Source organism: Lonchura striata, chromosome 20, assembly GCF_046129695.1.
Source record: "Lonchura striata isolate bLonStr1 chromosome 20, bLonStr1.mat, whole genome shotgun sequence".
In the NCBI taxonomy this organism is placed as follows: domain Eukaryota; kingdom Metazoa; phylum Chordata; class Aves; order Passeriformes; family Estrildidae; genus Lonchura; species Lonchura striata.
This window is the reverse complement of record NC_134622.1, coordinates 1,288,452-1,427,374: the sequence shown is the minus strand read 5'-3', so window position 1 is coordinate 1,427,374 and position 138,923 is coordinate 1,288,452. Positions and strand designations below refer to the sequence as shown.

General features: G+C 54.3%; 6 protein-coding genes across 8 annotated transcripts; 4 read left to right on the top strand and 2 right to left on the bottom strand.

The window, feature by feature from the left end:
• Positions 1 to 55,208: 55,208 nt before the first annotated feature.
• Positions 55,209 to 57,791, top strand: METTL27 (methyltransferase like 27). Of its 2 annotated transcripts, XM_021540372.2 has the most exons (5): positions 55,209 to 55,335; positions 55,410 to 55,538; positions 55,613 to 55,748; positions 55,861 to 55,953; positions 56,397 to 57,791. In XM_021540372.2, exons 1-5 carry the CDS (start codon positions 55,228 to 55,230, stop codon positions 56,633 to 56,635), a joined length of 705 nt encoding a protein of 234 aa, XP_021396047.1. In that variant the 5' UTR covers positions 55,209 to 55,227; the 3' UTR covers positions 56,636 to 57,791. The 2 variants fall into 2 exon arrangements, with proteins under 2 accessions (XP_021396047.1, XP_021396048.1); XM_021540373.2 differs by lacking the exon at positions 55,410 to 55,538.
• A 352-nt stretch (positions 57,792 to 58,143) lies between these two features.
• On the bottom strand, positions 58,144 to 58,973 carry LOC110475891 (claudin-4-like). Its single transcript, XM_021540371.3, has one exon. The coding sequence runs from the start codon at positions 58,964 to 58,966 to the stop codon at positions 58,322 to 58,324; it is 645 nt and encodes a 214-aa protein (XP_021396046.1). The 5' UTR covers positions 58,967 to 58,973; the 3' UTR covers positions 58,144 to 58,321.
• A 2,711-nt stretch (positions 58,974 to 61,684) lies between these two features.
• On the bottom strand, positions 61,685 to 62,346 carry LOC110475890 (claudin-4-like). The gene has a single exon (XM_021540370.2). It carries the CDS (start codon positions 62,344 to 62,346, stop codon positions 61,717 to 61,719), a length of 630 nt encoding a protein of 209 aa, XP_021396045.1. The 3' UTR covers positions 61,685 to 61,716.
• Positions 62,347 to 69,354: 7,008 nt separating this feature from the next.
• Positions 69,355 to 69,999, top strand: CLDN3 (claudin 3). The gene has a single exon (XM_021540368.2). The coding sequence runs from the start codon at positions 69,355 to 69,357 to the stop codon at positions 69,997 to 69,999; it is 645 nt and encodes a 214-aa protein (XP_021396043.1).
• A 1,835-nt stretch (positions 70,000 to 71,834) lies between these two features.
• On the top strand, positions 71,835 to 73,970 carry ABHD11 (abhydrolase domain containing 11). The gene is given in 6 exon segments (XM_031506434.2): positions 71,835 to 71,885; positions 71,887 to 72,054; positions 72,150 to 72,323; positions 72,725 to 72,895; positions 72,992 to 73,173; positions 73,453 to 73,970. Coding segments are annotated over 6 exon segments (885 nt in total). The 3' UTR covers positions 73,592 to 73,970.
• A 4,261-nt stretch (positions 73,971 to 78,231) lies between these two features.
• On the top strand, positions 78,232 to 133,644 carry MTMR4 (myotubularin related protein 4). 2 transcript variants are annotated; one of them, XM_021540389.2, is made up of 19 exons: positions 78,232 to 78,271; positions 97,995 to 98,068; positions 108,266 to 108,355; positions 110,883 to 110,999; positions 111,641 to 111,723; positions 111,912 to 112,078; positions 113,836 to 113,932; positions 119,358 to 119,471; positions 124,681 to 124,877; positions 125,091 to 125,219; positions 126,184 to 126,295; positions 126,742 to 126,937; positions 127,374 to 127,559; positions 128,370 to 128,540; positions 128,618 to 128,772; positions 129,120 to 130,326; positions 130,621 to 130,731; positions 130,954 to 131,042; positions 131,419 to 133,644. In XM_021540389.2, exons 2-19 carry the CDS (start codon positions 98,066 to 98,068, stop codon positions 131,594 to 131,596), a joined length of 3,402 nt encoding a protein of 1,133 aa, XP_021396064.2. In that variant the 5' UTR covers positions 78,232 to 78,271; positions 97,995 to 98,065; the 3' UTR covers positions 131,597 to 133,644. The 2 variants fall into 2 exon arrangements, with proteins under 2 accessions (XP_021396064.2, XP_021396063.2); XM_021540388.2 differs by lacking the exons at positions 78,232 to 78,271; positions 97,995 to 98,068 and adding an exon at positions 105,771 to 106,006.
• The last annotated feature ends 5,279 nt before the right edge of the window (positions 133,645 to 138,923 follow it).

Genomic DNA, 138,923 nt, shown 5'->3' with positions numbered 1-138,923 from the left:
GGCCTGATGCATTTGCACAAGGCTTGGAACACGTGTCCTGGTGCAGCAGCACGGCTCCCGGTGCTGCCAGGGAATGACGCTGCTTCCAAAGGGAACGTCCCCCCATCCCGGGCAGGGACCCCTGCCCCAGCACCATCCACGGGGACAGCACTTCCAGTTCCAACGAGGAGGTAGTGAACATGGAAACCTCTTCATTTCCAGATGGAAATGGAGACATTCTGAATGAGAGGAGTTATCAGGTGTTACAATACGCTCAGGCCATGTTTTCCCCCATTCCCCGGACCCCTGTGACTCTGATCAGATAAACCTGGAACCCTCCTTCCTGCCCTGACAGGGTTGGCAGAGAGCCAGAGAAGCCCTCCCTGTCTAGAGCCTAGATACACCCCTGACCCTTCCCATTGGCTCTCTTTGCCCTGCTCTTTCCCCTGGACATCATGGAATAAAGAGCTGCAAAACCACATCAGGGTAAGAGCCTCTTTTGGAAATCTTTGCCCATCTCCTGATGTTCCTCCTCTCAAGGCCTCGGATCTCTGGGCTAGCCTGATAATTTAGGGGCTGAGAGAGGAGAAACATCAATAAGGATTTCAGCCCTAAGCAGTTTGGGGTGCTGCCCTTATTCCCTGTGTTATTCCTGTTCTCTCCATTCAGCCACTGCCTCACAGATGTCCCTGTGGCCGGTCTGGTGCTCAGACCCTTTCCCTGCACATGGTGAGCAGGTGAATTAGATCTGTGCATCAGGAGCTGCTGCAGGGACCGTGCTGAGGGACTTCTGGCTGCCCAGAAGTCCAAGATTACCTCACTCTTAGCCCTAATCCCCTCTGAAGGACCTACAAGGGCAGAAGTTGTGAGGAGATGTTGCTTGCCCCACTGCTGTGCTGGATCCCAGCAGCACGGACTGCCTGTCTTTCCAGAGCTGCAGCCCTGGTTTGGATATGGGATGCATTAAGGGATGTGGGTGTCTTTGGATGTGAAACCATCCATCCACATTGCAGGGCAGCCAGTGCAGGACCCCAGCAATGCTGGGCATGGACAGGAGCTCCTGAGGCTGCCAAACCTTTCCTCAGCACTGGCTCTCCTGTTGGCTGTGGGAAGGCTGCAGGTCCCCATCTCCTGAGCTGCTGGGTTTCCCTGGGATCACAGCAGGACCACACTGATGTCCATCAGAGGCAGAGGAAGAGGCAGAGCCAGAGCTGGGAAAGGGAAAAGGGGAAACTGCAACATCTCCCATGTTTATGGGCACTGTGCTGGGGTGGACAGCGAGACAAGATGCCCAGTGAGAGAGCCAGCATTGGGCTGGGTCTTGTGCCAGTCATGGTACCTTGCTACAGACCTGGAGATCTCCAGAGGCTGAGTTACCACTTGTGAAAATTCAGGCTCACACAGGTGACAGAGACAAAGGGCTGGAGCAACGTGGGAGGAGCGAGTCCATGGCTGCAACAACATCTGCACGTGGCTTCCCAAACAAGCAGCGCCTGACACACACACCAGGCTGCCACATCCAGCTGGGATTCCTCAGGAGCCACAAAATCCAGCTGGAACCACCTGAGCAGGTGATGCTGGTGGGGCTGATGGAGGCCTGGTCGGCACAGGGTCCTCAAACTCTCTGCAGGACAGCACAGTGTGGAGCCCAGCCTGCACACAGCGTCTGGCAGAGGCGCTGGGTGATTCATGTCCAGCCCTTCCCCAGTCTGGAAACATTCTTGGCATATGGCAGCTCCCAGCCGCCCCTCTGGTTAACCCTGGTTTAGCCCAGTCTGGCAGGAGATGAGGCACACATGTCCCCATTCAGCCCTTTGGCCAGCCCAGACCCAGAGCCCTGCAATGCCCTCACCAGAGGTCCCAGATCTCTCCTCTGCAGCTCCCAGGTTGAAAAGAAGCAAGGCAGCTCTAGCACAGGCAAAAAACCAGGAGGAAGGAGCTTTCCTAGCTCTCATACATCCTGGAGGGGGGGCACAGGGGGCTGCTGGTCTCCTCTGAGGTGGGGATGGGACAAAGTCGTGGGAAGGGTTTTGGGGTGAGCAAAGGGGATGCCCTGAGGGAAGGTAACATCTCATTTGGTCTGATTGCACTGGGAAAATGCCACAAAACAGGCGGCCAGGCCGGTGCCTGGGCTCCCAGCAGCTGGAACAAAACCCAGTGAGGCCAGCAGGAGCACAGGGGCTGGGTGTGCAGATATCCTGGGTGCACTGGTCACCAGCACCCACAGACTGACCCTCTCACCCCACACCAGCGCTGGCCAGAGGGGACAGTGACCCCAGGGTGAAGAGCTGCAGCACCCACGTCTGCCCAGCCCTCTGGGGTGAGCTGCCCTGCCTGTGCCAGCCCCATGAACCCAGCCCTGCCAGGCATTAGCTCATCTCCCTGCTGCTCACAGGGCTTGGCAGACACCTTCCTTCCTGCCTGTTTGGGATCCAAAGGGATGACCCCAAGCCCAAGCTGGTCTTGCTCCACCCAGCCAGGGAAGACAAGCCTGACTTGGCACCCCCTTGCTCCCCGAGCCCATCGGAGTGTGGGAAGACCCCCTGGAAGGTTCCATGCCACGGGTTCAGTGCACCTGCAGAGGGTGAGGCTCCACCATCCCTCCTGCCCACTGTCCTGGCATGGAGACGCCTGGACAGTCACCTGTGTCCAGGGTGGAGCTGAACACGAGCGGGCAGCACACGGTCTGAGCCTGAGCTTGGCAAAGGACAGAGCAGGGCGGGCAGCAGCGCACAGGCACGGGGCAGGGGTGGCCACTCTCCCCTCCACAGCGGCCAGGCCAGGGTGGCCAGAGCAGAAGGGAGCAGGCAGTGCAGCAGGAATGTGCTATTGCATGGGAGGGAGGAGATCACGGCAAAGGAATGTGCTGTGCCACGGCCAGGGCTGGGGGAGCGCGAGAGAAAGCAGCAGGCAGGAAAAATAAACTCCGTCTCTCCCAGGGCTACGGTCCTCTGGTCACAATTTTTTCCCTTCTCTCTCTTAAATAAAAATGACGTCAGCCATTGTTCTGGCTGCACAAGGGCTGCCAAGAGCTCTGGCTGTTCCTCAGTGTCCTCCAAACTGCGCTCACCTCCCCAGGCCAGGACTGAGCACATGAGGCCATTGGTTGGGGTCACCCTGTCTGCTGGTCCCTGCAGGTCCAGGATGCACCAGCATCAACCAGGATCATCATCCCACTGCCCTTTCCTTCACCTGATCCACGAGCACTACCCCACTGTGGCAGGAGCTTTTCACCAGCACCATCTCCATCACCTTCTTGAGACCCTCAGCAAGCCTGGAGCCTCCGAAACCTCCTGGGCTTGTGGCCCTGAGCTGGGAGCACTGCCCAGGGCAGGAGTGAGGGGGAAGCCTGGCAGGTCCGAGATGGTCCCCATGAGGCTGAGCACAAAGTCCTGCCCTGGCATAGGCTTTTTTCTTCTCTCCCCACCCCTGCAAAGACACGGGCTCTGCAGGAGCAGAGCTGGCCAGAGGGACTGGCAGGGAGCCACTGAGACAAATTCAGGATAAGAGTACACACCCCAGGGTGTACTGCAGGTGGGATGTGGTTCTGTGTGTCTGTGTGTGTGTGTCTGTGTGTGTCTGTGTGTCTTTCTGTCTATCTGTGTCTAAAATCAGCAGGGCTGCTCCAAACTCCTGATCCAGCCATACAGAGTCTCACAGATCTCACAGGCTGTGCTCGCTGGGGTCACTTCCTGCTGCAAGCACAGCCCCTCTCTGTGCCCTGGAGCAAGGGACCAGTCCTGTCACAGCCCCCTGACTATCACACAGGGGCTGGCTGTCACACCCAGAGGACCAGCAGCCCTCAGAGCACCAGGTCAGCCTGCTATGAGCTCTGTGGATGCAACCAAAGCCAAAAGCACAGGCAAAGAGCCCATGGGGGAGCTGGCTCATCCCACCACTCCTTGTCCAGCCCAGCTCATCTGCCAGCTCCAGGTGGATGTCAGGCAAGCAGCATCCAGCCCAGGAGCTTGGGATAGCATCACAAGACCTTCCCTGAAACTGCACATGGGCCACTGTGCTTGAGAGAAACCTGGACCAAGGCAGGGGGGACTGAGAGATCCTCCAGGAGCAGGACTTGGAACACATCCACTAGTGAAGACCCATCACTCCAAGAGGGCTGACTGCAGCCTGCAGCCACAGCAGCAAGTCTGGGTGGGCAGGACACAAGAGGGGAACAATGCTGGTGGGAGAGCTGGACCCTCCTGCACAAAGCACACCAGGAGTGGGGGTGTGAAGGGAAGCAATTAGGGGAGAACTCTGGGGAGCTCTGCTGGTGGAGCCCCTCAAGGTGAGAGACAGATGGAAAATGTGTCTGAAAGGATGATGTCCCTGCACAGCTGGAAAACTGTGCCACCTCTGGACAGGGCTGGGCAGAGACATCCACGGAGCAGATGTCACCAGACAAGCCAGGCTGGTGCCATGAACAAGGGTCAGGACTGGGCTCCTCTGACAGGTGAGACAGTGCAGGCTGGGCTGCACCAGCAGGAGTTGGCCAGCACACCAGCAGAGGTTGTCCTTGTCACCAGTGGGACCTGTCACCTGTGGGTGCTTCAGAGCCCACTCCACGGTAGGGGTAGGGGTCAGTGTTCCTTGATCACATCCAGTTAAGCCCTGTGCTCATGGGAATGTGAGACCAGAGTGGTCCCAAGCCTCCCTTCACCACTTAGTACATGTGCCACCTCCTCTTGTCCGGACATTTCCCTAAAGAAAAGCTCTCTGACACCAAGGAATTATGGACTTGCTTTTCCATATCATTATCCACGAGCTGTTAACATTCATTTCTTCCCGTGCCAAGCCCAGCCATGTGCTCAGGCAGCTTTCACCCATGGACACTTCTCTCCCTCTAAAGCCAGTACAGTTTTCCATGGTTGTCATGAATTTCACTGTTCCCTCCCCGTGCCACAGGGTCCCTGTCCTCCTGCATCCCTCTCAGGGTCCCTGTCCTCCTGCATCCCTCTTCAGTCCAGTAGGAGCTGGGTTTTGTCACAGCATTTCACAGTTTGTCTCCATTGCCTCTTTTTCATGACTCGTGCCGGCAGCATCTCCCAACACCATCAGCTCTGGGAATCCTTGGGAACTGAGGGTCCTCCCTGTGCCTCTTGTTACCCCATCATCACTCCAGCGTAGGCAAGGGACTCTGTGAAAAGAGGGGACACCCACAGAATGCCACCACTCCTGCCAGCATGTACCTGACCCATTTCCAGACCATGCCCAGCCCTGCAGCCAGTCCTTTGCCTGGTCACACACACAGGACAGGTGCCATGTCCCATCCACACTCCCTGGGACTCTGGCAGGGAACAGGGGCATTGTGCTGACCTGTCACCAGGGGCATGGTGACTGTCCCTGGCTTGCCACCAGATTCAGGGAAAGGAACTGAGGAGACCAGCCACCACTGGGTGTCCCCTCCATGGAGACCAGAACATGTTCCACACTTTTTTCCTTGAGACTTAGTCCTTTCCAGTCGCAAGGGCTGTCCCCTCTGGCCAGGGAAGCAGGACATTTCTTCCTCCCTCTGCTTACTTGTGCATCCGTGGCAGCATCACGATACATGGGATGGGTGCAGGGCCAGGGTGGACGTGCAGGGCAGCAGGAGCCCCGCTGTGCCCCCAGGCCAGGACTGTCACCCCATCCCTCCTCCTCTGTGCCCCCATGCCAGGACTGTCACCCCCAGCCCTCTGCCTCTGCTTGCATAACTGATAAACAACTTCCCACATGAAAACCGGGTGGGAAGCATGGAACGCAAAGGGAGCTGTTTCCAATTCCAGGCCTATTAAAACTTGTCCTTCCTGGAACGAGAAGAAAAATATGGTCTTGATCCTGGAGATAAGGCCAGCAACAGTTAACATGCGAGATATCTGTGAGGATTTGGGGCCATCCTGGTGGCTGAAGGGGAGTGAGGGTGTCCTCAACACAACCTGTGCAGGTCAGTTAGGTGCCCAGGGATGCCTAGTTCCTCTCCAGGGTTGCAAGGGAAAGATGATGGGGTGGAAACCTTGTTTAGGAACTGAAAAATCTGAACATGGAGAAAGAAGCCTGGAGGTGTCCTTCAGTGGAGAGACTGTTCTGTGCTGCCCAAAGATGCCAGAGCCTCTGTCTGCACACTGAGCACACACCAAGCCGAGCAAGCCTGGGGACCATATCCTTCCTTCTTCTTCCTGGGATGGAGCATCTCCTGAAACTCTGTCTGTGACTGCAAGCTCTGAGGAATTTAACAATGGGATGTCAGCACCACTGTGGGTATCTGAGAGCCTGGAGCTCTGATGTTCCTCACAATGAGGAGCCCACCACACTGTAGATGGAGCACATCATCTGCTGTCCCACCTTCATCAAACATAGACATGTTTCTCCAGAACTGGAGAGAAATTTTGGGTGCTCTCCAGTGGAGGCAAATTCCCACCCTAAAGCAGAGGGAACACACTGCAGTGTTTCCCCACATGTGGCTGTGCTAACCTGCTCAAGGCTGTGTTATAGGCTGAGAAAAGTGATTTTCCTTGATTTTCTTGGAATAACTGATTTTCAGAGTACCATCCAAAGTCTCCAGTCAGATGTGGTCAGAGCAGGTCTAATTCTAAAACTGAATCCATTGGCTCAAGGCCTTGCCCATGAGCAACCTGAAGTGGGCCCACACTTTTTGCATCCATCCTTATTTGCAACTCCTGCTTGTTGCCCGTTTTCCCCTTATTTTTCACTCCTGAGGAAAGTCTGGCTCTGTCTCCTCTGTAGCACCCCTTTAGGCAGAGGGAGATACAATCAGATCCCCCTTTCCACATCTTTCCTCCAGGCAGAACAGTCTCACCTTTCTGCCTTTTCTCACGCATCTTCCCTGCAGATGTTGGCCGTGCTTTGGCTATCACAGCACACCAGTTGGCTATCACAGCACACCAGCTGGCTATCACAGCACACCAATTGCTTATCACAGCACCCCAGTTTGCTTTCCTCACTGGAAAAGCTCACTGCTGATTCACAGTCAGCTTCCCTTCCTTGTCTCCATGTTCTGTGCTGCAGAGCTCATGCACCTGTGCTGGTTGTTCTCCCCTGGCACATGGATTGCTCCATCCCAGACTCAGGACTTGCTATCTTTCTCTCTCTGTTGACTCTCATGACCTTTCCACTATCCCACCCACTGAGTTTGTCAAACACAGTGTGGCCTCAAGGTCTCTTTGAGTGGCTCGATCTGAACCTGGACAATTGCTCCTTCCAGGGCCTTTTCCTGCACAAAAGCTGCCAGACTACTCCCAGGATCATTGCTGCTGCTGTTTTTGCAGACCAGTACAACATTTGCTTCACTCCAGACTTCTGGAAAGCAGTAGCTTCCATGTTAAATTGTCTGCTCCAGCAGACAGAGCAGCTGCTGCATTCCTGGTCTCCCCAAGCTGTCTCAGCTCCACCATGTGGATCTGGCAGTTTCTTTTTTAATGTCTCATTTTGTTCCAGCGCTTTTCCTTCTGCTACTTCAGGACTGAGACCCACATCTGCTTTGCAAACATCTGGGATGGCTTAAGGATGGATTTCTCCCTGCTCGTGGGATGGATCATGGAGGCACTGCTTCTCTGCTTCAGCACAAAGTCAAGCTCCTGTTAAGCTGAACTGTCAAAAGGACACAGTTGGGTTTCCAGGTGCTGCCCTAAAGCAAATCTGGGGGTGCTTATACATCCTTTTCTATCCCTAAAGCCATTGACAGGATCTTCCAATGGAATGAGGAAGGAGGTAAAGGTTATGATTCCATTTCAGTTCAGGCCAACGTTCAGCACTCCATCTCCAGTTAAATAATTTCTCCAGCCCCAGGGCCCTGGAGATTCTGGTTGCTCACCAGGGTAGCCAAACCAGAGGTGCTGGAAGACATCAGGGGATCTTGTGGATCCAAGTGATGCCACTGCTCCAAGGAGCCAGCTCTGGCTCACAGTAGCTCCAGGATGCTCATGGTCTTCCCTCGGAGGCCCTGACATCTCCCCTTGCCTATGGATGCCTTTCCCTGCTTCTCCAGAATCCAGGTTGGGGACTACAGTCAAAATCAAGATGTTTTTGGAATTCCCTTGATAGAATTTTTTTCCCTGCTCATGGTTTCAAAACCTTTTCTCTGCTGACAGTCCTAAAGTGATTCCTGTTCCTGCCTCTCTCTTTGCTTAAATTTTGTGAGCCCTTTGTGACTTGTACAGATGTTGAAGCAGCCCCTACATTCAGCTGGAGGATTTTAATTTAATTCCTTTTGTGGTTCAGGCATTTTTATCAGCTTCCTGATCCTCTTGAAAATTTCCCAGCTCACAAGGATCCCTCTCATTTTCCCCGTGGTTCCTCCACAGAACACTGATAGGACACTGGAGTGCCTGTTCCTGGCACTCAGGGCTCGTTGCTATAGCACTTGGTCTGTAGTTGCCTGAATGTCATTCCTTGAACAACTGCCCTGAGTTAAGAATCAGCAGTTGGACAGACTTCCCTGGGTTTCTGTAGGTGCTGGGTGAGGAATGACATCCCAGCCTCTGCCAGGCATTCAGGTATTTAACTTCTCTTCACACTGGGAAGCAGCGAGACCCAAACGTCCTAGAGCCCCTCATTCCTTGAGGCACATCATGGGGTGAACGTTGCCTCTTCATCCTTTCCTCCAGAGATGAAGTCTGAAGAGCCTGGGTCAAGGTCACTTCTCCACTGGCTTAGTGTGAACTCCTGAAACTTGGACGATGATCTTCTTCAGCCTTGGAGCTGGATTTCAAGGATATTTCTGTATTCACCTCCAACAGCTCTGCCCCACCCCAGTGATGCTGGCGCAAAGTCTTCCCAACATCTGACTCATCCACCTCACCAAGGCCTGGCCCTCCTCCTGCAGTGCCCATCACCCATCACCTCTCTGAATCTGGGCACAATCTTAGAGTCAGTGTCTCCAAGGCTGCGAAACCTTTTCCTTCACTTCTCCTCTCCCAAAACCACGATCCACCAAAACCAACAAGCATGGGCACAGCACAAAAACATGCAGGGAGCAGCTCCAGCACAGCCTGCGGAGTGTGAGCTCCCTTGGAGCTGGGTGGTGGGAAGAGCTGAGCCCTCCTCTTGCTGCATGGTCTGTGAAGGGCACTCACCTCCCCTCCTCACAAAAACTTACGGCTCTTTTCCACAGCTTTGTTCAATACCTATTTATTTAACCCTCATTTGGCACTGGCCTATCCCTTCTTGTCAAACACTCTTGGAAAATGCCCAGCTGTGATCCAATGCCCCTGGAGATCACCTTTAAGGATGCCAAGCACCACATGTAAGAGCTGTAGTCCCTCCTGGTTTTCTCACTCCTGAGGAGAGCTTGTCTGGCTGAGGAACAGACTGGTCCCTCACTGAGAGCCAGGCATGGGCTATGTACAACTCCTCCAAGTCATGAAGCTGATTTTGAGCTATCTGACAGCTAGGAAGAATGAGGAAAATGTTTGAAAATAGGAAAACATATTTATTCTGATGCTTACATAACACAGAAACAGCCGAACAGATTTTGCTCAAACTATCCCCAAATAATTCTTCGTTTTTTTGGGCTGAGATCAAGCATTAACAAATTCAATCCAAAAGGATATTTTTTGAGCAATGTATAAACAACTGCAAACAGGGGTTTCGGCTGGAATGTATGTCTCAGCCGTAGCTCAAGTGTTGCAAGAGCAGTTCGTGAGCGCTCCTCCGGGGAGTGCGGTTTGGCGGCGACGGGCGGGACTGAGCTCGGCAGTCTCGCATCCTCCCCTGTTGGAGAGGGCTCCTTTACTCTAAACTTAGAAGTATCTTATGGGATCTGTTCCACTCGTGATGGGGCCTCACTGGCAAGCAGCTCCAGTGTGTAATTGTCCCGTCTGGTAGAAATGTTCCCAACGTTTGACTCCGGCCTGGCCCCCGCTCCAGCACGTTGCCAGCACGTTGCTGCGATACCGTCTGCAGCCATCCCCGCCAGCCGCGCCCAGCCACATCCTCGCAGCTCTCCTTTTCCACTCATCGGCTTCACATCTCCCTTCATCTCTCCCCTCGTCGGCCAGGATCCAGCTCCTGGCTTGCCCTGCTTCTCTGGTTCCTGGAGGTGATGCTGAGGCAGGCGGATAGGCTGCGTTACGGGGCAGGAGTCTCCAAGGGATGGGCTGCCTGGCTCCTTGCGGTCAGCCTGGTGCCTCTTCTGTCTTCTGGGAGGGGTTGTTGGAGTCATGGACAGGATTGAGGTGGGATGAAGGAGGTCCCAAGCTGTGATTCCCTCCGAAATGTCCACCAGCTCATGGTTGGCCATAAGCTAGCCCAGAGAGCCCCTGATGAGCAGGGAGGTCACACTATTGCCTCCCCAAGTCCTTCTTCATCTCACTGAACCCCAGGAGCCGAACGCCTTCAGCAGCCACTCCGCCAGGTCAGTCCCTGTATACGGCCCCAAGAAGGCCCTGGACAGGGCCAGCTCCAGTGGCCACCAGCACCTCCCACAGCTGGCCAGGTGTTGGGGTGCAATACACAACCACTGCCCTCTGCACAGACTGAGCAGGTTCCTCTGTCCCCTCCCCAGAACAAGCACAGAGCAGTCCCGGCCACAATGTTTTGCCTGGCATGGACACGCTCTAGACGAAGGTGCTTGTTATTCCTGTCGGCTCATCCTGACTTTGTAAGGGTGACTAATGCTTTTTCTGGCTGCGAGAGGGTTTAGGGGCATGTTAACAAAGTGGCTGAGAGGAAACAGGCAGCTTCTCCCATACCCCATTGCTGGCAGCACCACCACTTGTCCCGTTTATCCAGGCAGGAGAGCTCCGGCTGTCAGGGACATTGCTGGGACGCACAGAAATGAAGATTTAGGGGCCACACAAGGACATGGTACCCCCCAAGCTGGCAGCCTGTTCCGTGTGGGGCAGCCTGCCCTCAGCAGCATGTCTGTGCAAACAATTTATTCCATGTCTGGGATCTCTCTGATACATCCAAGGAGAACAAATGTGCTCTCAGTCCAATGCTGAAATGGTGCTGGAGCCACAGGCTGAGCACAAGGTACAGCCTATTCATGATTCCAAGGAGAAACTTGAGGCACAGCACTAGAAAACTGCAAAGCTCTCGGAGCTGCCTCCAAGCCCCATGGAGGCAGCAAACCCTGGCACAATGTGGGGAGGTGGGGAGGAGCAGGAGCCAGAGGGAGCACAACCGAGTGACCCCATGGTGTGTCCTCCTTCTGTGCTCCTGTCCTGCGCCCTGCTGTCCTGGCAGAGCAGCAGGGGCAAGGAGGAAAGGCTCATCCCAGCAGAGACGGCCTGGTGGAAGAGGCATCCAGCTGTCAGCAGGTGTCCTGTCACACTCAGGCATCTCATCATGGAGGAGAGATCAGATTTTGTTTCCTGTATCCTTCTGAGAGGAACTCCTTTTCTTCCAAATCCATTTCCATTGAGAACTTGGCCTGACAGAGTGACAGATAAACATGACATTTTTTCATTCAGAAGGCTGCCCAGCACCGCAGGGCAAGGTGAATTCAGATGAAATCCAGGAACTTGGACAGCAGGGTGTCCTCTGCTCTGAGGCTGTGTGGAGGAGAAGTTGGTGTCTGCCCACTTTCCAGCCAAGGCTTCTCCAGCGAGCAGAGAGGTGATCTTCCTGCATGGAGGGAAAGAAAAATTTTTGCCATGTTTACAAGAGTACATCTCCAGGTACATGCCATGGTCTGTTGTCAGACCCCTCCTCCACAGCCCAAAGATTTCTGTTGGCTGGAGGACCAAGAGCTGGATCAGGAAAAGTCAGCAAAAGCAGATGTTTCTAGATCATCTGGCAGGACCCAAAGTCTGGCCAGGGGCCTGAAAGTGGCAGAGGCACTGCTGTCCTCAGGGTACAGCCACATGCCAGCTGCAGCTGTCCAGGTGCTGCTGGTGCAATCTCCCCTGTGGTGGCCATTCTTGCCCACTGGAGGCCACCTCCCAGTCTGCTCTGGACTCTCCCCAGCATGTCTGGGGTTGCTCTGCTGTCAGTGTGGCCTCCACTGGCTCTGGATCACTGCTTCCATTCCCAGTTCCTCTCCACAGAGGCCCGTGCTGAACAGAGCCCTTGGCTCTGGGACTGCCTTGGGCTATCAAGAGGTGCACTCCAGGACGTCAGGCCTCCGGGGTCAGGATCTGTACTGCTGCCTGATTTCCAGGGGTTTTGTCCAGGAAAGCAGCAGCCCTGTGAATGTCACCATCAGAAAAGCCTGGGAGTCACCATTCAACCCAATTTATGCTGGTCTGTGCCCCTCTGACCCAAAGCCTGTGGAAAGGGAGGCTCAACTCTGCTTTTGGAGAGAACCCCATGCCCAGCCCTGCCAGCTTCTCCTGGCACATCACCTCAGAGCTGGCATTCAGCCAGGCTGTTAGCACCTCTCTCCTCCCTGCAAAGCAGCCCTGTGCCTGGCTGGCTCTGCTCTTCCTTTCTTCCCTTCCAGCATCCCTCCCATGCCTCTCCCAGCGTCACCCGCTGCAAGGACATCAGAGGCAGCTGCCACCAGACCCTGCACATCGCTCTTGTAAATTCTCAGATAATCCCCACTGTGCTCAGCGCCACCATGAAGGGCCTTCACACCCACAAAAACTGGTTTGAGTTATTCCCCTTCTCTCCCCCAGTTCCCTTTTGGCACCTCCAGATTTATTCCTCCCATTACAGAAGTGTTTGGGATTCTTCCTATCTCTGACACAGACTGCATTCGTATGCAGAGGATGTAATTTGATTACATCTGACCCAAGCTCTAATCCTTCTGTACAAAGTCTCTGTTGTGCTCAGGCTGTACTGTTTGCCTATGTTAGGATCTTTTCTGAGTTTCATTAGAGGAAAGACTTGCTTAAATAATTTGGGAAACAATTTGGAAATACTTATAAAAGCACTGAGTTCAGAGCTGTCAGTCGTGGATTTATATTGCCTTTGTTTGTGAACATCCAGATGGTATTCTCTGACTATTAAAATGCTTTTCATTATGTTCACAATGATTATGCACTTAGAAATTCCCACAGGAAGCTGAAAACCCACAATCTGTCAGTCTCCTGCTTGAAAAGCCTGTCAGATGAGGGGCTGAAACCACTGCAGCCCTCCAGGTGACAGGACTGCTGTCACCCAGCAGGATGCACCTTGCAAGGTCAGTGAGGGGAGCACCCCCGCAGTGACCAGCACCATCAGGCACTTAAGAGAAGTGCCACAAAGGCCGGGCACTCATATCCCTCACAAATCCATCCAGACAACTCCCTGGGGACCCTCAGCCAGCCCTGCTGCAAGCTCTGAATGGGATCTGGCTTTTTGCAAAGCCTGGCCCCGGCTGTGGTGCTGAGTGCTGGGAAACCTGGCACTGAGCTCCTCGAAATCTGACTCTTGACACTTAATGACTTTCTCTCATCCAACGTGCTCTGTTATTTAACTAGGAATAGAAGTCGGATGTTGACTGCCAGACTCTCTCCATCCTCTTTCTGAAGTGCTCTGTACCACCATCCCTCCCACGTCCTGCTGCTTTCAGCATTGCTCATGTTTTTATACAAGTGCAGCAGTCGGCTGCACTCGTCAGGCACTCTCTGTGCTCCTCCAGAGCCTGTCCCTGCTCTCGCTGAGCTGTGTGGGGATGGTTTGTCCATCGTGTGCCAGGCTTGCCCCCTGGCAGCCTGCCTGCTGTCTGAGTCAGGGGGAGAACACCTCCATGCCACCTGCACCTGGCTGGGAAGCCCAGATGTCACACTGTGCAAAAGCCCTATTTCCCCTCCTGAGCCAGGCACAAGGAGCTGCTGGGTGCCCTGATTGCTCGTGTCAGAGCGGGTTTGCTCCTCCTAACAGGGCAGCCCTGCTTACGTACACCAGGAGCCAGCACCTGCTGTGTCCTCACACTGTCCCCGTCCTGGCCCTGGAGAAGCAGGTGGCGTCTGTGCCCCATCACTGGCCGACACCTCAGGGCTGCCTTAACATGCCTCGAGCCCAGGGAGCTGGGAGGGTTTGGCCCTCTCCGTGCAGCTGCAGGAGAGCTGGGGCTTTTCTCCAGGGTTACTCGGGTGCATCTCCGCCTCCTCTCCCGCTGTCTCCCCTCGCCTTCCATCCTGGGCTCAGGATGGCTGAACTCCCACCAGGGCTGAAAAGCAGCTTCACCACCACGGGTATGGCGTTTCTGCCTCTCCAAGCACTATAAAGCCATGAGCTGGATGCTCCGTTCCCAACCTGACCCTTTCTGTCCAAGATCCAGCTGTGGTGCTAAGATGCCCCAGTGGAGCCTCCCTGCACTTCATCCAGCTCCAAGAATCGCTGGACTGGACAGCCTCCCATGGGAGCACCCTTCCTCCTGGGGAAAGTGGTGACAATCTCGGCCACCACGTTTTTCCACAGCTCTGCTGGGCTGGGAATTGAGGTGGTTTTACTCAAGTCTCATGCAAGAAGGGTGCTGGGGAGGGCTGGGCTATCTGCTGGGCTCAGCTGCTCACCAGCACCCAAACCCTCACCCTTCATCAGCTCCTTGGGGAGCGCGGCATGGTGAAGAGCACCAGGGGAGGGCCTCCCCCCTCACAAATCCCAGTCAGGGTCAGCTCACGGAGTGAGGGTACACAGACCACTGTCCTAGGAGTGGCAGCCACCTTGGGAAGATGACTTTCAGCCTCCAGTGGGTCTCCAGAAGGAGCAGCAGGGCTCCAGGCTGGCTGTGTGACAGAGTGCACACACACGTGTGCCACGTGCGGCCCCACGCACTGTGAGAGCACACACCACGTTCCCAGGGAGCCTCACTGTGCTCCTGCTGATCCCTGTGTTCCCACTGTTCCTGGTGAGCCTTGCCATGTTCCCAGTGAGCTTCACATTCCCCTTGTGCTCCCGATGAGCCTCGTGTTCCCAGTGAACCTTGCCACCACACAGGACCATGTGTCTCTCTAATCAACCCCATTATGATGGTGGAACTGCCCTCCATATGGGGACATTGCCAGTACCCCACACTGGCAAAGCCAAAGGTCTGGGACATGCCCCTGGAGGGTCCTGGCTGTCTCCTGGTCCCTGGTATGGTAGGTGTGAGCAGGATCACTCCTCCCTGAGGTGAGTGACACCTGTCCCAACAGCCTCCAGGCACCCAGACAGCCTGTCCTGCTTTGCTGCCCATGCCAGGAGTGACAACAGGGCTGAGGGACATCTCTGAAGAAGCAGAAGGAGTTTAAAGACCATTAGGGGCTCTCAGCAGAAGAAGAAACCCCAAATCCCTTTGAGGTGGATGCAGAGGACTGCCGCTGCAGTGGGAGGCTGGGAACAAACACCCCCCACAAGAGAAGACCCTGGCACCAAGAGCTGGGACTTGTCTTGCTGTGGACAGGGCATCTTGTCCTCCACACATCCAGCACGCATCAAGGCTGGCTCTTACCTGCAGCCGAGCATTACCTCAGCTCTTGGGCCATGTGCACACATTGAGCTCAACCTCAGGGCTCCTCAGGCTTCATCCCACTGCAGGAAGGTCTGTGGGGCTGTTTGACTCCTGAGACACACATCCCATGCTCCTCTCACGTCCAGTGAGGGCTTTTCAGGCCATCCAGCACTTGTAAGGGTTCTTCTGTCTCATCAGACCCCAGGGGAAGAGTCTGGACCTGGGCTGAGACAGCACGGTCACACCTACGGCATCCCAAGCCAGGGCCGTGCCTTTGAAGTGTTTTTTCCTTCAGAAACACAGCCAGGAGGAAAAGTGAGAAAGCCGCCGCACGAGAGTTGGTCAGAAACATTTAGACAAGACATTTCTCCATTGGAATGTGCTGGCTCATGGAGATGTTTTGTGGAGACAGTTTGATTGTCGTTGAACACTGCCAAGAAACTGCCAGACCTGCTGCCTGGCAATGCTCCACCTCTGGAGCAGCTGCCTGGGGTATGGGCAGCCACCCAAGAGCCTGCGGAGTCTGTGAGCCCCAGGTCTCCACTCCCTGCTCCAGGAGAAGCTCAGCTCCCATGGCTGGCCCAGGTTTTGGCTGGAGGACAGAGCAGCAAGAGGAGTAGCGTGAAGTCAGCGTTCCCAGGAATTCCCTGGACCTGGGTGTCAGGGCAGCTGCCTTTGGATCCAGGTGCCCCCACCCTCCCAAAAAAAATCTGTGGACAGGACAAACTGTGTGTTGGGTTCATTCTATGTCCCAACAAAACCAAGGCTCCAAATGTCAGACTTTTGGGGGAAAAGAGACATGGTTTGTGCACCAGACCCGGAGAGGGTCTCCCTTGACCCTCTTGCTCTGTTGGTACCACGTTCCAGCAACTCCAGCAGCTCCAGGAGCTCCATCCCCTGGAGAACTGGAGGGAACTGACAGGAGAAAGCTGTGCCCATGTTCCTCTGCTGTAGGAATGACAATTTTCCCCCAAGAAGCATTTGAGCAAAAGCTGTGGAAAAGCTGTGCTAAGCATCACTATGTGCAGAAATCCTTCCTTCTGACATGAGAGGTCCATATGTGGCTGTGGCAGTGGAACAGGGACTGGATTCCCCCCCAGAGTGCTTCTTAGCACAGGAGAAAGCTTTCCCTGCCCTTGGTAGGAAAACAAAGACTGCAGTTTGTGGCCAAGGTTTGGGGTGTTTGTTCCAAGATGAAGTGTTGACTCTGGAAGGGCCCCAGCATGGGGACAAGCACAAGAGGTGGGGGAGCTCTGGTTCTGGAGGCTTTCAAACCTCAGGTAGACAAAGTCACAGCCACCATGACTGAGTACTGGCAACAGCTCTGCTGTGAATCAGACTGGTCTGGAACCCTCCAGGGGCCCCCTCCCACCAAACCTTCTGGAGTTGTGGAGAACTACACTAGCACAAATTCAAAGCTGGACCTCTCCTGCCAGGAGGTGCAGGTGCTCTGCAGGATGCTCATCATGTCACAACCAGCCGCTAATCCACAGGCACAGTCCTGCCAGCTTGATTTCAGTCAGGGGCAGCCCCAGCTCAGAAAAAGGGACAGTATTCCCTTCCAGAGGGACGTTGTTCCACGGGACAGGGGTGGATTTCTGAGAGCCAAGCGTGCTGACGGCGCGGGCCGGGGTCCAGCGAACACCAGGGCTGCGTGGTGTCATGGGAGAGGCAGTGGTTGTGTCAATGCAATGGGCTGTTGTGGGACAGGTAATTCAAGCCGGCCCCAGATTTCCATCAGAGACTAAACAATGCAAAAGCCACATGGCACACGTGGAGAGGAACAGAGCTCTGGCCGGCTGACAGCTCTCAGAAGCAGCTGAGCTGAGGCCCATCACTTGTGAGAGAGTTCCTGCAGTCCCAGTCCTCTTCTGCTCAACATGAAGACAACATGATTAATGTTAGAAATTATTAATGGCTGAAAAAACATGATTGATATTGGCTGCAGATGGCACAGGCTGCAGTGGAAAAGAGCAGCCACTGTGTCCTGGGAGCAGCAGCATTTTTCTAGCCACTTGTGAAGCCACTTTGGCAGGAGCAGGGTACAGACATGGGGCTCTGGCCCCATATTTGCAGAATGAGGGTCAAGATTCCCCTTTCTATAGGCTCGGCTTCCATGCCAGGAGGCAGCTTGAGGGTCTGGTAGGTGATCAGAGTCCCCAAAGCAGTCACACAGAGGAGCTGGGGCAGAAGCAGGGAGGCTGTGAGTGTCCTGGTGTGCCCCCACAGGAGGCTGGGCTCAGCTCCCACCCATCGCAGGGGAGGGCTGGCTGGAAGGTCTGGGAAGAGCCACAGAACTGATTATAGAGGGAAGCAGAGAGAATCGGGAGCCACGAAGCTACGGGGGACATTTTGTGATGTCCACAAATGTGTTTTGATGAGCAGCACATGAGGGTTCTGTGCAGAGGTTTGCAGAGGGGTGTTTGCAAATCCTTTGAGGGACTGACTGCATTGGACAGCCCTTCTTGAAGCAGAGGAAAAACCCAGTCCCTGGGAAGTGACAGGGAAGGAAGGTCACAGGTACAGCAGGGTGGGCAGTAACCTGTGCCCCAGCAGGAATATGGGCAGAGACAGCCCTCTGTGGTCAGATGTCAGTGCTGAAACCCCCCATGAGATAAAGGGGTTAAGAGGTCATGGAAAATCCTTTGGAGGACCAGCAGGACAAGGATGCAGAGAGCAACATCTGTCACATGAAATGCAACTGCTTTTCTCCCAGCAGCGGTGCAAGGGCTGGAAATAAACAGCTTCTCCTTGGAGCCAGGGCAGATCCCCAGAGGTCCCAGTGCCAGGGCAGCTGTCCTTGGAGCACAGACCCCTGCAGAGCAGCAGCCACCCGCTGTTGGAATCTGAGGCATTGATGATCCCTGGATTGTAGAAAGTCTCTGTCAGCCCCACTGCCAAAGAAGAAGCCATAATTCCTCTGTGCTGGTTTCCAAGTTGTTTATTCTGTTGATCTCTCACATGTTCTGCTGCCCTGCCCAGCTCTGTCCTGCAGGGCAGCGTGTGGGGCTCTGCCCTCAGTGGGATGTGACAAACATTAAATACCAGAAACTCCCTGGGCTGGATTTACAAGAACGTGCCAATATCTGTCACCTACGTTGGACAGTGTGTCCCCAGCCTGAACCGACAGAAAAATGCCAACACCACAGTGAGACATGGAGGGCATGAAGAAGGAGGAAAAGGACAAGGCACACCCAATTTCCTCCATCTTGTCCCCTTTGAACCCCTTATCTAGAATCCTAAAATTTTACTTTATTATCACTTATATCAAACACTCAGAGCTTGTAATAGATCCTGTAAGATTGAAAACTCTTTTCCATGGACAGAGATCACAGACAGTGTCTCTGGGGCTCTGTCCAGGGGGTTCCTGACCCCTGCCAGGGTCCCAGGGCAGCCAGAGGGAAGCTCTGGACTCCCACATCACCCCGCCCGTCCCCGGGGCACGGAGACATCCGAGGGAGAGCGGCCGGGCCGAGCCGGGTCCCCGGCAGCAGTGAGCGCTCCCGGGGCGCGGCCGGGCCAGCCCGGCGGGCACCAGCGGGGCTCTGCCGGCTGCCCCCGGGATTACCGGGACTCGGGACACGGTCAGAAACCAGGGTTCCGCAGAGCAGCGGGCCGGCCGAGCCGCTGGGGCAGCTCCCCCGGGGTGGCGCAGTCCCGCGGCGGCCGGGCTGCCCGCGGGGAGCAGACGTGCGTGTGCACGGAGGAATGTTCGCTGGGCACGTCCAGCCCTGGCGCTATTTCTGGTCCCCAGAGGCCCCCAGGGAGGGCTGCTTATCGGGGATAGACTGTGCCAGATGGGCTTGGCATCTCTTTAAAAAAACCAAAAAAAACCCAAAGCTCGTTTTGGGGGTAGCTGGAGGATTTTTGACAAGGCAACTGCAAGGAAAGATGAAGGAGAAGGAGGTGACACGGGACCATTTGGGCTGGGAGGGCCAGGCTCCCTGAAACATGTTTTTGAAGCCAGATTGTCAGCATCCCTGAAGAACAAAAGGCACGACAAGGAATACGGTGGGTCAAGAGGCTTCAGGAGAGCCAGGCGTGGGTGACACAGAGAGCTGGGGTCAGGAACCAGGCCCAGCGTGATGCTGCAAGGAGGTTTTGCACTTAAACAGGTCCATGGGGCTGTGCAGGAAGAGGGGGCTTTGTCTGGTAAAGCCTCTGAGGTAAAGACAGGCTGCAGGTGTCACCCTAAAGCCAGCAATGAGACGTGGCTGTGTCAAAATGTCAAGAGGATGCTGGGCTGATCCAAGGCTGAGCTCCTGGATCCTGGGGGATGGGATTTGCCACCTCTGTGCTGATGCTTGTCCACCATGTGCCTTTGTCCTCTCGATGTCCTGGGAAGCACAGGGTGGAGCTGCCCATAGGCCTCTGTGAAATCCCTCAAGGTCCTGGGGGCTGCCCACTGTCTCATCTTCTGTCCAGCTGTGTGCTGCAGTGGCTGCTGATGTTGGGTAGGAGGATCTGGAGCACTCAGAGGAGGGGACAGAAGTTCTGCATGGCCTCAGGTCACTGGAGGGACTCGATGGTTGAGGATTCATCACAGTTTCCAAAGGAACAAGACTTTGGCCACTGCCGTGGGAGGTCTCAGGTGGAGAGTAGGTGCCTTTTAAGTGCCCCTGTGGAACTGGGGATGTCTCTGGCCCATGGGATGGGTTCCCGGAGGATTCACACTGAGCATCCCAAGCATGTGGCACAGCTGAGATAAGCTGGACTGCTCCCAGGTGATGGGGAGGCTGAAACAGGAGACACCTACTCTTATCCCACTGGGAAGGAAGGGTGTGAGACCCCCACTTTGCTACTGTGAGGCCAAGAGGGCACAGGGCATGAGAAGGAGCTACAGGGCTCCAAGCTATGTGACATTATCAGCCACAGAATGTCCTGGCTGGCAGGTACCCGAGCCTGTGCCTGGGACAGGCTCCCAGGCAGGGAACGGGGCCAGAGAGGCACTGGGACAGTGATAACGGAGGTTCTGGGCCACACATCTGCAATAGCAAAGCCTGGGCAAGAGCTGGGCCTCCTCTGGGAGCTGAACTCATGGCAGGGATCATGGGAGAAAGCAGGGGACATGCAGGGACAGCAGCCACCCCAGGACAGCCCATGGCAGGGCAAGAGTTGGCACGGGGCAGCTCCTTTCAGGAAGGTTCACCCATGCAGCTCTCCAAGACTTGTTCTCTGGCACCAGGAGCCAACTTCCAGGAACTCCTGGCTGCCTGCGTGTCCAGCCTTTTAAGGAGTTTGTCCTCCCCAGCTGAACTCCCTCTGCCCTCCCCAAGCACCCTGGATGGTGCAGGCACAACCAGCAGTGCTCCAGCACAGCTCGGGCACGGGCTGCCTGCTCTGCTGGCTCTGCTGGCACTGCTGGCACAGGCAGGGTGAGCGTTCAGCACCTGGGCATCAGAGGGAGCAGAGGGGAAGAGTTTGGGCAGGGATTTCCTGCTTTTCAGGCTTCCAGCCCTGAGCACATGGAGCAGGAGTTGAGGTGCAGCGAGGTGATGGAGCACTGCAGAGCCTCAGGACTGCTGGGCTGGGGCTTAGAGCAGGAGGGCACCTGTGCCTGTGTGTGACCACCTGCATGTGTGGGTGGATAAGGTCCCTCTGGTGCATGTCTGGGTGCTGCCATGCCCTGCCCTGGGGTGTGTCTGTGTCCTGAAGCAGGGCAGCACTCATACTGGCACTAACCTTGTGCTTCTGTCTGTGTGTGCTGCGTGGCTGCCGATGCTGGGCAGGGACGTGCTGCTCCCATCCCTCGTGGGGCTCTGCCATGGCCACAGGAAGCTGGTCACTCTCCTGTGGGATGCTGGCCAGGGTCACCTGCACCCTGCAGTGTGCCCAGCCAGCTGCCCACCTCACACTGAACCCTCCAGCAGCGGCTGGGCTTGGTGCAGAGGGCACAGACCTGCTGTGCACAGACCTGCTGCGCTGCCTGAGACTCTGCCAGCCCCCATGTGTGGCCTCATCCCCTGCCAGCCCTCCCAGCAGTTGTCACTTGCAGCAGAAATCTCAGGGTTTGCTGCGGGACACAGCTTCCTCCAATTGTTCCCCAGCCACTGGGCTGGGCACGGGGCAGCCTTGGCACCGGGGACACCAGAGCCAGCACCGAGCGAGGTGGGGCAGAGAGATAAGGGGGCCCAGACACAAAAAACAGCAAAGCCGAGGCTGCCAAGGCACACGGGAGCATTCAAGACATGCACCTTCCAAAGGGACACCTTGTCCTCACAGGGAGGTCAGGGCCAGAGAAGGTCCTTGCTGTGCCCTGGTGCTCTTGAAGGGCACGTGGCAGCAAAGCAGTGGCCCCGAGTCCTGCTGGTGCTGTAGAGCTGCACAGCCGGGTTAGGGTGGCACAAGGTGGGGGAGCTGAGAAGCAGGGAGAAGCCATTCATGGAATCACAGAATCAATGAGGTTGGAAATGTCCTTTAGGACCATTAAATCCATCTATTCCCCAGCACTGCCAAGGCTACCACTATGCCAAGTCCCCAAGTGCCACATACACATGACTTCTAAATCACTCCAGGGATGGTGACTGCACCACTGCCATGGGCAGCTCTGCCAGGGCCTAACCACCCTTTCATGAAGAAATTTTCTGTAATACCCACCCTAAACCTCCCCTGGCACAACTTGAGGTTTTTTCCTCTTACTTCTTGCTCCCTGAGAGCAGAGCCCAACCTTCCCCCAGCCCCCCCCCCAGGCTGTTCCCTCCTATCAGGAGCTGTGCAGAGCCACAAGGTCCCCCTGAGCCTCCTTTTCTCCAGGCTGAGCCCCTTCCCAGCTCCCTCAGCTGCTCCTGGGGCTCCAGCCCCTTCCTCAGCTTTATTCCCTTCCCTGGATGCACTCCAGCCCCTCAAAATCCTTTCTGTAGTGGGGGGCCCAAAACTGCCCCCAGGACTGGACGTGCCTCAGCAGTGCCAGCACAGAGGGACAGTCACTGCCCTTGTCCTGCTGGTTTCTGCTTCCCAGCTTGTGGCACAGCTTGGCCACCTCTCCCGGCTCCTTGTAGAAATGACCTGGAGTAGTCTGACATTTGAGCAGCTGGATGGGAGGATCCTGTGCCATGAGGCTGCCTGGACCTCAGGCCCTGGCAGGAGTCATCCCAAGGTGTAAGGCTGTAGGGCAGCTCCCAGCACCATGGGGGTTTGGAGGGGGCACAAAGCACTGGATGGGCTGAGTCTCCTCCAGCCATGGGAGGATGGGAGCTGTAGGCACAACCCAGGTGCCGGGAGTCCAGCCAGCAGAGACCACATCCCCTGTGTTTAGAGGCACAACTCATGGGAAAAGTGACCTCGGGGCTCCAGGTTTGTTTTCTCATCACATCTTGTGCATTTTCTGAGGTTACTTTGGATTTGGATCAGCAGCTGGGGGAAAAAAAGTTATAAAACCATTTAATTTAAAACTGCTTATTGTGCATGACTCATTATAACTGAGCACCTGGGTCCTCAGCCCATGTGTGGCTCGCTCTAGCTATCATGATTTCAGTCACTCGGGGTCTCCCACTGGGATTTTCTGGGACCTTGAGCAAAAGCTCAAGGACAGCAGCAGCTCTCCAACTTCCCAAAGGGCTCTCCAGCCCTGGCACAGCTTCCCAGGGTGGTGCTGGAGTTCCCATCCCTGGAGGGGATTAACAGCCTTGTGGATGTAGCCCTTGGGCACATGGGTCAGCGGTGGCCTTGGCAGGGCTGGGGATGGTTGGGCTCAAAGATCTTACAGGGCTTTTCCAGACTAAATGATTTTGTGATTCTGCTGCCCCACAAAACAAACTTGGCAGTGGCCAGGGATCCAAACCCTGGGATCCACATTCTGGGATCCAAACCCTGTGCTGCCCCATCCCCAGAGAGCTGGGACCAGACACTTCCCACAGTGCCTTCCCCGAGTATTTTCTGGCATTCCCATCTACTCCTTCCCCACATTCCGGTTCAGCATCAGGAATGTGTCCTTTAGCACCTGCTCTTGTCTCAGCCCAACCTCTCCATGATGCCAGAAGCTTCTTAGGGGGTGGAGATGGCCCAGCAGTGCTCGGTCCTTCTGGCACAATTTGGACATCCCGTCCCATCCCATCCCATCCCATCCCATCCCATCCCATCCCATCCCATCCCATCCCATCCCATCCCATCCCATCCCAGCCCAGCCCAGCCCAGCCCATCCCATCTCCACTTCCTCTGAACACTTCCCACCCTCTCCCATCTACTGCTGGACAGCTTCTCATCCACAAACAACTCCTGATAGTCAGGGTGACTCCCGGGCAGAGAGAGCTTCCTGCAGAACCATCCACGGGCCATGGGAAGGTGGAAAGTCTGAAAACATCTGTGCTCTTCCAGGCACTTGTGTTTCCAAGGCTGCTGGGCCTGAAGATCCCCTCGTGCAGGTAGTGGCCTCCTCACCCTGTGTCCTGCCGGAGCTCACCCTAGCTTGGGGGTGGCTCCGTGGGGTGGAAAAGTCTCTCCTCCATCCCGAGCTTCCAAAGAAAGGCTCAGAATTCTTCTGTTGTCCGGTCTCAAGGCAGTTTATTGCAAGTTATCTAAAAGATTTTCTCCTTGGGCTGCTGTGGTTTGCTCACAGCTCAGGCAGAGGCACACACACACCCTGACATCCTCTCTGACCCCGACTGCTTCTTCTCTCCCTGCCCAGGGCAGCTGCTCTCTTTTATATGGTACATTACATGTTACATGGTTTTTCCCAATGCCCATTACCTGTATTAAATGGTGCTTTTCTATCTTTTATATGGTACGTTACGTGTTACATGTTTGCAGCCTTTCCCCAATGCCTATTACCTATATTAAATGGTGCTTTTCTATCTTTTATATGGTACATTACGTGTTACATGTTTACAGTTTTTCCCAATGCCTATTACCTATATTAAATGGTGCTTTTCTATCTTTTATATGGTACATTACGTGTTACATGTTTACAGCTTTTCCCCAATGCCTATTACCTATGTTAAATGGTGCCTTTCTACTCTAAGCCAATCTGTGAGTGTCAACATCACCAAGAACATGGAGGTAAGGAAGGAGAAAGAGGGAGGACAGGGCAGGCCCAAATCCCTCCATCTTAAAATCTCTGACCCCCATGTACAAAACAGAAACCCCCCTGTACAGGATTCAAAAATTCTTCCCTCTACTTTGTGACTACTTCTACTGTAATATCTAAACTTTTGTGACTTCTTGTTCCTTCCTGCAAAGTTGGTAAATCATTCCATGGTTCAAACTCAAAATCACAGCTGTTTGCAGCTGCCTGCCAGGGTCTCAAATGCTTCTGACCTGGACCTGAAATATCCAAAAATGTCTAAGGGATATTCTGAGTTCCGACAGTGTCCCAACCCTCCTGCCACAAAAGCACCAGAAGCTTGTTGGGAGGGTTGAGGTGCTGCTCCTGCTTGTCAGAGGTCTGCAGCAGCAGCCCTGTGCAGTGGTGTCCCCACTGTGGGATCAGCCCCCGGGAACCTGCCAGTGCCGCCATCCCGGCCCCAGCTGGCCACAGCCCAGGCGGGCAGGGGGGGGAGGCTGCAGGAACTTGATAACAGCGTGGAGGGTGGGGACACGGGGCAGCCCGAGGGCAGCCCTGCTCACATCGGGGTCCCAGGGCAGGCAGCAGTGAGAGGTGAAGCCTGGGAATAGGCACGAGCCTGGCCCTGGCAGAGAGGGACCGTGGTGTCCTCGCCAGGCAGAGAAAGAGTCCCTGGAGCCTGGGTTGGCTCAGGTGCACCTGCACCAGTGCCCGGCGAGCAGCCTGGGCTCAAGAGATGTGGCAGAGCCAGAGCAGCAGAGTTGTGCTCTGCCCAGGCACCACCTGCAGGTTTCTGTGTCCTGCTCACACTTTGAAGCTACAAGGGACTTTCACTGGAGCCTGATGGTCCCTGAACTGTCTCAGAAACCAGAGCTTCTTCCTGAGCCCCTCAGAATATGCCCCCAAGACTATCTCCACCCTGGTGCCACACTGCCCATGGGAAATAGCTGGCCAGGCAGCCCAGCAACAGCTGAGAGTGCTTAACCCTTCACAGGCAAGGGGATGGACCGACACCAGAGAATTGAGGAATCATGGTATGGTTTGTGTTAGAACATAATTCATCCAGTTCTATGCCTTGTCATGGCCAGGGATACCTTCCACTATTCCAGGATGCTCCAAGCCCCATCCAACCTGGCCTTGGGCACTGCCAAGGATCCAGGAACAGCCACAGCTGCTCTGGCTCCCTGTACCAGGGCCTGTCCACCTTCACAGGGAAGGATTTCTTCCTGACATCCAATCCCAAGCTCTCCTCTTTGTTCCCCCTTGTCCTATTTCTCTCTACCTGTGTTAAAGCTCCTCTCCCTCTGTTGTACTCTCCATGCTGCAGCCCTGCTTGGACCACGACTGGTGTGTTCCCATGTCACATCTCCACAGCACATCCCGGGGGTTGCCCTGTCCGTGGTGCCGGGCAGTGGCCACCCGGGGCCCCGCTGTGTCCCTGGCTGCAGGCACCACCTCTTATCCGCTTCTGCAGCCACAGCAGCCGCAGCTCCAGAGCCTGCCCGGCTCCTTCTGTGACCCAGCCAGGCCCTGCTGCGAGGGAACAGGGGGTCAGGGGCCACGGGAACATCTGGAGGGAGGCGCGGCCCGTTCCCCACCCGAGGGGCTCCCCACGGACAGGCAGCGCTTGGGGGTCAGGGGTGCCAGGGCTGTGCCCCGGCCCCACGCCGAGCCCTCGGACACAGCTGCCACCGGCCACCAGCACATCTGGAGCACTCAGGTAGGGCCGGGAGCTGCCCACGGGGCAGTAGAGGCAGGGTGGGCACTCTGCCAGGGCAGTGGGGGTGTCACTGCACCCCACTAGAGCCACCCCAGGACACACTGCTGGTGCCACCCGCTCCTTTGGAGAGAAGGCACACGAGGAGTGGCTGAGGTCACTCGGGATGTTCAGCTGGAGAAGAGGAGATTGAGGTCAGACCTCACTGGGTGCTGCAGCTTCCTCCCAGGGTGCAGCTCCAACTTCCTGGGACAGGACCCAGGAAACAGCTGGAGCTGTGTCAGGTCTGGGTATCAGGAAAAATTCTTCCCCCAAAGGGTGCTGGGCACTGCCCAGGCTCCCCAGGGAATAAGCACTGCCTGGAGGCTGCCAGAGCTCCAGGACAGTGCGCTCCCAGGCATACTCAGGGTGGGATTGTTGGGGTGTCTGTGCAGGGCCAGGAGCTGGGCTGGGTGATCCTTGGGGATCCCTTCCCACTCTGTGACTCTCTGAATCTTTGGTTCTGAGTCTTGATCCAGACCCACAGGATCTCAACCCTTTTCCCCAGGGCTGCAGAGCCTGGCTGAGCAGCAGAGCAGGGCAGGGTGCCATAGGGATGCCACAGCAGTCACCCAGGACAGGGGGAATGGGCTGCCAGCACCCCCTCAGTGCCCACAGGTGTCTCCTGGAGGGACAGATGGGAAGAGTAGACCGGAACAAGGGACACAAGCAGAGTAGGGAGGAAGCAAGGCATGGGCACAGCTGGCTGGGAAGGGTCAGCCTGAGCAGCCCAGATGTTGCTGGACCTCAATGTTTGTTTCAGCCATCCCTCTGGACCTCAGGATCCTCCTCTCCTGCAGCCAGTTCACTTTTCATGAGATTCCTGCGCAGTCCAAGAAGCCAGGAACATCCCAGGTAGGCTTTGGAGCATCTCCTGGAGATGGTGACCAGAGGATGAGGGGCACATGGGTGAGTGAGGCCACCAGCAGAAGGAAGACATGCCCCAGCCCCACTCCTGCCCAACAAACCCACCAGCAGCCCAGCAGAGAGTGCCAGCACAACCCTTGTCTCTACCACCCCTCTTTAGGCACCCTGCCCTTTCCTCCTGCCAAGACCCCTGACAGGCAGGGTCTTCCCACACCAGCCTCCACCAGGGATGGAGCAGATGGCACCTGGATGCTCTCCTGGAGCCTGGAGGGTCCATCAGCAGCTGTTTTCAGTGCCACATGCAGCACTTCTGTGTCAGAGAGCAAAGGCACCAGTTACACTGAAACAGGGCACAGGTCCCACAGCAAAACCAGCCCTCCCCTGCCCCTGCATTTTCCTCCCCAAGGAATGTCTGTCTGCTTTAAAGCAAAGGTTCTCCAGCCAGGTGCTTTCCCCAAGCCACTTCAGACAATTTCCATGCAGCTCCAGCCCAGGGAGGCTCTTGCCTGTGCACATGTTGGAGTTTGTGCTGCTCACAGCTGGAGCATCTCCAGAGCATCTGCTGAGCACCAGCCCCTCCCCAGCCACGGACGACCACCACTGCCCACAAACACTCTGCTGAGGAAGGGCAGAGAGGGAGTGGTGTCCCAGGGCTGGAATCAAAAACATCACTAATGAAGCATCAGTAGCTCATCAGGGGAAAGCGAGGCTGTTCCCAATTAGTTCAGATCTAGATTAGGCAAGAGAGGTGAGTAACAGCGTGGGCTGGACCCATGTAAAGTTGTTGGCTCGACTAAACTAAAAAATAAACTGGAAAAGGGGAAAAAAAAAAAGGAAAGAGAAGAAATACCATATTCAGGTCTGGTTTGTTTATTCAGAAATAGAGAAAATTAAAACATAAGTACTAGGACAAAATAAGCCAACTCTAAATTCTGCCTGAGATGATGATTTTATTAGCAAAGAATCTGGATCTCAAGTTATGTCTCAAAACAACACAAAACCAGATGCAGAGGTCAATACTCTCCTGCCTAATAACAATGCTTTCAGTGACATCCTTAAGGAAGAGATGGACTCATCAGCATGGTAAGAGACTTTTAAAACAAACTTGGAGAGCAAAACAACAAGATTTCACTCTTAGAATCTGCTGTTCAAGATAGCATAATGGAATCTCTGTTCCAAATACAATCCCATGACATCACAAAGACTCAACAATTAACATCAGCTGCTTCCCAAGTAGTTTGAAAAACGGAGATGAAGTCATAACTCATCAGCTAAAGCCATCCCTTAAGGAAAACCAGCAGTATTCTGGAAAATAAGGGGCTTGAAGTCCCAACCTAAAGCCATTTCCAAGGAGAATAATAGCAAAACTAGTAGGAAATAAAGTAGGTAGAGATAAGACAGATGTCAAAAAAGTAAAACTCTTTGCAGCAAAATCAAGTCCTGTGGAGAAAACACCCTCACTACCCACCAAGGAAAAGATGTCCTGAAGGTCAGCAGGAGCAGAGCTCAACTTTCCAGGTTGGGAAGAGATTACCCAGCTCCAGAGAATAATGTGGGCATGACAACATGACAACAGCCACTGACAAAACCCTGGGGAAGTGGTGGAGTTACCGTCCCTGGAAATGTTAAAAAAAACAAACGTGTGGATGCAGCACTGGGTGGCCTTGGCAGTGCTTGGGGAAAGGTTGGACTCAGTGATCTCAGAGGGCTTTTCCAACCTTAGCAACTCGATGATTTTATGATTAAAAGAAGATACTCAAAAAATAAAGCACAAAGACTGTCACATAAAAGGTTAAGAAATCCTGAAAAAAAAAAACAAAAAACAAACAAGTATGGGGGCACTGGGACTACTTGGCACCTGTTATTTGTCTGAAAATCTTTCTTTACTTCCCTCATTTGTGTGCAAACCCCAAGTGTTTTGCATTTAATTGCAAACCATTCCAGGAAGTCATACAAGGGGCTTGCAAAGTGACACCCAGGAATAAAAATGAATAAAACTGGGGACAGGGAAATGAGATTCTGTCCATGGAGAGCAGTGGCTCTGCACAGATGTGCTGTGGACAACTTGGTGGTTCTCCTGACAAGTGCAAGCGCCCTGCAAGCGCTGTCAGCGGTGCTGCAGCTTGCTTTAACCCCAAAAAGCAATTCCAACCCAAAACTGTAATCAGGACACAGCTCATGGCTGAAAGAACATCTCCCAGGAGGACTCGTGGCTTTGAGTGCTGTTGTTTGTCCTGGAGGAAAAGTTGATGAGATTCCACCACAAAAAAAAAAACGCCATTATCAGTTCCTGGCATTTGAGATCCCAGAGCAACATGCCACATAACAAGATACCAAGATCTTTTGGAGTTTGGAACTGACAAATATGGCATTAAAACCATCATAAAGGCTCCCAGAGGGAATGGGAACAGAGTATCCAATGCCATGGGAAAGCCTCTCTTATTTTTAAAGAAAGTTGCAACTATATGGCATTTGGCATTTTGGAGAGTGTTTATCAGCAATGCTGATGGCAGATAGAAGCTCTTTTAACTATTGAAAGACAAAAGTAAAAAACGACCCTGATTTGGACACTTTGTACTTCCAGTCATGTTGTACATGTTCAGCTCTCCCACTCCAACCCCTGTCCCAGGGGCCCGGCTCTGACAATGCCCAAAAACCCACAGAAACCTTTTCCCACCTTAAAAATACCCCCAGTTTGCCTGGGGAGGGAAGGAGAGCCCAGAAGATGGGAGGTGGGCACTGTTCTGGAAGCATCAGGCAGCTGCAGGGCACTGATCTGTGCTTGGCATCTTTCAGAGGCACCAAATTCAGGGCCACGAGACCTGAACATGACTTGGACATCAGGGGCCTGAGAGTGTTGTCCTGTGACCATCAAGCCAGGAATGATCTCTTGGCATAAGCCCCTCTGCTGGAAAGGCAGCCAGGCTTCCTATGGAGGAGAATCCAGCCCCTGCTCTCTGCAATTAGTTCCAGTCATGGTCAGTGTTGAAATACATGCTAATCCACACTAGAGCAGGCCTTGCTTTAACTCCCAGCCTTGGGTCTCGTTGTTTTAATTCCTCTGCTAAATAAAAGAGCTCCCAAGTACTTACTTGGCGTTGGGATTTTGCAAGGCTGATGCAATCTGGTGTCTGTCCCTCGTCCCTTCCTGATGTGTGAAGCAGGGAGATTTAAATGATAGTTCGTGGCTTTATGAGGGATCTTTTAAGGATTTGGGCCAGGTCAGGAAGGGCTTGGAGCAACCTGGGCTAGTGGAAGGTGTCCCTGGCCATGGCAAGGTTGGAACAAGCTGATCTTTGTTTGGGCACCAGCTGTGGGCGAGGGTCCGTAGTGATGCAGGGTCCCCAGGCAAGTTCAAAGGAGAGTGGCCTCATTGCAAAAACCCGGCCCTTTTGAGCAGTTAGCTGGTTATCAGTTACACAGCTTTAAATCAAAACAAACAGAATTCAACCAGCCACCATACCCCACGATGGGAACACATAATGGTTATATAACTTGTTTTTCTACCCCTAATTCAACTGTCTCTTTCCCACAGTCCTTTTCTACTTAGCCAAAGTAAGAAGCTTGAGTCGTGATTTTACAAGGCCTTCCCTTTGTAAGATTTTACCTATATTCCTTCCATCCCAAACCACTCTGTGATTCCGTAATTTTTAATTTTTTTTTTGTTTTAATTGGGCAAATATCTGTCAGGAAATAACCTCTGCTGGTTTCTCTTCCTACCCATACAATTTCTCCAGGGAAGGATGTGAAAAAAGCTTTAATTCGTGAGCACGGCTTTACAGAAGACATGATCCTGGAGGGGATCCATTACTCAGACCATCATTATCTCAGTTAAATTATTGACCCAGCAGGAGACATCTCCTTGGAACTTTGTGCATGGAACACGACAGCCCTGTAAGTTCCCTGTCACCTCTGATGCAGCATCCTGCTTCTCCCACCCAGCCCAGCCACCTGAGATCCAGCTGCTGCCTCCTGCTCCTCTGTGCCTGGTCCCTCGTGCCTTTTCCATCCCAGGAGCCCCTCGTACCCCAGGCACGGTCACAGAACTCAAGGCCAGGCTCTCTCTCTTCCCAGGACTCTGGTGCCAGTCTCCCCTTCAGATCCATGCATGCATCACTGCTTTTTTGCAGAGGGGGTTTCCAGGATAAACAGTTGAGATGAACTCATGGAAATCTGGGTCTGGTTAAGGACCCCTGGCACGAGCCCGGGCACTGGGAACCCCCTCAGGGACAGGATGGGGCTGGGGAGGGATGCTGGGCACAGGGGCTGCGGGGTGACGGCGCAGAGGGGCTGGCAGAGGGGCTGGCACGTCCTGTTCTCCAGCCCAATTAACAGCACCTCGGAGAATGAGGTCATTGGAGCGGCCAGACAGTCTGGGAAAACACTTTCACAGCTCCAGGAGGATTTCCTTTTTCCTCTTTTCAATTGTTCCTCTGTGCTGCCTCCCTCTGCTCCCCCCTCTCCATCCATGTCCTCCTTTGCACTCGGGCAGAGGCAGCTGCTGGACGCTGCTCACGCTGTTCCCCGGGGAGGCAGGAGAGGAAGGGCCCTGCAGAAGGGCCACCAGGGTGCCCTTCTGCATTAATTAATTCTGCATTAATTAACAGTCATCCTTTCAGCAGCAGCCCTTTGCAGAGCCGTGTTTGCTCCTCCTGGCCCTGCTCTTTCCTAGCACATGTCCAAAATCAAAAGCACTGAGCTTGTTCCCTACTGCAACATCTGGGGTTACCAGCTCAGCAGGGAGATGCAGCCCCCAGCCAGGATGATTTTTTGTGCAATCTACTGACTGCAGAGCTGCTCGGTCGGTGGCAAAATATTTCCTGCTGAGCAAGGCTAATGACGGGATCTCTCTATGAGTTAGAACAATGATCAGAACAGCTGTCTGGAGGAAATCAATGTTATAATGCATGAACAAACAGGTGAGTCTCAGAAGGGCTGCTGCAGGGCGTTCTGCTCTGTCTTTGCTGGCATGTGGGAAAGAGGGGGTCACAGAGCTGCTCCTGGAAGCCTCTGGCCAGCCCCAAGCCTGTCCCACCCCTGGGACTGATGTTGGGGTGGCAAGGATGGCAGCTCTGTCCTGTTCCTCCTCTTGGTAACCTGTTTGGGACAGTGAAGTCTGCTCAGCATGGCAGGCAGGAGAACCTCTATATTTTGCCACAAAAATGTGAAAGCCCTTGAAGTTTGGAAGTCTTCAGAGTAAGTATTTATCCAAAAACCTCTCTTGCACCAGCTTTTGCCAGGATTGCAATGAGGCTGCCTTTGCTTCCCCACTGTAGCTCTAGACTTGTCTCTCCAGATCCATCCATGGCTCCCTCCTGAAGTCACCTCAGGAATCCTGTGACCACAGCTGCTCTTGTCCCCTGGGACCACACTCATCTTCCTGGCTCTCCACACTCAGTGATTCTCCCACTCCTCTGACATCCTCCCCAGCCCCAGCACAGCCCTGTGTCCTCCCAGCTTCGCCAAAAGCTCCTGGGAGGGACCTCAGAGTTACTGTCCTGTGTGACAGTGACCACCACGTCCCCCAGCCACACAGGGCAGAGGGTCCCTGCCCTCAGCAAGTGATGGGCAATGCAGGACCAGCCTGGAAGGGAAGTCCCTGGAAGGAGATAAATTTATCTGCCTCCCAGGAGATAAATGGGGTGTTGGGAAGGAGGGAGGAAGGGTCAGGGTGTGAGAGATGGACTGGGTTGCAGAGCAGTACCACAAGGCTGCCCACATCCCAAATAATGTTCCCTTTGCCCCAGCAGGCCAGGATTGGCCACTTGGAAAGAATCCTTGCCTGATCCACCACAAACTTGTCCCTCAGGTCTGGGACATGACACAGCACCCACAAAGTGTGGATTGGCTGTTTTTGGGCATGGGAAGGATAATGTTTGGAGAGGCTGTGTGCCTGTGGCTTTCTGAGGGACCAGTCTGGCTTCGGAGCGTATCTTCATTCAGACATTTAAGAGGAACACTGGTTGAACAAGAGAGCAAATGAGAGACACCCTCAGGACTTGGTGTCTGACACTCACCCTGAGCAGAGAATGCTCGGACTCTCCTGGGCCAGGCTGGCCTCAGAGGGGAGATGGGCCTGCAGGAAAACCCACACCCCACAGCCACCATCTGATGCTCCACGAGTCATCCAGGGGAGGAAGGTCTCCAAATACACTTTTCCAAAGGAGCTGCCAGACTTGTCCACGGCTCCACCATGGCCCCAGGCTGTTGCACTCCCAAGCCACCGCTGCCTTATCCTTTCTGTGCCGCAGTGTTTATTCCTGTCAGCACCCACCATCCCTCCTGGCTCTGGAAACTGCTCCCATGTGCAGCATCACCCTCTCTCGCCTGCCCCACACTCAGAGCAAGAATTCCAGAGGGATTTTGCCAGGCTGCCATAGACATGACCTCAGGCCAATGTGCAACTTGCTCCAGAGGTGCCTGTTTTCTTCTGTGGGTAATCCACAGACCAGGGATACACAAACCCATCTGATAGGTTCAAAGAATTACTGAGCATCTGCAAGGAGGGGGAAAGATAAACAAACACATGGATAAAAGGATTCCTAGCACATGACAAAGAGGAAAGAAAAGGAGACAGGGATGAATAAGGCCACCCAGACAGGTCCCAGGCTTTTCTGGGAGCCCACCATTTCCTCGATGAGAGGGACCTCAGCTCAAACTGTCCCTGCCTGCCTGTCCCCCTTGTTCCTCCTGCTGGGAATGTGCAGTCTGATGGGAGACATGGTGTAACTTCACATGATCATGGAATGATTTTGATTGGAAGAATCACAAAGGTCAACCCATTTTACCCCCTGTGTGGACAGGGACACCGTCCACTGTCTCAGGTTGCTCCAGGCCTCATTCAGCCTGGCCTTAGATACTTCCAGGGATGGGGCATCACCAGCAAAGAGCTCCTTTCTGCAAAGCATGGACGTGGCTCCTTAACTCCCAACCTCTGCCCTGACCACTTGGATCTGCAGTTCTAAAATGTGCCCCTTTTGCATCCACCCTGAGCAATTCCCCTTTTCTTTGCATTAAACACAGCCCAGAGCAGGCTCTTCCTGCTATCCTTGGCACCAATCACATCAGTCTTCCATGGCTCGCTCCAGAATTCAGACATTCAGAAGTCTCCTACATATTGTTCATCAGCTCCTTTTCCCTGCCCCAATACCAAGCACATGGTTTCATCTATCAAAAAAGAAATGTGGGCAGCCCGTGTTCTTCCAGAATAACCAGAGGAGTTGCAGATTTCACTCTGCCCAAGGAGAGGATGCTGAGACCAGCTCAGATCCCTCGGGAGATGTTCAGAACTGGTGTAACACACTCCATGCTGTAATGCTGAGTGGCCAGGCAGGGATGAAAATCAGTCCCTGAGTTTCAGAAGCAGGGATGAGGCTGCTGGTGTCCAGAAAAGCTGTGTTGGGCAGCCCCAAGTCCTGCTTGCCCTGGTGGATGCCCCGCTGCAGCTCTGTCTTTCCAAGGGGCACAAAGCCAGCGATGGGGTGAGTGGTGCCACCTGCCCTCAGGTGTCCTTATCCCTGGGGTCTGAAGGCACTGCTGTTTGCTGCTGTGAGGATCAGGCCAGCAGAGCGGGATGTCTGGCTCACAGGAGAGAGGGATGAGGGAGGATGATCCCCTTGGTCCCCAAGACTGAACCAGAAGGAAGCTCTCAGGAATGGTTTTCACTTGGGATGTGATGAGACAAGGAGGTGCAATTGGGATGGATAAGAGCCAGCAGAGAAATGTAGTTCTCTAGGGAAGGGAGGGAGACAACCTTTCCATGGCTTCAGCCTTTGGACAAATCACAACGGGCCTGAGAAGTGTCTGTTTGGGATCCCATGGCAGATGGAATTACAGGACCAGCACAGTGCAGGAATTAAAACAGAAAGGGAGTAGCACCAGAGGCTCTGGGACATGTGGAGAGCTCAGATGCCCATGTACTACCCCAGGCTAATCTCCTGATCCAGATCCAGGCCCATGTCCATACCAAGTTCCCCAGACCCAGTTCCTATGTCCATGTCTCTGCCCAGGTCCATGCCCAGTTCTCCATGCCCAGGTCCATGCCCATGTCCAGCTACTCCAACTTCATGAAGGTGAGACCAACCAGGGCCCTCTCCTGGGAGGGAGGGCGTGGGGAGGAATCTTGCCTTGCTATGCCAGCACAGGGCACTCTGAATTCCTGGCTGGAATCAGTGCACAGCTGGCACAGGACAGAGACTGAAGCTCAGGGGCTATTGCTGGGCTCCACAAACATTCTTGCTGCTGAGTGCTAAGCTGAGCTCTAGGGTCAGAAAGTGCCAGGACCATTAATAGTGCAGTGACAGTGTTTAAATTGGAGCTGCCACCAGTGCAGACACAATAACTCCTGGTGCCCGAGGAACTGATTAGCAATGGCCCTGGGCTGCATTTTCCATCACCCTCTGCAGAGCTGGGGGAGAGAAGGGTGAGAAGTGGACCTCTGGGACTTTGGTCCACCCTGCCATCATCAGACCCTTCCCTGAGGCTGTGCCATGTCCCATCTCCCTCATATCCAGCTGCCAGAGCCCCTTGTGCAGAGCTCCAAGGCTGCACTGACACTTATTGTCGAGTGTTTACTGTCATTGCCGGGGAGACATTAGTTCAGATTATGTCAAAACAAAGTTATTCCAAGCTCAATCCTAGAGAAAAATATTATTGTAAGCACTGATTGGCGAGGGGCGGCATGTCCACCGCCAGCAGTCCCAAAGCCCAGGGGGTGGGGGGGGAGATAGGATCTTTGTTTTCCAGCCAGGCTCCCAGCCAAGAGCAGCCAAAGCCGAGGTAGAAGAGAGATGTTGTGAGGCAGCCAGGAATTCAGGTCAAAGCTTCATTTTCTCCAGAAAAAAAAAAAAAAAAAAAAAAAAAAGTCCTTTAAACTGTAAGGAGAAAGTCTTGTTCCGGCCCCAGCCTTGGCCAGATTGTGTATGCACCATATTGTCCAGGAATTGAATGTAAGGAATCCAGATATGCCATGTTATCCAAGAATCACATGTAGGAAATCCAGGAGTGACTTGTTATCTAGGAATCACATGCTGAGAAGCCAGACACAGCCTGTTAGACAGTGATTGTATGCAAGGAATCCAGATGTGGCACATCAGATGGGGGTTGGATGCAAGGAATCCAGATGTGCTGCCTAATCCCAGAGCAGCAGGGAGGGATGAGAAAGAGGCAAACACACAGAGGCTGCACCTCCTTTGGGGGTGCAGGTACCCAGCAGGCCCTGGCCTTAGCTCAGGAGCAGATGAAAAGCCAAAAACAGGCTCAAAACCAAGGGCTGCACTTGGGGACAAGTCAGGGACAAGCCCAGAGGATGGAGGACCTGGTGGCCAGCATGGAGCAAGGCAGGTGGGAACTGGCCAGAGGTGGAGGTGGGCCAGAGATCAGCTGTGGGGATGGGGTCAGCAGGGAGGGGGTCACCTGGTGTGTGGCCCTTCTCACCCGTGCTGGACAATGGCCCCAGGGCCACCAAGAGAGGTCCAAGGGGGCACCTTGAGCACAGCTGGCAGAAGAAAGGGGATGCACCAAGGGAAGACGAGAAGATGTAAGGGTATAAATGAGCCCAAAGAGGTGCAAATAAGGACAGCAAAATGCAAACAAAGTCTCAGGAGAAATTCCCAGACAGTGAGATAGAGCGGGTAGTGGACACCTCTCCCGAGGCTGGAAGGGGGATGGATGGGAGCTGTGGAGCAGCTCCCTGGGGAGGTGCAGGGGATGGAGCTGAGAGCCCCAGCTGGGCAGGGGCCCCGTGCTGCAGCCTGAGCCCTGGGGAGCTCAGCCTCAGTGGGTGCCACTGAGACCACCCGGGGGCCCATCCCAAGCACAGCTCCCTCACCCAGGGACAAGGGCAGGTAGGAAGCTGCCTCCACATGGGTGAGCCAGCTCGGGTGCCACCACCAGCCCAGCACCCCAGGAACCCTTCACAAACCTGGGAAGTGCTGGGAGGAAAGGAACCAACCCCAACACTTGTCCCGTCAGGTGCCCCTAGTTTGGAACTCTTCAGAGACACAGTCCCTTCCCACACTGCCAGGACATCTTCCCATGAGCTGAGCAGAGCTTCAGAGCAGCTGGTGTCATGTCCCAGGAGCTGAGGCTCGGGCAGATTCCAGGCAGGTGGGAGAACATTTCTCACACACAAAGTGAGCTCCTTCTGCAGACACACAGGTGGTGCCAGTGCCACCAGCTGTACCCTTGTCTGTATGGTCACCCTTTGTGGCTGAGATCTCTGTCCCAACCTCCATTCCTCTGCGCTGCCTTGTCCATCTCCTCTACCATATCCAATGTCCACCCCCATGCTGGTTTCATGGTCCTCTGTGGTCTGAGCAGCTCTTTGCTGCTGGACACGGAACTGGACCCACTTTCCTGTCAGCACTCTCCTCCTTTCTTAGCTCCGTGCCCCTACCAAAGGGTAAAGCCCTGACAGAAGGGCACAGCCAGGGGGTGAGGGTTGGGTTCTGCTCCCAGGAAACAGGGACAGGGCAAGAGGAAATGGCCTCAGGCTGTGCCAGGGGAGGGTCAGGCTGGATACTGGGGAAAACTTCACCACAGAAACGGTGATTGGGCATTGGAACTGCCCAAGGCAGTGGAGGAGTCACCACCCCTGAGGGGGTTTAACAGATGTGTCGATGTGACACTTGGGGACATAGGTTATGATGGCCTTGGAAGTGCTTGGGGAATGGTTGGACTCTATGATTTCAAAGGGTTTTCCAACCTCAGTGATTCTGAGATTTTAAGCAGCCATACACGCTCCTGCTGGTTCTCCACAAGGGCCACAAAGGAATGAGATGAACACTTTGATTTCATCTTTGCCAGCAAAGCTTACCTGGAGAATTTCTCCTACAACCTGGCCCAGAGCCTGACTCACAGAAAAACCTTGTGCAGCAGAGCTCCAGGCAGTGGTGAATCCTCCAAGGACCCAGAATCTCCTCCAGTGCCTGGTGACCCTCAAAGAGTGGGAAACTGCAGCTTGTTTCAAGGCTGAATTTGTGTCAATTAGATGTGCAGCCAGTGGGCTGTGGTGTGCATTTGTCAACACTCCCCAAAGCATCCCCCACCAGGAAATATCTTTATGTGCAAGTACCTATAAAAATGGTGACATCACCAACCAGGCTCCTCCGAGCAAGTGGGACAAACCACGCCCTGCATCCTGCAGCTCATTCCCAGCCCCTGGGACCAGGGTCCATGAGGAGTGGACAGCCCATGACAGTTCATTGCTCCTGGCTCATGGCAGGTATCCAAGCCCTCGGCATTGTCCCATCGTTCCAGGACTTGTTCAATGTCAGTGTCAGAATTTCAGGGACTCTTCCAGCAGCTCATTCCCAGCTCCAGGGTATCAGTGAACCGGGCCTGTGGTTGCACAGCCTCCCTTGTTACAGATGTAATTGCTTTACCCCGGTCTCCCTCATTACAGATTTAATTACTTCACCCTGCCAGGATCGAACGTGTCTGCTTTGACCCAGCACAGGGTGGAGTAGTTTGTTGAACACTGATGGCTTTGCTTGTTAGGATTAGGCCCCATTTGTTTTACGTAGGGCTGGGATTTGGGGTTGGCTTCACTTGGGTGTCCTAAATGTGTGTGCTCAAAGGCTTCTCGCTGCCATCAGCCAGTGACAGCTCACTGATTTCTTTGTCTTCCCCTCCTACCACCAGCAGTTCTGTACATTGCTGGCCTCCCTGCTCCTCATCTCCATGGGGTGCTCCTCCTTTTCCAGCCCATGCATTGGACCCTTGGGTTTGGACACATACCAGGCTCTTAGCAGAAAACTTCTCTCTGTTGGAGTTGTCTCCTCCAGGAGAGCTGGGAGCGTCCCATGGGCCAGATGGGCTCTGCTTGAATTGCCAACCCTGGGTTTTCCATCACCATTCCTGCAGCCTTTTCCTGCCTCTGTCCAGTCACTCTGCTGCAGCCCAGGTGGCTGGAGCAGCCCAGCCAGGACCCTGGTGCTCTGCTGGGTCTCAGGCAGATCTCTCCTGAGGCTTTCACCAGCTGCCATCATCCTGCTGTCCCAGGACATGCCACCAACGTCTCTTTTCCCATCTGATGGCCACTCAGCTCCACACCACCATCCTCCCCACCGTGTGACACTGCCCGTCAGCGTAAGTCACCCTTCCAGAAACCATGGCAGAGGCAGAAGGATGAGGAAGAGGGGAAGGCACGCTGCCCTCTCCAAGGCAGCAAAACAAAGTCAACACTTTGGCCTTCATTCAGTTCCTTGCCTCTTCCCCAGATGCCGGCCAGGCCCCCGCCTGGTTCCCACCTGCTGCAGCACTTGGGCAGCGTGGTCCTCCCCCTGCAGCTGCAGGCCACCACACTTACACGTCCAAACCGCCTCTGACAGCTTCTTCCCTGGGAGAATTATTTTGGGCTATGAAATCATGGCTTTTGGGGCACTGTTGAGATGTCCTTGAACGAGTCCCAGTTTTTGCTAACACCTCCCACTCTAAATTTACAGTCCCAGCCAGTCACGCCAGCAATTGTTTCGAATTTTAGCAAGTTGACCTTTCAGATGTCAAAATAAACACTGTTCATTGGTGGCCAAGGCAGGCACAGCCTTGGTGGTGCTCTCTGGTGCCTACAGATCCCTCGTCCTGAGCCCAGGAATTCACCTGTCACCAGCAGAGCCTCCTCACTCCTTACCCTGACAGCACCCAGAGCTCTATGCACAGACCAGTTCTTGTCTGATTTGTAGAAACTCTGGAGAAATTGTGCTGCTGACTGCACAACACAGCCCTAAAACCTCTACCCAGCAGCTCCAGGGAATGACTTTCCCTCCTAGAGCCTTTCCTGCAAGCTGCAATCATGTTTCACCTAAACAACCCTAATGAGAGAAGGGCTGCCTGCAGGGCTGTCTTTGGAATCCAGGACCATCAGTGCTGAGCCAGCTCCTGGGCTGAGCCAGTGCATCTCCCTGAGCCACTGCTGCCTGGTGTCACAGTGCTCACCCAGCATCTCTTTCAGCTGTTCCAGGCCTTGAACAGCCCTTCCTGGTAACAGCATTTCATTCATTCTTCATCCATTTCCCCTCCTTGTGAGGCACTTAAAAATGTTACCTTTGAGGCTGAGCTTTTTTATTCATTATTCACCTCAGAATCCTTCACCACATTTTTGGCAGCCTTGGGCCCCCAGTCCCTCCCAGCCACCTTCATTGCTGGAGCTGATTTTTTTGCTGAAACTCATGCTGTTTCTGGCCATGGTTTCACTGGGCTCAGCTGCCACCACATTTGCAACACGTGTTGGGCCACAGCACAAGCAGACTTTGTGTTTCCAAACCCTGCTATTTTTGGGACTGAGGTCACCATCCCACCTCATGCACACACTGGACACACCTCTGCTCCTTGCCATCAGGTGCCCAAAACCTGTGCCAAGGGGCTCAGCTCATCAGCCCAGGTCACTCACAGCAGGCACCACCCAGCCTAGGGTCAGCCCTCTGCCCACACCACGCTCCAGGGCCTCTGTGGTCTTCCACAGTGGGATCCCTTGTGGGAGGACCATTGACAAGGTTTGGGTGCCCGCTGGCACTGGGCACACTTTGAAAGTCATGTGGGTCATCCCTGCCCGTTGGTCACACCAAGATCTGCTGCTCCAGGAGGTGCCAGCCCAGCACTGGCTGTGTCCCACCCCCAGGTGACCCAGCAGGCACATCAGCACTGGTGTGAACCTGGCTCCAAGTACATTCCACAGACCATTCCCTCTCAGCACACCTCCCACAGCAATGGGATGCTTCCATGGCGATCAGCCAGGGAAGGGTTGTGGGCACCTCCTCCCCATGGAGCCACATCTCCAGAATGAGGGTCAACATCAGGCCAAGCTTCCTGCACCGTGTGGCAGGGGACCAGATCCCATCACTCAAATGGGTGTTGCTGACTGATGTTCCCACAGGTGGAAGGACAGAGGCCGTAGCAAACCTTGGATCTGCCTCCTCCCAAGGTGGAGGGGATGGGAATGGCTACTGGCTCCAGCTGCTCTCCTCCCGCAGAGCTCTTGTCCCACGGGACAGCCCTGCCCCTTGAAGATCTGCCAGACTCAGGCCCTTGGAGGAAGACAGAGGACAAGGTGAGCAGGGCTGTCCAGGCTGCAGAGGTGCGCGGGGGGCTCACGGATCCTGACAGGCACCGGTGCCAAGCTGAGCTGCCCATGGATGTGGAGCAGCACGGAGCATCCCCCGGGCACCACACGGGATTGCGAGGTGCTGCCAGGCGCCGGTGACTCATGGAATGAGAACAGGCAGTTCCGCGGCACCGGGGAGCCCGGGGAGACAACAACAGTCTGAGATTTATTCCGCAAAGCAGCCTGCAAGCAAACCCGAGGAATGTTTATTCTTTTTCCTATGTGGCAGGGAAATAAAGGCCGATTGTCTCTCGCCTGGAAACGCTGGCACCCCGCGCATGGCTCCTCCGCGGAGACAGCAGCTGGACCTGGAGCTGAGTCGGGGCTACCCCGGCATGGGAGGAGAGTGATGGAGTGACGGAGTGATGGAGTGATGGAGTGATGGAGTGATGGAGTGATGGAGTGATGGAGTGACCGGATCCTGGGCCGGAGCCCACCGCGAGAGGTCAGGCCGAGCCGCGGCAGCACCTGCCACAGCCGCGGACACCTGGGCTCTCCCTCCGCCCAGCACAGCCCCTGGGCTGCGAGTGATGGATGGAGCCGCCACCCCCTCCCCAGAACTGTTTGTCCCCTTCCCGTGGGGATGCAGAGGTGACAGAGGCCTGCTGTGAGGCCACTCGTGTTGGGTCCACACCTTGCACAGTGGTTGTGCTCTCCCTTGACGTTCTCCCCCAGAACTCCACCCTGCCCTCCCCAGCATCCCCACACACCCTCCCGGCCCAGCGGGGGCAGGCCAAGGAACACTTGGGGTCTCATTGATCAAACACCCAGGCCAGCCCAGATCTTCTGCAGCCGGCACTAGGACATACCCAGCACTGTGCCACTCACCCCACAGACCCCACGGGCACCCCAAAACCAGACACCGTACCCCATCCAGACGCTCTCTTGTTCCTCCAACACTCCACTTCCAAGAGCTGCCAGCCTCTCTGGGGTGCTGCTCCCAGCAGAACCGGCTCTGAACCATTGCCCCGGGCTGCCCCCTTTGCTGGGAGCAGGAACACCAGCCCTGGGACTGGTGCAGGTGGGTGGTGTGTGGGATGGGGCAAACACTGCTGGGAGCAGGGCCACGGGGCAGGCAGCACGTGGAGGAGCAGCTCCTCAGAATCCCAGCACATCCCACTCAGCCTCAGTGGACCCAGGCTGGGAAAACGAGGGATGGGCTCCCCCGAAGGAGGAGCTGGAGCCACTGAAAGTGGATGGCAGGAAGGTGGAGTCCCAAAGCTCCCAGGTGAGGGGACAAAGGACTGTGAGCTCCCTAGCAGCCTAAGGATTCCCAGGGGTGGGCAGGGATGAGGCAGTGCCAGCCTATGCCCCACTGCAGCCACCCCCAGCTCATGTTTTCCACATGTCTGGCAGGAGCCCTGCTCTTTGATCCCGCCTTGCAAGTTTTTCCAGCTTTGACCTCAGTCCCACTGCAGAACACAACAGCCTCTGCAGGCTTGGGAGGCTGGAGCCCATCCCGTTCCCTGCCCTGTCTCACAGGGCCCAGCCCTTTGCAAATCAAGAATGTTTATTTAATTTTTTTTTTTTTTTAATGAAACAAAACCCCCTCACATACAGTTAGGGAAGCCCTGAGACAACAAACAAACATGAGTGAGATACTGAGCTTCAAAAGGGCAGGAAGAACCAGTCTGTGCCTCATAAAATAATGAGTATTAGGAAAAGATCCTTAAATACCACAGATAAAAAAAGCAAAAGCATCTGGCACAGACCATTTGCACAGAACATCTCTTGCCTGAGAAACTTAATTGTTTTGTCAGGAAGAATTACTGGAAGAGGCCAATTAGAGCTGGATTTCGGTTCAGTGTCTGGCCTGATGGCCCCAAAGATTAGCACCCACACGCATCTCAGTGTCCCGAGCAGTGTCACACCAGCTCTGGCCCAGAGTGTGCAGCAATGCCTGGGAACTGCCAAGGACACAGTGATCAGGGATGTGTCCTGCTTTGTGCGACCACCAGCCAGCCTAGGAGGGAGTCAGGGTTCATTCCCAAACCCTAGGGACACTGGAACCAGAGGGGCTGGGCTGCTGCTGAAATGGGAGATATGAGAGAGCAAAGTGAAGCCCTTGAATCCTGAGATCCCAGTGCTGGGAGCATCCTCTGAAGGGTCTGAGAAATCAGACTGAAGAGATTGACCCTGAGATCAGGAGAGGACAGTGAGGGAAGAGGAGGAGCCTGCACCACAGTGGGGCAGTGGGACCATCCCAGGGACACCAGGCACCGTGTGTGGTCATGACCTGCTCTGGCCCCTGGGAGCTCCATGAGTTAGGACCAGCCTGGTGCCAGAGCCAGACCAGGGTCACATTCCAGGGGAATGTCCCAGCTCCACAGCTCAGAGCTCACCAGGGAGGTCAAGGTCCCAGGGTTGACCCATTCTTCGTCTTGTCCCTTCCTCTTCTGCAAACCTCCTCCATGATTTGGACCTTCTTTTACAGGCCTGCTTTGTGCCATCTCTCAGAGCCTCCAGCCCCTCAGGGAGTGTCACAAACATCCCTGTGCACAATCAGAAAATTACAGAGTGCCTGAAGTGGGCGAGGCCCTGTGGAGGTGTCTGGCCCAGCCCCACTCCCCCAGCACAGCAGCTCCCAGGTGATGGATGATGCTCCCTGGGGCCAGTCAAGTTCTGAACATGTCCAGGAGCAAAGCCCCACCCACTTCTCCATTTCCACATTTTATGACTGTCATAGGGGAAGAAATTCCATCAGGACAAATTCAGGTGTTCCCTGTGTTGCCAGCCATAGCTGCTACCTCCAGTCCTGCTGCCAGCCCAGGTGAAACAGAGCAGCCTCCAGGGGCTCTTCCCCAGCTCCCCCTCACCCCATGGTCTGCTCATCATCCCAGCCACTGCCCCGTGCCCTGCTGGGGCGCTCAGGCTCAGCACTGCAGGTGCTGCCCAGGAACCTTTGCCCTGCTCAGGGCCAAGGGAAGGGCAGCAAGGGCAGCATGGGAAGTGGGAGAGGGCAGAGGCAGGGAAAGCTTTGGAATAGCCCTTATGGAGACATCCATTCACTCACAGAGACCCCAAGCATGAGTGAAACCAGACCCTGGGGGAGAGATAACAGCATGATTACAGCCAAACTGGAATCCAGACCGTGGCTTGCCTGCTCTTGCTGGGGAAAAAAATGATGAAAAAACAACAAAGTACCTACCACAGGCACCAGGTCCTGCCTGCTGGCCACAGCCCTGGAGAGCTGGGCCATGGCAGGAGCCAGGGCATGGGTTGTGTCTACAATGGGATGGGGCTGGTAGCACTCAGGGTGCTTTTGTGGGGTCCTTATGGCACCCAAGCTCTGCAGAACACTGCCAGCCTGGGGTGGGTCCCACAGACTGGGGAGACAGGGCCTGGGTCCCACACGTCCCAGCATGAACAGTTTGGGACAGGATGAGCTGTTATTGCAGCCACGGAGCCCTGGCAAGATGCGTTCCTGCTGCTTCCCAGCTTTGGGCACAGGAGGGGACCTGAGGCAATTCCCTCTCTTGGGCTCTGTCCCATAAGTGCAGAGATCCCTGCATGAGCAGGAGGCTGAAGGCCCAGCCAGGAGGAAGCAGGACAGCAATGGGATCTGGAGGCACGTGGAGAAACATCCTGACCTGTAGAAAATATCAGGCTCCAGCACGGTGTAGATGAATGGAGGCAGAGATCTCTGAGGTTTGCTCTTGGGGGATCAGGTTTATTGGGGGTGCAGAAGGTTCTGCCTCGTGCTGCCAGACACAGCACGTGGTGAGAGACGAAAGGATGGTCTAGGAGAGGGGAAGCTCCAAGAGAGGCAAGGAGGTTCCAAGAGAGCGTGTGGCCCTTGAAGCCCCCTTATAAAGGGGCTTCAAGGTGGGCTGGAACAAGGCATGGCCAATGGGGTTACAGACACTTGAAGTTTTAGGGGAGGGATACAGGTGCAGGATGATATCTTTCGGGGGTGGGATGGAACAGTCCACTTGACCCCCAGGACCCATCCGTAGGCAGGGGTGTCATCCGGCCAGCTGGGAGAACTGTTCTCATCCTGGCTGTATTATTTATGGTTAATCATATTTATCTATCTTCTGCAACACTGTCCCACATCCCACTCTCAGCCTGGAAGTACCCTGAGACACAGCCCTGCCTCCTGCCTGGCTTGGCCTTCCCATGGGATGGCTGGGCATGAGGAAACCACTGCTCCCACCAGCCCAAAATACCAGCAAACCCAGCGGCCATCATGTGTCCAGTGCTTGCCTTGCCCCCACTCTCACGTCCATTCCCCACCAGTGTCAGCCACACTCGCTGGGGGCAATGAGGGACAGCCCGAGGGATGGCAAATCCCCTCAGGGACCATGGTACCCAGGGAGGAGCAGAGCAGCTGCTGGGCTGGGCTGCCCTGAGCTGCACATCCCGAGGGGTTCAGGCTCTCAGGACCTGCTCTGGGCCCTGCAGCCAAAGCAGCAGCCTGTGGCAAGCACATTTTTCTCCCTCTCAGGATTTTCATAGAGGTGCACAGAGAGAAACGAAAGAGAAAACAATTTCTATGTCTGCTCCTTGTTTTTTCTATGTGGAATGTGTTTGGAGAATTGTTTACCTGGGGTGATGGCTTGGTTGGATTCTGGTGAGGATTGTTGGAGCCCGATGGCCAATCCAACCCACCTGGGGCTGGACTCAGAGAGGGTCACGAGTTGTGTGAGAGTCAGAGAAAGTAGCATGTAGTTTTAGTATCCTCCTTTTATATAGTACATTGATGTATTTTAGCATAGTTATAATAAAGAAATAATTCAGCCTTCTGAATTGAGTCAGACATCAGCATTTCTGCCCATTGGGTTCACCTGCATTTACAATAGCAGCCCCAGCTCAGCCCCAGGCAGCAAAGGTGCTGAGCAATGGCCAGCCTGGCACAGCCTGGCACCCCCTCTCAGGGCAGGAACAGGGCAGCAGGGGCTGCCAGTTTGGGATTACGGAGTGTAATCCTGGCATGTTGGACCCCTGGCACTCTCATCACGAGACAGAAAACAGAAAAAATCCCTGGGAAATGAGGGGTCACTCCTCACCCCAGACTCTGCTGGCAGCATTAGTGGGAGCTGCCCCTCTCTGCCAAGGTCAGGGCAGCTCCAGGGGCACTGGCAGCCCCAGCCAGCCCCAGCCCCTCTCTCCAGGCAGTGCAGGAGCACAGCATCCCAGGATGTGCCTGTCAGGAGCAGGAATGCAGGCCATAAATCACTGGGACTGTGATGGGAGCTGGCTCCAGGCCATGGCCATGGCAGCCCCTCATGCTCCCCTTGCCAAAGGGAACAGGCAGGGCACAGGGTGCTGGCAGCGCTGCCACCACACGCAATCCGTCTGCAATGCTGCAGCCTGGATTTGTATCAAAAAGGGCCAAAGGTTGGATGATTTAATTTTTTCATTTTTCCTTGCAGTACAGCAGGAAATAGCTGGGATAGTTACATACCTGGCGAGATGGCTGAGGAGCCAGGGGCCAAGAAACACAGAGGATCTGGCATGGCCCAGAGCATCTGTACTGCACACAGAGCCTGCAGACACCTGGGGCTGGGGGGTCTGCACACCTGACCAGGGAATGAGAGTTCACAGCAAGGACCCCCACACCAGCCAAGGCTTCAGGAACTGGTGAAGAATGACCAGCATGACCTGGGTGGCTTAGAAGCACAGAATCATCGAATGGTTTGGGTTGGAAGAGACCTCAGAGCCCATCCAGGAACACCTTCCACTGTCCCAGACTACTCCCAGCCCTGTCCAGCCTGGCCTTGGGCACTGCCAAGAGTCCAGGGGCAGCCACAGCTGCTCTGGGCACCCTGTGCCAGGGTCTGCCCATCCTCCCAGGGAACAATTCCTTCCAATATCCCATCCATCCCTGCCCACTGGCAGTGGGAAGCCATTCCCTGTGTCCTGCCATAGAAATCTTCTCTGAAACTGGTACTTTGTACCATCTTGATCCCCAAATTGTTGTCCTACCAGCAGAGCAATTGTCCTTCCCTTGCTGAGGTCGATCAGACCAGTTTCCTCCTGACCCTGGTCCTGATCCTGATCCTGATCCTGATCCTGGTCCTTATCCTGGTCACGACCCTGATCCTGGTCATAGCCCTGGTCCTGATCCTGGTCCCGGTCCTGGCCCTGGTCATGACCCTGGTCCTGACTCTGATCCTGATCCTGGTCCTGATCTTGACCCCGATCTTGATGCTGATCCTGGTCCTGGTCCTGATCTTGGCCCTGGTCCTGATCCTGGTCCTGGTCCTGGCCCTGGTCCTGGTCCTGGTCCAGATCCTGGTCCAGATCCTTGTCCTGATCCTGGTCCTAGTCCTGATCCTGGTCCTGGACCTGGTCCTGGTCCTGATCTTGGCCCTGGTCCAGATCCTGGCCCTGGTCCTGGTCGTGGTCCTGGTCCTGGTCCTGGTCCTGATCCTGGTCCTAGTCCTGGTCCTGGTCCTGCCTTCCAGCCTCCCTGGAGCTCCTCTTGTCCCTGCTCTCCACCAGAGCTAGCCTGAGAGTTTTCTCTTATGACGTGGGTTGTGGAGGTATATTTTTTAAAAATATCATTTCTTCAACAAATCAGGCTCACTTTGAGTTGGTCCTTCAAGGTTTCTCACATGGCTGTGGATGCCAGGGTGTTGAGGATTGTGAGAGCCACACCTGCAAACACATGATTTCCTTTCCCAGGAAAGTCAAGGTGCTGTGAATCAGCACCAAACCCCTTCCTGCAGTCAAGGGTCAGACACGTGTCCTTCCCAGCTGCCTTTCCCAGTGCTGGAGGAGGTTCCCCGCCTTGCCCAGTTCTGAGGGGGTGGAGGGCAGGGGGGGTTCAGTGCCCAAAGCTCCCCAGCACTTCACCCCCAACAGCAGAAACCCAGCACCCACACAGGGTGACACAGCCTCAAATACTTTCCCAGCTTACAGCAGCTTTCATGGACATCCTGAGCCAGAGCTGAGCCTTTGGCTGTGATAATCCCCAGGGTATTTTTCTTCCATGAACTCGAGCTGAACCCACTCTCTGAACACACGTGAGCTCCCAGTTTAATTGTTACTTGAGATAATCCTCAGATGAGATTTCTTCAGCCAGTGTTCAAAGTGCCATAAGACAAAAGTCCATCCCCAGGCTTTTGGAAATATGGGATTTATCCAGGTTCCCTGTGCCTCCAGCCCAGCCTAGGCTGAGCTCAGCCCTGGGAGAGGACTTACCTGCACTCTCCGCTCAGTGTAGAAAAGGAAGGTGACCAAGCTGCCACCCCAGACCCAGCCATGGTCACACCTCCCCAGAACCACAGGGACCACTATGGCTCAGCAGGAGCACCAGAGATCACCTTCCTGTCCCTTTGGACCCCGGGAAATCCATCAGCGACCCCCAGCAGGCCGTGCTGCCTCTGCTCACATACTCCTGTTACCCTGTCTAGAATGATTTAAAGCTGTTTCCGCTGTCTGGGCTCCTCCTCCTTGTTCTTGAGATAATTCCCAAGATTTCTATTTTGCCAGATTCCTGGCCTCTCCCTGAACTTACTCCCTTAACTCTGTTCCTGCAGGGGCTCTCACGGGACCCTCCCTCACCCGAGCTCCCTTCTGTGACCAGCAGCTCCAGCCTGCTGCCTTCACTTCATTGCTCTGCCTCCCCCCTTTTCCAAAAGGCACTGCCCACCCTCCTCCAGCTGCAGCTGTCCATTCAGACACCCACCACCAGCCTGCCTAACCAGGTCATCTGAATCAACACAGGCTGGGGAGCATTCAGAGAAACAGCTCCAGACACGAAACCCAAAGATGCAATCCTCCAGCAAAGTCCTCTGGAGCTGAAATGCTCAGCAAGCACAGGGAGGGCAAGACTCAACAGCCAGCAGTGATTGATTGATTGATTGATTGACATAATTTCAAAAACAAGCACAAATGTCATCAGGCTCAAGGATGGGGCAGGGAATGAGTTGGTCTTTAAAGTTGGTATTTAAGGTCACTTCCAACCCAAACCTTTCTAGAGCTCTAGGAACTCTCAGTCCGTGGTCATCACTGACCATGACACCCATTGACACCTTCCCACACCATTGCTCTCTCTCCAGATCCCTGGTGGAACTTCTCAGCATGCTTTCCCTGCATGTGTGACACGGTCCAAGTCGGGGGATTTGGTTCCAGTTGAAACTGGCAAAGCTCAGCTCAGGTCCAGCTCAGCTCAAGAAAGTGATAATGATTTGACCTCGTTGGCTTCACTCCCACAGGGGACCCCTCTCAAAACCTCATTTGGGCAGGAAGGACAGGGGATGAAGCAGCATAGGGATTCTCTATCTCTCCTGCCAATGGCAATCTGTTGGGCCCAGATCAGAGCTGGGTTTCAGGGATGTCCCCAAGAAAAGAAGGACTGGGCTCCAGGAATTACTGCAAGAGCCTGGGGATACAACAAATAACAGCAATTGGGCATAGCAGCCCATCCTCCTTCCTGAGTGTCTATAGAGTTGGGAGTTGGTGGAGGAAGTTACAAACTGCTTTTTAGGATTCAGACACCCAAACACCACCTCAGCCCTTGTGCAGACAGAGTTGAGGTGGCTTGACCTCACCAAAGGTCCAGAAGTGCTTTAGGATCATCAGGATGAACCTCCACGGGTAAGGTCCAGACTGCCCTGAGATCACCGAGATCCCTTGGAGAGCAGCCAGCTTTCCCAAAAACACTGAGTCATCTTTTACAAGTCACAAGAAATCTTTTGTTTATTTACAACCACTAATCCACTCACTAATTCCTGCTCCAGTGAAAGTTTGTACCTTATTACTGAGCAGGGCTTTAATGACTTCAACTTCCACCTCCGGGATCTCACCCAGCCTGTCCCTTGCTCTTCCCAGGAGGTGGCAGTCACTTCCCGGGATGCAGGGACGAAACGGGAGTCCCGGGGAGGAGATCTGGAGCGGGGCTGCGTCTCGCAGGAGTGCTCTGGGTAGCCAGGCTGGTGGTCGGGGGGATTTGGGGACACGGTCGGGTGGGCTCGCACCGAGCCAGGGGACTGTGGTGCAGCCACGCCTGGAACCCCAGGAGTGGCAGGGATGTGACCAGTGAGTCACGTTGTGTCCCAGGGTGGGAACAGGGAGCTCCTGAGGTGGACCTGAGGGCACTGAGTCACGAGGGTGCTGTTCCACGAAGGACGGTGAGTCACGAGGGTGCTGTTCCACGAAGGACGGTGAGTCACGAGGGTGCTGTTCCATGAAGGGGATGAGTTCCAGAGGTGCTGTCCCAGGAGGGACACTGAGTCACCAGCCCCAGGTGTGTCAAGGTGTCAGTGATGTCACGGCACTGCCTGTGGGAATGGCAATAGGGAGGCAGCACCCGGCAAACTCACCTGGCTGCGGGGAGGGCTGTGAGGGACAGGAGATGGGTCCAGGAGGTGATGGGGTGTCACAGAGAAACGGGGGACGTGTGGTGGGTGGGACCTGAGGTCTCCGGGTGTGTTGGATGGGAAGTCCCCAGTTAGGGGAAAGGAGCAGGTGACAACGGAGACAAGAGGGAACAAGGGGGAAGGGGGACAAGGAGTGAGGTCTGTGAGCTGGGGGTGTGGATGTGGTTTGTGGGGCTGCTCAGAGGTGAGGAAGAGGCTGAGCTCAGATGAGAACTGCAGCCAGAGCACACACTGTGAATGAAGCCACTGGCATTTGGGATGGGGAGAAAGAGAAATGGGAATGTCACCAGCGTGGGAACACCATGCTCCTGTGGCAGTGTGGAACTGAGGGGCAGAGAGCTTGTGGAGTTCTGTGCACCAGGAGCACAAAGGGAGGGTGGAGTCCATATGCTGGGAGTTCAGGGAAAAGGAGCACCAAGGATTTGGGATGCAAGAGGGATGGAAGCACCGTGTGCGGGGATTGCTGGACTCCAGGACAGTTTGGATGGATGGAGACCAGAGATCTCTGAAGGCTGCTCTTAGAATATCTGGTTTATTAGAGAGGTGAAAGGCCCTGCTTGGAGTCACCAGACGTGACCCATGGCAGGCCCTAGGGCATGGGGGAAGGGAGAGGCAAGGGGTAGAGGGAGATAAGAGGATGCTCCAGGAGAGGGTGGAAGTTCCAAGAGAGCGTCTGGCTCCTCAGGGACCCCTTATCAGGGGCTTCAAGGTGGGCTGGAACAAGACTTAGGCCAATGGGGTCACAGACTCCTGATGCTTCAGGGGAGGGTTCCAGGTGTGGGATGAACCATACATTGGGGTGAGACCGAACAGTCCATTTGACCCTTGGACCTACCTGTAGGTAAGGGCATTGTTCAACCAGAAGGGGGATTGTCCTCATCCTGGCTGTACTATTGTCTTCTACTTGTGCAGTAACTAAGGTTTGGTATGTCACAACTTGTTACCATCTCAGTCTCTGTATTTCCTAAATCTTTTGCCAGGCAATCTTATTTATAAGGCTTTCTTGTTTCATCTTCCCCAACAGCCGCGCACCGGGGGTGCGGGAGGGAGGGAGTGCCGCACATCGGGGCTGCAGTGAGGATGGGAGCGATGCAGGAGCACAGCAGCCGGGGAACGTTCTCAGCATGGCCGGGACATGCCTCTGCTGCTGGCCATGGCAGTGCCCTGCGGGGTGACAGCCGCAGCAGGGAGCAGCCCAGGTCCCGGGGCTCGTGGGCTGCGTGGCCCGCTGGAGGCAGCAAAGCCCTTCCCAGCCCCTGAAGCGGTTCCGTGGGCCGCTCCCGCCGCTCACCAGCTCCGAGCTCCGCCCGGCTCCGCGCCGGCAGCGCTCATCTCCAGCTCACCCGGCCCGGGGCTGTGCCATGGCACCAGGGCAGGAGGGATGGTGACAGCAGCCCCGAGCACCACCAGTCCCAGAACGCCGAGATTCGCAGACTCAGAAGTGGGGCAGGACCTCAGCGAGCCAGGTGAGCTCATGCCCAGATGAGTAGGGCTCAAGGGGCAAAATCCTTGAACACCAGAGGATGGGGGCTAGGGGAAAAGTGGACAGATTCCAGCCATGTCTGGATGCTGGGAAAGGAAAGTGCTCTGTCCTCTAAGGATGTAAGTGCAGAGCAATCTCACCCAGGGTGTGTGAAACCCCACCAGCCACCCCAGCCCTGTCCTGCTGTCAGGACAGTCCTCCAGTCACCTCCTTGGCCACGGAAAGATTAGATAATCATTAAGGCTGGAAAAGCCCTCTGAGGTCATCAAGTCCAACCATTTCTCAGCACTGCCAAGGCCACCACTGCCCCATGTCCCCAGGTGCCACATCCACAGGGCTGTTAAACCCCTCCAGGGATGGGGACTCCCCCACTGCCCTGGGCAGCTGTGCCAGGGCCTGACCACCCTTTCTGTGAAGAAATCTTTCCTAATATCCAGCCTGAACCTCCCTCCTCCCTCTGTCTCCCCACAGAGGCTCTCCAGATCCCACCTGGCTGTCACCCCATGGGGTTTTCCTTCCCTGCTCTGCCCAATTCTGCACCCAGCAGAGCATTCCACCTCCCTGGGATGGTTGTGCATGCTTTCCCAGCTCAGGAAACGCAGCAGAGAGCTCAGGGGACCGTGAAGGGCCCTTTCCCAGAGCTGGAAATGTCTTGGGATGCCCTGAAGACGTTCCCTGGTGCTGGTAGGCTCCTGCACCACCAAGAAACTGCAGTGAGGACAGATCCACAGAGGTGCAGCTCATGACCCTGACAGCCTCCAGTGACAGTTACCATGACTGTCCCCCAAGTCCACGGTTATTCCCCTCCAAGCATCTGTCTCCTTGCCGCAGGGACATCCACCCTGCAGCTGGACCCAGGGGCTGTGTGGGCCACCCAAGAAGTCTTTGAGGCACACAAGGCCATGGGACCGAGCATTCTGCCACTGCAGTCTGATGAAGAAGCTTAGGGACATTCCAACATTATTGGGATGTCCAGGGGGACAGCATCAGTCCCACCCCAAGGGCCAAGGATGTGCCAGGGCTGCCCTGCACAGCTCCTGGGCCATGCAAGCCCACCTGCCCAGGGTACCAATGCCACCACACTTCATCTGGGGATCCAGGAAGGCTCACAGGGGGGACCTGCAGGCAGGTTTGGTGACATTGCCCATCCTGGAGATGCCTGGCCCAAACCCAGCACAGAGCTGGGCTTTCCCAGCTCCTGTCCCAACTCAGTGGCAGGTTTGAAGGCAAGGGACCCACCTAAGCTACCCTTCCACCCCTGCAGCAGCTCCCTGGGGAGGGAGGGCAGGTGAGGTCCCAGAAGAGATCTGTGGGCTCAGGGGGCTCAGCCCCTGCCTTGGGGGCACATGTCCCCCCCAAGTTCCTCTGAGGGGTGGTGGGGACACTCCATCAGGACAACTGAGCTGAGCTCTAGGGTCCCACACCCCATCAGGGCACAGACAGAGACAAGGACAGTGCCCCAAGGAACGGCACCATCGGAGAGGAACGTCCTGTCGCCCAGTGAGAGCCCGCCAGCACCGGGCCACGTGTCGGGACAAAGTCCGGCCTCACACCGGCACCTCCAACCTGCCACTACCTGCTGCCACCTCTGTCCCCTGCCCTCAGCGAGGACAGCCCAGGCCATCAAGGCTGGCAGCAGGTCCTGTGCAGCCCCAGCTGGGCCGTGCTGGGTGCCAGCCAGCCCAGAGCCATGGGGGTGGCACGGGGGGCAGATGTTTGCACAGCTGTGCTGTGACAGAGCCAGCCAGCCACGGGGAGGGGGTGGTTGAGAAAGCACCTGCAAATTCAGGGCTGGATCCATGCGGGTCAAGGCTGCGGGAGGCAAAGCCCAGAGGCCCCCGGGGCCAGCAGAGCAGGGACAGAGGGTGCTGGCGGTGCATCCTGGCACCGGTTGGTGAAGGAAGGGTCTGTTGGTGGTAGGAACCACGATGAGGCTGGGAGAGCCCTTGCTGGAGGCCACAGCACGAGGGACAGGATTGGCCCCACGCTGATGGCAGCCGGGGGACCAAAGTGCCCACGAAGAGCGGCAGGAGCTGGTGGGGCGGTCGCTGCTGTCACCGCTGTCCTCTGCCACTCCACCCAAACTCTCGAGCGCATCCCCGGGCGCGTCCCGTGGGCGGAGGGCTCCCTCTCGAGGGTCCCGGCATCACTGACGGCCCGGCCATCACCCTGCTCCGCCTGCGACCGCGGGCAGGTCCCCAGGGAGGGACACAGGGCGTGACCAGGCCACCACCGCGGCCTCGGTCAGGGCACCGCGTTTTCTTCCTGTCATTAATTAGTGGCTGAATCCGTTAGTAATTAGCGGCTGGATGCGCCTGTTTGGCTGCTGGAAACAGCCGGAGGCGATGGGCACAGCTGTGCCTCGTCCCGGAGCTTGTCCCTCGCCCTCGCTGCGACACCCAAGGTCGGTGAACGGGGGGCTCCCGCAGGGACCTGCCAGGGAGAGCCCCTCGGGAGATAACGAAGCGTCACAAACGTTGGGCACCCCAGAGAGTTGTGACCTGGAGGGGACATCCCGCCCCTCCCTGTGCATCGCGCGGCTTCTCAGGGCTGTTTCTCGCTCTGAGCAAAACCCGAACTTTATCTCGGTTATACATTCATGGCACAGCCCGAGCTGGAAGGAGCCGGGAGCGATCACCAGCTCAGCTCAAGGAGCCAGAATGTGCCTCGTCCTTGCCAGCCACGGCCGTCCTGCCCTCTGTGCCCACGGGGCAGCGCAGAAGGGATGGGCAGGTCAGGAGAAGCAGGAGCTGCCCGGCGGTGAGTGGCCTCCTCCCGGGACAGTCCCGGGCTGTCACTGCCGCACACAGCGCGACACGGCGGGCTCGGTGGTGGCCGCACTGGGTGACGGAGATGTGAGTGCAGGATGGAGATGACAGCGCAGGAGCCGGGCAGGAGGTGACCTGTCCAGGACATGTCCCCGCGCCGGGACACGAGTGACGCAGTTGGAATTGACCCCTGCAGCTGACCGAGCAGCAGAAACAGTGGACACTGCTGGGAGACAGGGCCCCTGGCGCACTGCCCGTGCGGATTCGGTGTCACGCCCCTAGGCCACTTGAGGCCGCCACCCCCGGACTTGGTCAGCCCCGGGACCGGACACCCCCCGGGACACTCAGCCCCGCACCCCCCCGCCTCCCGCCGCACTTGGTCGCTCCCAACGGCCCGCGGGCAGCTCCGGCGGCCAATGGAGCGCGGGGGCGGGGCCGGGGGCGCGCGCCCTCCGGGGCGGGGTCACCGCGGAACCGCGCGCTGGGGGCGTGGCCTGGGCGGGCCGAGGGGCCAATGAGGCGCTGCGGGCGCGTCGCGAGCGGGAGGCGGGGCCAATGGGGTTTGGGGGCGTGGCCGGGCGGAGCCACCGGGTCCATGGGGGGCGGTGCGGTCAGCTGGCCCCGCCGGTGCCGAGCGCGGCCGGGATGGGGCTGCCGGCCGCCGTGCGGGACCGCGTGGCCGCGGTGCACCGGGGCTCGGCGCTGCCCGAACGCCTGCGGCTCTACGACGGCTGGGCCGCCCGCTACGAGCAGGTACCGGGGACGCAGAGGGAGCGGGAGCGCCGAGAGGCCGTGGGTGTCCCCGCTGACCGCCGTGTTCCCCGCAGGATGTGGCGGCTCTGGAGTACCGGGCACCGCATCTGGCCGCCGCCTCGCTCGCCTTCGCCTTCCCCGCGCCGCGTGCGGGGGCGCGGCTGCTGGACGTGGCGTGTGGCACCGGGCTCGTAGCGCGGGAGGTACCGGCGGCACGGGCGGGACGGGCCGCGGGTAACGGGACGGGGCGGGGGTGACGCTGCCTCTGTCCCCGCAGCTCCACCGGCGCGGGTTCCGCTGCCTGCACGGCGTGGACGGCAGCGCGGGGATGCTGGAGCGGGCACGGAGCACCGGGCTCTACCAGGAGCTGCGGCTCTGCGTCCTGGGCAGGGAGCCGCTGCCCGCGCCCGCAGGTAACGGGAGGGGACGGACCCCCGGCACCCCTCGGTGACACCTACGTGTCCCGCAGGCACCGGGCGGGGGGAGCCCCGGAGGGTCCCCCGGTGACGCCCCGTGCCCTCGCAGAGCACTACGACGCCGTGACGGTGGTGGGGGCGCTGGGCGAGGGGCAGGTGCCGAGCTCGGTGCTGCCGGAGCTGCTGCGCGTCACCAAGCCCGGTAAGGGCGGAGCCGTGTCCCTCCCCGCCGGGACCCCGGGGGTGGTGAGATGGGACGCCGAGCCCCGGTGGCTGCGGGTCCCCCGCTGAACGCTGGACCCGTGGCACAGCTGAGACAGCACTGCTGGCAGGGACGGGCGGTGCACGGTGTCCCTGACCCTGTCCACTGCCAGCTCTGGGCAGCGGGACAAGGTGGGAGGTGGCAGTAACGGGGCCGGTGTGTGACCGCCCACCCATCCCCTGCCCCCCGGCCCCCTGTCCTGCCCATCTCTGCCTGCTGTCCTCCTGCCCCCTGCCCTGTGCACGGCCTGTCCGTGCCCGTCCCCTGCCCTGGGACAGGGACTCCTGGCAGGCTCTGGGTGCCTCCCCGCGTCCCCACCCTTTCCGGGGGATGCTGTCCCAGAGAGGGACACCAGTCAGTGTTACCTGCCTCCTGACCCGCAGGCGGCTTCCTGTGCCTGACGACGAGGAGCAACCCCTCGAACCTGCGGTACAAGGCAGAGCTGGAGGCGGCGCTGGGCCAGCTGGAGCAGAGCGGAGCCTGGCAGAAGCTGCTGGCCCAGGAAGTGGAGTACTGGGAGAGGGCCACCACCGAGGAGGAGAGCACCCAGGGCACGGGCTACATCTCCGGGGTGGTCTACATCTACCAGAAGTGCCCTGTGCCCCATCTCGAGGAGGGCTGAGAGCTAGCATGGCTCTGGAGGGGGGGTGAGCACTTGACCCTTTATAAAACTGAACCCAGTGACCCCCTCCTGCAGCAGGCCAGCTGCTGGGGGTGACAATATTTTGGAGGAATTTCCCCATTCCCTTCTTCAGTTCCTTCTCACTGAGGTCTGGCATGGGGCCCTTGTCTGCTCCTCAGCACGGGAAGGGTATCTTGGATTCACCAGGGTCTCCTGGGCACCACCTTTAGCTCTGGTGCTTAGGTATTTACCCCAACACCTCAACGTTCACCATGGCATCTCACAGACCCACATGGCTGTTCTGGTATGTCCCGTCTGGGATGTCTTCTCCCCACCTCGCCCATCTCAGCACTCATGGTCAAAATCTAAATCCTTCATCTCCTACCCCTAGAGTCTTTACCTGGGGACTGCTGGAGGTGAGTCCCCACTGCTGTGTCCTGTGGCCTCCCATCCTCATCCTCCCTAGGGACTGACCCAACCCTGAGGTGCAGGAGCCTCCACACCCAGAGTCAAAGCAGCAATGCCAAGGTGACTCCCAGCTGGAGAGGCTTCCCAAGTGCCACATCTGTCTTCCATCCCACAACAGCTGCTTGAATCTCTCATTTTCCCACAGCTTTGTAATTAATGGTCTGGGAGGGGAAATGAGTTTGGAAGGGATTTTGGGAGCTGGCAGGTGCTCCCCACCCAAGAGCTACCCAGCACTGCCTGCCCAGCCTGTTCCCCCAGCCCCTTGCTGGGCTGCCTTCACAATTCTTCCTCTGCTGCTCCCTTGGGAAGTTTTTTACCCAAATCTCTTGCTGGTCTATTTGGATTTTTTTTATTTTTCCCTTCCCTTGGACCTGTTTCTGCTCATCCTGTTCCCATGTTCCTGGAGAACAGGTTGCATCCTTCTCCTCAGGAGCTGTTCCTCAGTATGAGGCAATGGCTGTGTCTGTACCTGTTCCTCACCCAGGGCATCCTACATCTTCCATACTCACCCTCACCAGGGTTCTTGTCACCCTTCTGCTTTGTCTCCCATGTTTTAGGGTCCCTGTGCCCATCAGTAGGTGTCCTACTGCTCCCTCCCCCTTTGTCAACAACACTGTCCCCTGGGCAGCTGGGAGTTGTGGCTGTCCCCAGCCCTGCACTTGCCTGTTCAATAAACCCCTGTCCTTGCTATCTGTCTGCTGTGTGTTGTTCCCAGAGCAATGGGAATATGCACCCACCAGGATGGGTGGCCAGGAGCCTGGGAGGGGGGATTCAGCCTTTCTCTGGGGTTCCCTCCCAGTCCATGGGGGCTCAGAGCACCTGGTGTCCCCCCATGCCTCTCTTAGCTCTCAGTGTCCTCCCCCTGCCTCAGTTTCCCACTGCAGGGAATGCCAGGAGCACCCTGGCTGACTACTGCTGATCCCCATGAAGATAGAGATGTTCCAGGTGCTGGAACACAGCAGCTGGCAGGGCACGGCACCCCCGGGACGCATCACCATCCTCCCCGCACCGCGCTGTTCAAAATGAGCCCAGGCAGCCTCGGTGGCACCAGGATGTTTATAGTCCCTGCCCTGGGGAAGGGCACATGTGGGGACCGTGCTGGGGGTCAGCCAGCGTGGGGATGGGCAGGAGGAGGCAGTGCAGGGGCAGAGTGTGGCACGGGGATGCAGAACAGAGACGGTGGTGCTCTGCCTTGGGCTGGCACCTGGGTACAGGGGCTCACACATAGTCCTTCATGGCATAGCCCATCGGGCCGCAGGATTTCACTGCCCTGTACTTCTTGGGGTAGGGGTCCTGCTGGGACTGGGATCCTGAGCAGCACAGGACGCCCCCACCGAAGAGCTGCAGGGCACTGGAGGCCCAGCCGATGTAGAGGGCAGCCCCCAGCTCTCTCTTGAGGGCCTCGGGCACCATGGGGTTGTAGAAGTTGCTGACGATGCTGTTGGCAGACCAGGAGACAGGGATGAGCAGCATGATGCTGGCCATGATGAAGATGACACCTGCCACCGCAGAGATCCTGCTCTTGGTGCCGTTGTCATCCACGCAGCGGGTGCAGTCGGCTCCCGAGAGCGCGATGAAGAAGGCGAGGAAGGCCACGAAGATGGAGGTGACAACCAGGGCACGAGCAGCTTGCAGGTCAGAGGTGAGCTCCAGCAGGGAGTCGTAGGCTTTGCACTGCATCTGCCCCGTGCTCTCGTAGACGCAGTTCATCCACAGCCCTTCCCAGAACACCTGGGCCACCACGATGTTGGAGCCGATGAAGGCCGTCACCTTCCACATGGGCAGGGCACAGGTGAGGATGGAGCCCAGCCAGCCCAGCGTGGCCATTATCAGTCCTCCCATCTGCATCGTCATCATCGCCATCCACAGCTCCTGCGGGGACAGGCACGGATGTCACAGGCACAGCCCACAGCCAGGGACAGCATGGGCTTCATCTGGTGTGTCCTGCTCCCCACAAGGATGGGAATGGCTGTAGGACAGCAGGGGGACATGAGTGACACAGGGACTTGAAAGACATGGGGCATGAGTGGCATGAGGTGGTGCTGCAGGACAGGATAGGAACACGTGGCGCTGAGGACCCAGGCCCCAAGCAGGCCAAGGTGCAGGAGCCCCCGTGTGTCACATAGCCCCTACATTGTCCCCACAGCATAGCACAGCCTCTGCCATCACCTCTTCCCAGGGCATGGCAAGTGTTAGGGAAGGGATGACTTTTGGGAAGCAGGATGGGGGGCTTGCTGTTCCCACCCCCAGCACTCCAGAGTGCAGACTCCCCACCCCACACTCACCCCATGTCCTGCCCTGATGGCCATCCCCCAGTGCCCACCCCATGTCCCACTCCACCACGGGTGCTCAGCCTTCCCGGCCATAAGCCTCATGCCAGGGACACAGGCAGGGAAGGCAGCCCCCCACACCACTCAGCACTGCCTGCTCCTGGTTTGGCTTTGCCCTCACAGCCATCCTACAGTGCCCTTTGGACCTGGGATCTCTTCTCCAGGAGAAAATGGAAATGGGACAGAGCCCAGCTCTGCCCTGATCCCTGGTCTGGGGCTCAGCACCTTCTGCGATACCATCCCAGAGAAGCCCCAGGAGCAGCCCCAAGAGGGCAAAGCCTGGTGAGGGGTTATGGGGTGGCATCCCCGGGACAGGGATGGTTGGTACAGGGACACAAGCTGGGCACACTGGCACTGTGGTCACGTGTGACTGCTGTGGCCCTGGCTCAGCCCACATGCAGTTCAGCCCCTCATGGAGCAGAGTTCACCCATGGCTGCCTATGCCGTGCTTGGCAGCTGGGACCAGCCGGGGTTTTATGGCCCAGCGGGTATCGGTTGTGCCTGGCACACCCTGTGGCTCTTGCCAGAGGTTTCCCCATCATTTCCCCTGTCTTAGTTTTGATTTCTCCGGCCTCTCCCGTTTTATCCCCACTCCTTACCCAGCATCTTTTATCCCTCAGGAGCCTGATGGACGCTCAGCACTGGGACTTTGCATCCCCCAGGCCATGAAAGACTCTTTGCGTCAAAATCACAGCTCCTCCCCCGTGCTCCAGGCAGGCAGGAGCCGGGATGGTGGGAGCCATCCCAGGCACTCTTCCCCAGCTAGCAGCACCTGGCCACACAAGACACCCAAAATAGGGTCTACGACCACCTGCGTGAGGACAAGTGGTGTCTCCATGGATCCTTGGGGATGCTCGACAGACCATTGTGCTCACATTTCCACCTGGCTACCGGCACCACAGGATTACAGGAATATTTTCCACCATTCCCGTGGCCCTCCAGCCCTCAGACCCAGATGAGACACCGAGAGCTAGGCAGAGTCACCCCTCGTCCCCCCAAACCCCGAGGTGGGGAGGGAGGATGTTCCCAAGCCAGAGGAGCACTTGCCGTGCCGCAAGCGATGTAGGCAAAACCCGCGGCGCTGCCCACGCCGGCCGCGGGGCGCTCCCAGCCGGGGCTGGGGGTGGAACCGGGGCCAGCGCGCCCCGACTCGCCCCGGACGGCGCCGCCACCTTCTCCCTGCTCGGGTGGGATGATCGCGGTGGGTCAGGCGTGGGACAGGCGTGGGACAGTCCTGACACCCCGTCTTTGTGCCGTGGCAGCAGCCGCTGTCACCCCCGGGGCGGCCCGGGAGGGGAGCGGCCAGGGACGCCAGGGCTGGAGCAGGAGGCAGGGATCTCAAGGGATCTCTCAGGAGGACGGGGGCACAGGAGCAGCGGGCTGTCCCACCACCGAGGCGGGTGTTGGAGAGGGTAAAGAAAACGAGGCACAGCGGGCTCTGAGCAGCTGCCGTTTAATGCGGGAAGGCTGGACACGGGGAGGGACGGCAGCACAGCCAGGGGTACCGTGAGACCGCACTCCCGGCCCCGGGCACCCGACTCTGGGACGACGGATGGGGTCGGGTCCGGGAGTCGTCCCGCACCACGCGGGGGCACAGCCCGGTTCCGGTCCCGCCTCCCCGACCGGTTTTCCCAGCCCGGCCGCTGCCTTCCCACTCCCAGGATAATGATGCCCCCGCCCTGGGGAGCTGCCGCGAGAAATCGCACTCTGTACGGCCGCTCCGAGCCCCGAAAGTAGGTCAAAGTCAAAATTTAGAGAACAGGCAGGTGACAGCCCCTGTCACCCCTCAAGACCCTGCCGGCGTTTGCAGATTTCACAGAACCACTACGTCCCTGTGACCATGTGGGACAGGTTTGCTGTCCCTACCAGCACCAACACCGCCACCCACCCCGAGGGACAGACACGTCCCGGGGAGCTTCACGCGGGGAAAGAGAGCCCTGTGCCACCCGTGGGACGGGCTCTTGGGAGCTGTGTCACCACATGGCACACCCCGATACCGGGAGCCGGCAAATGCTCGAGGAGGAGATCAGGCGATGTCTCGGAGAAGATGCCTCAGCTGGACGCTGTGGGGGGGGGGAGCAGAACCCCCACCGCGGACAGCCAGGACAAGATCTCCTTGTCCCCTGTCTCAACCGAGATTAAAGAACCGGCTTCAAGCCCGGTGGAACAAAGGCAGCTCTGTCTGCCTTCCCCCGCACCGCCCCGGCGCCCGGCCGGTCCCAGCCCAGCCGGGGAGGATGGGTGTCCCGCGAGGTCCCCGCGCCCTGGGGCGGCCGGGGGCTCCTACACGTAGTTGCTGGCCGGCAGCGAGCGAGCAGCCGTGAACTTGGCGGAGTAGGGCTTCTCTCCGCGGGGAGGGCAGGTGCAGCACAGGATCCCTCCCCCCAGCAGCAGCAGCGCCGAGGCCGCCCAGCCCACGTAGAGGGACGAGCCCAGGTCCCGCTTCTGCGAGTCAGAGACCAGCGGGTTGTAGAAGTCCTGGATGATGCTGTTGGCTGACCAAGAGATGGGGATGAGGATGAGGATACCGGCGACGATGAAGATGATGCCGGAGAGGATCATGACCTTGGCTTTGGCGGTGTCATCCTCCACGCAATTGGTGCACTTGCCGCCGGCGACGGCCAGCAGGGTGCCCAGGATGGCCAGCACGATGGCCACCACCACCATGGCACGGGCGGCTTGCAGGTCCTGCGGCAGGGCCAGCAGCGAGTCGTACACCTTGCACTGCATCTGGCCCGTGCTCTGCACCACGCAGCTCATCCACAGCCCTTCCCAGATGATCTGTGCCACCACGATGTTGTTCCCGACAAAGGCCGTCTCCCGCCACATGGGCAGTGCGCAGCAGAGGATGGAGGCCAACCAGCCGATGACGGAGAGGGCGATGCCCAGCACCTGCATCCCCATGGAGGCCATCGCTCGCTGCCTGCTTCCCTGCCCGCCTCCCGCCGCGCAGTGCCGGCTGCCGGGCCCATGGCAGGCATTATATGCCTTTGCCGAGGGAGGAGCGCCGCCGCAGCCGCCGGCCTGCCGCCGGCACCGGATGGAGGGGTAGAACCAGTTTCCCGGGATTCTTCCACTTGTATTTCTCCCTGCAGCGATGACACTTAATATCCCGGTTGCTCCCACGGAGGAGGATACAGGGGACTGGGATCAGGCCACCCAGGTGTAGGAGTGCATGCCATTGCTGTGGGCAGGCAGGACGTGCCCAGGGCAGCACTAGGGCTCAGCCTGGGATGCTAAAGGGGAAGAGCTGGTGTCCAGGCACCAGGATATCTCTGCCATCCCTGCCAGAACCCTCTGCTCCATCACTTGGATGGGGTCCCTTCACGCTTTCATGCCTCAGTTCCCTCCAGCTCATAGTGACTGCTCCAATCCGGCCTCTTGCCCCCCCATGGCCCCATGCCGAGGGAGGTGCACATTGTCCCCTCCGGCTGCTGGGCTCCGTGCCCAGCAGGACACAAGCGGCTCTTGTTTGCTCCTTGGCGTCCATACCAGCACTTCCAGCCCTCCATCAGGCCTCGGGCAGGAGGTGCCACCGCCCAGACCAACAAACCGGTTGGAGCGGCTGCCGGTTCCCCACAAAGGAGAGACAGCACTGCCTGGGGCAACAGGGGGACAGACCCCAAACCAGCTCATCTGTGCTCCAGTGCCAAGCCAGGGCTCACACAGCCACCCTCAGCCCCAGCTCTGCCCGTGTCCCACTGCCTGCATGGTGGGGTTAGGTGGGTTGGGGTTGTGAGGGGCAGATGTGGCCTCGAGCTGCCCCAGAGCCATACCCACTGATCCCACTGATCATACCCAGAGCCACATCCACTGATCCCAGTGCTGATGCCAATACCGATGCCAGCACTGATGCCATACTGATGCTGCCCCTGTCCTCTTTTAATCCATGACTCCAATGCAGGCTCCCTCCCTGCTCCCTCCAAGCCCCTGTACAGGCACAGCACAACACCAGACAGACATTGCACTGTTTCATCACCCTAGCTTAATCCTGGGCCCCTGGAAAAGATAAGAAGAACGGAGATAATCTTAGTTTTCCTGAGCACTGGGGTTACCATCATGATCCAACCATTTGTGCTTATTGCTTGGTGCGAGGGACACTGCTCATGCCAGGATGTCCCTGGGCATCATGTCCCAGTGTGGTGGGACAAGCCTGGTGGCCCATGCACCGCAGTGCCAGGAGGATGTCTGGGGACATGTCTCACAGCAGACCCCAACCTAAGGAGATGGTCATGGTCCTGCCTGCCTGACTTGTGCCAGTGGAGCTGCCCAGGTCCGTCCCTCTGTCCTGCTGGAATGCTCGCATTGCTCACATACCAGTGTGTCCAGCCTGCAGCCAGAACCTTGTGGTCAAGGGTTCCCTTTAATCTACAGAGCTCCGGAGCATCCCCGCCGGGGCCAGACCCTGCCTGAGGCTTTCACCTCCCAGCCGGCTGCTGCAACCACTGCCTTATTTGGGGTTGGAGAGAGGCACACGCCCAAATGTGTGTGTGGCTCACAGCAGCCGTGTCCCCGCAGGCACGTGGGGACATGTCTGTGGGCTGGGGACAAATGGCAAGGTGGGGACAGGGATTCCCTCGCGCACAGAGCATCAAAACTTGAGCTGTTCATACTCCCCCTCGGAGGCAGAGCAGGCGCCAGCACAGCCTGTGACAGCCAATGACTGTAATTAATGCTGGAACGTGACATATCTTCCACCTGGCAGCTGCCACACAGGGGCAGCCCCTGTGCCCTGCCCCACATTCCCAAGTGACACACCCACCCGGACAGCACTGCCAGCCCCGTGTCCCCCGCACTGCCAGCCCCGTGTCCCCAGCACTGCCGGACAGCAGGACCGTCAGACACCAGCTTGGCGTGGAGGAGCAGCAGCCAACCCCAGAGCCCTTGGAGCCTGAGGATGGTAGTGCAGCATAGGGGGACCACCAAGAACCTCAGAACATGCCATCCAGGACAAGCACTCCACAGACACCAGCCCCACATGGACACCAGCCCCACAGCCCTGTCCCAATGCTAATTCCCAGTGCTTCCTGTAGGACCCCAACCCAGATTTTCCCCAGTGTCAGCTGCAAGGAACCATGGCACAGGCACATGTCCTGGTGGGACCACAGCCCAGTTGCTCAGCAGGAAGCTCCTCTACCCCAAAACAGGCTGCTCAACACATTCAGCCCATCCTGAGCCTTCACCACACAGCACTTGTCCCAGCACCCACTCAGGTGTAGATGCCTTGCCCCAAATGCAGTGGGATTTGAAGGACATGCAGGAGCCAGGGCTCCCATCCCTGTTACACTGCACTAAGATGGTGTGTGAAGGCAGAGCTCCCGTTCTGGCACATCCATCAGGAAACACCTTCTGACACTTTCCCTGGGTTCACCAGCATGGGGACACACTGCAGCCCCTCAGCTGAGCAGTGAGGCCATTCCCAGGCACAAAGGTGACATTAAACGCAGTGTCACCACAATGCCAGGCACTGCTGGGTGAACAGCAGAGGCTGTGTTACCCTGGCCTTGCTCAGGGTGGAGGAAACTCTGCAGGGAGAGGGCTTGGGGCATGAATCTCCTGCCAAAAAGGGCTTGGGGACATCCCCACCCACGACATGGGTGTCAGTCCCACCACACATACCCCACACCACTGAGGAGGGAAGAGCCCTTCATCCCCCAGGACCCACATATGGACCCACCAACCTGGCTACCTCAAGGTCCCAGAGAGGCAGGTGAGACTTGCCAGCAAACGATGATCCACCGGGATTTCTGGCTTCACATCTGCTGAGCAAGGCACGGCCAATAACCCTCCCACTCAGCCTCTGAGCAGTGGGGCAGCTTCTCCCCGCTGGAGGCCGAGGATTAGTTACCGACAGCCCAGAGACTGAATGTTCCCAAATAACATCCTTGCCCAACTTAAATCCCTCCGACCGACTCAAATATGCACAGTCAGGTTGTTTATCGCTATGGGAAAGCAAAGTCTTATCAGGAGGGGAACCGTGCGCCGGGACCTGTGGGGTCCCTGCAGGTCTCCAGCAGGGAGAGAAGGGACCTTCGGCCTGAAGTCGCTCTGAAACTCAAAACTCTGTCCGGTTTCTATGCAACAAGTGGCTCCCAACAGGGAAAACACCCCTAAGTGCTGCCAAGGTGTTGGCGAAGGTATGGGGGAGATGGTGGATCAGGAAGGGGGTCTCGGGAGGTGCAATGGGAGCTCCCCACGGGTGATGCTCGGAGGAAGCGGGATGCCACGGCAAAGCCCTGGGGAAGACGATCAGATCTGTCCGGGTGGGGAAGCCCCAGGCATGGTTCAGAACCACCAGCCCCCTGACACATCCCGCCGGTCCATGTCCCCCGCCGCCCCCAGCCCCCGTGTGCCGCAGCCGCCTCCCCGCCCCGCCGGCACACAGAGCTGCCATTGATGCTCGGAGCCGCCTCACCTGCTCCCGCCGCGCCGAAGGGGCTCCAACAATGGGCTGCCTGTGTGCCCTGGCCGGGGCAGAGCCAGCAGCCCCGCGCCTGAAATATAAGCAGCCGAGGCGGCATTTACCGCCCCGGCCCCGCTCCCCCGGGGGAAAAAGCGCCGGCATCCGACCGCAGCGGCGGGGAACACCCCGGCCCCGCCGCACGCGTGAGTGGGACGCGGCCCCGCGGCGCCCGGGGCGGTTTCTGCCGTCACCTCCTGCGCACCCCGGGGTGCTGCCGGCTGCATGGATGGGGATGCTGCAGTGGGTGTCCCCCCCTGTCAGCGCAGGTGTCCTTCCTTTGGAGCCACCAAAAGGGTGATGCTCCCGTGACCTTCGCGTCTGGCATTTGTTTGGGGTCTCTGCATCGCAGTGGAGCAAACCTGTCCCCGTGTCACCTCAGAGTTCCTGCAGCCACCACACTTTGTCCCCATCCCCAGGGACTCGGATACTCCTCATCCCTCCCTGGCTGTGCGGGGGTGCAGAGGGACCGCAGCGGGGAGGGAGATGTAGCAGTTGGGATGGGGGTGCTCTCAGGAATCCCCCAGGAACGCTGGCCCTGCTCAGCTCCTCAGTAAACACTAGTGAGCTGCTTTGCTCACCACAAGAATGTGTCCTGCCGGGGGTGGCCGGCACCCCGAAACCCCGGTGATTTGCCCCTTCCTCCGTCGTGAGTCAGGCAGCAGCAGCTGCCCCAGGCTGGCACGACACCGGACACAGCCTGTATTTTGGGCAATTTGGGATGACAAAGTGGGGACGCCACATGTGGGGCTCTGATTGCAGGGTCGGGGGCTGTGATGTTTCACTGCCCTGTCCCACCCCAGCTCTGCCCCAGTAGCTCCTATCCCATATACCTGCCTTGAGTATCCCACTCTTCTCCTGTCCCACAGCCCTGCCTGGAACATCCTCCTTGTCCCATATCCCTATCCAGAGGTATCCCTCTCTCCTACTTCCCACTCCTATGCGGGTTATCTCCCCTGCCCCATATACCCGCTATTGAGTATGCCCACTGTTCGAAAAACCTGGGGATATAGCCCTGCCCCTATTCCTGTGCCTCACAGCCCTGTCTGGGGTGCCAACCTCCTTTCCCAGAGCCCTGTCTGGGGTATGACCCTGCCCCAAAGCCCTGGTTGGGGCATCCCCACACCCTACAGCCATGCCTGGGGTCCCCTCCTGGTCCAGAGCCCTGCCAGGGGAACCCCTGCCCACAGCCCTGCAGCCTCATGTGCACTGGGGGAGGGTGTGTATGTGTGCACCTGTACCACCGCCTGTTCACTTCTGCCTCTGTCAGTCTGTGTGTGTGAGCCTGAGCCTGCCTGTGAGTCTGTGTGTGTGTGTGTCTGTCTGAATCTGTGTCCGTGAGTCTGTGTGTGTCTGTGAACCTGTTGGTGAGTCTCTGTGTGTATCTGTCAGTCAATATGTCCGTGTGTCTGTCTCATGTGTCTGTGTGTCCATGAGCTTGTGTGTGTCTGTGAAACTGTTGGTGAGTCTCTGTGTGTATCTATCAGTCAATATGTCTGTGTGTCTGTCTCCATGTGTCTGTGTGTCCAAGTCAGTCGCTGTGTGTCCGTGTGTCTACGCGTCCGTGTGTTTCTGTGTGCGCTGCATGCCAGGCACTGCTGCCAGCAGAGGGTGTGTGGGGGGGGTTGTGTGTGCACCTGTCTGTGTGTTTGTGGTGTTTGTGTGTGCCTGCACTTTTCTGTGTGTCTGTGTCTTGTGTGTCTGCGTGTCTGTGTGTGTGCCTCTGTCTGTGTGTCTGTGATGTCTGTGTGTTTGTACCTGTGTCTGTGTGTGTGTCTCAGTGTGTTGACCTGTGTCTGTGCCTGTGCACTCCTGCACCCCGGGACCATGGGCACTCCCCTGCCTGCACATGTGGGGCCCTGTGACAGCACTGGACTGTGCACACCCACCCCGAGGTGCCCCCAAGGGCTAGGACCTCCAGTGCCCCCAGCAACATGGGCACAGGACCCTGGGGGCTGCTTGCATGGGCTGGGTCAGCTCTTGGTACCCCCAGCTGGCTGTGGGGATTTTTGGTGCCCTCAGAGGGGTGATCATGGTACAGTGGGGTGGCAGAAGCTCACCCAGCCAAGTACAGGATATTTTGGGGATGTCGTGGGTTGGCAGAAGCTGGATATGGGGGTATTGGGGTGTCACAGTGGGTGAAGGTCAGACATGGGGTGCTGCACGGGGCCGGAAGTCAAGCTGGGTGGATATGGGGTGACAAGGGGTGACAAGGGGTGGCAACAGCTAACCCAGATGTATATAGGGTATCAGTGTGCTGTGGGGTGACCCTGCTGACTATAGGGGTTCAGAGTGCTGCAGGGCAATAGAAGGTGCCACCTGTGTGGCACCCAAATCCAAGCCCTCTGGCTATGGGGTGTTGGGATACAGTGGGGGCAAAGAGCTCCAATCCCCCTGGCTGTGGGATGTCAGGGTACTGTGGGGTACAGCCAGGCAGTTGCAGGGCTCTCCCCCCCCCCATCCCAGCTGCACGGCGCCAGCTGCCAGCATCCCACTGCGCTCTTGAGTAGTTAATAAGTTGTAGAGGAGATTTTTGGAGCAGACAGGGAACAGGTAGGAGCAAGCCTGTGTCCAGCAACCACATTCCTGGGGGAGGGGGACTCGAAGCACTGGCACTACCCTCGGCATGCAAGGCTGGGGGGCGAAACATGCACCCCACAGCCATGGGGCTGTTGTTGCCAAGTCTGAAGGGATTGCTCATGCCTTGAGCTATTTTTCCCTGTGCTGGGTGCCAGCTCAGGTTGTCAGGGTGATGCTGCCGGGGTGGTTACGTGCATTATCTGCTTCCTTCAAGGTCACAAGACTTGTGCAGGATGAGTAAAGATATTTATCAGTCAGTCAGAGGATCTCTGACAGTGCTCCCAGCCCAGCAGGGTGGGAACAGGAGGGGCCAGGATGGGTTCCTGCTGGGCCAGGAGCACCCACAGCTCCCCTGGAAGGGTGACACAAGCCTCATGGCACGGCGGAGGGGTTGCACTTTGCACGGTGATGCAAAGGTGCCCGACGCTCACCAAAACCCAGTTAAACGTGAGCACTGACAACACTACAGAAATCAACATTTCCTCCATGAGAGAAAGGTGAACCCTTGGGATTTCCAGGCCCACAGAAAGGGCTTGGTGGGAACGAGCATGGTGGTAGTGCTTCCCGATACCCATGGGCCGAAACCAGGGGATGGCTGTGGCAGGTGGCGTTTCTCCTCCTCCCACCCTTCTCTGGTTACCCGGCGCCATCTCTGCAAACAAAGGGGAGGGTGTGGGACACAGGTGACGGTGACGGAGGAGCACAGAGGAGCGTCCAGCAGCCAGCACTAAAACCCCACCCCGGGGCCAGCCCATATAAATAGCACTGCGCACAGGTGTAAGCCGATCCCCCGGCTGCGAGCGGCGGCGGGTGGCGGCGACGGTCTCGGTCCGTGGGTTCTTCTCTGCCATCGCCCGGAGCGCGTCACTGAACCGTCCACCATGTCGATGGGGCTGGAGATCGGCGGTGTGGCCTTGTCTGTGCTGGGCTGGTTGTGCAGCATCATCTGCTGCGCGTTGCCCATGTGGAAGGTGTCGGCCTTCATCGGCAACAACATCGTGACAGCCCAGATCCTCTGGGAAGGGCTGTGGATGAGCTGCGTGGTGCAGAGCACGGGCCAGATGCAGTGCAAGGTCTACGACTCCATGCTGGCGCTCCCGCAGGACCTGCAAGCCGCCCGCGCCCTGCTGGTGGTGGCCATCATCTTGGCCGTCCTGGGCTTAATGGTGGCCATCGTGGGCGCCCAGTGCACCCGCTGCGTGGAGGACGAGAGCACCAAAGCCAAGATCACCATCGTCTCCGGCGTCATCTTCCTCCTCTCCGGTGTCATGACCCTCATCCCTGTCTGCTGGTCGGCCAACACCATCATCCGGGATTTCTACAACCCGCTGGTGATCGAAGCGCAGAAGCGGGAGCTGGGCACCTCGCTCTACGTAGGCTGGGCGGCCTCTGCGCTGCTGCTGCTTGGGGGGGGGCTACTCTGCTGCTCCTGCCCCCCCAAAGACGACAGGTACCCCACGGGCAAGGTGGCCTACTCCGCCCCACGCTCCGCTGTCACTAGCTACGACAAGAGGAACTATGTCTGAGCACCCCCAGGGTCCCCCGGCACCCCTCGATATCCCCCACCCCACCCTCCAACCCTGGGACCCTCACTGCCCTCCGTGGGGCCCGGGGGCGGCCGCGCCGGGGCAGGGGGGGCGCGAAGGAGGGGACGGGGACGGCCGCGGGGTCAGGGCCGGGCTGTGTAAATAGAGACGGTTTCGGTTAAACACGAGGCAGTTTCGGGTCGGCGGGAGAAGCGGCACCCGGCGAGGTCCTGCCATGCCGATGGGGCAGGATGAGGACGGGATGGGGACGGTGCCCCCCTGCTGTGTCCCTCCATCGCTGCTGGCCCGGCACCGTCTGTCCCTGTTACGCGTGGTCTGTACCGGTTACATTTGTCAATAAACGTGTCCTGTTTTGGTACCCCAGTGTTCTTGAGATGTGAGGTGAGCACAGGGAAGGGGAACACGGCGGTCCAGCCCCGCAAGGCACCCCACACACCCGAGTGGCACCGGGCTGGGGACGGAGGGCTCAGCCCCGCTCGGGGTGGGGACCCGTTGTCCCCCTGCATTCCAGGGGCAGCTCTCGGGGAACGGCCGGGGCAGGAAGCAGCGGAGGAGCCGCTGGATGCCGCAGGGACACTCCCTACCCGCAGTCCAAAGTCTGGGGCCGCCGGGGGGGCCGCGAGGCGCTTCCCTCGCCCGGGAGCCGCGCTGGGGCGAGGCCGCCCTGCCAGGCCGCTCCCTCCGCCCGCCGCCACGCTCCAGCGGGCAGGGACAAAGGGGCGAGAGCCGCCGCAGGAGAGCGGGGCCGGTCCTGGGGAAAGCGAGACCGGGGGCGGCGAATGCGGGGCTGAGCCGGCCGGTCCCGCTGTGCCTGCGGGCGACAGCGGGCGGAAGAGCCCTGCGGAACCCCCGCAAGGAGCCGGCCCGCCCGGCTCGCTTTCCCCGGGCCCAGCCCCCCGTCCCCGGTGCCCGCGGGGGCGGCAGCGGCAGCGGCCGGGCCGTGACCCTCCCCGTGCGCGCTGCCGCCGTCCTGCCGCGGGGGGGCGCCCGTCGCCGGCGGGGCGGGGCGGCCGCGCACGTCGCGTCACGGCCCGCGCGCCGCCGCCGCCATGATGCTCCGCCGGCTGCCCCGCGGCCGCGCCCCGCCGCCCCTCCCGCAGCCCGCCGCCGCCGCCGCCCGCTCCGTGGCCACGTAAGGGCCCGGCCGCGCGCGGGGTGGGGCGGGGGCGGCGGGAGCTGTCCCGGGGGGGAATCCCGCGAGCAGGGGCGTGACCGGCACGAGGGAGCGGACACGCCCCCCCTCCAGCCACGCCCCTTGTATCGAGGTTCTCCTCAGGGGTTTGACCGCGGCCTTGCCCCGCTGCCCTTGGCCCAGCCCCGGCCAGGCTCTCCCGGAATGCCGGGCTGGGCCAGGCTGGGAGGGAGCCCAGAGGTGCCTGTTCCACCTCCCTGGGTGGCATCCCAGAGTCCAGGGCACAGCATTGTGTGCAGAGGCTCGGCAGGATCCCCGCTGAGGGAGACTCCAGCCCCTCCCTGGGCAGCCTGGGCAGGGCTGGCACTGCCCAGGGCAGAAGTTGTGCCTCCTGTGCAGGGGCAGCTCCTGGGCTCAGCCCTGCCCGTGGCTCTGGTGCCACTGCTGGGCCCCGGAGCAGCCTGGGCCCTGCTCTGCCCTCCCTGCACACAGGGACAGCCAGGCCTGAGGGCCCCTCTCAGCTGGGGCTCCTCTCCAGCCCGAGCAGCCCCGGCTCCCTCAGCCTTTCCTGGGCACAGAGATGCTCCAGGCCCTCCTCATCCTCACACCTGAGCTGGCCTCGCTCCAGGAGCTCCATGTGTCCCTTTTCCTGAGGGGCCCAGGACTGCACACAATACTCCAAATGTGCCTCACCAGGGCTGGGCAGAGGGGCAAGGCTCACTTTCCCCTGCACCTCTGGCTATATCCCATTCCTGTCTCCCTGCAGTGCAGTGCCCCTGGCCCATGTGGTTGTAGAGGGTCATAACAATCGGCCACCCCTCGTCCTGCTCCACGGCCTCTTTGGCAGCCACAGCAACTTCCAGACAGTAGCCAAGACACTGGTGCGCCGTGGTAGTGGCAAGGTGAGACCCAGGGATGGGGAGAAGCACAGCACAGGGAGGGGTCCAGGATCATGTTGGGCAGTGCCTGCGGTGACACGCTGCCCCTGCCCAGGCAGGTGCTGACAGTGGATGCCCGGAACCACGGCAGCAGCCCCCACAGCCCCGTGATGACGTATGAAGCGATGAGCCTGGACGTGCAGCACCTCCTGAGCCGCCTGGGCATCACCAAGTGCATCCTCGTGGGACACAGCATGGGGGGCAAGACAGCCATGACGCTGGCCTTGCAGCGGGTCAGCAGGCACAGGGGTGGGAGTGGGGTCACAAGCTCAGGAAGTTCCAGGGGGGCTGTAGGAAGGGGATGGCACCTTCTGAGACTGTACCCCATGGCCAGCCTTGCCCCCAGCTCCACAGGGACTTATCTGTATCAGGGTGGGTGGTGTAAGCCAGGCTACAGGAGCAGGAGCAAATCTATGTCCACCAGCCCATGCTCTGCCCTGTCCCTCCAGCACCAATTGTGAGGGAGCTTGGAGATCTATGCCAACAACAACTCTGGGAAGGGCACATGGAGGTCTCTGCTAAGACAGGAGGGAGCAAAGAGCCTCCAGGGAATCTGACTGGGAGTGCAGCCCTGTGCCCACTGGGGAGATCTTGGGAGATCCTGGCATCTGCTCTGCCCTGCTTGTGTCTCCAGCCAGACCTGGTGGAGCGCCTCATCTCCGTAGACATTGGTCCTGGCTCAACCGCTGCCGTGTCTGAATTCTCTGCCTACATCTCGGCCATGAAGGATGTGAGGGTCCCGGCGGGGCTATCCCGCTCAGCGGCACGCCAGCTGGCAGATGACCAGCTGCAGCCCGTGGTCAAGGTAGGAAATCCCTTGGGAGATGGGGAGGATGGAGGGTGCCAGGACATCCTGTTTGGTTTCTCTAACTGAAGAGCACATGATCCCCTTCCATGGCAGCTCCCACAGCTGAGACAGTTCCTCCTCACCAACCTGGTGGAGGTGGAGGGCTGCTACGTGTGGCGGGTGAACCTGGAGGCTATTTCCCGGCACCTGGCAGATATCATGAACTTCCCTGTCTTCCACAAGCCATATCCTGGTCCTGCACTCTTCTTGGGAGGGTCCGACTCACCCTATATCAGGTGAGACTGGAGAGAAGCGGTTCTAGGTCTGTGGTTTGACCTTTCGTGCTCTTTGCAGCTGCCAAGAGTGGGAGGAGCCCCCGGCATGGGGAAGGTCTTTAGCAAGGGCTGTTCCTCCAGCAGCCAGTGACACTGCCACCAGAGTGAGGGGGAACCTGGGGGCCCCCTGGGCTTTCTCAGCAGGAAAGGAGTCATATCTGGGATCAAACTCTGCTTGGGGAGGGTGAGGGAAGACGCCAGGAGGGACCTCTGATCGTGGCATGTTCCCTTTTCCTGCAGCTCCAGAGACTACCCAGAGATCCAACGTCTCTTCCCCAAGGCAGAGATCCAGTACATTAAAGGTGCAGGCCACATAGTCCATCAGGATAAATTTGAAGAATTCATCACTGCTGTCCTCAATTTCCTGCCACAGCTGTAGCACTGGGGACGAGGGTTTCTGCAAGGACTGTGTGGGTCCTGAGGAGCTCTGGACAGTGATGCAGGGCTCGGGCTCTGAGGATGGGCTCAGCTGGAACTGGCTGCCCTCACTGCAGTCTGATCCTGCCTGCAAGACCTTCTCCCATCCTGGTTCTCCTGCAGCTGAAGCAGAGAGGCACCTGCATCCTGCTGAGATCTCCTGCCACCTCTCAGGGATATGGGATGCCACTGGCTCAGAACACTGTCCTGCCTGCACGGGGGTATCAGGCACACAGAAGAGGCAGGACAGCACTCTTGTTTTCCTGCTGCCAGACCCTTCCATGGATCTGGCTGTGACTTTGCAGAATGCGCAATAAAGCTGAATCCATGCCAAGGCAGAACAGGGGTTGGATGTGGCCGTGGTGGGCAGGGCACGTGTGGGGGGCATAGGAGAGGTTCTCAGTTGGCAGCAGGGATGCTGGTGGGAGATGACAGCTGGACTGGGCCCTAATGTGACAAGCTGTAGGAGCAGTGCACATGAGACACAGGTTTGAGGATCTTTCTTGGCTTCCAGGGGAAATTGCATCCTTGCTCTGTGCCTGGGGCAGTGTAAGGATTGGGGAGTGGGGGAATCTACCTCCTGAGCAAGGAGCATGTTTGCCCAGGCTGTCCCAAAGGCAGGCATCACTTCATCCCTGAACTCCTGACAATTTCTCTCCTCCCACCTGCTCTGCATCCTCCCAAGGCAGCATAACACCCACCAGCCATGGGCTGGAGGCAGAGGAGTAGGGTGTCTGCTGCAAAAATCCCTTTATTGGACAACTGGTAAAGCTAGGGACAGGGCAGAAGTGACTATGGGGGTAACAGATCATCTCTGTCACAACTTGGGACAGGCTGTGTGTGCAGACAGTAGAGAGACACACTAACCATCTCTGCTTTTGCTGCTCCAGAGCCAGGTGTCTCCTCTCCTCTCCTCTCCTCTCCTCTCCTCTCCTCTCCTCTCCTCTCCTCTCCTCTCCTCTCCTCTCCTCTCCTCTCCTCTCCTCTCCTCTCCTCTCCTCTCCTCTCCTCTCCTCTCCTCTCCTCTCCTCTCCTCTCCTCTCCTCTCCTCTCCTCTCCTCTCCTCTCCTCTCCTCTCCTCTCCTCTCCTCTCCTCTCCTCTCCTCTCCTCTCCTCTCCTCTCCTCTCCTCTCCTCTCCTCTCCTCTCCTCTCCTCTCCTCCCCTTTATTGATCTTGAGTTTTCTAATATATCACCCTCAAATTCAAACACTTTTGCTCTCTGTGTATTTTTTTTTCCTCCAGAGTCACAAGCTACTGAAATTAGTAGCACCTTGGGTGCCAGCAGCCAGCTGGGGGTGGGGTCTGGCCCCAGCTATCAGCACACAAGACCTTTGGACTAAGCCATGAGCTCTGGAGCCCAGGATGGGTGGAGGATTACTCTCCACTCCTTCCCGCTGGCCAGATACCAGGTTTGGGGCACTGACAGAAGGCAGCAGCAAGGTGAAGAGCCTCACCATGGCAGGAGATCAGTGGTCTGAGAAGACGTAGAGCTTTCAGAAAATCGTAGTCCATTCTTGTGATGACATCTGCTGAGGGAGCATTGTTGGACATATGAGAGAGACAGCAGGGACGAATGAGAGCAGCTCTGTTCCTGCATGGGAAGGGTACAGGGAATTTAAGAGATATCCCAGGGGCATGTGCAGGTATGTGTCTTGTGGCACAAGGGATGCCATGGCCTGCACTAACTCACTGGGCTCTATGCCTGTCAAGTGTCAGGGTGCTGATGCCTCCAGAGATCCAGCTGACAGCCCAGGCAAGACCAGACCCCTTTTTGACAGCCTGCTCCCAAGAAGCCTGCCAAGAAATGACCTGTCCTGCTCTGAGCTCTGCTCCAAGCGGGACATCTGTTTAACCACAAACCCCACCTTTAGGAAGACCTCTATGTGGCTTTTGCAGGCATGGCTTTGAAACTGCTCTATCAGGCATTGGGTAGAAATAGAGCCTGTTGATGACCTGCAGGACATGGTATCTGAGGTGACAGAAGATGTCAAGTGTGACTTCACTGGTGTCCCTCACTGCAACAGTGATTAATGCTGAGTGCCAGACCAGGAAACTGGGGCATCTTCTCTGAGATCATTCTATTCGGCCCACCTGACCAACAGCATAGAAAAAGGACAGGGCATCCTAGGGAAGACACAAGTGATGTGAATATTTTCTTCAAGCCTCTGCTCTCGTGTTCTCCCAGCTGCCATGCTAGCATGGCCTGGAGCCATCTGAGACCCAGCAGGAGAAGCCAACTTCCACGGCAGTGCTTGGCGGGGGAGATAAAATTGGCAGGAGGAGTGGAGGCAGAGCCGTGGGAGGGTGGGGGTGGGAGCCCCGCCTCCGGGGAGGTGTCAGGGAAGGCGGCCACAAAGCTCTGGCCCTGGTGCTAAGAGGGATCTGCGGGTGACCTCAACAGTCAAGTATTCTGGTAGTGGGGTTCTCTGCAGCAAAGGCTGGACTCAGTGACCTCAAAGGTCTTTTCCAATATAAGTTATTCTGTGATCTCCTGCCCTGCTCCTCGGTCGGCAGGCCCCTGGCTCCCTTCAGCCCGTGCCTGCTCCATCAGGGTGGCTGGGCTATGCTCCAGCCCCCCTCTCACCTACCCTGCCCCCAGCATGTGGGCTCCCTCTGTCCCTGATCTCGCAGTACTCGCTCAGGGAGCACTGCTGGATCCTGTGCTGGCCCTGGATGCCAGTGGGGGCTAAGGGGGCACCTCAGTGTCAGGAAAGGCCAGTGGCACAGCAGAGGGCCCTGCAAGCAGCAAGCCCCTCAGTTACACTGGGAAGTGCCTGCAGCAAGAGGGGCTGTTGCAGGGCAGGGCCCCTTGGGGGACCCTGCTCAGGCCCACGGGGGACAGCCACACCCAGCTCTGTCATCACAGGGTGGCAAGGGGGTCTCAGGGCAGTGACACCCAACTGCCCCTTGCCTTTGAGCCTCAGACACTCCCCAAGGCTGGACCCTGCTCCGGCATCCTACTGGGGATTCTGGACAGGAGCAGACCACAGCTCTTCATCTCTCACCCAAGTCAGCTCAGACCCAACTGCTCCACCATCCCTAGGCTGTCACTGCAGATCTTCCTGGCCTTGGTGCCCTTTCTGGAGCACAGTGTTGACAAGCCAAGCCTTATCCATATGCATCTTGCATCGATCCTGAACCTCTTTCATCTGACTGAGGCTCAGAACCCCTGGGGTCAGCAGGTTGTCCAGCACCCGAGATCACTAGGTTGGCTCACATGCTCCACAAACTCTTTCTGCACATTCTGGAGCAGCTCCTCTTCAGGATGGCACCATCTGCCCCACAGTTCCAGCTGCCCCACCATTCCCTCCAGGTGCTGCCTCCTCCCTGTCACCTCTCTACCTGCTCCCCCTGCCATATCGCCAAGCCAGGGTGCTGCTCCCTCCTTCATTTTCCAGCCCAGAGCCTTTTCCTGCCACCACTCACCTCCCCCTTTTCCCACATTTTCCAGGAGAAATTGCCCAAAGCAATGCATTTGCAAAGATTCAACATCTGTGGGACAAGGAGGAAGACACGACCCTGCACCTCTCAGCGGCAGGCCCGGGACAGCTCCACTCACAGCTGGCACCAGGCAGGGATGGTTGAACTCTGTCGAGGACCAACATCCCTTTGTCCATACCTCCAAACCCTCCAGGTGTATGTGGGGCTGGGCTCAGCTCATCCTTTCCAGCGGCTGTAGAGAGACACCGCCTCAGGCAGCAGCACCTCGTGCTGGCAGACTCAGGCGGTTCAAGGAGCACTGAACAGCTGCCCAGAGAGGCCGTGGTGTCTCCCTCTCTGGAGACACTCCAAACCCACGTTTGGCGTTCCTGTCACTGCTCTGGGTGACCCTGCCTTGGCAGGGGAATTGGACTGGTGATCTCCACAGAGCCCTTCCAGTTTCAACTACTCTGTGACTCAGCCCGCAGGATCCTGCAATGTAAAACGCAGGCTGTGAGAAAGCCTGGGATTGCCCCAACCACATCAGCGGGGCTGGTCCGCAGGGCAGGCCGAGGATGTGAGCGGCAGGAGGAACGCCAAGGACGGGGAAACGAGGGGCAGAGCCCATCCAGCCCCGGGGGGGCACACCCGGACAGAGCGAAGCAGCAGCTGCCCGAGGCTGAGCGAGGCGATAGAACGGGAAGGCATCACGACCTCTTGACCATTCAGGGACTTCCGCAGAACGCGAGGCCTGGCCCGGAGGCAGCGGCCCCGCCCCACCGCTGCCCAGCGGTTTCCCCCGGGCGCTGCCCGGGCCCGCGGGCCGCCCGGGACCCCCGGTCTGACGGGGCTCCCCGCCGCCGGCGGCCACGTGACAGCACGGCCCCGCCGCCCCCGCCCGCCCTCGCTGAGGAACGGCGCTGGGCGGCCGCCGATTGGCTGCGGCGGGACGCGCTGTGATTTCTCATTGGCCGCCGGGCGACAGGCACCGCCCCCTCCCATGTCACGGGATAGGCCTGGCGGGAGGGTGGGTGGGCGTGGCCCGGCGGCCGGTGGCGCTGGGCGGGGACGCGTTCTCTCCGCCGATTGGCCAGTGGCGCCGGCGGTGCCGGGCGCTGATTGGCCGGGGCGCGCGGGCCGGCGCGGGGGGGCCGGGCGGGAGTTGCACGCGGCAGAGGCGGGAGCGGCGCGGCCGGAGCCGGGCGGGACCCGCCGGGACAGGTGAGGCCGGGGCTGCCCGGGACTTCCGCCCCCGCTCCCCTCCTGCCGCCTGGCCCCGGCGCCGCTCCCCGGGCCGCCGCCCGCCGCGGCCCCGCTCCTTCTCCCCGCCGCCGGGTGAGCGCGGCCTCCCCGGGGCCTGTCCGTGGGGGGCGGCACCGCCCGGTGGCAGCGGCGCTGAGGCGGCGGCGGCCCTGCGGGCCGGGCTGCAGCGGAGGTTCCGCGGTGTGGCCGGCGGGCGGAGGCGGGGTCACGGGGGAACGGGGCGCGGAGCTCCCGCTGGGGCCGGCCCTGCCCGCTCCGGCCCTGCCGCGGGGCCTGAGCCCTTCTCCGGGCCGAGCTGCGGCACGGCTCGCCCGCCTCTCCCGTTCCCCCGCGCCGGGGCCCTGGAGGTCCCGCCTGGAGGTGCCTGGCGGGTGGGAGATTGTTGTGCCACAGAGATCCGGGGTAGCGGTACGGAGCTGGTTCTTTCCCGCATGCGGTGGGGTTTGCCCGGTGCCCCCCTGGAGGCCACACTCCAGTGTGTTGGTTTGGAACTGCGGCTGGATGAAGTTTGGTGTGGAGATGGTGATGCAGGTTTGACATTTATTTAGAATCCCCTCAGCTGTGTTGTAAACATTGGCTTCCCTAAAGCAGCTGATGTGATGCCTTTGGGGTTTCCTGCTGAATTAACTGAACTGGAACTAACTCAAAATAATTCATGGTAAATCGGGGGATCCTAGAACGTTGTTGGGCATGTTATGTTAACTGTCTCATAAGGATCCTGAGGGTGATTTTGGCAATGACTTGAAGGAAGCTGACAGGTAAAAGCTGAGGAACTGCATGAACAACTCGGAGTGCTGAGTAAAAAATGGGAAATGAGAATCCGATGCTGTGGCCTGGTTAGTTTGGCAGTGGACTTTGGGGAGACCACATCTGTTTTACCAGAGAAAGCAAACTTCAGGAAGAGTCTGAAATGGGAACAGAGAAACAAGGGAGGGAGAAGTGGGCTCTGTCCTGGGAAGCAGGAATTTTTGCCTTGGTTCATGAATGTGGCAATGTACACAAAATGCATATACCAAAGAGATTCCAAAATGTATATCTTTAGGTGATAGAGATGCCAGCATAAGAGCAAACTTCCCTAAGTCAGTGATGACTTTGTATTGGCTGCAAACTTTTACATGGAGGCTCGATATCTTTCTTTTTTTTTTAATAAAAGCACCTGGGCTCACAGCCCCAGGAGTTTGGGGTCTGCTCTGCCTGGGGGTCTGTGAGGTGGCTCTGGTGTCTTTAATGGTGTTGGCTGGACGATGTACATCTAAGTAAACTGTGAAATAAAGTTAAAAGTTTCACTTATAAATTTCTAGGAACATCTGGGTTCCCCTTTTCTTTGCTGCATTCTCAGGAATCTGTTTATCTGGCTGTGACAGTTATTTAATTTTTTGAGAGAGCCTTGACTGTGACATTTCCTCAGAGGTGTCACTGCTGTGGGTTTTGTGGCAGGGTCTGTCCAGCCCATCTGCCTCAACAATAGTGTAACTTACCTGTCAGATTTGGTTATAACAAGGTAAAAGGAAAAAAACCAAACCCAAAACCCATCAAGGGAAGCTTTAGGGGCAGATCTTTGGAGAATGCTGCTGTGCCAGCTTTTATTGTGATCTCAATCTGCCAAATATGCACTGGCCTGCTTTTTTTTTTCTTGTTTTTTTTTTTTTTTTTTTTTTTTTTTTTTTGTGTTTTTTTTTTTTTTTGTTTTGTTTTTTTGTTTTTTTTTGATTACGTGGGGCTTCTCAAAGTCTCCCTGATGCCAGTGCTGGGGAGCACAGGGATGATGTGAGCAGCCTTTCCTCCGCCTGGTGCCTGTGTCTTGCTGAGCTCTGCTCACCTGGAGGCAGGCCTGGATGACTCTAGTCCACCCTGTGGGTGAGGATTGCTCTGGGAATTGGGCCTTCTCTAAGAGATGTGGGTTTAGCCTGTGCTGTTTGAGACAGAGTTATTTCCATCCCTCTTTGCTGTCTCCAGTTTCTTTCAGAGGCTGCTGTCAGTGGAGAGGGAGAGGTTTGTTCTCAGTTAAGACTTTGGTAGGTGAGGAAAAAGGAGGGTAGAGAGAAATGAGATTTTTTTGGGGTGTGTGTGGTTGCACTGAGGCTGTGCAGTGGTGTTGGAAATGACTGAGCATTGTTTCACAGGAAAATCCAGCAGTGTCATCTAACCCAGGTTATTTTGGTGAGAGAGAAATGTGAACAGAAGGAAAGAAATCAGTGTTGCATACTTGCAAAGCACACTCAACTTCTCAGGACATGGTCCTCCAAGGAATTAATAATTATCAGAATTATGAAAGTTCATACCTTTCCCCTTCTGAGGCAGCTCCACTCCAGCCAGCCAGGTCCCTGTGTGTTTTTTGGATTTCTAGTGGTCTCTTACTGTGAGACTTGTCGCTCTTTACAGAACTAGATCAGAGCCCTTTTTAGATAATGGTGAATGGAGATGAGAGCTATTTTAAAAGTTACTTTGCTCTTAACAAATTAGCATAACAGATTAATCCCTGCTGATAGTCAGTGGCCTGTTCCTCAGGAGGATGCTGGGGCTGTGATGGAGCAGGGCAGAATTTTGTCTCATCACTTGGAGCACGCTCCTGGCCAGTGTCATTGCTTCCCTCCTGTTCCTCCCTGACGTTCTCGCAGTTCCACACACTCCCAACAGCCCCAAAGGATAGGATTTCCCTCCGGAGGGATCAGATAATTAGCTTATAAATAGCAAATGCCTGCTCAGGCCTACTTTCCAGGGAGATTTGGTCCCTGTCCTGTCCCAAGCAATGAGTACAACTGCATTCACACTGCCCAGAGCCGAATCCAAGGAAAGGGGGATGCTTTCCCTCAAGATGGTGAATTTCTGCCCAGAAGGAAGTGCTGAGGTTTGATGTGCAGCCTCCCGTTGCTCTGACATACCTGGGTTTGCCTCGGAGCTGGAGGAGCTCCTTCCAGAGGGGTGGGGATAGTTTTAATGGGGTGTGTTTTGCAATGTCATTGTGCAGTGATCTGTGTGTGATGGGTCTGGGAGCAGCCTCAGCCTTTCCAGACAGAGGTAACATTGGTGGGACAGAGCATCAGCACAACTAATCTGACAGTTCCCACTCTTAACAGCTCTAAGGCCTTTGTTGTTACTTATTACTTTGTCTGTATTGCTCTTTCTTAGTTGAGAGATGCCCTCGAATTTCTTCTTCTTCAAGAGAGAAGCCTGCCCAGGGCATATCCCAAGAGAGGAGAGTTATTTGTCAGTATATTCTGTTTCAACATGTATCAAGTTTCTGGCCTCAGAGGTTTCCTTTTATGTTGTGAGCTTTTGTAGGCGCTTTATTCCCTTTAGTCTCTGATGGAGAGCATTCCTGATCTGCCTTCCCTCGTGGATCCTATTGCTTCACTTCTAGGTGGAGTGTTTGCTCAGCAGTGTGTGTGACACAGCTGATCTCAGGCACTGCACACCCACGATGGTTGGCTGGCCCAGCCACACACGACAAGAGTTCTGGTTTTGCCAACATTTCCTGGGGGACAGAAACACTGTGCTGTCTCTTGCAAGGGTGCGGATCTGATCCCACCTCAGAGACAGGCACAGCATTCACAGGAAGGATGGCAGTTAGGGCTAAGGTTTTCCTAATTCTTGGGAATGGGATTTGCTAGGAATAATGTAGGTGGGAATATTCTGATAACAAAGTACAGGCGACATACTGGGTACCTCTGTCTGAAATGGAGCAAGAGCCAAATCTGGTGACTCTTGCTGAGGCTGCTGACCACTGTCAGCTCCTCCTTGCCTCAGAGGAGCCTGTGCCTGCGGCAGGGACAGAGGTAGACATGGCTCACAACTTATCTGCTCGGGGGCAAAGTCTTGTAGCTGAACTTAAGCCCAGAACTGCAGCAGGGTATTCTCTAGAGCTCAGCTTTCTGCCATTTCATGCTGTCAGAACAACACTGGCTGGGAAGTTTGGTCTTTGTTCCTTTTCCAACCTGACCAGTTCTTTGCTGCAAAATGAAATTGTGGAATTGTTCTCAGAACGTGCTTGGACATGGCACTGCCTGTTAGCTTTATGGTAAGGACCCTCAAATTATTTCTACTCCATAGTCAGTTCAATTGCTTAGGCTCTGCCAGCCTTTTCCTGATGGTCCCTGCTGAAGCTAAGGATTGCTCCAAGCGAGCAAGGGCTGCAGTTTGCATTGTTCCTTCTGGAAGCTTAAGAGGGTTTTGTTGGTTTGTTTTATTCTAGAAACTTGTTGAAGTAGACAGCTTCCCTCAAGTGGATGAGTGCCTTCTGGCAATCCAGCCTGAATCTATTCAGTTGTCCCTGTTGTTAAAACTGTGCTGCCTGGATTTGCAAAAAAAAATTTTTTAATCTTTCAAAGGACTCAGCAGAAGTCTCCTTATTGCAGGAGCATGACTGGCACATAGCACTCAGGGCCACTAGTGTGACAGAGCCAGGTGGGGTCTGTTTCACTGTTTTGATGGGAACAAGAGCAGTGTTGTCCTGTTTAGTATCTCATTTATAAGACACCTACACCCAGTTTGGAGACTGTCTCACTGAGGGTACCCTGGGAGAGCATGGCTGACTGCTAGCCTGGAGCCTGGGTCATGCCCGTACTTCTTGCAGCTCAGCTTGGCTGCCAGCACCACCTGGCAGCTTCATCACCCTGTGGGTGCCTTATGAGGTGCTCAGGAGGAGCTTTAGGAGGATGTGAGGAGCCCTGAAGTTGTTGCTTCTCACCCCAGTCAGCATCATTTGGGCTTATACTCACTTCTGCTTTCCAGCCAGCCAGCCTCCCCCAGGTCAGGCCTGCAGCTGCCCCCGTGCCAGAGGCACTTCTGTCTTCCTTCCCAAATGGCAGAATGAACTTCCCAAAGGCTAAAATGTTCTGTTTTTCCTGAAAACTTTGGAGCAAGCCCATAGCATCTGGACACAGGCCAAAAAGCCTGTGCTGTCCTGGAATTGAGGCTTGGGGCAGTAGAAATGAGTCTCTTCAGGGATGAGGCCCAGAGAGGCTGAAGTTGGATGTGGGATGGAGCAGCCTGTATGTGCCCGGACAGAGACTGTGTTTGGATGGGGGAAGAATAGGTGTGAGGTATTTGGGGGTTTGGTGGGAAGAAACACAGCAAAGTGGGAGTTGGTGAGCTCCTGTGGAACCACTAGAGATGTTTTTGAAGCTGCTTTACGTACCACTGGGATGCTGTGTCTGTGGTACATTCCCAGTGACCTGGGATATTAAACTTTCCTCCTTTCATGGGTTCTGTCCTCTTGCCAGCTTTCCTGTGCCCTTAGGTAGGTCTGGACCCTTTTCAGCCGTACATTCCCTCTCCAGTGCTGCTTCAGGGTTTCTTACAGCCCAAGACTTATGTCCTCTGTATGTGGGATTAATTTCCTTTGATGCTATAGTTCAGTACTGCTTTGTTTTTTAAAAGCTATGGTACTTGTGACTTGGGGAGCTGCTGCTGACTTCTGGTGTGATGAGTGTGTCTGTCTGTGTGCTCCAGGGCAGCCATTTCCCTGCAATCCCAATGGACCGTGGGACGGCTGGGCACCCTGCAGAGAGATTAATTCTGGCTCCTCTTTCTGGGGTATCAGCTTTTCCTTCTGTGTATTTGGATCCTTTGTCCTTCTAAATAATGTTTTTCTCAGTCCTCTGCAAACATTTGTCTCACCTTCACTGGGCTCTTCATCACTGACCTCCTGTGGAGGGAAGATCTGCTGCTCCTGGAAAGTGCCAGTGCTTAATATTTTCCTGTCAGGAAGTCCTGGCTTGTGCTTTTCATATCCACCCCTTCACAAGAGGTAACTTCTCTTGGAAAAGAAGGTTCCTTGTGTCTACACATCTCCTCTGACAAACAGGTGATATCTTGAGGTTATGGATGTGTGTGCAAACCCAGCCAGGGAAGGTGGATACAGTGAGAGGGAGTCTGGGCAATGAGAATTCTCATCTTGCTTGTAGCAAGGAAACGTCTCCTCTAGACCAGGATTCCACTAAGTGCCAGGGCCTCTGCCTGTTGCCCCTCTCCCTTCTGCAGAAAGGGAATAACACCATGTGCAGGGAGAGGGACAAAAGCTGAGGTCAGCAGTGGCTCTTCCCAAAGAAGTTGTAGCCTAGCTGAGCTGAATGGTGAGCAGCTGATTGGGAATTTTGGTACTGATGCCAGCTCTGACACTGCCAGCCTTGGTTGATGCTACAGCTTACAGGGTAAAGTGCCTTTATAAAGTAATTTTGTTACTACATTGAGGGAGTTTTATCATACCCAGGATAACCATATCCTTCCTGTTTGCACTCCAGCTCCCTCACTGCTGCCCTGCTCAGGGCCTTGCTGCCTCTTAACTTAGGTGAAATTGCATTGGCCTCTGAATGTTTGTTATCGCTGTGCCCTGAGGGTGCATGTTTGCATATAGCTGCCTACAGGAAGAGAAAGTCCCTCGATTTCCAAGGAGAACTGCTTGTTTGTGCTGTGAAGTCCCTATTTTCTAGGGGATGTTGAACCCTTGGTACATCCTAAAGGGCACATAATGGCAAGAATAGAGGATCTTTTCGTTAGAACTGCTGTGGTGAGAGAAGGGGCCATGGGAGACTCCCAGGCACTGTAAAGGGGTGCAGAAATCCCCAAGGGGACCCAAGAGCGAGTCCCAGACGTTCTCGGCATCTTTGCGGGATTGCACCATCCCTCAAGGATGTCAAAAGCTCCTGCCCACAGGAGAAAGGGTTCCTTCAGCAAAGCTGTTGCTGCAGCAGCTTTGCTTTGTGACAATTCCACTTCTGCTCATCCTGGCACTTGGGATCCTTGGAGCTGGGTGTTCACCATGCCCAGTGAGTACAATGGGAGGTGTTTGGGGGAAGTGTCTTTCAAAGGGGTGACCTGGGCACAGTTCATCTTTGCCATAAGCATTCCACAGGGATGCTGGCTGTTTCTGTGTGATGTAGTGATACTGGGGATTATTGCCCTGGAAGAGCAGATCTTTTGTCTCCCACAGCTGGTTGGGAGCACAAAGAACTGTGCCGGAGAGGAGCTTTGCAGTTTGCTGAAGGTGAGGGATGAGTCTTGGTGCAGGAAGGGGTAACTAGTAGAGCTGCCTCAGGCTGACATTAGATGGATGTAGGGAGGAGCAGGGGCCGCAGAGAAACCTCTGCAGGACTTTGAGGCAATACATGACTAGAAGAACTGAATGAACAGGTCTGCTTTGGCCTGAAGAATTGGTCACGTCTTTCCTGGTGCCTGTGGCTGACTCATACCACTGAGCATTCCTCGGGGAGTTGGTAGCTCCCAGCATCCAAGGTACTGTGCTTGTTATAGGGCAGCCTGGAGACATATTGCAGGCAGCTGCCAGAGGGAATGCCACGTTACGGGCAGGCAGCCAGCACAGGCTGGATGCAGATCCATGGGAAGTGGATGCCAGGGCTGGGATGTGCCAGTAAGCGACTCATATCTCTCCCTGCTGTCCTTTGCACTTCCTTGGGCTAGCACAAGGTTATGTCTTCCTTACCCTGTTCTTTGTTCTTTCCCCTTTCTGGAATTGGAAAGTTAATCTATTGGGACTCTCCAGGGAGTGCCACTTTTCCCAGTATGCCAGTGAGCAGATGAATCCCTCCCTGCTGTCTCATGCCTGCATTTCCAAACAAAAGTGGGTAGCTAAGCACCTTTGGATGCTGGCTAAGATGATCCCAGACAGAGCCTGTTTTGCTCAGCAAAGAGCAAATTGAGATTATTTTTTTAATGTGAAACTCTTGAATGCAGAGGTTCTATGCAGATTTAGCTCATTAGGAAACTCTGCAGAGAGCTTTTGTTGCCATTGCTAAATGAGGCAAAAGAGGAAGTAAAAGTGGTTCTGTGCTGTGAAGTGGATTCATAGTTTTCTTTTATAATAAACCACAGACTTATGGACAAGCGAATTCCCCATCTCCCTTTCTCTTTGTTCCAGTGCATCATTCCTTCTTTAATAGGTGTTTTTACTAGAGGAATTCCCAGAAGTATGAGAGGAACTGTTCTTCCTGTGAGCTTGTCTTCTATTGAAATACAAGAGGAAGTTCCTTAGACTTCTGTGAAAAGCTTCAATAGGTCTCATGGCAGAGGAAGTCACATTTTCAGCATGTTTTACTAATGACGAAGTATTCAAAACCGAAGCTGGAATGAACAGCCAGTTCCTCCTTGGAATTCCCTGGGGAGCAGCAGCCCAGCAGGTCCTGCTGCCCTTGTGCTGGCCACTCCTGCTTCCTCCCACCCCCAAAATCCTACAGCGAAGGATGCTACAGGAATGATAGAAGCTGGGAGTGGGATGTTGCACTGAGTGCTGCGACTCCAGCTTTCCATTCCACCTGTTCTCTGGGGCTGGAGCCCAGGACGCTGGCCTTTTTGGCAACATGGGCTGGAGTGAAAACACAGTGCTGGGGAAAACCTGGATTCAGCTGGAATTGCTGATAGAGCTGCCACTGGTGTCAGTGACTGTGGGGTTCCATCAGTGCATGTCAGTGATGCACTGTCAGGAGGAAGGGAACTGCCTCGTGTTTGGGCAAAGATGATAAAAATCCCAGTCCTTCTTGAGATTTGTCTTTGTGTTAGACAAAGTCTGATGCAATGCAGTCTTATCCTAAACCTTGCAAAGGTAGGAATTTGATCCTTAATGAGTTTTATTATAGTCAGTTATGAACCCCAGGCTCTGTTCCCTGTGTGAATTGCAGCAGATGAGAATCAGTACTCTGGCTCCTCTCATTACTGAGCTCAGCATGTGGCCACCTTCATCCCTTGTCCTGCTGGAAGCTGCCAGCAGGGAAGGGACAGCGTGTGTGAATTTGAGCAGCTCTTGCTGCTAGATAAGCTGGGGACTTGCTATCTATATCAAATTGCCTTCTCTTCCCTTGTATCAATTGGCTGGGGATTTCCCTTTCTAAGAGTGCCTTTGGAGCAGCCGGCATGGCCAGTGCTGTTTTTAGAAGCAGTTAAGCTCGTGCTTAGAGAGAGCACGAGATGGCAGCACTTAAGCTCAGCTGAACTTGCTGACCTGCCCACATCCTTTGAGATGAGGTTATTAATGAAAGCAGGTCAGTGTGCAAGGCACTACCTTCATGGGATTTTCCATTGCTGAAGTGCAAACCAGTTTTGAAAAGCTCCAGACACCTGGAAATTAAAGACCAAAGGCTCTGATTTAACCTTCTTAAACTTTGGGGGCAGGGGAAGGGGTGTTAAACACCAGGTGAGGTTTTGCTTGGTTTTGGGAGGGATACCACCTCCAGAGAAGCCTCATGGAGGCCAAGTTTTCAAGTTCGTTGCCTGGTTGTGAAGAAGAGCTGTGGCAACACAAAGCCCTGAGAGGGTTCCTTGGAAAGGAGGATGTCCAGGCTGTCGACATAATAAACCATCAGGAGACAGTGCCTGCAAACTCAGGGTTTCCATGGGAGCCAACAGCTCTGATCATGTTCAGGTTGGACATGCAATTGAAAGTGAGCTCTTAGCTTATTAATAACTCTCAAGGGTTTTCATCTCCTCCTGTGGTCTTCTGTAGTTTGATGGTAAAAACCCTGAGCAGATGTTCATTGCTCTATTTTAGAGGTTCTTCCTATGAAAGGGGGAGCTGGGAACTTAATGTGATGATGGCACAATTATTGCAAGTTTTGGAGAGGAACTGGCTCTGCCCCAGGAGCAGGGAGGAGCATTTAGCTGTATGTTCCCAGCCACATTTCAAGGGTCAGTGCTGCAGGGCCTGGGACAGTATCATCCTTGTTGCTTTTGAGAAGGCTGCTGGGGAAACTGGGCTTGGTCTGGGTGAGTCAAGAGAATAAATCCTGATGCTTCCTTGTCCTTCCTCTCAGACCTGCTGATGGTTTCAGTCATAGCTTCTTCACATATGTGTTTATGTGGATTACTAAAAGATGCTTCATTTTATTCCTGTGGAAGAAAACTACCCTTGGGGAAAACAGGCTTTCCTAAAAATTTTGCCTGTGGTGAATAGTGACACTTCAGCTTTGGCCTGGGGTCTGCCTCCAACCAGCCAGCGTGAGTTTCCAGAGCTGAGGAGCCTCAGCTGGAGCTGAAGCATGACTGTCACATGGCTGTGAATCCCAGTAGTGTTATGTGATCACCTGGAATAAAAGCAGTATTTTCTGCTTTCAGACACTGTTTCTATTGACTGTCCCAGCAGAGATTCCAGATCCTTGCAGGCAGGCACCATTTTAGATGCCAAAGGTGTCCTGGCTGCCCTTTACCAAGGGCTATAGTTCCCCCCATCCATACTGTCCCCTGGCTGCAGGAACATGCCTCAGAAACATTGGGACTCCTAAAGTAATACCTCATGGGTATGTTTATGCACTTGTATAAAATAATAACAGTTACATTTGTAATAACAACAGGGCTGATGTTGTGTTGCTGCTGTTTGGTTGAAATTATTTTGAAGCACTCTCATATTGAATGCCAGGATATTGGACATGGGTGTTTGGGAAAGCCCTGAGTTTGGCTGGGAAGACTTGTAGTGGGGTAGGGAGGGGAAATGACACACTTCAGGACTTTATCTTTGGATTTCAAAGCCTTCTGTTGTGTTTGGGTTGCATATCTCAGGTTTTTTCTGCAGCCACAAACATTGCCTTTCAGAAAAAACTGTGGCTGTCAGAGGCTCACCAAGCTGATGGGAGTTAAAGGTGAATTCTCCTTGTGCATAATGAGAACTGAGTGTTTCTGTAGAGAGCAGTTTAGACAGCACTTCTCTGGCCTGGAGACTTGGGATGTGACCTCAGTAGTGCAGGCACCATTTCCTTGAAGCTGTTGCTGCTTCCTTCCCGAGGCTGAATTGAAGTCAGCACGGTGTGGACGGAGGGGCCAGGGCAGCATGAGAGGGAGCCGCAGCTCACACGGGCTCCCTTCGGAGCTGCAGGACTCAGGAGCAGGCGGGAGCCTGCACTGCACTGGGATGGTCCATCTGCTTTGGGTAGGGACCGGGCAATTGTTTGCATTTGAATAAAGGCTTAATTGTCACTTGAAATGTCCCAACTGCTTTTTTAAAGAAAAGCAAACAAAGCTGGAGAACAACAGGCTGGAGTTACAGGCAACTTTGAAAATGTTTGCCAAAGCTGTGCTTCCTGTCTCTGTCAGCTCTTGGTTATGGAGTTCAGCTTGGAGCCTTAGCTTTTAATTCCTTCTCTGTCAGCTCGGGATGAAAGGCCCGTGGGGTGGGCATGGCGCGGGGGCAGCAGGGCTCTCCCGCTCGTGGTTCCTCCCATGGAGAAGGCTGAGGGGCCTGCGCCGGCTGCGGTGGGGATGAATCGGTGCGGGGATGGCAGCACCTCCGAGCACAGAGGAGGCAGATGCTGCCCTGGCAGGGGACCATCCCCGGTGTGCTGCTGCCACCTGGTGCCACCGGCTGCCCCAGCCCCGGGGCTGCAGCGCCTCAGCCTCGGGAGGACAGGGGAGATGAGCTGAGAAACTCCTGCTCCTGGCTCTGCTTCCTTCACAGTCATTGCGTTCCCCTTGAAACTCCTATTTCACTGTCATTAATGTAAAGAGCAGAGTCAGCTGGCAGGCAGGCTGCTGAAATTAATTATGCTTCAAATCATTGCAGAGATGGATAGCAGTGATTGTTAAGGGTCTGGCAAAGTGCTGGGTTCTGTTCTCTTCCTTCATTATCCCGTACACCTTGACGGCGTCTGGATGACACCGCTGGACCCTGCAGCTGGGGTCTGTCAGAATCTGCCTGTGCACCTCCATCTCACAGACTCACAGAATGCAAGTTTGAAAAGGATCTTAAAGATAATTTTGTTCCATCTTGTACATGATATAAACTGTTTTCTGGCTCCTTATGTATCAATCTCTCCTGACTCCTGGCTGAGCAAGATGTGGCAGAGGAAAGGATGGGACAGAGCTGGGGACATGATCCTGCAGCTTGATACACCTTATGGATCTCCCCCTCCCCAGTTCTTTCACTCTTCTGCAAAACAACTTGTCATTGCTCTGCTTTGACAGTGTCCCCAGGCTAAGCTGTCCCCTGAGCCTGACACAGAGGTGACTGTCAGGTCTTGGCTCCAGGTGTATCCCTGGCCCAGCCTATCGAATTCAGCATTTTTTAGATTTTGGTGGTGTTTTCTTCCCCCAGCATCTATTTCCCCTCCAGCTCTTTCCACACCCTCTTCTACATTCCTGCATCTTTCCTTCCAAGGCTTCCACTGTTCCTTCCACCCTCACCAGTGCTCATTTTACACTGTTCAGCAACACAAACCCCAAAACTTCCTGTACCCCAGTGTTGCTCCTGCTCCAGTGATGTCTGCTCAGCTCAGTGACCCCTGTTCCCATCAGCAACTCTGCCTCAGGGTCTGCATTGTTCTTCTCAAGCTCTGTGATCTTCAGCTACCTCATATATTTCCTTTCCCAAAATTTCTCCTGTTCATTCTCCCTTTTGGCAGTGGTGCATCCTTGGCAGCTCTAGGGTCCAGGCCTGCCCACAGCCATGCAGGCTCAGGGCTTGTGGCAGAGCTACTCTGGGCTTTGCTAAACCAGACCTTTGCTATTATTGTGCATTAAGCCTGCGGCTGCTCTGGGCACTCCTCTGATCTCTCCTACCTTCTTTCCCCTTCTTTTTTACTGCAGAGGACCTTGTTTCTTTAGAGAGGGAAGGACAAAATACCATGTCTGCATTCCCTCCTGCCTCTCTGCATTCTTCCTGGCACTCTGCTCCTTTCCCTGCACCAGGCACAAGTTCTCCTCTGGTTTGCCCTCTGATCTCTGCCCCTGTGCTGCCTGTTCCTCCCTGTTGCACTATTCTTCTTTCCCCCTTGCTCAGTTTCTCACCTGCCTCTGAATCCTTCTTCATGCTGTGTAGTTTCTCTTCCATTAAAAGCAAAGCTCACTTCTGCTCCTACTCATGTCCTATGCCTGATTTTTTCCCCAATTCCATGATAAGTCACTTGGATACAGCCCAGTCAAAGTGAAGTCCCTCATCTCCTCAGCCTGGAACTGCTGCTACAAAAGCCCTGAGCTTGGCTAAATCTCCGTGTTATTCTCCTCACCTTCAGCATTTGGGAGATTTGACTCCGTGGCAGTTGTGCTTCTGAAATCCTGAACTCGCTCTGCCCGTTCTCTCCTTTGCTCTGCTCCTCCTCCTGCACTTCCTTGGGGATTTGCTGTCCCAGCAGGGCTCTGGTTTCTGTCCTGTTGCTCTGTGTAACCTTATCCTCACACACATTTGCAGCTGGCACAGGCATATTCTGTCCCTCTCCCCCTGTGCCTGGCTGTCAGTTACAGGCCTGGATAATCTGTCCCAGTGTTCCCTGTGTCCCTTTGTGGCTGATCCCGGCCTCCAGCATCGTCCCTGGACAGCTGTATGTGCTTGCCCTGGGAATAGGCATGAGGACCAGCTCTGGCCACATGTGGGTGTGTTTTTTGAGGGCTTGAGGACTGCTGTGCAGTCAGGAGCGTTCCTGGCTATGGCAGCTTTCCCTGAACCCTGCAGAGAGCTGATTTATGTGTCCTGGCCTGAGCTCTTGGGAACAATCCGACGTTTGAAACCTAGATGTTCCCACTTGGAATGCAACTGAAGCCTTCAGCAGCCTTCAAAGAAGTCATGATTACTTTGAAATATGAAGAAAAATGCTTTCAAGGTATTTTAATCATCACCTGACTCCCAGGTTGGATGACCAGGAAGAGTTTGCAAGTTGTGACCTTCTCCTAGTGGCTGTGGGATGTGGTTCTGTGCCATGGGCTAAGTGAGGCAGTGGCCATGTCTTGCTCTGTGTTGCCTGAAGCCATCCCCTGGAACTCGGGATGGGCCATGCAGTGTAATGGCAGGTGGCCCCCTCCCCTCTTGCCCTCCTCACATCTCCAAAGTAGGGTAACTTTGAACATGAGACAGTCTGTGATTCCAAGAGCAGCTGGAGGCTGGGGTGTGCCGAGGGCACCATGGGCAGCTCTGCTTTCCCAGAGCCTGTGGAGATTTGTGTATTCAGACCTGGACTAAAAACAACTATTTAATGGAGTTTAAAATACTCCAAGCAACAAAAAGGACAACTTTTCCCATAAGCTTGATGGAATTTATTCCATTCTGAAACTTCATCTACTAGTAATTGGATTGAGATCTGTCCTTGTCAGCAGGACCGATACTTAGCATAAATACTGTGGTATATTGAAGAATTCTTTTATTTTATTATCTTTGGGTTCTTTAAGCTGCATAGGTGAGCTGGTTTTGCTTTGGATCAGTACATGGCATTGGTCTTCCTTATCCAAGTGTGCTGGCTGAGCTCTGGCAGTTGTAGCCATGGTCCCAGCAGTGCTGGGGACAAAAGTGCCACCCATCAGTCCCGTCTGTCATCACTGCTATTATATATTTTTGCAGTGGACTTTTTGTGAGTCCCTGTTGAGCAGCTAATGTGGGAGTGCCTGTGAGATCCTCTGATCTGCACTTCCAGCAGCCCTTCATCCATGGGTAATTCTGCATCTTGGAATTCAGCCTTTCCCCCTGGTTAGACCATAAATTATGATCCCTACATGCTGCAGAGCAGTCTGAATACTTTGGCAAATTGTCACCATCATCTGGTATTGCTGTGACATTTGGGGGTTCTGGTAGCCTGATCTTTTCTTTTTAATAGTTATTCAGCAGTAAAAGAGTTCTGTTGTTGAAGAGCAGCTGGTCATGGCCTTCATTAGAAACAATCCTCTTAGCTGTAATTTTGTTTAAAATAACAAAAGACCAGCCCATACAATCTGCTTTGCATGTAACTGTGGGGTCTGACAATTGCATTTTTAGCCTCTAATTAGTGGAAGGCTTGAGATGGTTATTTCTGTTTCATTTGGGATCACAATAAGGCTAATATCTTTCCTGGTTTTTTCCTTCTAACTTCCCCTGTTTAATATTGGACTTGTTCTTCCACTTCAAATGCACCAGGACCAACTCTAGCATTTTAGCTGAAATTAAAGTAAAAATCTCTGCCTAAGGCAGATGCTGAGTGCAGAGAGCTCCAACTGCAAACAATGGCTGGAGTTTTATGAGCAATTAAAATCAAGTCTCCAAGCAGGGAGTGAGGAGCTGCCAGGGGCCACCCACCTCGCCTGGGGCACCCATTACACCCCTGCAGCCAGGAAGCTTTGCTTTAACTCCCTTTCTCAGCTTTCCAAAGCTTCATGTGTGTACGTGTATGGGCACCCTCTCTCCTTCCTACAGGACTCCTGTTCCATGCTGTGCTGGCAGGGAGCAGGTGCTGTTCCTCATTATTCTGTGTTCCCTCCGTCCTGCTCACCATTGTTAATCCCACTGTGCTGGAGGCACCTCAGCTTTTTTCAGAGGTTCCTGTAAATTCACTGTGCTTTCATGGCACCTCTGTGACACCTGAGGAGGCAGAGGGAGAGGAAGTGATTGTCCTGGGTTTTGACAGCCCAGTTGTTTGTAGGCATTGCTGTGATTCCCAGTTCCTGTCACATCCTGGCTTGGATTGCAGCTGAGAGGGGACCTGGGTGTTTCAGTCCAGAGCTGCAGTTTGGAAAAGAAGCAGTCCTTTCCCAGTGTGTGTGTGACAGTCTGGCCAGGGCTGAAGGCTGAGCATCCTGTAAGATGCAGAGAGAGCTTGGTCCTGGCCAGGTTCTTCCAGCAGCCTATTCCACCATCTGCAGGGAATGGGGACAGAGGTTTCCAGACACTGCTCCAGTCCCTGCCCCTCTGTTTCTCACCAGGAGGGCCAAAGATCCCTGGAGACAGCAGTGTGGTTGCATAAGGAAGTGTGGTGTGAGTCACACGAGCAGGAGGCTATGGGAGAGCAAATGAAGAATTTTACAAGTTGTTCTCAACTCTGACACAGCTTTATTATGTGAGGGTTTGTCTTCCAGACTGAGAGTTCCAGAGGAGGTTGCAAGCTGTAAAAATGCTCAAGATAAGTGAATTATGTTCTCTACTTCCCCCAGCCCAGGTATGTCAGGTGGCATCACCTCACCAGTCCCACCAGCAGCACCAGTTCCTCCCTCCTGTGCTTCCCTCCAGTGAGCTATGGGGAAGGCAGGCAGCTGCTGGCCCCATGCTCTGCCTGTGAGTGCACAGCAGCAGAACAGCTGAGGCTCTGGGCTTCGGGGTGACTTGAGGCTGAAAAAACTCAACATGAGCTCTCAGTGTGCCAGTGACAGGACAAGGAGAAATGGGTTCAAACTGAGAGAGGAAACCTAGGTTAGCTATATTGGGAAGGAATTCTTCTCTGTGAGGGTGTAGAGGCCCTGGCACAGGTTACCCAGAGAAGCTGTGGCTGCCCCTGGATCCTTGGAAGTGGCCAAGGCCAGGTGGGATGGGGCTTGGACCAACCTGGTCTTGTCTATGGCAGGGGCTGGAACAAAATGGGCTTTAAGGTCCCTTTCAACCAAAAGCATTTTGTGATTCAGTGATTACATCTGTGTGTAAGAGGCCATTGTTCTTTTATCTTCAGTGCCATCCTTTTTGTCTTGGCTTTCTCTGTCCCTGGTCCCCTCTTCATTTAATTTGCCTTGGAATAGCAGGTAGCCAACCCCAGCCCATCCCCTGTGACCAATATTTTAAGAGGAGCTTCTGTCCCGGATTTTGGGGGATCCCAGCCTCTTGCATGGGAAGCATCTCCTTGCGGAGGTGCCAAAACTGACTTCCATAGGAGAAGTTGGTAGGTCCAGCCCAGAGAGGTGCTGGACAGCATTGCTGGGTGCGGTGGGCAGCTGCCACCTCTCTCCCAAGGGCTGGAGACCCTCGGCTAGAGGCCCCAGGGGCAGAGCCAGCAGCCAGTGGGACACAGCAGCCTTTGAAAGGAAGAGGGCATGGCCTGAAACAGAGGGATGCATTTGAGATGCCAGCACAGGAGCACATGGAGCTGCAGAAGTGCTTGAGTGAGACTGCCTGGTAGCCTGGGCTGAGTGTCATTCGGGTAAGGCTGGAGGTCCCCAGAGGTACAAGCAGTACTTGGATTTTTGTGGTATGTTCTGTTTTTTTTTTTCTCACCCCAGAAATCCTCAGGAACCCCTTCAGCTTTGCCCTTGCTCCCACAGGAGGAGGAAGACCCAGGGGACACAGGAGCAGCAACATTCCAGCAGGCTGAGCTCATGGGGCCAGGAGTCCTGCTGCCATGGATTGCCTTCCTCTTGGGCAACTGGCTGTCCAAAGAGCTGGGGGTTGGGAGTGAGGAAGAACCTCCTCAGTCATGACACAGCCACAGAGTTTCAGTTTCTGGTTATTACTGACTTGTACACAGAAGGAACTGAGAAACTGTGCTGGCCATTAGCAGTGATTGGGTACATTGGTACAAAGCACACTGCAGGAACAGTATTCCTGTTTTCAGTGTTGTCAATAATTCAGGTGTCTTCAGATTTAGTGAAAAAAGCATATTTAACATTTTTCTTCCCTTTTCTATTTACGAAATAATTGTGCTTCATACGTCACTTGCAAGTCACCAGTTGGCAGTGACTCTCCTGGTAGCTCCTGCTGGAGGCTCTTTCCTCTGTGAAGTCTGATTTGTGAGTTCATTTGCTAAGTAGTGGGAAAAAAGCTTTTATAGTTCAAAAGAGCCAGACTGATTTGCACTTGAAGGGTGATAGTGCAGCATTTGGCTTTTTCTGTTTTCTTAGGAAATTTGATTCCCAGTGTGTGTTTTTTTCATAGTTTCCTGGAACCTGGTGATGTGCTTTTAAATGTAAGGTAATATGAAAGAATGTTTTGGGTTGGAAGGGACCTTACAGACTATCTTGTTCTACCCCCTGCCATGGGCAGGGATACCTCCGACTGTCCCAGGCTGCTCCAAGCCCCAGTGTCCAGCCTGGCCTTGGGCACTGCCAGGGATCCAGGGGCAGCCACAGCTGCTCTGGGCACCCTGTGCCAGGGCCTGCCCACCCTCACAGGGAACAATTCCTTCCAGTATCCCATCCATCCCTGCCCTCTGGCAGTGTGAAGCCATTCCCTGTGTCCTGGCCCTCCATCCCTTGTCCAGCTCTCCTGGAGCCCCCTGAGGCACTGAAGGTGGCTCTGAGGTCTCCCTGGATCCTTCCCTTCTCCAGGTGAACACCCTCAGCTCTCCCAGCCTGGCTTCAGCACAGAGGGGCTCCAGCCCTCAGAGCAGCTCCATGGCTCCATAAAGATAAGAATCAAATGTAGAGATATATTGCACGAGTCTGGAGTCCTTTCTGACCTCCCGTTCCTTTCTCCTGTCCTTTCCTGTCAAGCGCATGGTGGGATGTGAGAGATGACCTGAAAGGCCAAGGATAACAATTCCAACCTGGGCACAGCAGGAGCAGGGTGGGAGCAGCTGCCTCACTGTGGGAATCAATCTCAGCAATGAGTCCTGCGTGCTGGCATTCAGCTTGGCCTTCTGATGTGTGCGTGGCAAACCCGACTTAATTCTGGGCTGGGAAGGAAATCCCTGAGCAAAGGAAAGCCTTGGGCAGGTATTCAGAGCCAGGTATTCTGTAGCCAGTACAATTCCTGAGTGGTGGAAGGAGGGGGATTCCCAGCTGGGGTGTGTTGTGTGAGATGTTTGAGTAATCTCCAATTGCACATTTGTTGGCATTTGTATTTCACCTGAGGAGGAGAAAGGTTAAAATTAATAGTGGAAAAATTTATGGAAGACCTTGAACATTCCCAGAGTTCTGACATGCTACAGGGAACTAGCAGAAATCAGGTTGGGCTGATGAGTTCTGAGCATCCTCAAGCTACACTGAAATACTGAAGATCCCTGTTTAAAATGTCATTGTATTTAAAAACATTGGGACACACACATGGAGATTTCTGTGCTGCTTCACAGAATCCCAGAATGGTTTGGGTGGGAAGGGGCCTTAAAGCCCATCCCACCCCCTGCCATGGGCAGGGACACTTCCCACTGTCCCAGGCTGCTCCAAGCCCTGTCCAGCCTGGCCTTGGGCACTGCCAGGGATCCAGGGGCATTGGGAGGCTGCTCAGGCACATGAGTGGTACCAGGACAGGAGTGCCCAGGGCTCAGCCCATGTCTGGTCCCAGTGTTTAATTGTAGATAATACCATCCCCTCTGGGGGGGCTGGAAGAGCAAAGCAGAGACAAAATGTGGGCAAATGAGAGAGATGTTGGTGATCAACTGATCTTGTATGGGAGACATCTGAAAACTTTGAGGAAGGATCTCTTCCTCCATGGGGTTCCCAGGATCACCTGTGGGAGCATCTGGTTCTATTGGAAAAGATCTTGGAGCAGGACCTTGTTCAAGTCTTGCTGCATGGCTTTTCCCTTCTTACAGATGCCCCCTGTGACCTCCCTCAAGCAGGGCAAAGCTGGCAGAAGGACCTGCTGGTTTTTCCTGGCACTTGGAGTGCTTGCACCCTGCCCCACCTCCCAGGCAGGACCCAATTGGATTTAGAGCTGTCTTCCTCCCAGGACCACAGTGATCTTCTCCAAACACTCAAGCTCCCTGTGAAGAACCTTCCCCAGGTCCTTGAACCACAATGACCAAGTCTGTCTTCCTTCAGCTCCCTCCTGCATTCCCCCAAAGTGTGGGTTTTGTGCTTGTGGGGCACAGGCTGATGTGTTCTTATGTGACAAGTCCTGGGTGCTCTGTTAGTGAGCAACCAAAAGGATTTGCTGTCTTCCCCTGATGCTGAATGTGGTTCCCAGCAGCTCGTGGAAAAGGCACGAAACAGAAGTTGGCAGGGATAGGGAGAGACTGGGCACTGGCCTCAGGGGTCTTGATTTTCTCCCCCTGTGTTCATACTGGAGTACCAATCCTGGAAATTAATTTTCTTAACTAAATTTATATAAGCTAAACTTCTGCTCTGGGTTGTCTCCTCTTTGCTGCAGGTGTGACTTGTGGAAGAACAAGAAGAGACTGAGCTGTGATTGAACCAGGAGGGTTTGGACGGTGTCTGAGGATGGTGAGTCCATGTCCTATTTCATCTCTACAAGATGGACATTGAAGGGCTGGGGTGTGTCCAGGGCAGGGAACGGAGCTGGGAAGGGGCTGAGCCCCAGGAGCAGCTGAGGGAGCTGGGAAGGGGCTCAGCCTGGAGCAAAGGAGGCTCAGGAGGGACCTTGTGGCTCTGCACAGCTCCTGACAGGAGGGGACAGCCGGGGGGTCGGGCTCTGCTCCAGGGAACAGGGACAGGAGGAGAGGGAACGGCCTCAGGCTGGGCCAGGGCAGGCTCAGGGTGGATTTTTGGGAAATTTCTCACTGAAAGGGCTGTCCAGCTCTGGCACAGCTGCCCAGGGCAGCGTTAGTGTCTCTGCCTGGATGAGTTTAACAGCCCTGTGGATGTGGCACTTGGGGACATGGGTTAGTGGTGGCCTTGGCAGTGCTTTGGGAATGGTTGGACTCATTGGATCTTAGAGAGCTTTTCCAGCCTTAATGATTCCATGATTCTGGTCTGCCTCTGTCCTCTGTGGGTGGTCTTGTTCTTTGTGTGTCCAAATCTTGTACTATTTCTAAATGTAGGAGAAGAAATACAAGTATGAGCAAGAAGAGTGCAGCAGTATTGTGTATTATATACTCTAATATAATAGAGAGGATTTGTCACTGTCATCAAGATGCTGTTAACAGGAAACATTTATTCCTCAATCTCTTATTGGAATATATTGGGGAAAAAAAGTAAAAAATACTGAAACCCCTTTCTGTCTCCCTGTACTACTGACATAGTCATCCAGTTTTTGTGGCTTACTGATTTATTTTTTCTTTAAAACATACTTCTGGGGTTTCTTATTGTGTTCCTCTGTTGCCTCTCAGTGAAGGATTTCACACCATGTTAATAACAGCTCTGGTGCCACCAAAGAAGAAGAAATTTCACAAGAATTAGTCACAGAAAAATGTGGTAGCAAAAAATCTGAACCACAGCCAAAGCAGCCAGATTGCTGATAAACTCGGATAAAGGGCCTCTAATACCTCCAGCAAGAAATAACCCAAAATACAAGGGATCTGCTGGGAGGAAAAAAGCTGGAGACTGGGAATGTTGATAGATATGCTGAGAGTGTCCTGAGGGGGTTAGTTTGAAGAGGGGTGATCTGCATGTGGGCTGTGGGTGGGCAGAGCCTGAACTTGCTGCAAGTGATATGGATCAGCACCAGCTCCGTGGTGTTGTGGGGGAAGAGGTGCTGAGGAGAACTGCAGAGACAGACAAAGGGCTGGAAATTCAGACTGAGAACATGAACATTTAGGTTAAACATGTTAGAAAAAATAAAAGATAAAAATCTGGCAGGGTGCTTGAGGAAATGGTGATGTCTCCTGAGGGTTTGTTCCCGATGTATTTTGTTAACTGGAATAGGAAAGGAAATGTGCTCTCTGCATCAGTTAAGCTCTCAGCTCCAGTAGTCACACACTGCCTTTTGCTGTAGCCCCTGTCCTCATGCTCCTTGGTGCTGCCTCAAGATCTCCTGTGCTTCTTGCTGGAAGAGCTGATCCCCATGCTGCAGGGTGAGGAACTTAGTCTGGGGTGAGGAGGTGAAAGTCCTCACCTTCCAAAACCTGAGAAAGGGCCTCCCACTTCAGCTTGGAGCTGCCCTGGTGTCACATTGGAGGTGTAAAACCCAACAGCTCCTCTGGGATTGAGGTGAGAGGGATGCAGATGTATCCAGATACAAATGAAAAAAAGGGAATAAACACATGGAAAATGCATCAAAAATCCCCCCCAGGAAACACAGAGAAGGTCAGACTGGGTCCCCTGAGGGCAAGGCTGGTCAGACACCGAGTGCCAGTGAGTGCTGCAGGGGTGTGTGACTCAGGTGTGTGCCCTCACCTGGCAGGACCTGCAGCTCAGGGACTTGGTAATCCAGCAACTATTTATTGATGTTTTATGAGCCCTTGGTAGGTTTTCCTTTCATGAATTCATCAGGCTTTTAAAAACCAGGTGAAGATTTGTAGTTGTGTCAGAGCTGTGCTGCCGAGCACCTCTTGCTTTGTTTTGAAACCAGCTCCGTGTTGTTTTGGCTGGTTCTTGTATTGGGAGTAACAATAAGGTGTGGTGCTGCCTCTGAGCATCTCCTGCCCTTCTGGATTTTGTAGATCTCCACACATGCCCCTTAGACATCTGAAGAGCTCTAGTCTTTTAAGTTCTTTGTAGCAAAGCCACCTTTAGTTCTTATCATCTGTCCCTGGACCTGTTTTTTTTTGGTTTTGTTTTTTGTTTTGGTTTTTTTTTTTTGGGCATGGGGGTTTGGTTTGGTTGGTTGGTTTTTTGTTGCTTTTCTGGTTGGTTTTTTGTTGTGTGGGCTTTTTTTGGTTTTGTTTTTGTGGGTTTTTTTGTTGCTGTTGTTTGTTTTTTGAGTACAGAGACTAGACTTTTGAATTTACTAAAATATATAAGCTTTTCTTTTCCCTGAACTCCTATGTCTGGACAGACCTCAACCCCGACCTGACCCTGCCCACCCTTAGGTGTAATCATCATTTGATTTCTTCTACACTAGAGGGTTTCCTTATCAGTACCCTAAGATACCTTTACTGTTTTGAAGGATCTTCTGAAAAGTTTTTTTAATATTTTATTAAAATGCTCATGTGATCTTTTTAAAATTTATTTTTTCACTTCAAAAAAGATAAACCAAGCACCAAAAGCCCCTCCCATTTCACCCACTGTTTTGGGAAGAGACTATGGGCTTTTTGTCTCCCATGGCAAGGGAGAGAAAGCAACTTGGTAATTGCAAGCTGTAGAAATAAGCACTTACCTCCACCCTCTTACCTGAGCTTCTGTCAGCAGAAGGCAGGGAGCTGATGGAAACTCCTGCCAGCCTCCTTGGAGTCCTTCTGTGACCTCTCTGGAGGGCTGTGGCTGCTGGCTTAGACACAGGGTGGGCTGGGGGTGAAGGGGTGCCTCGGAGCTGGCTGGATCCCTGTTCCCTGCTGTGTGCTTCCTTAATTCCCTGTGCTCACAGCAGGCTGAGACCACAGCACCAGTGTCCTGTAGTTGGCAAGGGCAGGCCCAAAAGCCTTGCCCTTATTCAGCAGCACCCCAGATGTGCCTCACCACCTGCTCTTCCCTTTCTGCTTCTCCAGATTCATGGTCTAGTGTTAACAGCTTGGCTTACATGACTCTTCCCACTTTTCCCCAAAACTAGCTGCTGATGGGAATGACCTTGAAGGCAGCACTAGTGCTGGGGTAATCCTGACTAATGGAGCCCCTAATGAGCACTTGGTACCTTAATATATTACTTAAAACTAATCTGGCAGGTGGGTTGGTGCAGGTGCTGTGCTGGCACTCGGTGCTCAGCTCCCACAGCAGCATTCCCTCTCCTGACTGCTGGCATACTGGCACTGTAGGCATCTGGTTCTTACCCTCTGGAGGGGCCCATGACTTATCTGAGGTGGGCATTGGCAGCCACCCCTCGTGCTGGTGCATGGAGTTGACAGCCCATGACTTGTGCCCTTTTGTGCCTCTCCTCAAAGGTTTCTTGCTGCATATTCAGTTCCATGCTCACCTCTGGGCACCTTTCTGAACAAATACCAAATGCAGTATTACAGATCTCTAAATTATTCTATCATCCTATCCAGATTAAAACATGACACCCACCATCCCAGTCCTGATTTATGGGGTATAAAACAGTAACTTCTGTTTGCACAGGTTTAAGGGCTCGTTTCCACCTCAGGCTAAGCACCCTTTCAGTTCTCACACAAACCTCCCTAGGCTTTGAGGAAATGAACTGTTTATGTAGGGAGACCTGAAACAAAGATGCCCTTTGTGCAACAGAAGTAGGGGAGGCAGAACAAGAAGTGCCTTTGGCCACAGCTCATCAGTCTCAGCACCAGCTTATGGAGAGAGAGGGAAATACCTGTCTGAGTGCAGCTCATCTCACCCAATGCAGGAATCTGCCTGGCAGAAATAGAATAAATTTTAACTTTTAGAATGAGATAAATTATGCAAGTCTCTCCCTTCCCCATCTCACCTGGAAAACAAGACCTAGATAACCAGTTCCTAGTTTGATCTTCACTGAAAAGAAATACTCAAACCTGGAGGGATCTATAGTAGAGTATCCTGATGGCCCCTCTACTGCTGGAGCCCCTGGCTATCAGACAGAGCTTCCCTGGCTCCCACTGACTTATTTCTCATGTCCTGGAATTCCCTTTCCAGGGCAGTCACCTCCTCCTGCCAATTTTTCTGTCTGTTTTCTCCAGCTGGAGGCGGATCAGGCCAGTCTGTGCAGTGGATGTGCTACCAGGGACAGGGTATTCATGCAGATTTCTGCCAGCCCTTGCCTTCACTCCCCTCCATCTGTGCTGGAGTGAGGAGAAGTTCACTCTTAATCTATAGAAGGGATGGGTGTGGTGCCTTCTACCTAAGGAGAGAACAATTTTATTTGTGTTTAGCCAAAAAGACATAAAGCTACACTGGGATTGGGAATGGTGTGCATGTCTGTGGAAGGCTGAGTCAGGTGTGCTGGCAGCTCTCTACAATCAAAGGGACCAGTTTTTCTCTTAGAATCATGGAATGGTTTGGGTTAGAAGGGACCTGGCCAGGTGGGAATTAGCTGCACCCTGGCTCACACTTTCCCAAATTTGCAGAAAGCTGGACCTGCCACTGGCAAAATGATTTGTTTCAGGATGCTGACTGGCTCCAGAACACAAGAGATATTTCAGCATCCTGATGCCCATCCTGTGCTCCCAATGCAGATTCCTTGGGCAAGTTGGACCAGATGTTCCCTGTGAACCCTTTGCCATGGGCTGGGTTCCTGGTGCATGTATGTGTGTCTCCATAAGGAATATCATCTCCTTTGGAGGCTGCAGGCTGGCCCCTTGAGTGCCAGTCCTATCTTTGCCAAGCACTGTATCGTCTCCAAGCCTCTAAATCCCTTTTGGGACCTTCAGGAGAAGGCTGCAAGCTGTTTACCTGCAGTGTGGATCCAGGAAGGGTGGGAGGAGCAGCACAGGAACAGTGGGCATTGCTGGTGGGAGGGAAAAGGGGCAAATCACTGCCAGCTGCCCTTAAGAACATGCTGCCCGCATTATATTTGCCTCCTCCTCCTCAGAATTGAGAAACACTTGTAACGGTGGTTGGGAGATGATGAAGGAGATTTCTCTCTCTGACTACATGAACACACACACTGAGAACACTCAGAGGAGCCCAGTTGTGTGAAATAACCTTCTCTTCCTCTGTGATTTGTGACAGTGGAGAAGAGAGCCCAGCTGGGGAGGCATCCGAGGTGGCATTTAGGAATTCCCTCTGGCTAAGCCAGCTAAGGAGTCTGGAGCACTCTGCAGTCCTGTGCTGGGCTGCCCAGCACCACTCCTGCCTTTGCCCAGGTCACTGGAGGGAAAGGAGGGCAAGTATTTTGGGAACTCATGAAGGAAGTGAAAGCAGAGTCTGTATCAAGTTCCTCTTGAAAGTCTGTGAAGCCACTGAACTTCAGAGCAACGTTTCTGCTCTGCACTAGGCTCAGTGCTTGGGTAGAAGTTTCTAAGTAATGTGTGAGTCTTTTTCTGATACTAAAAGTGCAAAAATATTTCAGTGAAAGCAGAAGTTCTATTTGTGAACATTCAGGTCAGCTTAGGTTGGAAATTCAGAGTACTGATCTGAAGAGCAGTCCTTTAACTCTGCACAGCTGCAGCTTAAGGGGGTTACAATGCAAACAATCCTTGTGCCAGGCCCTGAACTGAGCCTTGGCCCTAAAAATCTTACTGTTGGTTGGAGCAAACCTCTTACCTACCTTGTCTGTGGTTTTGTTCATTACAGACTCTGTTCTTGCGCTGTGTGCTCTTAACAGCAATGTGTACTCTCAGTCTGCCCAAGAGAGTCCCGGACTTCAGCTGTTTCCCAAATGTGCTGTGTTGCTTTTCCCCTGATACATGTCAAAAACCCAATAAATATTTGCTTTCTAGTGTTTCTAGCCACACTTTCTCTCCAGTATAAAAGGTTCCTTCAGCTTTAGCTGCTCTGGTTTCTCTCAGCATTCCCTCCAGTGACCCAGGCAAAGGTCACCTGCAGGGAGCAGGACACTTCTCCTGCCACTCACTTTTGGCCAAGACAAATCTGTAACCTCATCCATAACCTTCTGTCCTTATGTGTAAGCCTCTGTTTGTGTCCATAACCCTATATTTTTGTGTTCTGGTTTGTGGGTGCCAACTGGTTCAAGTGCCCCAAGGATGAGCAACGCCTGACACTCACCCACTATGTGCTCCATGTAAATGGTGGAGTGGGGCAAAGCAAGGGTGAAATGGGATTTCATGGCTTATCTGCAGGTGTGGCTATGTGTTCATCTAAGTCTTCTATCCTAAGTAGTGAAACTGGTGTAACCATGTGAGTCTGGGGGATTCTTTTGCCAGCAAGGGAGCTCATGGAACTGAATTTTGCCCTGCAAATAACAGTGAGCAGCATGTCTGGGTATCACAAAGCTGTCCCTTTAGTCGAGGCAGCTCTGAATATGCTAACCTTGAACAATTTTGCAGAGAAATGCTGAAGACTTTTATCTGACTCAAGAAAAGCTCTTTGAGATCCCATTGGTATTGCTGGGAAGAGCAGTCTGTGGTGTCTTTGGGGCAAACACATCTAAGATGAGCTCAATGGCTACAGGCTGTGCTCTGTTTGGATTTGTGTTGTGGGAGCAAAAAGCTGATGTGATTTGAGCCATTTAGTGGGGCCTTTGAGGACTGATGAAGGGTCAGGTTTTAATTTTGCATTCTAACAGAGATTCTCCCTCTGCTGGGGGCAGAATAGCAGCTGATGGTAGAAATGAAGATGGGGCTGTCCAGGAAGCTGCTTCTCTGGTTGCTGAGATAGACTGTGACCTGGGAGCTGTTTGCTCCTGGGCTTGATGAACAGCAGGTAGTAAAGGTGAGCTTGTAGGGGGCTGGTGTTGGGAGGTTGGGTGCTCAGCCACAGCATTTCCTGCGCACACGGCCTTACCCTGTGTCTGTATTTCCAACGGGAGCTGGGGAAAGTTCACATGGGAGCTAAGCGTCCAAGTGGTCATTGAGTGGTCCACTCCAGAGCCCAGGCTCCAGCACACAGGTGCTGGTGGGACATCTGACTAGTCCCTATGCACATGAAGCTCCTGGAAAGGTGGACTTTTCATCTTGGGACTGTTGAATCACTATTCAACATGGTGAATGCAGCAGGACAGCCCCCTTATCCTCACCTCCCGCTCCAGGCACGGAGGACTGCTGGAAGACAGAAGGCTCAGGGGTGCAGTCGCACATCCTGGCTGAGCTTCTGGAGCAGGGCAGGTGCCGGGGGCTGGACATTGGAGTGGGGGGCTGGGGACAGAGGCCTCAGGGCAAAGGGGTTGATGCTGGGGTGGAGAGGTCAGCACAGGGATGAAGGGCTCAGGGCAGAGGGTTTGATGCCGGGGCGGAGGGCTCGGAGCAGAGGCCTCGGTGCTCGTGTGGGGTCAATGGGCTCCGGGGAAGGCTCCGTGCAGGGCTCGCGGTGCCGGGCACGCAGCCGCCTCCCCGCTATTGTTGCCGTCGCTCCCAGCGCCGCCATCGGTGCGGCCCGAGCAGGAGCCGGCGGGAGCAGCGCCCCGGGCCGGGAATGCCGCTCCCGGCCGAGGAACGGGCCGTGCCCGCAGGGCCGCCGCCCGCTCCATTTTCTGTCTCCCCGTCACCGAGACGCTCAGATGGCAGAGCGGCGCTCGGCGGTCCTGGGAGGGAGGTGGAGTCTGCCCATCCTCCGCCCGCCCTCCCTCCATTGTCGGCGGCGGCGCCGGCACCTGCTCGGGCTGCCGGCGGCCGGGATGCTCCTGCCCTTCCTGGCGGAGCGGGGACGCTGCCGCAGTGCCGGGGCCGCAGCTCGCAGCCGGAGGGAGGAGATGCTGCTTGTGCCTGCCCGGCCCTGCTGCCGTCTCGGGAAATGAACATGAGTCTGCCAGGCCGCGTCTCCTGCTCCATGCTCAACTGCTTTGTAAGTGCTGCTTTTTATTCTCCTTCTCTCCTCCGTGGAAGCGGGGCCGTAAGCCAGCTGCAGTCTCCAACTCGCATGCCGGTGGAGGCATCCTCTGGATCGGCCCGGGGAGAAGGGGGACCCCCTTTCTTGGCTCTCACACGCTGCCGGAGGACGGCGCGGCCCGTCCCTGCTGCCCCGCCGGGCCCAAGGGCACAGCAGTGCCCGGCTGAGCCCTGGCCGCTGGGCTGGGCCCCGCAGGCTCTGCACCCTGCCTGGAGCTGGGAATTACCGTGCTGGAGCAGCCAGACCCCGAGCCCCCGCCCCTCACTGCCCGCGGCCCTGTGGGACCCCTCCGGTGCGGTGCTGGGCTGTGCGGGGTCCTGTGCTCGGCGCCTTTTTCACCTTCAGCGAGAGGGGTTTTCCTGCTCTGAGCCTTCTTGCAGGCCCACCCTCAACCCCCCAGGGCACTCCTGGCCAGATGGGCTCCGAGGGCTTCAGGAGGCTTGTGGAGAGAGCAGCGTGCTGACCCCCACGCTGCTGGTAGCAGGGATGGGGCCGTGGCAGGAGGGGATGCTCAGCCTCTGCCTGCCCTGTGCTGCAGGCGAGGAGGGACTCAAGGACACCCAGGCGGGTGGAGAGCTCAGGCTGTTCTGTTCCAGTTCCTGCTGCTCCCTGGGATTTCTCTGCGAGCTGCAAAGTGAGGATGGGAGAGCATCTCTGCTTCCTGGCTGCTGCACCGGCACATGGGCACGCACCTTCTCTTTGTGCTCTTCTGGGCTGGTGCCTCAGCCTTGGAGTGAGCCACTGGCAGGAGGGGCCCCAAGGCCCCCGTGGTCTCCAGTGAGCATTGGCTGCTGCTGGAGATGGTGCTGTGCTCTGTGTCCCTCACAGCATGGTGACAGGGGCAGTGCCTTTGCCTCCAGCTGCGCCTGAGGCTGAGTTTTATGAAGGCTCTAACAGCATGTTACATGCATGCAGGTTCCTTGGATGTGGGGTGGGAGGGGTCTGGCTGCCCCTGTCTGACGTTCTGGGAGCACCTCAGGCCAGGCTCTTCCTTCAGGCGCTGAGGCTTTAGCACCTCTCAGTAACACAAGAGGATTCAGCATCATTTGAAATATTCCTGAGCCAGAAGGATTGAGATCTCCTTTCTTCAGGTTGGAATTGGGATTCTGGCTTGGGTGGCATATCCAGAAAGATATGTCATTTTAAAATGTTACTCAGTGCTTACAGAACACAGTGTTTTCTGATAAATGCTAGAGCCTAGAAGTAGAGTTTTGAAGAAAACATTCCCACACCAAATACATGTGGAATTAGCACCATCCTGGACTCCCAGCAGTGAGCATCTGCAGCTGAATGTCTGAGTGCCACTCCTTTGGGCAGCAATTCAGTGATGTGACAGGGCCTGGGTGAGAGCTGGTGAAAATTGGCACCAGTGGTTCACACCAGAGCTTAAGGAGCATTGGGACAATGCTCTGATACGCATGGTGGGATTTGGGGTGTTCTGTGCAGGGCCAGGAGTGGGACTTGATGATCCTTATCCCTTCCAGCTCATACCCTGATTGTATAATGAAGATTCTCGTGTTCCAAACGGAGACATACACTCCACTTGTCAAGGATGGCATGTACAGGTTCTGTGTGACCATCCTGAGGCCTCTGTGTGTTTTCTCAGGTGTCCATCTGAACAGGGTCAACATGTCCAGCTGCCCTGGGCTTGGTGCTGGCACCAGTCAGTAGTGCCTGTTGTGAGTTATGTGCACTGGGGTACAGTTGTGGTAGGGTTGTAGGTTGTTCACAGTTGTATCTTCTCCAGAAGATTCAGGGTCTTCCCAGATGTCTTTGGTGTGAGAGTGAAAACAAAAACTCCCAAAACAAAGCAGTCCTTAAGAGGAGGAAGAATAGGCTGACATTGGACTGTAGATGGAAACCCTCTGTCATGGTGTGTGTGCTCTGGTGCCATGGAGCAGGTAACGGGAACAGCTGACGTGACAAGTTACTGTCACATCAGTCCCCTGTGGCCAAGGTGTGTCTGCTTGACTTTCCAAACACCACTCAGCTGGAAGAGGCGGGACTTGGAGGCTTCAGCATTTCACTGTGCTGTGGGTACTCTGCAACAGTCAGAGGAGCTGCTGGGGTCTGGAGGCAGAACAGACATTTCCATGCACAGGTATCCATCCCCAAGCTCCTGGGCTGCCAAAAGTATCCAGCAGCTTCAATTTTTGGCTTTCACAGCGTGTTCTGGCCGAGGCTGTCTGACTGTGTCCTCTGTTTGCAATGCAGGGTGAGGAGGGCCCTCCCAGTTTGGAGTACATCCAGGCCAAGGACTTGTTCCCTCCGAAGGAGCTCATAAAGGAGGAGGAGTCACTGCAGGTAAGGAAGTAAAAACACCCAAACAGCTCAGGGATGTGCAGGCTAGGCTCTGCAGAGCAGTTCTCCAGCCCAGCACATCCTGGAGGCCACAGGTGGGCTAGGTTGGGGGCACATTCAGGGCAGCAGGTCCCTGTGCTTGGGGGCCAGGCCAGCTGTCCCCAGAGCCCTGTCCCTGTGTGCCCAGCCCTGGCAGGATGTGGCCAGCATTGCCAGCCATGGAGAGTGTGGCACAGCCAGCCCTGGCATTTCCTGTGGGAAGTGCTGCTGCTACCCTGCCCTGCAGGAGCATCCAGGGAGATTCCCGGGACAGGGGCAGCATGGGGGCCGTGCTCTGTGCAGCCCTGCAGCTGCACTGCCTGCTCTCCCCTCGAGCACCTTGTCCTGCTGCATGGTGGCTGGAAGAAAGAACCCCTGTATGGTGCCAGCCTCCTGCTGCAAAAGCCCTGGGAAGAGCCCCGGGTGCTGCTGCTGCTGTGCAGCAGGGGCAGCATTCCCTCCTGGGAATTGGTGCTTCCTTTAACAACCTCTGGTGCTCACCGTTCTCCTCCTGGGGCTGGAGCCCGGTTCACCTTGTTCTTGCTGCTGCAGTGTTTTGAGTTTGTTCAGAGACTGTCACCGCCTTGGCAAACAGTGCAGGGGAAAAGAAGGACTGAGAGCTGTTGGCTTGAAGGAACAGCCGTAGGCTGGGGAGTTGTGCAGGGTCAGGCCTGCAGGGCTGTGGCTTTGGGGGGTGAAGCTGCTGAGGCGACTCTGAGCTGAGACTTCTGGAGAAGAGCACTCTCTGCCTTAGTTTGCTGTGTGGAGAAGTAAAGTTCAACCCTCCCAAGGGTAATTTGCCTTCAGTAAATTGTTAATTTATTATAAAGCAGTGTTCAGGACCAGCTTGGATGGGACTTAGAACCTGGCCTAGTGGAAGGTGTCTCTTGCCCATGGCAGGGAATGGGACTGGATGAGCTTGGGTTGGGATGTCGCTCCCAGCCCAAACCATTCCAGGATCCTGTGACTCTAGAAGGATGCCATCACTTGATAACAAGCTGTATTGGGGCACCTGCTGGTTTATTCCAGGATTTCCCTCTGTTGCTTCTTGCAGCCTTACCTGCCCCTTTCTGTTCTGTCTCGCTTCTGTTGCTGTGTGAAAAAGCCACGTAAGCAGGAGATACACATGCCAGATAAAAACAGCTCTGGCAAGCATGCAGAAGTCAACTGCAGAAATAAATAGAGGATATTCTCTTAGGCAAATAATTAATATTTTTCAAGATGCCAAGCTAAGGTGGTTATTTTTGTACAAAGAAAGGAGAAGTTGTTACTAAAGTTGTCTCTTGAAGTCTGAAATAATTCAGGTTTTTATACCCAAGCCATAGAAACAACTTCAAAATAGAGAGAAGGTGGTCTGACTTGTACTAATTACAGTGTAATGAATTGTGTCATCAGCTGCCCTGTCTGGCAGGTTTCAGCTCTGGCTGAAATGATAAATTGTCGTGACATTTTTTGCATAATTGGTTATCAACATCACCTGGTGTAGGTGGCATTCAGGGAGCAGGAGGAGCCTGATTAGCTGAGGACAAAGAGACTTGGTGAATTTTAGGCTGTTCTGCCTTCTTTTTTTTTAATGTAAGAAAAATCAAACTTGGCTGTCTGCCAGGATCCTGTGTTTAAAAAAACAACTATGGCGTGTCCAGACTGATGGGGAAAAACAGACACTTGATTATGGAGATATTTAAAATAATGGAATGCAGGTACCTTTAATGAAGCTTTCTCACAGTTTAATCAGGACAAGCTTCCTCAGTCATATAAATAACTATACACAGAGAATCCCTGAAAGCCTTGTTAGCAGAAACTGGGTACAACTTTGGTTGATTTGCTTACCTGGATGGTACTACTGAGTCTCACAGGGCTGCTGAGGGCACCCCATGTTTAAATGGCACATTTAAGGATAACATAAGTGACACTGCCCTGGGGCAGAGACTTCTGATCAGCCACAGAATCCCCGAATCACTGAGGCTGGAAAAGACCCCCAAAACCATCAAGTCCAAACTGTTTTGTCACCCAGCCAAGAGCATCCAGTTGTTCCTTGAACACCTCCAGGGATGGTGACACCACCGCCTCCCTGGGCAGCCCCAGTGCTTCCCCATGGTGCTGGGCTCTTCCAGGAGTCGTGCAGAGCACTCCCCTCTTCTCTCTGAGCTGTCCTGCAGTCGTGTCCCTCTCCATGCCTCTTGTGCCAGGGCTGGTTTCCCCTCTCTAAGGAGCAGGGACCATCAGTCCCTCTGTTCCAAGGCCATCCCTTGCTGCCAGGTGTGCATGGCACACAGGTGATCCTTCAGGAGGTGTCCCTGGGGAGAGCTCCGTGTGCGGGGCTGGGCAGCGCTGCTAGTGCTGTCCGTCCTGCTCGCAGGGCATGGGCAGCACCTTGCTAGGAATGGTTGCTTGGGAGATGCCCCAACGGAAGCAATGGCAACAGTGGCCCTGGGAATTCCACTGCACAGGGTTACCTGTGTGACCTGACCTGGTGCTGTCTCCCTTCCAGGTGCCATTCACTGTGCTGCAGGGTGAGGGAGTGGAGTATCTGGGCCATGCCAACGACGCTGTGATTGCCATCTCCAACTACCGCCTGCATATCAAATTCAAGGACTCTGTGATAAATGTGAGTCTGGCTCTGCCTCCACCATCACCTCTCCCAGGGTTTCAGAGCAGGGAGGGCTGGGAATACCCTGTTCCTGGGGGCTGTGGCACAGGAAGGTGCCTCTTGGAGGATGCCAGGCCTGGGCGTGCAGTTGCTGTTTTGTTACTGTATTTAAGTCTGAGGATGGGGTTTTCCTTTGAATAGTAATTAGGTCATTCCTTTGCTGTTTTCTTTAAATTCAAGCAATAACTTTGGTAGTTTTAAGGCTGTTGAGGTCTCTCGCAGGCCAATTTTAATGAGACTTCTCACCAACACGGAGTCAGGCAATGGAAGCTTGAGGCTTTCTTTCACTGCCTTGACTTGCCGTCTCCTTGCTGCAGCTGTTATTTGGCTCATTTACTGGTGCTTGACTGGATGTGGTTGAGTCAGGAACTGGCCCCAAGTGGGAGATCACCTAGGGAGAGAACAAAAATCAGAATAATAATCATGGAAGAACTCTGTGCTGACTCATGGAGCTCCATAACTCTGGGAGTGGGATTGTAGTTCACAGAAACAGCTCGTGTCTGGTGGAGCTGTGCTGCAGGGAGAGAAGCCTGCAGGCATGGCTGCTGGGGCTGCTCTGGCCTGTGGTGTCATGCCCTACATCTGTCCCTCCCTCACAGGTGCCTTTGAGGATGATGGAAAGTGTGGAGTCTCGGGATATGTTCCAGCTTCACATCGTCTGCAAGGACTCCAAAGTGATCAGGTATCTGGTTTATTGCTGTGGTGCTGGTGCTGCAGGCTGGGACCAGCTCTGCTAGCTCCCCCTGTGCTGATGTTGGAATTGAGCTGTCCATGGTCAGGGTTCTAAGGCTTGGGGCCGTGTTCCTTTTTCTGTCTCATCCTGGCTGAATGAATGTCCCCACTGAGGGTGATTTGCCTTTGGGTTTGCAGGTGCCATTTCTCCACCTTCAAGCAGTGCCAGGAGTGGCTGAAGAGGCTGACTCGAGCCATTGCCCGCCCTGCCAAGCCTGAGGACCTCTTTGCATTCGCCTACCATGCCTGGTGCTTGGGGGTGTGTGTGGATGAGGAGGATCAACATGCACATCTCTGCCGTCCTGGTGAGCTCCTGGTCTGGCCCTTCCTGCTGCTCTGGCAAGCAGCGCTGCACTGCAATTGAGCTCTTGTTCATAAACCCTCTCCAGTTTCAAATTTGCCTCCCTGGGTCATCCTGTGCCTGGCCTAGAGATCCAGCTGATGGCCATATGCTGTTGGATAAGAAGCACAGTGAAAGGAATTAGTTACAAACAGAACAAAAAACTTTCTGAACCAGCAACACAGAAACAGCTTTTCCCTTTCTCCTGGGGAGAAAACATCCCATGCTTAAGTTCTCTCATCACAGTGATAGAGACCTCAGGCAGTCCTGTCCTGGAGTGGCAAACAGCATCAGTTTTGAAGCAGCCTAATTAATGTGAGCCCATCTGCATCTCTTCACCAACACCCAAAAATGCTGTGACATTCCCAGGATCAGGTCTGCAGAGAGCTCTGGCTCGTCCTCACAGGGCTGCAGATCGAGTCTCTGAGAAGAGAAAACTAGAACTGTGCTGGTGCCCTCATGTGGACTGGGAGTTTCCTTTCCCTGGGAACACAAAGTTCACTTGGACTTGCTGTGTCTTAGCAATGATGAAGCTGTTTAGAAATGGAATTAAAATGAGTGAACCTGGCTTTAGACGGAAAAATGAGCTGATCCTAGAGGACAGCAGCAGTAGCCTGAATGGAATGTCCAAAGACAGGTGAGATGGAGGGGTGGGGTTCAGTACTACAGCTATTCCAAGAGAAGCTGATAGAGGAAAGGTAAGCTCTGTGTCCTTTTACCAATGCCCCAAACCCCAGCAGAGATATTTGCTATGTTTCCTTTAGGGAAAGTGTTTCGTGTAAATAAACTCACCAGTGCAAGTTGTTGTGCAGGATATGGCTGAGGTAAAGAGCCTTGCAGTGACACTGGAGCAACAAAGGCATGCAGAATTTGTGAGGCAAGGCTAAAACACGAGAGAGGAAGCCCTAAGTCAGCGTCTGAGAGCAGTCTGGGGGAAGGAGCTGCCTTGGGAGGGTGCTCAGTGCTCCTTGCCATAGGGTTCCTGACATCCACTTTAGAAGCTGTCTCTGCCAGATGGGCAGAAGTGGATTAAATTAACCCACATGCCCCCTTGACATGGAGAGGCTGTTTCTGTGCCCTCAGATGAGATCTGACTTGACAATACAGGCAGGGGTACCCCTGTGAGGGACAAGTTTTCCTGGCTTCTAAAGCACAATCCCTTCTGCAATCCAGTTGTCCTGGAGTTTCTCCTTGCCAAAAAGATGCTCCCAGGACTGGGGCACCTCTGCTCTAGAGCCAGGCTGAGAGAGCTGGGGGTGTTCACGTGGAGAAGAGAAGGCTCCACGGAGACCTCAGAGCCCCTTCCAGAGCCTAAAGGGGTTTATAAAAAAGAGGGAGACATTTCCTTTAAGGATGGGTAGTGACAGGACATGGGGGAACAGTGTTAAAGTGGCAGAGGGCAGGGTTAGATGGGATGTTAAAAGGAATTCTTTAATCAAGGAATGGAGAGGCCCTGGCACAGGTGCCCAGAGCAGCTGTGGCTGCCCCTGGATCCCTGGCAGTGCCCAAGGCCAGGCTGGACAGGGCTGGGAGCAGCCTGGGACAGTGGGAGGTGTCCCTGCCATGGCAGGGGTTGGAATGGGATGGGCTTCAGGTCCCTGCTGACCCAAACCTTTCTGTGGTTTTGTGACTCTCCCCAGCCTGTGACAGTTGCTGTGGAGTTCCACAAACAGGTTCAGGTTTCTGTGTGCTGTCAGTAACTGCCTGTGCTCTGTTCCTCAGGGGACCACGTGAGGTTCCGCTTCGAGATGGAGCTGGCGAGGATGGGCTTCGACCTGCAGAACGCCTGGCGCGTCTCTGACATCAACAGTAACTACAAGTGAGTGCTTCATTACCAGGCCCTCCCCACTCTCCCCTTGCCTTACTTTTCCCTTGGTAATCCCCATGTGGAGCAGTGGGTGAGTCAGACTCCAGCTAATCCTCCATCCTGGCCTTGACAGCCCCCAGGCTGATCAGAGTATGAGCCAGATGCCTTTTCTTTCTGCCTTTCACATTGTGGAATTGGAGAGGGAATACAGCCCAAACATCAGAGCTAGCAGGAGCTGTGAATACTGACTGAGGTACTTTATCGTATGGTAGCTCTTATTCCTCATGGAAAACATTTGGGAGTCTGGAGGTCCATCCATTGTGGGTTCATCTTTCTGGTCAGTCCTTCTCTCTAAAATGCTCAGTTTGACATAACAACCACAGTTTTCATACACTCAGGCAGCTGTTCACCTCTGAAGAGCTGGGGTTAGCCAGTGGAGAGCTGTTGGCAGGCTCAGGAGTCTGGGAGTGAGTGAGGCTCCTTCAGTCAGAGCAGGAGAAGCTGAAGGGTGATCTGCCTCCAGCTGCTGGCAAGTCATTCACAAAGGACATGGAGTAAAACTTTTGGCAGTAGCACGTGGCAGAACAAGAGGTGGTGGCCCCAAAGTGCAGCTTGGGAGCTTCAAAATGTGGAAGGGAAAAGAGCATTCCCTGGGAACGTGGTGGTGTGCTGGGCATATCCCCACAGCGGGTTCTCCATCATTGCGGTATCACGTTTTAGTTAAGCCAGTGTTGAAAGTGTTCCCTGTGGTCGTTGGAGTGGAGATCTCTACAAGGTTTTCCCACTCTCCCAATGGAAGAGACCTTTTGTCACTAGTCAGTGTTTCCAGCCTGCCTTCTATTCCTGCAGGAGCGCAGTACTCTTGGGGAAGGGCAGCTGCACTGTTTGCAGCAGGTGGCATTAAGCAAATGGGATTTCAAACTGATGGACATACTCATTTGTGCATTTCCTATAATCCTGTTCTTGAAACCACTGGTATTCCTCAGCCTTTCCTCTCTGTTCCAGCCAGTCCAGGCATCCCCATCACCTATGGACTGGACAGTTCTAGGTCACTGGTTTCCTGTGGAGACCATGAGAAATCTCAGACACCCTGGACTGGGGAAATCCCAGTTTTGGAGCTTGCTGCCTGTTCTCTTTTCCTAAAGAATCCAGGCCACAAGCACTAAATTTGGGGGGTGATTTCCATTTTACTTCTGCCCTACTGGCCACATCGTTTCTGTGGGACTGTTCACATGACTTTGCTGGCATTTACACAGTTTCTCCAAGGTTGCCAAATAAGGGTTGTCCTGAACTGCTCTTGGAGTTTTGGAGTGCGCAGCCTGTGGGTCCCTGTCCTAGACAGAGTCTGTATATGTTGTGCCTCCTTCCCTGCTGGGTCTTGGGGTGTGGTTCCCTCTGACTATTTCAGGACGCTCAGCTTCCATTGACCATCTGTGCTTTGCTTCATGGCCAATAATCCACAGCCATTAGCCACCTTCTCTGAAGACAGGTGTTTGATTTCCAACCAAACCAGGGAAGAAAGGACTTAAAACAAATCTCAGCAAGATGGGTGTGGGCATGGCTTTGCTTCCCTCCACCTGCCAAGTTCCTACCTGGGGATCCCCGCCGGTCCCAGCTTCCTGCAGACATCCCAGGATCTCAGGGGTGGGGTAATTGCCTTGTTCAACTCAAACCAGTTCTCTCTTGCTGCTGGGGGAGTGTGGCTTTAAATCCTGCCCTGGCTTTTGATCATAACCACCTGCCTCTATTCACAGGGATCAGGTTACTTTTTAACTGTTTATAGTCCTTTTATCTTTTATTTCCCTGCATTGGCAAAACAGTGTTGTTAAAGACAGGATACTCCAAGGTAATGGCTTTGTTCCTTGTCTTTCAAGTCTATTCCGAGATGTCCTTATCTGGGAACTATTATCTCCTTCCTGGCGACAGCCATTGTAAAATGAGAGCAATACAAGCTTATAATAACCACTCCTTCAGTCTTGATAAAAGTGTACAGTGATAATAAAATTATTACACGGTCTCTCCCTGGCTCTCACATCTTCAGAGATCTTATACCCAGGGAGATGGGATCACTCCAGCATTGCCCATCTGGTCCACACAGGCTTTCTGAGGTACTGGTTTCATATCAGCCTTAGTACTGGTGCATTTGATGCACATGTAGTTCCTGCAAAAAAAGGAAAAGAAAAAAAAAAAACACTTTTCCTCTAATGTTGATGCTCATTTTTAGGTTTCTTCTTTTTACGGTTGTGGTTTTATTTAACTTTTGAGTTTATGAGGAGAAAGTTGCCTGGAGTTCTGTTACTGCTTTAGCCAGATGGTATTTCCTACTGGTCTCTGAGACTTCTCTTAATTAAAATTTTGTCTTTTGTTACACTTCTCTATAAATTTTTATATATCCATACCATTGAAAAAGGATAATTACTGTCCCTGCTTGGATTTGCCACAGGAACACGTGGACAGTAAGTCTGTGAGGACTGTTAGTGGTACACGTGTTTGCCTTCTGTGAAACAAGAGCTTGGACAAGGCTCTCAGGGACGAGATGGGGTTGTTGGGGCATCCTGTGCAGGGCCAGGGGCTGGACTTGATCCTCGTGGATCCCTTCCAAACCAAGGTTTTCCATTGTTACCTCTGTGGTAAGAAGGTTCTCCATCAATCCTCATTCACAGGTGCTGATTCCTGTGTCTGTGTTCTTCCAGCTGCCCTCTCCTGCCACCAAACCTCACAGTTGAAGGCTGTTACCCCCTTTGTTGTCTGGCTCAGGCTGGTCCCGAGGCTTTCCAAGCCATCCCACTCCAGGTGGTTCCCTTTAGGACTCCTGTTGTGGTGAAAAATGATTGTTGAGGTTCTGAACTATTTCTTGTCTTCTCAAGAGCAGCTGTTTCCTCAGAGAAGCATCCTTCAGCTCTATGGGGACACACCTGTTAAAAAACACAGGCACACAAAAAATTTCAAAAAACCCCTTCTGAAAATCTAAATCTGCCCTATCTGCTCATTCATTGATGTTTCAGGTAGCTCTCACACATGAGGGGTGACCTCCCTCCCAACAGCTGTATCGACTCAAAACCCAAGTGCCATCAACTTAGCCTTTTGTGTTGTTGTTGCCAGTGTGAGAGCCTTATCCCCTCTAAAACATTATTGAATCTAGTAAGTGATGAATGCTGTAACAAAGGGACTTTTCAGTTATTCTACTTTGGAGCAGCTTAGGTCCAAAGGAAGAGCCAGAGACTTCTGCACGATTTTGCTGGTAGCACCAAGAAACACCTGGATGTGTCTGAAAATGTCACCTTTGGTTCAGACACTTGTGTGTCCTGTGTGGAAGCAACACAAGTCTCCCATGGGAATTTCTGCCCTTGCAGCCTTTCTGCTTCTCTTCCAGCCTCTGTGGATGTCATTACTGTCACTCCAGGGGTTGATAGTGTTACTTCAATGCTGTCCTGTTTCTCTTTAGGCTTGGGGTTGATCCATGCAATTCTGGTTGGATGCTGGTCATTCTGAGCATCACACTGTCACTCTCACCTTCCCCTGGAAGTTGCTCACACTTTGTTCACAAGCTCAGTTTATTTCAGCCTTCCTATGAAGCTCATACCCTGAAATTTAGGGTGCCACAAATATCCTTCCTTGTATCAGTTTATAAGATACTATTAAGCCAACAGAGTTGCTTATCCTGGGTTTTCACTTCCTCTACATATTCCTCTGGAATTCTAGCCTAGAAGGACATACCTCTTTGTCTTCATCTTATTGCCTGTTTCTATGCACTCTGCTTGAATTTGGCTTCACTTCTTAAAGATGTCCTGTTTCCTACCTGAATTTTATTGATTTCTATCTTACTTTTTTCCTAAGGCTACAGAGTTTTAGTGATTTAACTCTTGGAATATACACTCCTGAGCCTCTCTTGGACTACCTCTTCCAGTCTGTACTTTTAAGACATCACCCATGTTTCATCTGGGGTGCCAGGGAACTGTTTGCACTTCAGTGAAGCCTGTTCATGTATACACTCAGCTATTCCAGAAGTTCCTCCAGACCTGAACAGGTGCTAGCCCTCTCCCACATTCCTGCATCTTCAGTCATGCTTCACTGCTTCTCTAATTTCCTGACTGCCTTTATTTATGGAATCTGAGGCATTTCAGAGATGTCCAAGCCCAGACATCTTACCACAAACAACCTGGTCTTCACCTTCTTAACTGACAGCTTTAATTTTGCTTCCTGAATTCCTCATCCTCACCCAGTTGTTTTTATCCCTTAGCCACCCTTACTTTCTGCCTGGGGCTCTCAGAGGAGCTGTCTAGACACTGCAGTGCCATTTTCCAGTGTGGCAGGCAGTTCTTCTAGCACCATAAACTAATACTGAATTGTGCCTGTTGCTGTCAGCTGGAATAGCCTTTGCTCAGGAACACCAGACCACCCTCTGGAGCTTACTGGCTGGATCCTTTCACCCTCCTCACATTACTCCCCATCTGCCCTGAAACATTCCTGCTAAATTAGGTGGGATAACCTTGAGCCAGAGCTGCTCTTTGATGTTCCTTGCCACGTAACCCTCCTGTGCCTGCCTGGCTGCAGGGGCTCAGCTGGTCCAGCTCCCAGGCACTGCTGTGTCTGAGCCTGCCCTCGACCTGTGCTGGGAGGAGCTGCAGGAGCCAGAAGAGCCACGCTGTACTCCTGGAATTTTGTGTGTGCTACAATCCCAAAATGGTTTGTGCTGGAAGGAACCTTAAAGCCCATCCCATTCCACCCCCTCCATGGGCAGGGACACCTTCCACTGTCCCAGGCTGCTCCAGGCCCCATCCACCCTGGGTCTGGACATTGCCAGGGATGCAGGGGCAGCCAGAGCTGCACTGGGTACCCTGTGCCAAGGTCTCATCACCCTCCCTGGGAACAATTTTTCCCCAGTATCCCATGTCACCCTGCCCTCTGCTCTCAGAGTTCTCCTCTCACTGCTGCTACATGTTCACAAAGCTATAAGAATTTGATTTCTGGCACCCCACCAAACAACTTCTGCTGCAGATCTCACTCCTGCATACCCCCAGTCCCCACTGTTAAATTTCTGGGCACATTTGTGTCTTCCTCACTGAACAATGTGTCATGTTCTGCTGGGCAGAAAGTGTACCTGCTACAAGAAAACAAAAACTCCTTGTAAATAATTTTCTATTCCCCTAAACCCTCATGAATTCTTAAATCCAGAGGTTGTTCCAAAGGCATTCTGGGAAGTCCTAGGATACTTAGTATGAGTCCAGAGGTGAGGCCCTGAGGTGAAAGGAGGTTGTCTTCTCTCAGCTCATTCCTGACAGCACATTTTGGCTCACTTGTTGAGGCTGCACCGAGACAGATATGAGGAGAAAGTGCCAAAGTCCTGCATGTTGAGTTTGGGGAAATGTGAGCTGCTCTGGGGCAGATTTTTGATTGTTCAGTCCTCATCTTGCCTTTCATGCTTTCTCTTCTCCAGACTTTGTTCCAGTTATCCCCAGAAGCTGCTGGTCCCTGTCTGGATCACTGACAAGGAGCTGGAGAATGTGGCTTCGTTCAGATCATGGAAGAGGATCCCTGTGGTGGTGTACAGGTAAATGCAAACCCAAATTCCCTCCCCCAAACTCACGACAGCTGCTGTGTCCTCGTAGTCCTGCAGGGGCTTTGGGACAGGGATGGCAGGAGAGCTGTTTATCCTTTTGCTTCCTGCCTGCAAAGGAGGTGATCCCAGGGCTCCTTCTCCCAGTACCATCTGCAGCAGGGTGTTTTCCAGAAGAGAGAAGCAGTGTTCCAGAACTGTCCTTTGCTGTTCTCAGTTCGATTTGAAGGTGTGGGTGACTTTCCTCCTACGGGAGATGTTGCAAGATGAGGTCAAATTAAAGTTCTCTCAGAGTTTCAAAATCTTTCCACACATTGGTCCTTGTCTGGCAGCTACTTTGAAAAGAAATCTGAGCCAAAAGGAGCCTGCTGGGTGCCCTGTGCTCAGAAGGGTGTGCAGGCCTGGACAGACCTGGAAGTGCCCAAATCTGCAGCTTCTCTCGAGGGGCAGTGGAGGGGCAGCTCTGATCTCTGCTCTTTGATGACTAGGGACACAACCCAAGGGAACAGCTGTGTCAGGGATGTTTAGGTTGGATTTCAGGAAAGGTTCTTCCCCCAGAGGTGCTGGGCACTGCCCAGGCTCCCCAGGGAATGAGCACGGCCCTGAGCTGCCACAGCTCCAGGAGCTCTCAGGGATGCCCAGGCTGGGATTGTTGGGGTGTCTGTGCAGGGACAGGGTTGGACTGGATGATCCCTGGGGGTCCCTTCCAGTTTAGAATAATCTGTAATTCTATGAAATATTCCCTGACCAGCCTTCCAGAAATAATCTAGAGGGGGATGCAGGAGGCCACACAGTCAATGAAGCAGGGCTGTGCAGGACAGGGGCTGGTTCCTCATTAAATGTGTCTCCCAGAAGACTGATGTGTTTGAAACCCATGAGAGGCTGATGGAAGAGGGCACCCAGGCAGTTGTCCTGTTGTAAAATGTACATTATGGTTTGGTTTGTAGCCTTAGACTGTGTGTTAGCAGTCACCAAATCCAAATATAAGAAAACTTTAAAATATCAGAGCTGTATTAGAAAATATGCAAGTCAGGAAGCAAAACCAGTGAATTTACAGGTACCTTAACTCTGCATCTTCACACTTCATGGTCTGCTGTTGGATGTGGCAAAACACCGTGTGTTCCTTCTAGAACTCAGTTCTGCAGCAGAGTGGTAATGAGCACAGCTTATTGGATGGAGCCTTTCCCTTCTTGTAGCCAACTCAGCTAAGAAGTTAATTGTATTTGTGATTCCTTTTGCTAAAAATGGCCTGGTGCTGGAGCTTGTCCCACTGTGCCTCCCCACCCGAGGGCAAAGCCATGTCTTTTTCCTACTCCAGCAATTATTTTGTTCCTTGCTTTACATCTCTGTAATGGTACCCAGTAATTTATGATCTGAGTACCACCCTTTGCAGCCTGGGATCAGATTAGAAGACGCTGACAAGTGATGTTACAAGATGGGGCAAGTGCTTGCCCGTGTGTCTCTGATTTTCATGCACTTTTTTTACTCTTTACCCTCAAGATTGAAGTCTTTGGAGCAGGAGGGTCCTTGAGGGTCATGGGTGCTTCTGCAGTGCCTTGTGCTGTGTGGAAATGAAAAACCTGACATTCAGCTCCTCCTCCTCACTTGGAGCTCAGGAGAGAATGGATGAGTGCTTGCATACCAAGGGACTCTGATAGACCTCAGAGCTATTGGATAAGGCTGATCTCACTGGGTCACAGTCAGAGCTGTTAAACATGACACCAAAGGTACCCCATTATCAGATTTCTTGAAAAAAGTGTAATTTAGCTATTAAGCAAAACAGAAATTCAGGTCTCCCTCTCAGTCCTCAGCGGAGATGCGCTGGAGAGATGCAGGAGCCTCCAGGCAGAATCCTCTTCTAAAACAAGGCAAAGGATGCAATCAGTTATTTAGCTGAGTAGAGAGACAGACAGGCACAGTGTGGCAGTTCTGGCTCTGTCTGCTCAGCCACCTTGAAGAGACCTTGGGCCTGTGGCAGCAGGAATCAGGAATGCTCCTCCCAACACTCCCCCTGCCAGGGGACAGTGGGCACTGCTCCACCCCATGGCTGAGCCTCGCTTCTCGGGCTCTCACATCCTGCCACAGTGAGATGGGAGTTTATCCCAATGATCTGGGAAATGAAGCACTTATACACACACACACATATCTAAGTTGGGAACCTTTAGGCTCAGCTTATTAAATCCTCTCCAAGCTCTTTCTTAAGCTTTAAGCCAAGCTCCTTGACTTGTCCAGGAAATAACAGAGAGACATGGGAGATCACAGAAGGGACCTTGAGAATTGTCTACTTCCAACCCCCTTGCTGCCTTCCACTAAACTAGGTATTAATCCATTGTGGAGGATTGTTGAAGGTTAAATGACATGTGCTGACAGTAACAGATATGCTCTAGCCTTGTGCTCAGAATGAATCTGTGAGAAAAAACTCAACTGATAAACTACAGAGGCAGTTCATATTGCAGCTTTGGAGCATGAAAGGGTCTTGAGTCATTAAAACTAAACTGAGGATCCCTAAAGAATCATTTGTGCCATGTCAGTTAAAACACTCCGGCACTTTCTGGCATCCCAGTTTCAAGAAACTTTTTCCTTTGAGAAAAACCTCCCCAAAACTTCCAGGTAAGAAAAGGCCTTAAATGATTCCTGTACTTGTGCTGGGGCAATGTGCAGGGAAGGCAGTCAGGTTCTGGTGCTCCCCTGCCCTGGGAAGCTCCTTGCAAGCTCAGCTGTGGTTTTGGTTCCTCTGCTGGCACCTGTTGTACTTTCCGCTTGCTGGTGGCTTTGCACTCATTGGTGCTGCCACATTTCTTTGTTTACTGGTAGGTCACCATGTCCCTTGAAAGTCCCCAGCTGTTGTTCAGTGCTCAGAGGTTTTGTTACCAAGAGTTTTGTGAGTTCAGCACAACCATGGTGACATTGGCAGCTTTGCCCAGAGCAGCTGCAGTGCCCTGCACCCTGTCCTGCCCCCCAAACTGCCTGCTGGGAGCAGTTCCTGGCACAGCACCTGCCTTTCCCAAAAACGTGCTCAGGCACTGTCTGGGAAAGTGCTGCTTGGCACAGGCCAGGAGCTGTGGGTGGCTCACAAACAGGCTTGGATGATCACAGGCTGGTGCTTAAGTCCACACCTTGGATCTGTTTCATTTACTACTATAAACAAAGCCTTTGCTGGTCTCTGTTATCCATCCTTGAGTGATCCTGAAGGCAGAAATAGATCTCCTGGGAGTGACTGCTCTGCAAGTCACCTTGCAAAACAGAGCTGCACTTAAAGTAAAGGGTCCCCATGGTGTTTCGACTTGGCCAAACATGGACATTATTTCTTTGGAAGGCTTCAGTTTAAAGTGATCATTGTTATTATCTGTGAGATGTCATTAAGGAAGCTATGTAAACTGACAGAGGGCAGGGTGACATGGCATATTGGGGAAAAATTGTTCCCTGTGAGGGTGGTGGCACAGGGTGCCCAGAGAAGCTGTGGCTGCCCCTGGATCCCTGTCCTAGGCCAGGTTGGATGGGGCTTGGAGCAACCTGGGATAGTGGAAGGTGTCTCTGCCCATGGAGGGGGTGGAATGGGATGGGCTTTAAGGTTCCTTCCAGCACAAACCATTGTGTGATTGTATGGTCTCCAGATAAATGCTGCAGCAGGGGTGGTGGGGTGGTTGAGCATGGTTGGTGTGTGGGTCTGGTTCAGGGCTGTTGAGTTCATTTTCCCATCTCCAAGAAGAACCAGGCAGCAGGAGCAGCACTTCAGGGAAACATAACAAACAGGATAGGGATGCAGGTGCTCTTTCCAGGTGCATCTTTGGAGAATCTGCTATCTTAGATTTCCTACACCCATTTGGGAGAATGGTGACTGTCTCGTGGTCACTTGGTGAACCTGCCACCAAGTGTTGGAACCAGTTAGTAGTTCCACATTGCACTGTGGCAATGAGTCCACTCTTGTTTTTGTTTGTTGTCCAAGAAATACTTGTGTTCCTGAAACATGGCACGATCATTCCAATGCTTGCTTGTGTCTGTGCCACCCATCTCTGGAGCTTGGTTTGAGTACATGATCCTTTTAGAGAAGAGTTTGTGTTATTTTAGGATGGTTAAGATGTGAAGCCGTAATATTTTACTTATTGCTCCTTTCCCAGTAACTGTTAGCACATCCTTAACCTTTATTCTCTCTTGAGCACTGATTTGAGGGTTTTGAGAGATTCCCAGTGACTTCAAAGCCTTTGGGATCTGCACCGAACTGCTCCATGTCACAGCTGGGGTTATGCTTTGATCACCTGTAAATACTCTTCACTTATTAATGCTAAATTTCACACTCTCTGGGTCATTCTCTGTCATCAGCAGCTTTGTCACATTACAGTCCCTTCCCTTTCCAGGCCGGTTGAGAATGACTTGACCAGTGTGTTCATGTGAGAAATGCACTGATTCCTACTTCAGGCCTCCTCATCAGTAAGCCCAGCCAGGGTAGGGTTCACATTTAGGGGTTGTTGATAAACACCAGCTCAGGCCTCCACCCAGAAACTCCCTGGTCAGATGCCAAATGAGCTCATCTTCCCAACTTACAGGTGATAAGTGAAATGGTTTAACAACGGGTCTGAAATCTGAGTGAGGAAAAAAAGAAAGAGAAGGCGAGAACAGAAGAGCCTTAAAATCAAGTGGAAGGTGTCCCTGCCCATGGCACGGGGGTGGGGGGGGGGGGGTGGGGGGGGTGGGGGTCAAACAAGATGATCGTCAACCTCCCTTCCAACCCAAACTATTCCATGATTCTATGAAATAACTATTACTTTCTCAAAATATAACCATAATGACTTAAGTTCTTCTCTCTGGTTTAATTTGTAAATACAGTCATATCTATATACAATAATATCTATTTTATATAGTCTATATTTGTAGGTTACAGGATATATTTATATATATATATTTTTATATATATAAATAGAAGTCAGAGATTTAATTTGGGGATCTTGAAGGTCTTTTCCAACCTAAGTGATTCTGTAATATTGTAAATAAAAGTATGAGGCTGGTTTAGCCTCTCTGTCACTGCTGTGTTGATGCAAAATGGTTGTTTGAGATTCCCTGCCCTCTTTCACTTGTCAGTAGAGTCAGTGCTGTAGATGGAGCAGTGGCTGCAGCAGGCAGAGCAGCTGCAGGCAGGAGCAGCTCAGGCTGGCTGCGCACAGGGAGCGGGGCTCCCGGGGCTCAGCGAGGCTCCGTGTCCCCGCAGACACGCGCGCAACGGGGCGGTGATCGCGCGCTGCAGCCAGCCCGAGATCAGCTGGTGGGGCTGGCGGAACGCCGACGACGAGTACCTGGTGACATCCATTGCCAAAGCCTGTGCCTTGAACCCCGGAGCGAGGCCGGCGGGCGCCGCGCCGCACGCCGGGAGCAGCGACGGCAGCGAGCCCTGCGACGCCGACTTCGGTGAGATGACTTCTGCCAGCCCTCCTAAATGGGGCATCGCAGAGGGGCTGCCAGGCTGTCCCAGGACAGGGCTTTACCCCGGTGTCCCATCGTGCTGTGACTGCGGTGTGTGGGTGGGGGTGGCTCCCTGGGCTCACTCATGGTGGCACTGGGGTGGAGGGAGACGAGGAGGGAGGGAGGTGCCAGGAGCTCAGTCCCTGTGTGTCCCTGCAGACTCGTCCCTGACAGCGTGTTCGGGCGTGGAGAACGCAGGAACCCCTCAGAAGCTGCTGATCCTCGATGCCAGGTCCTACACAGCAGCTGTGGCCAACAGGGCCAAGGGGGGCGGCTGCGAATGCGAAGGTACCGAGGGACAAGAACGTTCAGAGCATCTTCTTCTTGGGCCTGGCAGTGGCTCTTAGGGCACAGCTGGGGATTTGGACAGCATTTTGATGCTTGGTCTCTGGGAGCATGTTCCCACACAGGGATCTGGACGGGCTGGATCAACAGGCCGGGGCCAATTGGATGAGGTTCAATAAAGCCAAGTGCTGGGTCCTGCATTTGGTTCACAACAGCCCCACTGGGACGTTCCAGGCTGGGACAGAGTGGCTGGAAAGCTGCCCAGTAGAAAAGGACCTGGGGGTGCTGGTTGGCAGCAGCTGAACATGTGCCTAGGTGTGCCCAGGTGAGCAACAGGTCAATGACACCTGAGCTGTACCAGCAATAATGTGGCCACAGGGCAGTGACTGTCCCCCTTATCTGGCCACTGGGGTCAGTTTTGTGCCTGTTAGGACAAGAAAGACCATGAAGAGGTAATGGACCTAGGGAAGGGTCTGGAGCACCAGGAGCAGCTGAGGGAACTGGAAAGGGGCTCAGCCTGGAGAAAAGGAGGTTCAGAGGGGACCCTGTGACTCTGCACAGCTCCTGATAGGAGGGGGCAGCCAGGGGAGGTTTAGGTTGGATATGGGGAAAGTTTCTTCATTAAAGTGTTGTCAGGCCCTGACACAGCTGCCCAGGGCAGTTTTAGAGTCCCCATTTGTGGAGAGGTTTAACAGCTCCATGGATATAGCACCTGGGGACTTGGAGTCAATGGTGGCCTTGGCAGTGCTGGGAAATTGTTAGACTCAATGACCTTGGAGGTTTTTCCCAACCTTGATGACTCCATGAACACCAGCAGTGGTGTGTGAGGGGTGGCTGCACTGGGGTGTGGAGGCAGTTGCTGCAGTAGCAGCAGAGTTGGACTCGATGACCCTTGTGGGTCTCTTCCAGCTCAGAATGTTCTGTAGCTGCTGTAGCTCTCTCTAAATGTTCCTGTCTCTCTTATCAGAATATTACCCCAACTGTGAGGTCGTGTTCATGGGCATGGCCAACATCCACTCCATCCGGAACAGTTTCCAGTACCTGCGTGCTGTCTGCAGTCAAGTGCCAGACCCCAGCAAGTGAGTGACTTCTCTAGCTGAGTTTGACGCCGTATCTGACAGTGACCGGGGGGGGGGGGGGGGGGGGGGGGGGGGTGGTTCCACTCCACTCCGTTTTCCTTTTTTTATCCCAGGTTTCTAACTGACAAAACAGAGGGGTGGGAAAGTGCTAACAGTGTTAGAATGATGCTAATTTAGATCCATTAATCCAGAAGGGATTGTGGCACTGAGTGTCACTTGGTTGTGTGTATCCTCTGGGGGTTTCTAAAATGTGGGTGTGTTAGAGAAAAATTAAATTTGGGGTTGGATTCTTTGCCCTTCTTTCCAGGCTCCCTGGCTCCTCTGGGACATGTTTTGGAAAAGATTGATTTTCGCTGAGGACTCCAAGAAAACTGAAGTTAAAATGTTGGGGTTTTTTCTTCAGTGGAGAGCTAAGCAATCATTCTTGCCTTTTTTCCCCTTTGCAGTTGGCTTTCAGCCCTGGAGAGCACCAAGTGGCTTCAGCATCTCTCTGTCATGCTGAAGGCAGCAGTGCTGGTCTCCAGTGCCGTGGACAGAGAAGGGCGTCCGGTGCTGGTTCACTGCTCCGACGGCTGGGACAGGACTCCACAGATTGTGGCGCTGGCAAAGATTCTCCTGGACCCTTACTACAGGACCATGGAGGTAGGATTGTGCTCTGGTGCAGTTCATGTCTGTTCAAAGGCAGCTTTTATCTCAGAATCCCTGTGGAAAGGGGCAGCACTGCATTTGGGAATAAGCTTAGTGGTGTTTCTGAGATGCTGTGGTGGGTGTTGAGTTTTCCCTATTATTTTCCTGCCTGTTTTGGGTGAACCATTCCTCACTCCTCTGCCCAGCTTGGGGAAGTGCTCTTATGCTCAAAGTTCACCTGCTTCCCTATTCTGAATTCTCTGAGCTGGTTACTGCATAGACATAACAACTATTAGTTTGTGTCTGAAAACCTCCAATCCTGGTGGGCTTTACTCCCAAGCCAGGCACCGCAGCAGCCTCCTTCCCAGCCTTTCCTGGTGGATGGGGCTTGCTTTGTCCTGCCACGTGTCCTCAGCAAAGTCTCTGCACTTATTTTTTCTTTTAATCACAGGGCTTCCAGGTGCTCGTTGAATCAGACTGGCTGGACTTCGGTCACAAGTTTGGGGATCGCTGTGGACACCAGGAAAAGGTGGAGGATCAGAATGAGCAGTGCCCAGTTTTTCTCCAGTGGCTGGATGCTGTTCATCAGCTTCTGAAGCAATTTCCCTGCCTCTTCGAATTTAATGAAGCTTTTCTGGTAAGAAATACATATGAGCAGAGACAGAGGGAAGGTTGTGGTGTTTTACAGTACTGGAGTTGAAAGAAAAGAGGTCTGCAGAACCTGGAACATTGTGATGTGATGTGATCTGATCACAGAATCCCAAAATGATTTGGGTTGGAAAGAAACTTGAAGCACATCTTGTTCCATCCATCCCCTGCCATGGGCAGGGACACCTTTCACTACCCTAGACTGCTGTGTCCAGCCTGGCCTTGGACACTTTCAGGGATGGGACAGCCACAGCTTCTCTGGGCAGCATGGTCCAGGGCCTCACCACTCTCACAGGGAATAATTTCTCTGTATAACATCTCATCTAAATTTGTTTTCTTTTAAATCTGTTTAAATCTGTTCTCCCGTGAAGGGGTGGTGGAGGGTTTATATACTCTGATTTTCTTGAATGCCTTCTCCAGTCCCTTTACACCCCAGGGAATTCAGAAGCCAGCAGCAGCACTGGTTTGAGTTGCATATCTCAGAGCTACATGGGTCTGAAATATTTTTTAAAAAATAAAATAGGGGAGAAAAATTAATCTCTATCTTACCAAAAAAATGCAGGACAGGGTTCTAGAGAGTCATTTGGTTCTAGACGGATGGGTTTGGTATCAGGTAAGTGTTATTTTCCCTTCAATTGAAGTGATCTCTGTCCTGTCCTGTAGGAAGCAAGGACAGCAGTGAGATTGCCCAGGGTAGGTAGTGCACGAGCCATCCCAGAGGAGGGGAAGACATGTCTCCTGTAGGCAGGAGCCCCCTTTTCCCCGTGGCTCTGAGCGTGACTCCCCCTCCGTGCCACAGGTGAAGCTGGTGCAGCACACGTATTCCTGTCTCTACGGGACCTTCCTGGGGAACAGCCCCTGCGAGCGCGAGATGCACAACATCTACAAGCGCACCTGCTCCGTCTGGTCCCTGCTGCGGGCTGGCAACAAGAACTTCCACAACCTGCTCTACATGCCCGGGTCCGAGCAGGTCAGTAGAGCTCCTGGCCCTGCTTGCCAGGCTTTTCCCCTGGCAGGCACTGGGCTCTGACACGGGCGGTGTCGCAGGTGCTGCATCCCGTGTGCCACGTGCGTGCCCTGCACCTCTGGACAGCGGTGTACCTCCCAGCCTCCTCGCCACATCCTCTGAGACAGGAGGACATGGACATCTACATGCCCCCCGGATCTCAGAGCCAGGACTTCAGTGGCAGGTGTTTGGACAGGTAAGAGCTTAGAGCTTCAGGCTCAGGGTGTTGCATGCCCACAGATCTTCCTGCCCTTCTTGTCCTTTCTTGTAGTTTCCCTGTTGTTGTTCTCGTCTTCCTTGTGGGACCAAGAGCTCCATAGCAGTGCCCCAGCCACTTGGAGGAGTTGAGGTCCCTGCTGCACCCCAAAGGCAGGAGGCCACACTGTGGTGTTGTGTATTTCAGCTCCTGCAGCTGTGCTGCCCCTCTGCACCGACCCCTGGAGCTGCAATGGGGAATATTTCCCTGCCCTTGTCTCAGTTTTGACTGAAACCAGGGAAGTTTTGGGGGATTTATTGTGAGATTTGCTTTGCTTTTGGTTCTAGATTACCAAAGACAAGATCTATGGATGACCTGCTCTCAGCCTGTGACTCCAGCAGCCCTCTAACCCGCACATCCAGTGACCCCAACCTGAACAACCACTGTCAGGAGGTGCGGGTGGGCTTGGAAACCCGGCATGCCAACACTGAGGGGGCTGAAGGTGCTGCAGTGGCCACAGGAGAGGCACAGCCCAGGCAGGAGGAGGAGGAGAACCCTCCTCTGCAAGGCAGCACCCATGCTGAGCACAGAGGGCTGAGCAGACAGCTGGGCAGCCAGTCTGCTGTGCCAGCCAGCACTGTCCCTGTGGAGGCAAAAGAGGGAAGTGGAACATTCACAGAGGAACTGGATGGCAGAGATCCAGATACAAATCCTTCTGGACAGGAGAACAGTGACAAGGTTCCAACCAGTTCTGGAAGGCATTTGGAAACCTGTCCCCAGGAACCTTTGAAGGCTGCTGGCACTGTGCCCAATGGAGGAGGCTGTCCTAAAAGAATCGCCACCCGCCCAGACATTTCCAGCCAGGAGTGCCTGGCACCAAGCACCCCTTCTCAGGACATCCCAGGCCCTGCCCTGGGTATCTCATGCCCAGATGCAGACAAGGGCAGAGGTGATGCTGGCCGGAGTATGCCCTTCGAGGAACCTGGCCAGCCGGGGAGGCTCCTGCTGGAGCAATGGCGCAAGCCCATTTCCCAGAGCCAAAGCAGTGAGTTCTCCTTCTTGGGCTGCAACTGGGACAGTTTTCAAGGCATGGTGACATCACTGCCCAACGGGGAGCCAACACCCAGGCACCTCCTCTCCTATGGCTGCTGCAGCAAGAGGCTGAGCAGCAAACCCCTGCGGGCCCCAGGCCTGTGCCTCAGTGGCCCATGGTCTGGCAGGGAAGGTGGGAAGTCCTCAGCCTGCACTGGCCATGTGAGCACACATTTCGGGAAGCCCAGCCGTTTGTGGCTGCCCTGTCACCTGAAGCAAGCCTCTGGTCCCAAGCACCTGCCGCCAAAATGTCCTTCTCCTGTGCCTCCTCTCTACCTGGACGACGACGGGCTGCCCTTCCCCACGGATGTGATCCAGCACCGGCTGCGGCAGATCGAGGCCAGCTACAAGCAGGAGGTGGAGCAGCTGCGCCGGCAGGTGCGGGAGCTGCAGCTGCGCCTGGACATTCGCCACTTCTGCGCCGCTCCGGCCGAGCCCCCCATGGACTATGAGGATGACTTTGTGAGTACAGGCCGCTCACACCCCACGATACCCTCTCCATACCTTTGGGAGGGGGTGGGAAAGATTGTTTCTCTGTCAGTTGTGTCCCTGTCCTGGGCATGTCCTCCTCCACCCAGAGGTATCTCTGCTGCTCAAGGACCAAACTCCTATACACACATGGATGCTTTGCCCCATGTCTGGGGGCTCGGGAACCACCCAGGTGCCCCTCACCAGCACAGAGTGTGTGGAGCAGAGCATGCCCTGGAGTGTGTGCCTGGCAGCAGAGGGGATTGGTGACCTGGTCTCATTTTGCAGACATGTCTTAAGGAATCAGACGGTAGCGACACGGAGGATTTCTGTTCTGACCACAGTGAGGACTGTTTGTCAGAAGCAAGCTGGGAACCTGTGGATAAGAAGGAAACTGAGGTGTGTGTCTCGGAGGGAATGTTTTTTGCAGCTGACCTGGGTGGGCACAGTAGCAGAGAGTGGTCTGGAAGCGAGGCAGTGAGCGTGTCCTTGACACATCCTCTGCTGCTAATGGCTCACATGGGGTAGGCTCACTGTGAGGTGTGGCCCAAAGCCACACCCAGCCTGCCCAGAGCTGTCACTGGAGGGATAGAGACGGGAGCTGACTGGTGTCTGCCCTAGGTCACGCGGTGGGTCCCAGACCACATGGCCTCACACTGCTTCAACTGTGACTGTGAGTTCTGGCTGGCCAAACGGAGGCACCACTGCAGGTAAAAATGTCAGCACTCTTAGCCCTTCCTCCCCTCAGTCTGGTGTCACAAAATGCCCCTTTGCCAGGTCTGTTCCCTCCAGCTCCCAGGAGAGGAGGTCTATCCACTACATGCCAGGCCTCCTCAGTTCCCTCAGAGTTCTATTCTACATTGTTCTTGTTTCTGTTTTTCCAAGGCGTTTGATCCCTTTCTGGGACAGCAACGAGTCCCTGTCAGCACTAGCAGTTTGCTTGCACTGCTGACCACAGTATAAGAAACACATTTACAATCCTCAGTCAGGCTGGTGCTTTGCCCTGACCTGGACCCTTTGTGCTTGCTAAAGTTCTGCTGTGGTGATCCCAGCTCTCTTCTCACTGGTTTTCTTGCTCCTTGACAGGAACTGTGGGAATGTGTTCTGTGCTACCTGCTGCCATCTGAAGCTGCCCATCCCTGATCAGCAGTTGTACGACCCTGTCCTTGTTTGTAACTCCTGTTATGACCATATCCAAGTGTCTCGTGCCAGGGAGCTCATGAGCCAACATATGAAGAAACCCATTGCCACAGCTTCCAGCTGAATGCCAGACAAGGGACCTGTCTAAGCCCAGCCTTTTCTCTCGTGGGTTTGAAGGGTGACTCTGCTTCCAGGGTAACTGTGAAGGCCTTTGGTGCAACACTTGAACACCAAGCTGGAATGCACTGTCTGCAGCAGCCTCGCTGCCGGGCTGGAACAGAGGAGCTCAGATCAGAGTTTACTGTGTCCCCACCTCGGAGCTGGTGGGCCCATGTGTTGTAGCCTTGATGGCCTAGACCTGAGAGAAGATCACAACCTCTTCCTTTTGTGGGCTGGAAAGCAACATTTTCACTGCTCTTTGCCTGTGCAAAGTTCCCCCAAAGCAATAGAAAGGCATGTTTAGAACCACCTCCCCCTCCAAAGGCAGGCTGCTGTGTGAGAAGGAAGAGGGCAAGCTCTGGATGGGATTGTGGGTGTTGGAAGGGCCTCAGCCGGGAGCAGTCTGTAGATTTTCTTCCCATGAATGTGATTTGGGATCAGCTTGGTGAGCAAGACTCATTAGCCATCACTAACTGATTTTCTCTTGGGCTCTGAAGAGAAATTCATTCCAGATGAAAAGGGCTGAGCAGATTGTGCCCATTTTCAGGCTCCGCTGGGATCAGTGTCACACTGGACTTTGTCCCTGCCCCCAGCACCATGGGGAGATGGGAGATTGGCTTTTTCACTTCTGCTCTGCCCGTCTGCTTTGTCTACGGTAGTGTCACAGCCTGGTGCTAACACAGGAATGGCACCCTGATCCTCTCCTGGCATGGAAACAGAACTCGTGTTCCTGTGTTGCTCCTTCTCCCCTTTTCTGCCCTCAGCTCTCCACTTCCTACTGCTCTTTATCCTGAAAACTTGATACCTTGAGGGTATAGGCCATAATGTGTTGTTTTACCTCCTGGAATGTTCTGTCTGGTGTATGTGAGGGTTTCAGTCCAAATGCTGCTATATATTTCTGTGCACTTAATGTAACCCGAAGAAGGGAGAATGAAGCATCGATACCAAAACGGGGGTGGGGAAGGACACTGGCTGACATAGACACTATGGTCTGTGCTTTTCACTTTAGGATGTACAGTTACAGTGATAACCATAACATGTGGCATTTGTTCAGTGGTGGAAACAAACTCGCTGACTTGCCCCAGTGCTACCTGAAATGCCTCTTGAATTTGACTTCTTTTTTTTGTCTCCTGTACAGTGGTCAAAGTTCAGAGTTGCCAACTTGTAAATGCCTCTCTGCTTCTCCTTTAAACTAGAGAGCAGGAATCCCAACTCACCCTAAGGACAGAAACCGGGTTTAGAAAGGAAGAATGGTTTCTAAAGTGGGCTCCAGTGGTCTTGTAATCCCTAGATCCCTTGGGGAGCATCCATCCTACCTCCTCTGTAAGGCATCTGTGGATACTAGTCAGGAAGAAGAGTTTGAAAGTGGGGCATTTCTTTGCAGAAATGTAGGTTTTCTTTCCAATATATTCTGCACTTCAGGAGCTGAGACTCGGTATGTGGCAGGGAGAACCTTGGTCTGCTAACAAGGCAAAGAACTTGACACTGTTGTGATCTCTCACATCTTTCAGTAATGGTTTGTCATCTCCATCAGAAGGAATGAAATAAGGACCCTTTCCTGCACTTTGACTTGTCAGCCTCTGGTATTGTAAATCCTGATGTGTAAGTGAAGCTCATCTTCTGAAGACCCTGTACTTACTTAGACTCTGCTTCTTTTCCATACTGGGAACAACCAACTTGGCTCTGGGAAGAAAAGGCACCTTGCTTCAGATTCTCCCCTGCCTTGTACCTTGCAGTCATTGCCGGACATGGAAGTGTGACTATTGGCATGGCAGAAGAAACTTGGATTTGCTTCTGTTTTACACATGTTGGAATGACTGCAAGTGATGAGGAAGCCAGAAACCAGGTACTGCTGGCCCTCCCATTCAGGCCATTAGTCCAAACTGCTTTTAGCTCTTGTGAGTTTCAGCGTCACAATGTGCTGGCCAAAAACTCGAGTCAGTTTGATGGCATTGTGACAAACAAAATGTGCTGTACAACTCGATACAGTCAAAATAAAATCTCTATATTAGTGCTGCTGGGTTTGGCCCCTTCTTTCCTTTGTGGGGAGTTCTGCTTGCCCAGGGGGTTTCAAGCTGCTGTTACTCACCACCTTTTCCATTGATTAGGTGTGTTAGGGATTTAATATCCCTTCTCACAATCAGAACACCTCTACCCTCTTCCAAACAAACCTGCAGGATGTCCTTCCCAGGATAACCAGGGCCTTCCAGCCTCTCCTATTAGGACTTAAAGAGTTGTTTTCTTTCTATGGAATCATTGTTAGGCAGGATTCCCTGCTGTGAGGAAAGGCTGAGAGAGTTGGGGTTGTTCACCAGGAGAAGAGAAGACTCCAGGGAGACCATAGAGCCCCTCCCAGTGTCTAAAGGAGCTCCAAGAGAGGGACTTTGGACAAGGGATGGAGGGACAGAACACAGGGATTGCCTTCCCACTGCCAGAGGGCAAGGGTTAGATGGGATATTGGGAAGGAGTTGTTCCCTGTGAGAGTGGGGAGGCCCTGAGAGAGGATGCCCAGAAGAGCTGTGGCCGCCCCTGGATCCCTGGCAGTGTTCAAGGCCAGGCTGGACAAGGCTTGGAGCAACCTGGAATGATAGAAGGTGTCCCTGCCCACGGCAAGGGGTGGCACTGGATGAGCTTCAAGGTCCTTCCAACCAAAACAGTATTCGATTCTATGATCCCTTCAGTCCTCACTGATGTTTTCCTACCACCTGCTCCAGGTGGGTATGTGGGTGGTTGCTCTGTGCAGAATAGTGGGTGGGAGAGTTACACTTTGTCAGCTGGATGGTGCTGCAGGTCAGTTACACTTTGTGATGGAGCCAGAGAGAATCTGGAAAGCCTGTCCTCAATTCAATGATCCAAGGATATTGAAAGTCAGCAGATCCCTAGTAAACTACTCCCTCAGTTTGGCTCAGGTGTTCCTGTCAGACAGGTGATACCTAAAGGCCTTGTATCAGAAATGTGGGGAACAGGACAGTTTGTCACATGAGGTCAGCTCAGGAGGTTTCTTCTGCTGGAGATTGTAAAACAGACAAATAAGTTGTTTAAATGAGATTATTTCTAGAAACCAGATAAATCAGTGAAGTTGTAGCCCTGCAAACACTTAAATACAGATTTGCAATGTAAAATGGAATTGGTACTACCCAAATGACATGAGAATTATGAGGAGTTTAGAGGGGTAGCCTCTCTCTGGAATGTGCAATCACTGTCCCAGAAAGGCAAGGGCTAGTCTTTGGGGAATTGCCTCAGGCAGCTGCTGACCCTCAGAGAGAATCCCTGACTGCTGACCCCAGGAGGAGATTCCACTGACCCTCAGCAGGGCTCCAGCCCAATCCAATCTGATCTGTGGTCACATTAACTGTGGCTGGCCAGCATCTGACCTGCTGGCCACCACAGGTGTGACAGGCTGGTCACACTGGGACTGCCTGTGGTGGACACTGGCTGCAGGGGCTGGTCCCAGCTGTGGTGAGTGCCCTGGCACAGCAACACTGCTCAATATTAGTCATGACCAGCATTTTTGCAAGAAAAGCCCATTTATTATTAACTTCCATCTTTAACAGTCCCAATGTCATCTGGAGAGGCAGAAGAAGGCTGACTGCTGGGACATGGGTGTGACCTGTTGGCTTCTTATTCCCAGCAGGAAAAATACCACAGCAGAATTCCCCTATGTACAGTTAAAACATAAATCCTTATTTATAAATAATATTTTTTAAGTAACAAGCTTCTGGGACACTCGTGGCTAGTGTCACATCAGCCTGGCCACCACAGTGAGGGGCACTGAACTCTCCTGGTTATTGAGCATGGAGGGAAGTGTCATCACTACAGGAACATAAAGCCCTCAGAGCCAACATGTTCAACATGAGGTAATCAGCATCTGCCGAAATGGGTCTGAACCCAGCACAAACAGGGACATCAAAGCCTTCTCCATCCATGCACCAACTGCCAGGAATCCTTGGTGAATTAACAACCGGGGCTGTGTGTGATATGCCATGCTATCTCAGCAGCCACTGAACAAAATAAACACGTATTTCGGTGTAGTGAGAAGCCAGGTCAGGCTGGCAAGGACTGGGGTTACTCGTGTGTTAATGGATAATGCTGAAGCAGCCGGGGATGTGGAGGAAGAAGGGGAAGAGGAAGGTGATGTGTGGCCTTGTGAACCCTGCAAGTGCTGTGCAGGAGACAGTTCAAAGTGAGGGACACAGGCAGGAAGGGTTTCCAAACTTTCTGAAGTGTATGAGTGTCTGTCCGATCTGTTTTCAGTCATAGTTCACACATTTTACTCCAAAATCGTGGGCTTCTGTGAAACTGAACTGCTGCCATTTGTTTATGGAACCTCTGGTAACTCTGTGTGTCCTTAGATAAAATAGTTTTCTGTTGATGAAAGATGCTGCACACACCCTGCAGTATGTTTAAAATTATCATAATTTGAAAAAAAAAAAAAAAGTTGACCAAAGCAGTGCATAGCTTCAGTCTCACCGAGCTTAGGCTAAGAGGGGCCATGGGGCTGTGAGGAGCCATGGGGCTGTGAGGGGCCATAGGGCTGTGAGGGGCCATGGGGCTGTGAGGGGCCATGGGGCTGTGAGAGGCCATGGGGCTGTGAGAGGCCATGGGGCTGTGAGGGGCCATGGGGCTGTGAGGGGCCATGGGGCTGTGAGGGGCCATGGGGGCCATGGGGCTGTGAGGGGCCATGGGGCTGTGAGAGGCCATGGGGCTGTGAGAGGCCATGGGGCTGTGAGAGGCCATGGGGCTGTGAGGGGCCATGGGGCTGTGAGGGGCCATGGGGGCCATGGGGCTGTGAGGGGCCATGGGGCTGTGAGGGGCCATGGGGGCCATGGGGCTGTGAGGGGCCATGGGGCTGTGAGAGGCCATGGGGCTGTGAGGGGCCATGGGGCTGTGAGAGGCCATGGGGCTGTGAGGGGCCATGGGGCTGTGAGGGGCCATGGGGCTGTGAGAGGCCATGGGGCTGTGAGAGGCCATGGGGCTGTGAGGGGCCATGGGGCTGTGAGGGGCCATGGGGGCCATGGGGCTGTGAGGGGCCATGGGGCTGTGAGGGGCCATGGGGCTGTGAGAGGCCATGGGGCTGTGAGAGGCCATGGGGCTGTGAGGGGTGATGGGGCTGTGAGGGGCCATGGGGCTGTGAGGGGCCATGGGGCTGTGAGGAGCCATGGGGCTGTGAGGAGCCATGGGGCTGTGAGAGGCCATGGGGCTGTGAGGGCTGGGCGAGGGAGGACCTGCCCTGGCAGCTGCCAGGCCCACCCAGGCCAGGGAAAGGCTTGTCCTCCATGAAGGTGGATGTGCAGGTTCCCGGGTCAGCCTGTCTGTACCCTGCAGGTCCATGTGCCGCTGACACCCTCCCCTGCTTCCTGCAGCACTATCCACCTTCAGGACCGGTCAGAGTATCCCAATCCTTATTTTTGGTTACTGTTTAAGAGCAGGAATTGCCATCTGATTCCTGAGGTGTTTTCTGTGGTATATGTGGGACTTCACCTGGAATACCAAGTAAATAGAACTAAGCACTTGAGGAAGTAAAAAATCTCACCTCAACACCAAGTTAGGAAGAATTTGAGTTAAGATTTGATATTAACATTGTTAAGTTGAAGATGAGTCATTAGAGACTTCTTCAGTGCAGCCTGCTCTGCCTGATGCACTGCAGGACAGTGGCAGAGTGAACGCTACAACAGGACCTTTTGATTTTTTGGCCTCTCTTTCTATGGGATGCAGTTTTAAGGGAGCGTTAGTTCTCAGAGTCAGTTTCTAGAAAGGCAGAACAAGGCAAACATTGGGTTTCATGTGCAGCCAAGTTCCAACAGGCTGACAGTTCCCTGTCCTGATGATTTAGGCATAACTTTGCTGTAAATGTGAGGTAATTTGAGAGATAAAAGATATTTTTGTTTGCAAAGTGTCAGTCTGTTCAAAATGTCTTGCAATATAGAACTTTCTGTTAAACATCCAGGAACAACTCCTGTCAAGCAACTCTTCTTCCTGTCTTGGCATCCTGTGGTGTCTTGTTGATATGCTAAGACTAGGCAATCATAATTTCCCTATCCAAAAGCAAAATATAAACAAGGGAATTCTCAAATGTCTGGTCATTCTCTGTTAATATATGATAAAAATACTGATTGAAATAAAAATACTTACCTTCTGCTCTTTCCAAGCAGGAAACAATCAGTCCTAAATGTTAACTCTTAATAGGGCCAAGTTGTATTTATTTAGTGAATTTCAATAATTTAATGTGAAGTTGCAGAATGATGACTGTAAGCTGTCCATCTTGAGTTAGTTCCCATCGTAGAATCATGGAATGGTTTGGGATGGAAGGAACCTTAAAGCCCATCCAATTCCACCCCTCTACCATGGGCAGGGACACCTTCCACTAGACTGCGTTGCTCCAAGCCCCGTCCAACCTGGCCTGTTGAGGACAGAAAGAGGTAAATGTGAGCCTGTTTTAAAAAATTCCTTTAGAGTGAGAATTGGGAACTCCAGGGTGAGAAAGCCTAGCTGCTGGATGAACCATTTTGGTGTAAAATATCCTGAAATTTGTACTTGGCACATGACATCTCTGTGGAAAAGGCACAAATGCAGGTGTGTTTGTAGGAATTCAGCAAGCACAGGGAATCCTGAGTGTTGCTGTCAGTGTCGGAACAAATTCACTACAGCATCTAATAGGAATCAAACTGTCACAGCTTATGAGCTAATTTAATTAAATTATCAGCAAGAGAGGAAGCTAAGAGAAAAATAAAGAGAATGTCTATGAAATTACAAAAATGCAAAGTTGGGTATTTTTGTCTAAACTGAACTAGTTGAGCTGACTGGAAAAAAAAGTGGAGTTTGAATTTTTATTCTTGACAAAATGCCTTGTCATAAAGTGCAGTCAGGGTCACCTGGAAGATTTGGACATTGCTCTTCCCCAAGCTGTCCAGGAGCTGCTAGCACTGGAGTTCTGGTGAAGCCTGGCTTTGTGATTTCCGTTGGTTTTTACCACATTGTCAGGTTTAACACACAGCACTTTCTGAATTACTGTTTTGGTTTAGTGGCTCCTACACAGTGGGATTTGCAGCACGTTTCTTAACACTGCTGACTTGTTCCTGAGGTTGGAAGAGACTGAGCACTGCACAGAGGTGGGCTGGCACTTGTTTTTTTTAATCACTTTTTTTCCATGCTTTTATATAACAACCTCATCCCAGAGACAGGAAGATTCCCAAACTTTTCCAGATCAAGAAGTTTCCACTCTGGCTGCTTCAGCAATGGGCTCATCCCTCCTCCACTTCCATTCTCCAGCCCTGTACATCCTCAGGGCAGGA

Bases quoted from the DNA above. Each gene is read 5' to 3' on its own strand.
- METTL27 (XM_021540372.2), top strand. From the start codon at position 55,228: ATGGGGCTGCCGGCCGCCGTGCGGGACCGCGTGGCCGCGGTGCACCGG. The intron at 55,336-55,409 runs GTACCGGGGACG...TGTTCCCCGCAG, and splicing joins GGGCCGCCCGCTACGAGCAG to GATGTGGCGGCTCTGGAGTA. The intron at 55,954-56,396 runs GTAAGGGCGGAG...CCTGACCCGCAG, and splicing joins GCTGCGCGTCACCAAGCCCG to GCGGCTTCCTGTGCCTGACG.
- CLDN3 (XM_021540368.2), top strand. From the start codon at position 69,355: ATGTCGATGGGGCTGGAGATCGGCGGTGTGGCCTTGTCTGTGCTGGGC.
- LOC110475890 (XM_021540370.2), bottom strand. From the start codon at position 62,346: ATGGCCTCCATGGGGATGCAGGTGCTGGGCATCGCCCTCTCCGTCATC.
- LOC110475891 (XM_021540371.3), bottom strand. From the start codon at position 58,966: ATGGCGATGATGACGATGCAGATGGGAGGACTGATAATGGCCACGCTG.
- MTMR4 (XM_021540388.2), top strand. From the start codon at position 105,956: ATGAACATGAGTCTGCCAGGCCGCGTCTCCTGCTCCATGCTCAACTGC. The intron at 106,007-108,265 runs GTAAGTGCTGCT...TTTGCAATGCAG, and splicing joins GCTCCATGCTCAACTGCTTT to GGTGAGGAGGGCCCTCCCAG. The intron at 130,732-130,953 runs GTGTGTGTCTCG...TGTCTGCCCTAG, and splicing joins TGGATAAGAAGGAAACTGAG to GTCACGCGGTGGGTCCCAGA.